The sequence below is a fragment of the Camponotus floridanus genome, unplaced genomic scaffold (genome assembly GCF_003227725.1).
Source record: "Camponotus floridanus strain SB8 unplaced genomic scaffold, Cflo_v7.5 scaffold31, whole genome shotgun sequence".
In the NCBI taxonomy this organism is placed as follows: domain Eukaryota; kingdom Metazoa; phylum Arthropoda; class Insecta; order Hymenoptera; family Formicidae; genus Camponotus; species Camponotus floridanus.
In genome coordinates this window covers 955,832-1,100,010 of record NW_020229448.1, presented here as the reverse complement: position 1 = coordinate 1,100,010, position 144,179 = coordinate 955,832, and the positions used below count along the sequence as shown (strand labels likewise).

General features: G+C 36.4%; 2 protein-coding genes and 1 long non-coding RNA gene across 4 annotated transcripts; all 3 read right to left on the bottom strand.

Moving 5' to 3' along the window:
• Positions 1–6,121: 6,121 nt before the first annotated feature.
• Positions 6,122–35,527, bottom strand: LOC105252419 (homeobox protein abdominal-A homolog). 2 transcript variants are annotated; one of them, XM_025410337.1, is made up of 4 exons: positions 33,172–35,527; positions 29,352–29,384; positions 7,559–7,896; positions 6,122–7,461 (listed from the first exon to the last, which is right to left on the bottom strand). In XM_025410337.1, the coding sequence occupies exons 1-4, from the start codon at positions 33,920–33,922 to the stop codon at positions 7,411–7,413; spliced, it is 1,173 nt and encodes a 390-aa protein (XP_025266122.1). In that variant the 5' UTR covers positions 33,923–35,527; the 3' UTR covers positions 6,122–7,410. The 2 variants fall into 2 exon arrangements, with proteins under 2 accessions (XP_025266122.1, XP_019883450.2); XM_020027891.2 differs by having other exon boundaries at positions 6,122–7,896.
• Positions 35,528–73,943: 38,416 nt separating this feature from the next.
• LOC109610080 lies at positions 73,944–77,248 on the bottom strand. The gene is made up of 2 exons (XM_020027864.2): positions 77,076–77,248; positions 73,944–76,992 (listed from the first exon to the last, which is right to left on the bottom strand). The coding sequence occupies exon 2, from the start codon at positions 76,027–76,029 to the stop codon at positions 75,007–75,009; it is 1,023 nt and encodes a 340-aa protein (XP_019883423.1). The 5' UTR covers positions 76,030–76,992; positions 77,076–77,248; the 3' UTR covers positions 73,944–75,006.
• A 6,564-nt stretch (positions 77,249–83,812) lies between these two features.
• On the bottom strand, positions 83,813–140,360 carry LOC105252403. The gene is made up of 4 exons (XR_889299.2): positions 140,148–140,360; positions 130,650–130,687; positions 84,672–84,718; positions 83,813–84,191 (listed from the first exon to the last, which is right to left on the bottom strand). It is a non-coding gene; the product is annotated as an uncharacterized LOC105252403 (long non-coding RNA).
• Positions 140,361–144,179: the final 3,819 nt, after the last annotated feature.

Here is a 144,179-nt window from a genome sequence, read left to right as displayed (position 1 = left end):
TCGCAAATTTTAAGTCGTAAAAAAATAACAATAAGGACAACCGATCATTTCATTCGCGCGCGAATAAACAGAAACAATCTAAATACGTTTAACATCGTTCGAAGTTGTTCCGAAATGTCAATCTCCGTTCAATTTCCGCGTAATTCGGGACTGCTCACAGTCGATTCCAATCTCTTAAGTGTCCAGATTTCCGTGATTACGCTAATCGGACACGCTAGTTAGATCTAACGGACAAATGCGATAAGTATAATACAACCAGCTGCGCAAAAGACAACGAGATTGTTCCGTACCGGTCGTACCAGCGTCCTTTTGCCAAAGAAAAAGATTAGAATTATATATAATTTCTCTTTTTTTTCAGCATCCGCGAGATATTTAAACGAAATCGTTCGTGTCAAGCTCGGAAAATTGTGGTACGCAACAGCATCATCGTCTTTGAGAGTGTACAGGATATTAGAAAAAAAAATCTACATAATATATTTATATATATATATATATATATATATATATATATATATATAAACACACGTCGAAACAATAAGAGACGATAAGCGGTATTCACACTCTATATTACCGTAAAAAAAATTCGTCATCCTTATCCCTCTTTCTTTTCACATTAACAAAAAACAAATATACGAAAAAAATACGTAAAATAAACAGTTTATAAATAAACAATGACATATATAGATAAAGAAAATATATAACAAACAATTTTTTTCTCACTTCGATTCTATGGGTTCCGCCCAGGTGGATTCGGCTACTCATATTCCATATAAATATCATTTCTCTTTCCTTTTAACCAATATATATATCGCGAAGAATAGGTAATATATTTAAATTTTGCCAATAGATTCGCTTATACTGACAATACGACGTGATTTACGCGTTGCATATCCCACGCTCTCAGTATCTCTCTTTCTCTTTCTCTCTTTCCATCTCTCTCACACACGCGCACACGCATTTTCCGTCCTTCCCTCTCTCTCGTTCGCATTCGTGCCTTACCGTTCGCTCATCATTCTCGCATGCAAACACAAAAATTTTCATTCTCAAGCTGATTCTCTCCTGCTACTCGTACATTAAATGTTACTACATTGTTTAACCAATGTTTGAGCCACACTCTAGTGTTCGTTTTATATATATTTTTTAATTCGGATAAGAGAAGTCCTCGCGCGGGGGGTTGGATGGGGCTGGAGATTGAAGGGAGTTGCTTCAATAAATATTCTTGTTTTAACGATCAAAGAATCGTGACCGTGGCCACACGAATTCAAGAAAGACGTGTACGCGAGTTTGGCAAGTCGGGCAATGTTGTACTACTATAACATATTACATGTGTGTGCTTCCTTTTTTTTTCTAATCTCTCTTTCTCTCTCTCTCTCTCTCTCAGTAATTACACCTAATCGGTACTATCAAATTCGATATAGTATGTCTACGATAAAGATTAGAACAAGTAAATGGCAGAGAGGTAGAAGCAGAAGGGAAGAGGGGACGAGGAGAAGGATAAATCTTTAAAGGAGAATAAGGGGAGGGAAGAGAGGGTGAGAGGAAGCGTTATGAACGTTATATGATATGATTACGCGTCTCAGTTATTTGGAATAATATTCTATATAATCATATAGAGAGTTGCTGCAGCTAGCTTAGAGATAAGCCGAGAGAAAGCTTCATATGTGGACGGCGCCCGCACAATTTTTTTTTTTTTAGTCTAAAGTTTCCGCCTTAGTATATATCCCTACACACCTCCTTTTGACCCGTGCGAAAGATTCGAGAAAGGATTTCGTCTCGTTGATCAGGATACATAACGGATGCGCGATAACTTTAATCCGCGCGATTCAGAAAAATCTATGCGAATTAAATCTATATATTTTCACGTACGCATTTCTTATTAATTTTCTAAAAAAAACAAGAGCTGATATCATATTTCTTATTTGCTTTAAATTACTCGTATACCTCTGGTAAAAATATAAAACGCGAGCAATTGCAAAGCGCTCTTAAATGTTTCTCGATTAAAATTTTAATTTAAATACGATGAACGAAATCTTATCTTGAATGAAATAGCGCGCTGTAGATAATCGATAGATATAAAGAAAATTTTCTTGAGAGTCTCTCTCTGTCTCTCTAAAAAAGAATCGCGTATAAAAAAAAAGAGAAGATTTACACTGATCCTCAAGTCGTCGATCCGTTTCTCAAGTCCGACACTGTGAGTCGATGTCTGACGTATGTACGCAAAAAGTCGGCGCGACTTTGTAACGTCAATGCCATCCGCTTTATTCGCCGCATCGCTTAGTTAAGATTTAATGTATCGTACGTAGAAACACTAACACGACCGCTCTCCATAAATCTCTCACCGCCCCTGTACTGTACAAACTCCTCGGAGACTAATAATTATTAATAATTATTATTATTACGCATTACGTATATCTCTAATTTGTCGGACGTATCGGCGCCGCCATCGTTGCAGTACTTGCTGCTACCGCGTCACTTAATAATTAACGGTGTTTTCAGTTATAACATCAAAACATAACTAAGCAATATAATAATAATAATAATAATAATAATAATAATAATAATAATAATAATAATAATAACTCATAATAATAATAATAATATTAATAATAATAATATATGAGTATAAGCACCAGGTTCGTCTTGTAGGTTTAAAAACTACAGGACGGACCTGACAAGCAATTTTCCAAAACAAAATAATAATAATATTAATAATGATGATGATGATAATGATAATAATAATGTAATAATAATAATAATAATAATAATAATAATAATAATAATAATAATAATAATAATAATAATAATAATAATAGTTTGTAAATATATATAATATATATAATATATATATAGTCATGTGTTCCTATAAAGCTTTTCTACAAATAGATACACCGATTTTTTCGGGGCTAATCGCGACACATGCGTCTTTCTCACTTCTCGATTCCACGATATTATTTCTTTTTTTTTTTGTTCCGTATACAATGAGCCGGAGTAGATTTAGGCGCGATCATACTTCTCTCTTTTTCGACATTCCGACAGAACAACCGAAAGATCCTTGGGCTACGGCCACGAAATGTACAATAATTACGTTGTGTAATCTTAACACGATAACAGATTACGTGGAGTGGAACCGATATACGACTATGTTGTGTTATTCCATAATGTTTCTGTATATCTTTGCGTAAGCCGAGAGCACAAGCACGAAATATGGTTCAACACATCATCTAACATATATCGCATTCATGAACAATAAAGAAAATATATTTTTGATAAAAGAAAATATGATTTTTGAATTAATAATAATTTTTACATAAATAATTTGTCTCTTATGTGTATGTATCTGTGAATGCATCACGAAATAGCGAATATAATATTTCTTGAAGCCAACAAGTTTTATAATTACGTGCAAATAACAAAAATATATTCGAATCAAATAGAAAAGATATCGACAGATTCAATTAAATTAATACCAATCATTATTAATTATTAATTACAGTTTGCAAATTGCATCGTATCGCAATAAATCAATGTAAATCACATAAAAATAATTATTATCAACATAATCGTGTATGATCATCATTATGAACGATGCATTAATATAAGATGCAATAAAGAGACGATATTAATTTTTGAATAAGAGATAAAATATAAAGTATACATGTATACTCATCTTTCTCTTTTTGAATATTTTAATTACAATTACACTGAGCGCATACAATATCCGATATAGACAACCATATTTCTCTGCGAATGCTCTCTCGCTCCCATTATGGTCAGACTTAATTTCTGCAAAACTGTTTAATCTTACACACGCATATATTACGTTCTACCTTCATTCTTTTTTGCACATTACATGTTAAAACATTATTACGATTACGGTATGTAGGTAGGTACTTCGCTATGTGGGGAGATATTTTTACGTGAGTACATCAGTTTACGCGGACTCACATACGCAGCTTAATCATTACATTACGTATGGGAATATTATTTATAGTATTACTTTTATAGTTTAGGTAATTAGAGGATAAAGTATTAATACGAATATACGAGTTTTTCCTTCCACTTTTATTTAAATGTGATTTCTTGCTTTGATTACGGACGTTTGTTGGAGTTGCTCGTCGTCATTATGCTGCTTTCATTCAATTAAATTAATAAGGTATCTCTTTTTCCTCAATTTACGTACTTGCGTTTAAACGTACCCTAAAATTTCACCGCGCCAGCAAAAATTCTGCCTTGGTGCGCGATAAACAGATTCATCATTTTCTCTTGTTTGTTCTCATTATATATATTATATGTATATTTATAATATACTTATTACTTTTAATAATATATATTATGTGGTATATTGTGTACAATATATGTTTTACGTCGTTATATATTACTAGACGATTTATGCAATAGATCTTGACATTAATCTAAAAAGATCTGATATTCTTGCCGCACATTTTACGTATATATTTTCACTTGTAAAAATCTCTTTTTCAAAGTCTCATCTTTTTTTAAAGACAAATATAATATATATACATATATATATATATATATATATATATATATATTTCATTCCACCCCTTTTTTATATAACAATAATTGTGAAATTGATAGAATATAAACACATTATAGTTCAGTATTAAATAACAATGTGTTGATTTTCTATCGATTTTACCATTATTGAATTAAGAGCGATACTTCGCTTCGAATAAAATTTAATCGAGACTTTTTTTTGATAAAGAATCAAGATCTATGCATCGATCGCGTTAACATGGAGGAGAAAAAAAATAATTGGGTAATAATTTATCTTGGTTACTTTTTCCACGTGTTTTACGTTTCTTTTTTTTTACGAATTCTAAGTAAGTAATACCAACAACGGATTCTATATATCTATGGAAAGGTCTACCCTGACACCAAATTACGTATTTAATGTACTAAGAGTGAGATACTCGTCCGGTGATGTGGCTCGTGTTTCTAGTACGTATGTGTACAAATGTATGTATATTTAATTTTTTCCATAACGTTTCTGTTTCTCATTTTCATCAAAGTCAGTATGCATTCATAAACATCTACGTCTATAATTTCCAACAAAACGCCGATAAGAATAACTGAAGTCTGTGCAAATTGAAACAATAAAAAATAAACGTTATATAAATTATGTTATAGAATTTAACAATTGTAAAATTTCACATGAATCTTACGTTAACGATCAATGCGTTTTTTTCGCAATGAATATTGATTGAAACATATGTTTATTACGTACGTGTATATAAGTCTATCAACACGGCAGGATAATCGAGATAATTTTTGCTGAATTTTTGGCAAAATTTGATCGCCAAATGTATATTGTACAGTTATTATATTATCCATCATGCTTAGAACATTCAGAAAGTTTTCTTTTTGAAGTTCAATATTTACGCGTTTATGGCATTGTCATTTCACTTTTTAGCGTAGATATCGTTTGTGAATAATTTTGGTGAATTCACGTTTCTTAAATTTTTCTTTTAAATTCGCGAATTCAACGACGCTTTTATTGCTCATGCTAGGATATTTACTTTTAGTCTCGTTGGTAAAAAAATAAATATTCTAATTTTTTATTGTGTGTCGGATCTAAAGTAATTTATTATATTCATCGATATTCATTGACAAAAAGTTTCATTTATTGTGATTTATCGGAATTGACGTATATTGAAATAGCTGAAAAAAAATTGTTATGTTCCTTCTACTTATGAATATAAATTTTTTATCGTGAATTCGTGCGCACCAAAAGAACTGGTGAATACAAATATTCTGTGTTGCATTATATATATTTTTATAATTTTTGTAAAATCATATTTCTATTTGAGTGTGTATGTATTTGTATATATGTGGCAGAATTATGCTAAATTTTTTTTTTATAAAACTCATCATAGATCATCAGGTAGCCAGGTAAAAATGTTAAAGCAAGCAAGAAAGACAGAGAAGTTTTGCTACCCGATGAGAAAAAAAAAAGAAAAAGAAGAATGATATTTATGAAAAAGTATCATTATAAATAATACAATAATATTTGAACAAAAATTAATATAATTATTAAATAATTATATTAATAATTATAATTATATTACAAATTAATGTAATTAATTTTTTTTAAGTGCAGGCAAAAAAGTTACAAGAGGCAGGCTTTGCCTGTTCTTGCTCCTTCCTGATTCGTAGATAAAAAGCCTGTTATAGATAAAAAAAAAGTTGCAAATATATCTTATTCAATAAGAATGAAAGCTAACTCGTTTAAAAAGACACAAATACTGCATCAAAAAATAACTATAACAAAAAAAAAATAATGGATTCTGTCGCTCGTTGATCAAATGGGCGTATAAACAAATAAGTTGTACATGCCATTTATAATTTGAGCCCGATATCGGAAGAGGATATCATAAATACTTGTCCGCAATCGCGCGAGAGATATTCGTTGTTTTCACGAGAAGGTCGCGAGTTTTACGCCTCTATTAATTTTCATTAACGATCGTACGCAAAGGAAGCAAAACGTTCGCGTGACGTTGAAGATGAAACATCTCAACATCGAGAACGACAAGACTGTTTCTTCGAAGTCGCATCATCGTTTTCTTCCTCCGGGACGACGATGTGCTCTAATACAACAGGAGAAGATGTAGCTGAACTCGGAAATTCGCACGTAAGCGATGGCTCGAAGGTCAGCTAAATCTTCATTCATACACTCTCTTCATCGTCATACAATTGGATGCTAGGATGTTCGCTTGTGCTGGTTAAATTACTTCCTTCTTTCAAGATTCGACCAATTAACTCGATTAATCAGTATCGTCGTAGTTGATAATTCGGTTGGCCATACGACCATTAATCCTTCAGTTCATTTCGGCCCATTTAACTAGTCTACTCACCGCCTCGACATAATAATTGGCTCTCTCCATGGCAGTATCACGCCAATTCGTACGTTAATTATGGCTCATTGTGTAGCACCCGATTAACAATATACATTATACGTTCTAGGAATCAGTCACAGGCTGAACCCCGAGGCGACTTCGCTCCGGGGGCTAGCCAAGTAAGTACGTAGCTGGGGGATAGGGTGCATTCATTTTTTGCTTTCAGAGTTCTTTCTCTACTGTAATGTCTACGTAATTTTAGTTTCTTGAGTAAAAAACAAAAGGGAGAACCGACTCAGCAAGGCATTCATACCTTTCCCTGCTCGTAGAAGACTGCGTGCTCCGTGTATCTTCCAGGTCTCTTAAATTTTCGCCATCTTCTCGCCTCGACGTAAGACCGGTGACCGCAAGCTTCTCTATTTGCGAACTCATCGGCTTCATCGGAGAAGATCGCAAAAATCTCTTGCAGCGGATGTTCCGTACCTGTTTCTCGCATGCAAAGGTGAGACGAAGAGAACTCGGGATCGTCTTCTTACGTAGCCGAGCTTACCAACTACTTCGCTTCGGAGTCTTCGTCCAGGCCGCCCCAGTCTCTTGTGTCTTCCTTAAAAGAAAGAGAGTCGGCTCAGTAAGGTATCCTATGTGGGTACCTTACTGACTGCCTTCAGAAGATCGCTTTGCGTCTTTTCCAGGCCGCTTACGTGATGCTGCTGCTGATGCTGAAGGGCAGCGCTCTGCTGCTCCTGCTGCAACTTGGCCTGTTTCTCCGCCTGCTGTTTCTTCATCATGTCTTGCTCCTCGCGCTCGCGTCTGGCCTGCTCGTTGATCTCTTTAACCGCCCTCAACTCCTTTTTCAGCTTCATTCGCCGATTTTGGAACCAAATTTTGATTTGCCGTTCTGTCAGGCAGAGTGCATGCGCGATCTCTATTCGTCGTCGTCGCGTCAGATAGTGGTTAAAGTGAAATTCCTTTTCTAATTCCAAGGTTTGGAATCGCGTGTACGTTTGCCGGCCTCTGCGCCTCGGACAGCCATTCGGACCTGAAAATGTTAACAAATCTAATTTTTGAAATTCTCTTCTCGATAGTCTCTAAACTTCTTTTAGATACGACGTACTGAAATATTAATATGCAAACAAAATGATGAATATGAGATTAAAAATATTCTTTCCAAATACCTTTAACTCAAAAGTTTTTTCGTTTGACATTTATTAACGTCACATATTCGTTGCAAAATATTCCATTAAATACTTAAATATGTAAATTAATTATAAAAGCTGTAAATATGGAAAATAGCAGAGAGATGCATATTTAATTTTATACATATTCCATATTTCTCAGTAAAGAAGAATATTATATTAGAATTTTATTTTCCATCAATTTTACGCTTTTGATAACGTTTTATTGTAAATAAAAGAGCTGCTTCCTTAATCGCGACCAGCGATTTATTGTTAGCTAACAATACTCTTTTTTGTTTCCTTTCTCAACGTAACCACAGGAAACTTTCCGTGCTTTTTCACAATTCTAAACTCTCTCTTCACTTTCTCTTGTCAAAAGGAAAAAACAGTTTTTTATTACGAATCTAAAAAAAAGATAAAAGATGAATGAGAAAACAATAAATAATATTCGGGATACTATTGCTATGCGACAAACGTCTTTCCAACGTTTTATTCGTCTTACTTTCCTCAAGAATTTATTATTATAAAGAGAGATGCGATTTTTAATTTTCTTTTTATGTTTAGGATTAAAAATTGGTGCAGATTGCGCGATTATGAAATTTGTGTTGTACGTCAGTAAAATAATGAGATTCAATTTTTTCCTTAAAATCTGACAATTCTGTAAATTAGAGTGCATCGAATCGAAAGATACTTTCTCATTTTATCTTCAGAGCAAATTTCAATACATTGACGTAAGCATGTGTGATTCAATCATTTATACAAGTGGATGTTTTGTTGACGCGTTATAAAAATTCCGATTAACATTACAAGGGAGATGACTCAAATAAAGTTTCTTAGCTATTATTCGCATTGTCAAATGCCGACGAATGCAAGTTTGTACATGTGCATATAATATTTATATCCGACCTTGATTCACGACCTTGAGCTTACACTTTTTTTCAACCTTCCGAAAACATCTTGTTTACGACAATAAAATCATCTCCGGATTCTTTTCTAATTTTATGTTCGGCGGCTCTCTTTTGATTTCAAATACAATTTCACTGTTTAAAATTTTCTTTGGCGTCACAAAGCATTCACTTATATAAGTATTATTGCAGAATCACGCGTGCTCATGCAGCGTGAAACTTGTACTGATTATGAAGGTAGAGTGAAAAAATATTTTTCGGCTCGGCGCAGTTTAATTTTTACAGTGTTTCCAGACTTAAAAAAAAATTGAATCCTATTACTTTACTAACACACCACATATATCTGTGAAATGTCAGATCTGGAAGAGATTCCGTGACAGATGAACGAAATAATTAAATGACATAATACGGAACTGTCAATTTTAAACAATAAAAAAGCAGAATAATAATCAAGTAATAATTTATTACTGCCAGAGATAAATTTAAGACACCTACATTTGATGCGAGAGAGAGAAAGAGATAGAGAGGGATCTCTTGATATGCCAATAATGTCACTGCTGAATTTCGAACAAATTTTCGCAATCAATTCGAAGGTAACTTCACTTTCAGTTGTCGTCACGGACGTCTCTTCTGAGATCGCTAAGGAACCGGTTCCTTGGTGCAAAGAGCGGACGGCTATAATACCATCATTCGCGAAGCGACGCTGAGTGGCCATATTATTGCCTCGTGATGAAGCAAATGCGTGCTACTGACCAATAAAAGATAGCAAGACTTTTCGTTCCCCTTATTTCACGACAATACGGAGATTGTGTAGGTACGTTAAAAAAAGGTGAGAAACCTAATTATTCCTAAAATCTATTATTATATTAATTATCATATTGGAATTCTTGGGAGGAGGTAATAGCTGATTACGGGTATTTTAAAGAATCTATCGTAAGCTAATTTTTTATTACAAGATCTCTTTGTATCAAATCTTCGTGGTTTAAAGGCATGCGAAATTTTGCGTCAGAAATTATAAAATTGAGACACGTAATTACATGTCCGTTAAAATGTAACTCTGGGTACATCGGAGAATCCCTGTAATCGTGAGAAAAAGTAAACCGCGTACACGAGACACACATTCTATAAATACATTCATTTTCGTAAATAAACCAAGACATATAATGATATTCCTAAAGACAGTAATACTATTCATGAGATCGATTAGCAAGCGATAGCAATTTACGCTGAATTTATAGGCGAACGTGATCCGCTTACACCTCGCGGATTGCTGTATATCGGAGGAATTAGATTAACAAATAGCGAACGAGGGACGGGAGGGGAAGGGGAATTATTCAATGGCAGATTTAAACGTAGCGACGCCGTATTTTCCATCTCCTGTCATAACGATCGGTCGTGCGGTGGCGCTCGAATGACACGCACGTGCGCAATTTCCGATGCAGGATGACCCATGAAATACGTATCGCTCTCCGAGCAGAAAACTCTTGGAGAATGCAGAGAATGCTGATATTGAATTCAGCATGGCCGTTCTCGCCGGTGCGGTCCGAGCTCGCGCTCGCGCTCGCGTTAGTGTACGTACCTGAATCAGCGACTCGCACACCCGCGAAATCCGCTTTTTGCGTGGGTGTAGGTGTGCGCGCGTCCGTATTGGGGCGAATCAACACGGTTTTTAGCGGCGTAACCGTGTGCGTCAGTTTGGCACACGTACGTCGGCTGCAGCCACCACCGGGGTGGTTACCGCGAAGCCCGAAGGGTGGGACATAGGGTTACCTTGGCAACCAGAGGGGAAACCATTCCATCCTCCTGGCGGCATATCACGCGAGAGAGGCCAGCCTGGCAGAGCCAGAAAACTCTCGCGTCCTCTCTCTGCCTCCTCGACCCTACGAGAGGAGCTCGTCGCTCTTAGGAAGACGGGTGAACTTGATTGCGCCCACTCCATTCGCCATAAATATGGCCCATCGGCGAAGTGCTGGCGCGAGCATTATCAATAATTTCGACGCGGTAAACTAATGCTGGGGTGTGCCAGAATTTATTTGGCGAGAGAATAAAGTCGCTGAGATGCGATGGCTTATCCCGAGTGACGTTTGTTCGACGAGCGAATAACAAGAAGCTAAATTTCCTCGGATCGAATGCGAAATATTTCCAAGAAACAGCTGATGCGATTAGCTAAGCGTCAGGTCTCTTTCTCGAAAACAAGAAACGTAACGCTTATCTAGAAGCGTTAATTAGAGTTTTATCGCGAATGATTCAGGGACAAATAAATTATAGTCAATTGCCGGTGGTCCATTGCCACCCTACACAAGGGCGGCACAATGGGACGCGCACACAGAAACGCGCCATTACGGATGGCACGGGCCTGTGTCTAATTACGGTCATATACTAAGTTTAATATCTGCTTTAGGTCTGCTTTAGCAGGCGGTTCGGGATTTTGGGAACAATCGTGGATATTGTGGAAGTTTGTCATGCCATGTCCGCCGTTCCACGGGGGTACCGCTAAGGCATCCCTTCGGATTTAATCAAATCGTTTCGGCGCCCACGCCATTTTTTCGAATAGAACTTTACCTAAAGATTTATCGCCTCTCCTCTGTATTGAAAGATAAAACGATGCGCAGCATTCATATTGCGTCTCTTGGATTTCAGGTCTTCGATAAATAAGACACGATTATTCCAATTTTATAAATAATTTATCCGCAATCTCTTTCCGACCTCGATTTCATATCTGTCGCATTATGCACGAACATCGCAGACTTGCCCATTTTGCGTCATTGAATGCGACGCGAATGCTTTTAGTTTTTCACGAACCGATTTATTAATATGCTAATTAATGCGATTTATTATCAGCGTTATCATCTCTACGTAAATCGATCTGCTCTTGACTTGTGACTTATTAACGTCACGCATTAACACGCCAGAACGCTTCGCTTCGCTTCGCTTAAGCGGCGATTAGGATCGCGCTCTAAACATTCCAGAGGATGTGGCGTCACGTGGGAGCGCGTTCTAAGATTAGCTAGCGCCTAGACTATCAATCGCGGCAAAAAAAATTTCGAGCGAATGTAGCGCAAAGCGAGGACGGGACGAGACGGCGGTTCGTCGTCCGAGAAATGTCACTGGTGTTTTGCGAGCGGCAACCGCACACAAGTCGGATGGATAGCTTTCTGGGACGGCGACGTCGCGACGTCGCGTCCGGGGATTTGACAGCACCTGCAAATCGCGGGGACCCTCCTCGCGTTCTCGGATGCGCGTCGCGTTATACGGCCTGAAATTCTCTTTGTCCGACCGCCGGAGGGACCACGCGTGAGCCCCTCTCGTAGCGATCCATTCATAAATATCTCAAAACGGCTTAATTTCGCGGCGCTGCGGGCGAATAAAATCTCGAGCCGGTGAAAAATGTAGACAGTTCGCCAGATGAAGGGGAACGGCGGGAGAGGGGCGAGGGGGGTGAGGGACAAGAGAGGAGATACGGCGTAGCCACGACCCACGGTTCGCTTGATCGCCGTCTCGGGTCACTGCAACCTCTGCCAGAACGATAGAGTTGGGCGATCGGGTAGGAGGCACGTTGAAGGAAGGGAAGGGAATAGAGGTGGAATGCGACTCTGCGAGAGAAACGGCGGAGAGAGAAAGAGAGATGGGAGAGATATGTAAAGGAGCGAAAGGAGAGATGCGGAGAGAGTGCCAAGCGAGGAAAAATGCCCACGATAACTCCGCCGTCCGTTCCGTCGCGATTTCAAGCCCGGCCGCGATTTATGCGGCTAATCCCCGCACTTTTTCTTGCCTCTGCATCTCGCCAGGTATCCGGTTCAAAGGCTCTAATTCAAGACCAATTATTCGGCTTCGCTAAATATATATGTATTGTTCCATCTGACCGTTGTTGATTAAATTCTTTTTTCGCATGTCCGGTTGTTTGTTGCGCGATTGCAGTTTGTTATCGGAAGCATTAGCGGCATGAAAAATCCGGGTCTGACGAGCGAGCAGAGCGCAATAGTCACGTGAGTAAAATGTTGCGTATGTAAAACTTGCAAACTGTGTTATAATTTCTATTTTGTAACTGATAACACCGGGATTTTTTTCTGTCACAGTGTTACGGAAAAAAATGATATCCGACAGTGCGTCGGAATTGATATCAATGCGAAAAATGTATTACGTAAATTTTACATAAAGTTTCCGTTTGCACGTAATTATTGTAAACGGTACACGAGAGGGAAGTCCCGATTAAATCTGCTCGAATTTAATTTAAATAAAATTAAATAAAATATATCATTACGTTAATTTTAGTATTTATAGGTTTCGATAATTTTATAGTTTGCAAGATATATATATTCCGAACATGAATTGTTAAAATATTATTTTTTAGAATATATCAATACATTCTGCTCTTGAAACAACTATTGCCAATACATTCTCCCAAAATGCAATACGATTTAAACGATTATCCAATTTTTATCTTGATATTAAATTAAAGAATATTATTTTCCTTATTTATTCATTGTAAATTTAGTGATTATAAATTGAATTATTCTAACATGTCACTTTTTTCAAATCCAAAAAAAGATTAGAGCTTAAAGTTCGATCTCACACTGCAAAAAAAATTTTTAAATTTTTAATGCAGTTTACAAACAATTTTAAATTAAAAGATACTTATATATATATATATATATATATATATATATATATATATAAATTCCCATTTTATTTAATCCAATATAATTTTCAGAGAAAAGTTCCTTGCGGATATCATGAAAAAATATCGCTGTTTCAAGCTCGGAAACTTAAAAGAAATATGTACAAGATAAAATTATACTGTATGATGTTAGTAAGAAAATTGATTCCAATATTTCCTGTATATAAATAAGAGCCGAATGAGTCAAATTAGAGTAAGAATAAAATTATTGTTTTCGATTGCCAAGTTTAGTGAGAAGAACCAAAATTGTATAGAAGCAAGCACAAGGCGAGCGGTTGACATTTAAACGCCTCTTTAGATTTACGACGATCTGGCCCTATAGTCGCTATTACGGCACAGTAGTCTCTACAGCTATTTTGTTCCAGTCGGAATGAATGACCGTTCGGTACTTTTGAAGTGAGCCACTTCGTGATACTCTGGAATCCCCACATGGTCTTATCAAATATTGTTTTTGCAATGGTATACAGTTAATAAATCATCTACGTAATGTAGATGTGCTAATTAAAAGGATCAATTATATAAAATTATATAAAATTAGCATCTTTATAATTATATGTACATACACACATATGTACATATGTACGTAAACACATAATTCAAAACATCAAGCGTCATTTGCAAGAATGCACTGATTTATGTTATGTAATTAGTTGAAAAATCAGCAATATATTAGCTATGATAATTAATGATTGACTCATTTTTTTTCATTTCTGTTCATTTTTATCATGTTTATTATTGTTTATTAAATATCATTACATTCATTTATGGATAGGTTGTTAAATCTATAAAGTTTAATAAATATCTCTATCTCTTCTTTATTCGAATATTTATTAATATTTTATTAGATTTTTTACATTGCTAATTATTTTATTATATCGAGGAAAAAATATTAAATATATATATATATATATACATATGTATATTAGAAGTTTTGGGACTTGTATAAATTATATTTAATATGTAATTTTTATACATTCAGTTATATATATATATATATATATATATCAGAATTTTTTCTCGCCTACAACATTTATCGTGATTGTGTGTGACTACGATTTGTCCCCTAACTTACGTAAGAACATTTTTTTTACAGATGTCATTTACACATGCCGGCGTATCATGTTGTGGCTATAAAAGAGGAATAGGCACAGACACTACAAGAACAATCTGAAGAGATCTTTGGCGATTTAGAAACTGGAGCATTTTTCTGCTCCGGTCGACTGCAATGGCTGACCTGACACTGACATTAATTACCGGAAGCGATTTATCGCTCTTCGGTTATCACATACATGGCGGTACGAGTATCACAAATAGTTGCAAGGACATATATATATATATATATATATATATATATATATGTGTGTGTGTGTAATTTTATATTTTTTAATAATTTGATTATTCATCCAAATCTAATTATATATTCGATCATAAATCGGTTAATATCAGTTAAGAGTGAAAAAAATTAAATTTCTTTAAACTTTTGTTTGCAATTAATTATCAAGATATTTTAATGTAGAATTGTTAAACATATTTCCGAAAGAGATGAATAGCGCTAATTTTACTCAAGCTCGATAAGATAGACGTCTAATAATCTGGAGGAAAAACGCGACTTCTCTGAAAGAATCCGTAAATAAGCATTTATATGTTATTACATACATCGAAAATGACGCAAAGATGATACCGACACCTGGAAGCTGGATATACAGGTGCGCGCGCACGCGTAGCACGGTCCGTCACGACCGGCAATAGACTTAAATCCTGATTGGTTGGACAGCCAGTCGGAGACTGTGTGCGAAGCACACAGGTAAGTCCAAGGGAGCGTTTGGAGGGGTGAGAGCAGATCCAGTACATATATACAAAAGTATGTATACATATATGGAAGTTCCTATATACACATATATACATCGGCCGCGGCAATAAAGGATTCCGACAAGGATGGATGGTGAGAGGGGGAAGTTCGCTCCATTGTTCCCGGCGGAACCCAAAGGCCCCATCCATAAGGGTGCCTCCCATTATCCGGCGTGTATCTACCACACGCGCGCGCCTCGACGTGCACGCGTGCTCTCGTACATACACGGAGGATACGCGGACTCTCGTTCGCCTAAAGATCGAATGTACCCAGATGCGAGGCGGTACCTTTCGCGATGTGTAGCGTGTATCGTACCTACATGGCGATCAATTGTGCCGCCGCGGCACAATAAGAGCTCTAATCTCCCACGAAATTGTAAAGTCGAGGAGGAAAATTTATAAGAAGGGTCCAGGTCTCCCGGAACGACCTGATAGAAGGCGTCTTGGAAAGAGAGCCGGCGCATATTTCGCGGATTTGGAAAGGATAAGCTGCCGGCGTAAAAATCCTCTCGCTAACATCCCTTTAATTTTCTAGATGTTGATTAATTTTAATTTAAAATAACAAACATGATTTACAAGTACGAATTTCTTATCAAATATTCGTGCGATCCTTTTTTAAAAAGTATGAGGAGAAGTAATTATTTTTAGATATAATTTTTTTATTCGTTATATGAATATTTAAAACGATGGCTGAGGAATTTTTTATTAATCGCTGTGTCCCGGATTGTAAAATTACGGAAGGTACTAAATTCCGCACGACATCCACTCGTGTCACGTACGCAATACGAGCGTGCAGATAACACGCAAATATAATTGAGTACCTGTGCGAACGAGGAGTAAACGTCACAGTAACTTTTATCAAATCGATAATTCATTCATACGCCGAAGAGCTGGCCATCTTCCGTATACACATAATGTCGCATAGCTGACACACAAGTGCGCTTAAAACTGCTGCTAAATTTATGAAATAAAGCGTACGATGCACATTCCGAAAATTTATTGCGCAATCGACAGCGTAATTTTTATTATTAAATAAACACATCTCGCGCGCTAGTCGCATCGTACGCTCCTCCAACACACGCTTATTTAATTTTCCTTGCCAAAGAATCTTCAAGAGCAGTTGGCGGCAGCAGCAGCAACAGCTCTCAAAAATAAACCTGTCGGCAAAGCGCCAGGCTCGAAATACGCGTAATCTCATCCGCAGGGCGAGGGCCGATACGAAACGAGATTAAATTTTAATTTTACAATAAAGAATGAAGTATTAGAATGCCGTTGGCAAACATTCCTTCCCCTCTTAAAACTCGTAACGAAGGCTTGCTACCCTCTATATTCCGACTAACGGCCTCCACCTCCACCTCCGACAGGGCAACAGCGCGAACAGCTACCCCCATGGAACCCCTAAGACTCTAATTACGGCCTTACATCCCCCACCATTTCTCTCTCTTTCTCTCTCTTTCTCTTTCTCTCACGCCCTTCCGACTATTCTCATATTTTCTGACACTCCCCGTGTTACCACACTCCACTACAACCCACCCCCTACGCCATTACATGCAAATGCCACGGTTGTCTCTTTCCGCTAATAAAAGTCGTGCCCGTGCAATTTAGAACATCCGACGTTGGGCGCTATGGCTTCCGAAAGATACGAAACGAGACGCGGAATAAGTCTCGAAAGACAGCGAGAGAGACTTGGAGAGGATTATTACTCATTAGTAGAGTTGAAAGTAAAGACGCGCAGCAGACGTTATGCAACTCGAATTCGATGAATAAAAAATAAAATAAAAAAATCCCCTTTTTTAACTTTTTTAAATATCATACATATTATATCTAATATTTTTAATTGAAATAAATGATAAATGTAATTAAGATTTTTTTAAGAAAATTAAGAAATATAAATACTTTAAATTTATATATCAATCACGATTATAGCCTAAAATACATATAATTATTTATCTTGTTCGAATTGTATAAATTAATATTTTAAAACGCAAAATATACACCGCTGTCAATAAAATTTAATAATTTAAAATAGCACTTATGGATCACTGAGTCGAATATTATTAATTACGAAAAATTTTGCATCGATGTATAAGAAAAGAATCGTGCAAACCTATAGTTTATACTCATGAATGTGTAGTAAGAAATGAATCCACATAATGTTTAATCAGAACACGTTGCGGGCTTACGATATTAGCCGATATCACGTACTCTCCGTTTTATCCTTTTCCAACCTTCCTCATTGAGAGGGTAATTCGATCTAAACTCTTAATAAAATGTTGGAAAATCTTTCGATCGTTTTAAACTCTAGCTTTTTGTAAATTGTCATAAGCATATATATTTGTAAATTGCCATAAAGCACATATATTTGTTTCGTACATCGATATTTTTTTTCTTTCTTTTGATTATAACCAGAGAATTAAATCTTTTACATGTGCATATGTAGGGGAAATTTAATGTTTTATGAAATCGCGTGATAATCCTGGTAATGTAAAACCGATAGAGATTGTCTGAAAGTCTCACATATCGTAATTCTATATTCGCTGCGTTAAAATTTGATACATCTGTATATCAAGAAGAAGGTATCATGTATGACTTGCTGCTGATAACAACTCAATCAAAATACTAAACTTGTCACTGTGTGACCTTCGCTTCCATTAGGGATATATTTAACTAATAGATCATCGAGTTTATTGAGTCTGATAGCTTGTAATATTTCTATTGAGGCTAAAGGCAAACGTCACATGAAGTATAACGTCTCTCCAGACGCATAGAAATATAGTGTTCTTTGATTTTACGCCAAGAAAAAGTACTCCTCTTCTCTCGTTCCTATAAAATGCATTCGAGAGAGTGCCAGGTATATAACTCCAGATATATCCCCGTGGTTTGTGCGTTTAGCGTATCAAAAGCTTCCGTGAGACAAGGATCTCGCACTGCATCTAATAAATTGTTTGCAGATGCCTTGAAGTGAATTATTCCACTTGCTCCGAAACGGTTAAACCTCGAAGAAATTATCGCGTCGTTAAAACGTAAACTGAAACCCAATTTTATTTATCTCACATGTGTGTTCTAGTTTAATAGTTAAGTTAAAGATACTGTGCAATTTTAATCAATAATATTCAAACGTTGCATTCCATTGCATTATTAAAAAAAAAAAAAATTTTAGGAAATTTCCAAAATTGAGAACAAGGAAAACATTGCTCTTAGCTCATCAGCGAAAAGTCGCATTATGTCTGTCTATAGAGATAATCTATAATTAGGGAACCTTCGCGCTGGCCAAATATAATAATAGCTACAAGATAAAAGAAGACTCTGAGAGAGAAAAAGAGAGAGAGAGAGAGAAAGACAGACTTTCTTCTCCTCTCTCATACTTTCGTACACGCGCTTCCTCTGGGACTCTCCGGTTCAACTTGGACACATCACGCGAACAAAGGGGATTTGCGCGCACATGCGCACTCGATTCCACAGCACTGGTAACGATTCTAGCTCCTGTTATAAGCTAGCACACCCTCTAGTTCTCTCTGTCTCTCTCTCTCTCTCTCTCTCTCTCTGTCTGTTTCTCTCTCTCTCTCTCGCTCTCTCCTCTCTTCCTGGCTAACATCCATTGACTCGACAAGGTGCTGGAGTAGCTTCTACGCACACAGTGATAAAACAATGCGCGAATGTGTGAACGTGCAATGTCAAACGGAGGCCAAATGTGCATCTCGATATTTGAGAATCATAATGAAATATATATTTCAGCTGCACACACACACATACACAATGCAAAAAAAATTTATATATGCGTGCACAAATATATACTTCAATTTTATTTACCGTACGTGTGTTGTAATTTAATGATTGCGATAATTAAGCCAGAGATATTACGCGATCGATGCAGGCTGCATTCCGAATCCTTTCGAAAAAATGTTATAGAACGTGAAACTTTGGCTTTCAATTTCTCGATAAAAAAAAATCGCGAAGTATGTTCTTATATGTCTATAAAGATAAACGTAGAGACACGGGAAAATATAGTTACGTATTAATGTTTATAAAATAATCAGACAGTGAAGTACTTATGCAAGTATGTTGCTAGGCGAGATTGGAGAAAGCGAGAAAAGGAGGATAGTATGTATCTAAAACGCGCGGGACGACACACAAAAGCTGGAAATAGTGCTCTTAGTTTTTATCGGAGGGGAATAACAGTCGTGGTAAACGGTATCAGAGCCGCCGCGTGAAACAGTATGCTGATGTACTCCATACGTATCTAAACCGAATCGTTCTACGATATACAACTATTCCGTCTATCGTGGAGCTTCCGGAAACTGTTACCATTACCGTCAGGATATTCTAAGAGCCTACGATATATTAAATATTACTCCGTTTTATCGAGAACATCTCCATTTCTCTAGGAAGGCTTAATTAAAAACACACAGGGAATAAAAATTTGAACCCCGGAAAGAAAATGAAATGTATGAAAGAGCACACGTGGTTCACCAAGTGTGATTGATTTACGTTGAAGTGGATGACTTTGGAAGAAGTACGTACGCGCTTAACAGTATCTCTCCTAGGCTTCTATTGCCAGCCTTCATAGATGAGATAATGCGAAATTACGAGTAATTACGATGATAATTACTTGGGCGAAAGGTATTTTATTACAACAAGTCAGAAACTTAATTCATGAGCGGAGTAGTTAAAAGATTAGTAGTAGATTATATCGAGGCCGCCCAGGGCAAACGGATCATCTTACGAACGATTGAACTCCAGCGCCTCGAAGCGGTAACTCTACCTCCTCTTGTCGGCTGAAACATCGTCTCCCCTCGAGAAATCCCCAACCGTCGTACATTGTACAAATAATACGTTCGACAATCAAGCATCCCTACATACGTTTCGCCGCACGTTAAAATGCAAATGTATTTCCGGACATCGATTTCCAACAAATTACACGGCATTGTTGCCTGCAACACACCCAGGCAGGAGGCGTACGCCATCCGGCATTGGCTATCCGGAGACATAGGACAGGGAAACCCCTTTGGGGATGCCGCGTCGCCCTACGAACCCTTAGGTACCGCGTCGCGATTCGCCCTCGTTTTCCTTTCCTCTCGCTTCCTACGCTACGTCAACGAACCCGCCGAGCCTTCTCTCGCCCTAAAGATCCCACATCCGAAGATCTATATCGCCGCCGTCAAACCTGTCCAAATTGCTCGTTGTCGTGTAATGCAAGCGACCACATTTGTTACGATAGTGCCTCGTCGGGGTTTTCATTCTTCACTATTAGTGTTGGTGGGGGAACCTTCCGACGGCTCTCACAGTGTGCATGTGTAGTTACGTCATGGAGCATGTGATCGACTTTACCTCATAAGTCTAAACGGCTATACATTTGGGGGGTTCAATTATTAATATTTTTGTTACCTATGTTAATAAAAATAATAATAATATAAAGTTTATTAATTATTTTTATCAATTAATCAAATTTTATTAATTAAATTTGATTAATAATTCAATTCAATTTGATTAATAATTCAATTAATAAAATTTATTAATTAATCATTAAAAAATTTATTAATTATATAGACTAAATAAATAAATTTTTTCTCTAATTAAATCTCGTTACTATTCGCAAACTGTATTTTTAGTTAGTTAAAATCTTTTTATTACATCTCCTTCATTATTTAATATCTCTTATTTCTTTTTCACACAACGACATCTTTTATTCCAGTGAAACATATAAGCATGACTAAGACGGCGTCTGCTAGCGTTGACGATTACACATGCGTGAGATTTGTCCCTCCATATACTGCTCCAAGATTGCTCCACTACCTTAGTCGAGAAGACGCCGAAGAGCACGCACGCGGCGAAGGAGGTGCACGGCTACAGCTTACGTCGCACCCGGAGAGCACGTTTTCTCGCCTGGACAACGTCGTTCCGTGTGTCAACGCTATACATTTCCGTAACTACGCGAACGATATTCCCTCCGGCGTTGAGTACGAGCTCTCCCTCTCTCTCTCTTCTCTCTCTCTCTCTCTCTCTCCTCTCTCTCTCTCTCTCTCTGCCTCCCTCTCTCTCTCTCTATCTCTATAACGTGAAAATATGAAATACCTTAAGAACCTGCCGGCTCCTTTATATCCGGAGCCGCTTCTCCGTTCACATAATGGTATACTCCGAGGATGATCATGCGAGCAATGGCATCGGAGTAACGCAGTCTTAATCCTCGTAATGTCGCGAATATATTTGGTAGCAACGAAATTTTTTTTTTTTTTTTCGTATAAAAAATCCTGAAATACAAAAAACTTCCACTCACGAGTGATAACAATTTTGTTATGTATATAAAGATATAAGATATTAATTGTTAGAGACACGGTGTACATTTTATATTATAAACATATGCGTATATAGGATGAAAATATTAATTATTAGAATATTAATTATTAGAAATGATATAAAGCATGTTGTATATAACATCGATATTTGGAAAAATTCATATTTATTAAAGTTTAGACTTGAGCGTTTTAGAGAAAGAATTTCTCTTCCTTTCGATATCATAAAATACTGATAAAAAAGTATCGGTAATACATAGTATATGTTTAAAAATATTTATCTCAACATGTTGCAGACATCGCTTCAAAAACAAATGATTAATCCGAAATATTCGCGGAAGCATCCGTGGGCTGATGATTTCGTGCCATATTTTCCTTGTTTTATATTTATACATTATTGTATTTGTTGATTTCTTCTTCCACGTACGTTTTATTAGTTCCGCCATCAATTATTATACTTTCTTTATTGGAATATTATTTGCTTCAATAATTATTACTTGACATCCATAGACTATATATATATATATATATATATATATATATATATATATATATATAATAAATGTGTATGTATAAAAATGTGTTTCGATCAAAATGTACTAATTATCCAAATTCACATAAGTATACTTGTAGGTTAATTTAAAAAGCCGATACATTGCGCAGTGATAAGTGCATTGCGAGCGTTGTTTGTTTGAAATAATTTAATGAGATTACAACGGCAGTTCTGCAGATAATGATATCGTTGTTTAGAGTTCCATTTGACGCCATGGCACTCTATTAAAGCGATAGTTCAGTCTTTGATCAATGACTCAGAAACTCTGCCGTTCTCTAAAGTTTATTGACGATAGACTTTATTAAATATTAATATTTTAAGTTACGAATTTAAAATATAAAAAATATATTTCTTTTTATAATTTTTATTAGTATAATTATATCATTTCTTTTAACTTTAAATTTTACATATTTTACATATTTTTATATATACATTTTACATATTTTATATATAAATTTTACATATTTTACATATTTTATAAATTTTACATATTTTTTTCTCTCTATTCTCTTTTTCTATAAAATTTTAAATCATGAATTGTGGTCAATAATTAAAAATATATGCCTAAAAGCGATATACAAATATGTTGCCGAAATGTCTTCTCATATGTATTTTTAAGCAGAAACTCGAAATGGAAGATCTTAATTCAACATCTCAATCTCTCACTTATTTAATTATCATTTATGATTAAGTATTAATCGTTTGTCAAGCAATAAGACATCTTGATATAACGAGATATATTTATCAAGATATATTCATTAATTCGAATACATTTGCAGTTATTAATTTCTTTGTAAATTAATTTATTAAATCACTTTTTTAGTAAAATTCATTTATAATAAATGATGCAAAAATTCATTGCAGATATGAATAATAGCATATTGTCAGGCTTCGATAAAAAAGTGATATCAATATGATAAATAATATTAGATTGTAATTTTTTATAGCAAATTAATCATTATCAAATATAAAGAATTGATGATTATATTTGATGAACTATATATTTTTATAATTTAGTTAGTAAGATGTGATTTTCACATTCTTCTATTCGCATTCGTTTTTGTGGTACAGAAAATATAAAAATGATTTTCAAGTATAATTCGTTTTCGCTTAAGATATAAATTATATAAAGCAGTTTCGCTTAGGATATAAATTATATAAAATCTGCTACCAAGAGTGCACGTGTACCATTGTAAAGAACAAGATATACGTATGTAACATTCTTTATAATTCACATGTACATTTGATTAAAATTTAAGATATAAGAGAGACTTTAGATAATATTATAAGCGTTTATCTTTCAATATTACTTGCTGCTATTTAATCTCTAATTCATATATTAAAGATAAATCTTAATATCTCTAATTCATATATTAAAGATAAACACAAATGTAAAATTTCTATTACGTTTAATGGAATAATGATGCAAATTATTGACTAGCTTACAAATAAATAGATTAAACATGATGTAATCGCTATAATTATGATTCATAAAAATTATTATGTAAATAAATTGAACACTTGCTTGTCTCAATTAATTTCAAAATTTTAAATTATATTATAATTTTATATTCATTTTATAATAATTTCTTAACATTAATTATTAATTTCTATTGAATGATCTCAAAACTGCATCTGACAATTATTTAAAAGAGAAAAAAAAATATTGAAAGAAAAACTTTAAAAGACGTCCTTAATATATATAACTTGATATTCGAAAATTAAAGGATTTCAAAGTTTATTTAGTGCGAGATTTTGAAATTAAAACAGGAAGGAAACAAATGTAAAGAAAGGAATGCGCCGATACCCATGACGTCCTTTGTCGAAAATGTCATGCGGTTGATTTTTATATTAGGATACGATCAAAGCCTTTACTTTCACTTGGCTCAGCACGAAACCACGTTGTGATTTATACATTTGTGAACAATATCTTAAATTGCACTTTTCCAGTTTTTTTCTTCTTTTTCTTTTGATTTCTAATTTTCTGAAAAAAATACGCAACATGTGACAAAGAGTGAAAGTTTCAACAATGAAAAGATTTTTTGAGAAAGAGTTAATCCGGAAAAAAAGATTTCCAAGAAGAAAGAAGTTTATTAGACAACTGTCATATCAGTTTCTTAAAAAAAGCAAGGTATATATTAAAACAAATATTTTATAAATTTATTGGACTAGCTTTATTTAGAAAGGAATAGGCATAGGAATTTTTTCAGAGTCCTTCGAAAAAACGCATTGACCAAAAATAACTCCCCTATACGCTTTGAAAGTGCCAAAAATAATTATAATGATGTAAAGGTATAATGACAAAGGTACAAAAAATAATTATAGTGATGTAAACGCATAAAATTATACACTACATGTTCCGAAATACTCCGTACATTGAAAAAAAAGTATGAAAAGTATTTCAGAAAGATACGTACAGATAATCTTCTCTCTCATAAATATCTTCTTCCTATTGCGTAATAATTCTCCGATTAACTTTGCATTAATAAATAATTATAATTTTCTTTTCGATAAAAAAACGCGAAAGTGCGAGCCTTACACATTCCTCAGATTATTATTACATTAATCAGGTCCTCGGGAGTCCCGATTCCAAGTGTCCTTTACCTTACGCGGTAAGATACCGGGTGGCCGTCGCGTAAACGTTATACACACTGATATTTGGAATCGACCGGTCGGGCCTGAGGATTTGACTGGTGCGATGGCTTCGGCACGCGACATAACGGAATACGCGCCGCCGTATGACCATAAAATAAACGTTCGGGGTGGTGGGCGCGGGCCGAACCTGTGGCGGCGTATAAACACTTATATAACGGCAATTAAACTGCTTTTAAGGCCCATAAAACTGCAGTTTCAATAATCTCTGTGACAACACGATTCCGACCTGTCTACGGGAGCGTGGCTTACCTCGGAGGAAACGTCACGCGCTCGCTGCACTGATAAAAAGAATTTCGATCGTCGCCCTCCACCCCTCCTCTCTCTCTCTCTCGACGCGGCACGTATTTCTCTCGATCGATTTCGCGTTCCCCGAAAGTTCCTTTTACGAGCCGCTTCACGATCAACCCTCCGATTTCTCGCGCGCACCGCGTGTTTGTTACACGCGTCGATGTGTTTTGTGCCGACATCGGGGAGCGTATATTAATGGCTAACCGAGAAGGCGATGGGAAAACAAAAAAGATGGGAAGAGATGCCGTGAGCCGATGGCATAAAGCAGAATTCCGGATGAAATTTTCCGGATAAAATTTCGATGGGAACTACTATTCTTTCTCTCCTAGCCAATGTCGGATACCTGCTGGATGCTGATGCGATCCAGGCGAGGGAGGATAGCGTGCGAGAGAGAGAGAAACGAGGAGAGCCGACGAGATCGGAGGCGGGAGAATACGAAGATAGGGTCCAGGTAGGGGAGGCAGGAACGATGAAATGGGATAATACCGACGCTGCAGGACGCGGCAGCCATCATCGAATGCTAATGAGGGGTTGGCGGCTTTTGGGGCAGTGGACTCTACCCGCCGTTGTCGGCGCGCGGGATCGGTCTGATTATAAATTATACATTATCTCCTGCTAGTCCCCGTGTACACACCGTAATCCAGTTAGACATTCACGTGCCTGCGAAACTCAATGTCAGAATATGTTTCCATGCTCGCGAGAGACAGATTAGAAATTCGTCCGCGCCAGCAATTTCGCTTGGTCGGAGTTTAGAAATTTTGTTAATCGCCGAAATATTCATTTCAGTCGCGCAAATATTTAGACTGCCTTTGTTCTTAAACTAGGAGAAAACGAAACGGTCGGGAAGAATCTGTTGAATTTCGAAACGTTGATACAAACATAAAGCCGTTTTATCTTGCCGATTATCGGTATGAATAAAGTGATGAAATTGTCTTGATCACACCGGTACGCATTCTCTAAAACATATACTGCGTTCGCAATCTCTATACATCGTTAAAAAAATTTGCACATATATACATAATAATATTTAATATTTAATCATATAATAATTAATAATCTAATGATAAAATGTAAAAAACCAACAAGAATTTTGATTTCTTGTTTGAAAATACAAATAAAAAAAAATAAAATTAATATTTTATTGATTTTTAATTGATGAAAAAATAATTTTGAATATAAAAATTATATACATCTATTTAACATATATTTGTACGCTTATTAAAATAGAATTTATTGTAATAATTAGATGCAATTAACACATTATTGTTACAGATTCTAGTATTATAAATATACTATGTCACAATTAATGAATATAAATACCTAAAATAAGCATGTAGTGTTATGCGAATAAATTTTGAAGACAAAGAGAAACTTTAACATTTCAGTAATCAATAAACAATCAATATACAAAATATTTCTTGAAAACTAGGTAATGAATAAAAAATTTATTCTATGTTTTTCGGTTCTCCTTTTTCAGAGAAATATCAGCGACTCATCTCTCGATTGCACCATAAATTACTGTACTACATCCCTATATTTCTAGATGCAACAAATCTTAATAAGATGCGATCTTGAAAAACAAGTTTGAATCATTTGCCGATTCGGAATTTCAGAGTATAGCATTCACATATTAATCACATGAGACAATGAAGAATATAGTTAAGAAGGAGAATTTAAAAGCACTTTGTATTCATGTATACAATAGATGCGAAAATGAAACGAAAAATGTTCTATTGTATACTATACAATAATAAAATATTTATATTTTCCGCGTCAAAATATGGCATCAGTTAATATGACAAAACATTAAACATTATAATAAGTTTAACCATATGTGTTCCAATCAATTTAATTAAAAATGGGATCTAAAAATTAAACTAAAATCGAAAGGAAAATGAATTTCTATATGAAAAAATATTCATATATACAAAGATTAAATTTCAAAAAATGGCACGATATATTTAACATATTTTTCGAATTAATTAATACTGCGACTAATTAAAATAATATATTTATTAAAGTAATTTGAATTCATAATGTTTAATATTTTCCATTTTGATTTTTACCATTATTACGGATTATTATTTTATCATTTTAAGGTTATTTTGATGTCATTTACTGTTGAATTGATTAATTTTATATTTAATATAACATATTTAATATATTGAATATAATACACATAATTAATCCAAAATATATAAATGATTTATTCATTAATGCTAATGTAAAATGATAAATTAATCTCACACATTTACATAATGTGATATAACTTGAAATATACAAGTGCAGATTCACACGAAAGATTAATAAGTTATGGTATAATGGCGAATGCGTATTCTCTTCGGCCAATTGAATATATACGGAGACAGATATTATATATCCCGTTTAAATATATCGGAATGTAATTTCCTACCGGGCTAAGCATTCCCTCTGCAGTCGGTAACTTCATATAGTGATCGCCAATGCCTATTTGAAATTATGATACGTCTGATGTAAACAAACCATCACGATAAAAGCCAACGACTGAAGTTTTAATTTTATCTAATCGGTATTTACTGCGCTATTGTGGACTCGTAAGTGGCCGTATAAAAGATAGTCACGGAGATTATTCGCGACTAACATTATCACGGTGACGACAGGTGTAGTTGCCCATATACATGTCCTTCTTGCATGCGCAACTAACATAAATGAATAGGGTAAGGACTTAGCGCGTGCTCGGTAGCACGATCCACGTAAACGATCCGAACAATGACCTTGGAGCACAGCACTCGAAATTACATCATTTTTGTTAGTCGCAGATTTATGATCAAGTCATTACCTGGTCGATCATATAGGAACAAATTGCTTTGAAAGCGTTTCTTGTAACTCTCAACTTTATATGTAAAAATACAATGTCCATATAAGAGTTCCCTTCTCTTGTGGTAATATATATACATATATAATCTATCCTTTTCTTAAATTGTGTTTCAACAATACTTTATACGTATTGTTGAATACATAAGGTTTCTTCTCTTATATGGACATTGTATTTTCACATATATAAATTGAAAGTTACGAAAATCGCTTTCAAAGCAATTTGTTCCTGATCGAGCTACTGTTCAGGTAACGACTATAGGTATATATATTCAACAATACGTATAAAGTATTGTTGAAACACAGTATACAGTATTCTTTTTTAGTCCAACAAATGGCCGTAATGTTCTGAATATATTTTGTCTACACATTAGATTTAAAAAAAAGTTGAAAAACATATTTGTCGTACTTTTATAACTAACAATGAGCCATCTGGTAAATCTGATTACCTTACCGACAGCTCGATCATAGAAACAAATTGCTTTGAAAGTGTTACTTGTAACTTAATGTTACACGTGAAAAGGTGATATCCGTGTAAGGTCAATGTTGTTGGAAGAAAACATAAGAAAAGGATAGATTACTAGTCTCATTCAGTTCAAAAAATGGTCGTAATGTTTCCAGTATATTTTGTCTATAGATTAAACTTAAGAAAGAATTGAAGAAAGGAAGAAAAATATGACTAGCACGTGAGGTCATAACTTTGTATATGGAAGGAACCATTTCCCTCTTGAAGGCTAGTCCTTGTCTGAGACATATAGATCTTATATTAAACACTTTTATTTTTGCGAGAACTCATTAGGTCCTTGGAACAAAAGTGAAAATAGAGAAAGATTTTTATATCATATTAAATTTTCATATTATATAACACTCTACACATAACACCTATGAAAGTTATTGTTATACTAAAATAATTCATAGGCTTAAAATACTTTTATATACGTAATATTTCTCGAAATACGTATATCTTTCTCTCTTCTATGCTTCATAATTAATATAAGTAGGATTAATAAGATTGCAATTTAAAAACCTATTATTTTTATGACTTTCCGAATAATTAATATCATCTCTCACAATTAAAACTTTTAAATTTGCGAAGAAATGTTTCAGTTTCAGATAGCATTTTGCATATTCGCAGAAATATGGAATATATATATATATATATGTTACGAATATGTGCGCAAATAATGATAATATCGTATGTATAATAATAATAATGTAAAAACATTTCAAAATTAGCAGCAATACTCACCGCACACGACTCTGTCAAATGGACTCATCCAATCTGGAAAATAAAAAGATTGATCAAAACATTCGAAGAAAATTATTTAAACGATTCAAAAAGCGTCTTCTGCCCCTCTTTGCATATGATGTTGAATAAGATGGTAGTATTTTCAAAAATTAGCTACTCATGCGTAGTTTCAAGCGATAAAACTTTCCACATGCACTTGAGATAAAGCCTTGCGATAGGCAAGATTTCTTAAGCATACTCTAAGTCGCAAGACACATTATGATTCCAACGCATAATAAACACATACATTAATATTAAACATTACATAAATACATAACATTAAGATACAATTTAGGAAATCGACAGAAACTATATAAATCTGATTTAGTCAATCGAAAACATCAAATAAATAAACGATAAGACAAGGCAAACGATTGGATTCAATGAATAGGTAAAATTAGATTGACATTAGTAATTTGCTAGACATTAAGAAATTTGAGATAATCCTTGACTTCTCACAGTGAAAAATAAGTATGATTTTAAAAATATCTAAGTTAAAGATATTGATGTACATATATTGAGATTAATTAGATTCAAAATAACATCGATGTCTGGATTATATATGTATATCAATCCGATAATTTATTTATTGACAAAACTTTGTTATAATACAGTTTTATACTAGAAAAACAGAAACTGCAATGTTCTCACATATACACGATCTCATATATACATCAATTATTCACAGTTAAACTAAAATTGAAATTAAATTATCTAAAATAATATTAATTATGCGCTATAAAAATGTATACTTATAGACTGCCAACATGATTTTGATTCGACTATAGTCCCGCAAACTAAAATCGTCACGCTACACTGTCGACTGAATCATTCACCTCGACTCCCCAAACCGTAAAGTTATTCTTATACACACATAAAATAGATAAGAAACCTATTGACGCATGAATAGACATATGACAATAAAAGTGCTCCAAAAACCGCAAACTCTTTAGAGCAGTTAAAAGTAAATCAAATGTGAAAATAGAAATAAATAAAATTATAAAGGCATTAATGCTTACGCACTAGTGTAAAAATAATATCAGCTGTGTTTTGTTGTCAGTTTAAAACATGCGAAAGCGGTACTAAAATAAAAGATGACGCTTTAAATAATGTAAGAAGAAATTTAAATACGAGGCGAAACGCGAAAATATTAGACGTTAATTGTGCATTTTACAAGACTGATTAAAGTGATAGGAATAATCGCAAAGTAGATCATTCTGAAAATTATGATTGAGAAAATTGATTTGGGAGATAGTTCGCCGAGTAATTTACGCGAAAGCGATTTAACTTTCTAGATAATGTAAATGCAATAATTATCATAGGTTAATTTCATTCGTACGTATTTATTTCTTATAACGACATATTGTACATTTTAAACGGAAAAAGTATATGGAAATCTATGAAATTCTATTGCTAATCAGCTCCATCGCGACGCGCATTAGGAATTACACAATTATGATTCGCATAAATCGGGCATAACGCGAGACCTCACGAGTTGGCAAAACGGAAAGTTAACACGTTAACGCCAAGTATTATTATAACGTGTTGATAGCGAAATGGACTTCGGAAAATAATTTGCATATTCAAAGATTACAACTTAATCGCAATATATTCCGCGATTCCCTTACTTCGCGAGGGTACGCCTTGCATTATATTATTATTATGCGCGTTCGCAACACACGCGAGTGCGCGAACGGAAGATCGTTCCCCGAAAAATTTGGGATTTAAGCGGCAATAACGTTTAAATAACTTGAAGCCGGTTAAAAAGTTAATTCGTCGCGTGGATTCAAGCAGGCGAATCAAATACGGTAATTGGAGTTTTTACCGGAGATATATACCTGGAACGATAAATCGAAAATCAAATTGCGACTTCGCAAAAACGCGCGCGCTATTCGTGCGTGAAATGTCACGGCGAGTCAGCTGATTTCCCTTCCGACGAGGCCCGCTTTTCGCGCGAGCCTCTCGGAGTTATTTCGTCGCAACAATATCACAAAACGCGAGAAAAATACAAACTAAACAATTTTCGCGCACGTCAGCGACAAGAATGAGACAACAGGACCGGCTGGCGTTGCGCTCGCCGCAAATATACGTGATAAATACCGTCGGCGCTTTGTCCTAGCTCGACACCTCTTGGCAAACAAAGACGCTGTTCCGACAAGGCGCGCACGTACAATGTATTATACGGACATCGGAATAACTCCAAGTTTCGTGCGGCAACAACAGCGTCTGGAGGACTCAAATTTATATAATGTAAAGTTTATTCTTCAATAGTTATAGGTATTCTTCGAAAATTGTCCGTTACGTTCCATTTTGCGAAAATGTTTCCGTCGACAATGTTATTAATATATAAGATAATTATCTTATTGACGCTTATCTTATATAATAATTACAATTATAATGACGCAGCAAAATTAATATTATGCGATTCCAAAAAATCAGGGAAATTAAAATAGTGTGAATATCTTTATCATCTTCGTGCATATGTGTGTTGTATTTTTAAAAATTAATATACAAGTTAGTTTAAATAGCATTATAAATGTGTGTAAAATATCATTAATTACTCTAAAATTATAAATACATCAATATTTTTATTAGGAAAGAAAATCAGCAGAAAAATCTGTCATAAAATGAGAGTACTCTTGTATGTATATATGCATGCATATAATAAAAGTAAGATTTTTTCTCTGATACATGTCAAATTATGAAACAGCTGATCTCATCTAGCGTTATCGTAAAGATGCGTGCAAGAAAGAGAAATATAATTATTAACATATAATTTGTCTCGGAAAAACAATATTTGTATACTTATGCATGTGCAACGATTTTACGAATAAACTAACGTCTACACAATTAACATAATCATTTAATTAAACATCTCTCGACATAATTATAATGAAAATTGCAACTTGTAGAAATTAATTAAGATTGTAAATTATATATAAAGAAAATTACCGCTTTTCTTCCATATTTAAATTTCATATAAACACAATGTCTGATATACATTTATATTTTTCCGCAAGTTGTAATTTAAAGAAGCGATTAATAAATTAATCTAAATTATGAAAAATAACAATGAAAATAGAGAAGCTATCGGGAGTTATTTATACGTAATTTTTCATCTTGTATTTTGTATAAAAATAACATTATGTAACTAGAAGAGAATTTACTTTAAATAAATTACGTGTGAATTAATGTTATTGTACAGCGATAAATGATAGTTTATGGATGATTTGTGATAGCATTTTGAACCGCTCTCATATTTTTTTATATGCTACATTATACATTCTTTAGATTAATCGCTATAGAGAGTTGTTTAATATTTTTTGTTATCATCTTATGCTGAAAATTTCATGCAAATTGCGATCATCGATGCAATTTTCTCAATCATGCAATAAAGAAAAAAAAAGTATCGCAGCATTCAATCGAAATATTATAAAAGTGCAGAAACAGACTTATATACCTATAATTAATTTTCGTCATATTTTAATAATTAATAACATAATCGAAATAAAAAAAAACATTTAAAATCCGACATAAATATAAATACAATACATTGCATATATATTCTTTTTAGTAATTTGCAAGTGGCGTATTACAATTTTATTCAGTAATTTGACGATATTAATCAAAGAATTAACCAATTGAACGGCAAATTAGCTGAAAGAAAACCGCCATGGGTCCATTTCACGGCGCCATAAGTCTACTTTTGCAAAAGTCGATTCGCGCATACGGTGAAGCTACGGCCGACTTGTCGCATTGGTAACGAGAAGAGGAGACTCACCGGTGATGGACATCCACGGATACCGGGGTATGTCCGAGATCCCGGGTTGGCCGGTGGTGGGTTGTTGGCAGGACGTCAAGGGATCGACGACGGCCGATGCGGCGGCCGCCTGATGATAAAACTGCGCGGCCGCTGCCATGGAGGCCGAGGCGGCGGACACGGCCGAGGAAGCGGACGCGGAGGAGACGAGGCTACCGGGCGTAGCGCCGTTCTGATGATGGTGGCCCAGGGTATAGTTGACCATGGGATCGGCCGAGGCGGGTGCCACGTTGCCGGTTAGGCTGGCCGTGTAACGGCAGGACTTGTCGCCGGCGGTGGCGGCGTCGACGGCGGCGGCGGCTGCCAGGGCAGCGCTGGACGCCGCCGTGGAACCGAAGCCGGGCACCATGCTGGACGTGGCGCCGAACGCGGCGGCCGCGACCGCTTGCTGCTGCTGATGATGATGATGCGCCGCGGCGGCGGATACGTAGGGATACATGCCGGAGGTGGTGCGCGCCGCCGGTGACGTGGAAGCGGAGCTACCCGAGTGCTGGGGACTCGAACCCGTCGGGCTCGGCGAGTTGTGCTGTTGCGCGTAATTGACAGCCGCGGCCGCTACTGCAGCCGCGGATAGGCTCGATTCTAGACTGGCGGTGGCCGGACTCGTCGTGCACTGGATGGTACCGGGATTCGCGCTTGAGAACAACTGTTGCGGATGAAACTGTTGGTACTTGGCAGGTAGCATACTATCAATTATGAATTTCGTACTCATATCGCCGCTGTCGGTGCCGATGCGGACCCGATGCCGGTGACACGCCCGCGCCGGGACGAGTGTCTCAACACCGACACCGCGACGACGACGCGTCCATCGGCTGCTGCTGCCTCATCGCGTACCCCGGGATCCCGCGCGGATCGCGACACCCTGCGCTCCTTTCGTTAGGTTCCTTTTCGATCGAGGAAACGAGATGCACTTTATTCTTCCTCTTCTTCGCCGCCCGCTCCAACGAGACGCCTCGCTTCGGTCGCTCTCCCCGCGACCCGTCCACAATTCTCCTTGCCTATCCGGCGACGTCCACTTTTTCCGGTACCACTTATGCAACTCGGCACATTATCACAACAACAATACCGAACGCGGCGGCAACGGGTCGCACGCGGTCACTGGGATACGACTGGACCACGAATCACCGACCGTCCGCGATGGCAAATGACATGTCCCTCCTCTCGATCTCTCTCTCGGGGTCGGAAGAGCCGCGAGACGTTCGCGGATCCTCGCGTACGAAAATTTCGACCCTCGCCTACCTTCGCTATCGTAATCGCGCGCCCTCCCGATTACGAATCCACCCCCGGTTTTATCGGAATAACAATCGGCGATAAAGCAGCGGGTCCTTCCTCGCGATCGGACCCACCCCGGACGACCCAACTCGTAGTCCCAACTCGGAAATTGGGCGACGATGAGAACCCGGCGACGGCACGAGGAGAGAGAAGAGAAGAGCGTGGCCCCTGTCAGGTGTTAGAAGCCGTTTCTTGCGTACTTCTCGGATAGTCGACGAATCCTTTATGGGCCATGCATGAAGGTACTATAGCCCCCTATCCCGAACGCCGCGTACTACAACCCACGGCGAGCTAAATGTAACCCCTTACAATAATGGCGCCGCTTGTCTCTCCCGTTCCGTTCCCCCCTCTCTTCGCGCGAGTCTCGAGCGCGCCGGGGTACCAGCTGGTAAACAGAGCGCCGTCCAATCGCGGCGCGGCCGCGCTCGTCGCGGACCAATCGTGGCCACGCTAGGCGCGCCAAGATGAATGGGTCTCTTTCTCCATCAGTTCTCCTCTCGCTCCGATCTTCCTTTTCGCCGATACTACGAGCTCTCTTCCCACACTTGGGCTTCGACGCATCTCTCGCTCGCTCGCTCGCTCGTATACCCGGCGTGCTCCGTCCGTCCGACGGTCCGTTCGCCTCATCGCCAGTGCAGTCGTGCTCGCCACGTTGCCTTATACTTTGCAACGTTCCAACGTCTCACACGGTATTTTCTGTCCTTCCCTCGCTTACTCTCTCTCTCTCTCTCGTTCGAGTGCAGTCTCTCTCTCTCTCTCTCTCTCTTTCTCTCTCTTCATCTCGTTCTTGCGCTATCTTCGTCCTCTATTCCGTCGAAATTATTATTTTTTTTCCTTTAGATCCTACAAGGCAGCACTGTTTTCGATTTTTTGCTTCGTACACGTTATTCACTTCCTTTCCTATCCTGTATTAGTTTTAGGATTTTAAAGATGCAGAGACTAGATTTGTGACTGTTAAATCTCTGAGAGCACACTTCGAGGATATTTCTCCTTTTATTTGCAATCGGAAATTACTCCTCTTTGTATTTTTTATTTTAGCAAAGCATTCTTCTCATTCCTTCTTAATTGATAATCTCTGATGTGGTGATTATAATTCTTCAAAAGCAGCACACGGTTCTTCATAAATATGTATATCATATTTTTATTTCCATTCATTAGACTCACTATAAACTTTACATATCCGACGATAAAGTAATTTTATGCCACATAATACAAAGCGGAGTAAAACTCTATTCATTTTTTTTCTTATATATATTCATTATAATTATTATTGTAATTATAAGAATTTTTCATTTAGAAGCTTGTGTGTGTAACCTTTTTCTCGTATTTACCATCAATTATTTATTGCTTTCGCTAACTTTCTATTTTTCTCTTTTATATTTGATATCAATTGGTTGGATTTAGTCAGTAATATTATAATTTAATAAATCAAACTAAAATGTTACAATCAATTAAGGATACAAAATTAACAATGTTTTATTGCATTGAATATTGAATTATGAATCATCGAGACATCCGAAAATAGCTCGCTTCACAAGAGAAATAATTATATTTCATCATTTGTGCTTTATGATTTCTCATGCAGAGCAATGTGTTTACATAGCTGTCATTATATAGTTTAAATTTCATAAAGCACATTTTAAATACAACTATCTTTTTCAATCTATAAAATATACGTAACTTGTCAGCTATCTGTCAAAAGTAGGAAGACATTTGATTCACATTTTTCTGCCCTTTTTTTCTCTTTCTCCGTGTCTCTCTCTTTCTCTCTCTCCCTCTTTCTGTCTCTCGACGCTGCTCTCGCCAAGTTGCAGAAATTGGCGCGATTCAGCTGCCGTCGAATCGTCGACTTTTGGAAACCACTGAACTCGTCCCGGTTGGGATATCGTGGCATTTCTACGTGAGAATAGTGGCGCCGCGTTGGGGCGAGAGGTGACGCGGCTTTCGCGAGAGGGAGCGGCTTATATCAGGGGGCGAATATCATGATAGAAGGTGTACCGAGAATATCGCACGCAAAGGTAATAAGGTGCAAGGGATTGGTGGGGGCGGATAAAACTTACAGCTTGGATTGCAACGTATCTTACCATGGACAGCTCATTTCGCACATTCTATTTCGTTGGCATACTCTATATACTTTTGTCTAGTAGAAAACACATTTATTCGTTTCGCAATTTTTGTATCGCTGTAGTCATTATTTTTTCTATGTAATTTTAATTAATTAAGGAAGAATATGATATAAAATGTAATTTATTATTAAGAATTTCGAGAACTTTATTTTTAAATTGGTAGTCAAAGATCATTTATATAATCACATCAATAAATTCGTTTTTAATTGTGTCTTGGTAGCTGTTATCAAAGACATAATCGGTTATTGTTTCAATAAACAATTTTATCTTGATGATCTTGATGATAATTTTGATTCTAATATTCTTTTCCTTACTTAATTATCACAATTTCAAAAAATAAAACAAAAGTGCCATGCGTAAAAGTACCAGCTTATTGAAATTATTAAATTTAAATTATTAAAAGAGAACTTACCTCTCGTAGAAGCATTCACGTTCACATAAATTTGTTTAATATATACAAATGTGTATGTTAATTAAATAACGTAACTTTAGTACTTTTGCATTTATGAACTACTTAAAATCAACACAACACCAAGTACTTACCATATAAAATATTGGATGAAAATATGAAGATTGTCTTCTTCTGAAATCAAATTCAAAAAACCTTAGTTTTGACATTTTGAAACGTAAGAGAACACAATAGTTTAATAAATTTACTTCCTTATTAAGACATTCTTATCATTAATTTTGTTATAGCGTATTTACAGCATATTCTACATATTTCAACTTAAATGCAGCTTATCTATTATAAGTGTAAAGCTACACACAATCTACTTTGAAATATAATTCTCATCAGTCGCATAATTTTAAGAAAAGACAAAATTCAATAGAGATAAAATTCAATAATTCGGTGTAAAATGTAAATTGAAATATAAATAATTATATGCATATTTTAATTTGCTTTATAAAGACAAATATCTCTCCTCGTTTTTAAGATATCGTTTAATAGCTCATATTCAATGTGCATATAAAATATAAAAAACGCAAATGTCTGCGGTTCTTTGTATCTGTGCAATACGATCAACATACAATAGAAGTAATAAAAATATAGTTATATAAATAAATAGCTAATTAAATAATTATGTAATTATTTATTATCATAGAAGAATGAATATTTACATTAAGTTTATATCATGTTTTTTTGCTTTACATTTGAGCAAATGGACAGCAATTAAATTCGAAAGAGCCTAAGACTCGGACTAATTTCGTTATTTTTGGTTAACGCTTAAGCGCCTTTTTTCCTTATCATTAATTAATAATCTTTCAAAACATATCAAAATCGTCGGAATTCCGTGGAGTGTAACTAATTCGTTGTTGAGCTGCACACGAGTAAAGTTGTTGTGATGAGTTGAGACAAAGAAGTTTCAAGAATGTAATCCCAGAGAAAACTGACCAGAGTGTATAGTCCGACCGGTCCAATTATATCAACGATCGCTTGTCGGATCTCAACGTCTTTGCTCGACCGGATAAGGCACGAACACAAATATGGTCAGAGTTGCACACGCATACACATTCATAATACGCGCTCACACATACAAACACAAACGAGTGCGAGCATGTGAACAGACCTACCGTCTCCTCTACCATCAAGACGCGTGTACCTGTCTCAAACATCAGAGAATGTAAATTGCAACCGCGCCAAGCGCTACAAAAGAGATGAAGAAAGGTGAAAATTTCGTGTGTGTATCCGCAGAAAGATGTGTTAGGGGATGGAGAAAGAGAGAGAGAGAGAGAGAGAGAGGTGCACTCCCCCCCGATGAAACATGGAACGTGTCGCTCTATCCAGTGGACTCGTTGGACACGGCGAGTCCTTCGGCGAATCCGCAAAGATCTCTCGGTGGCTGAAAGAGAAAGACAGTGGATTGGATCGCAAAAAGGAGAAATCGGGCAATGGTCGGTGGATGCTGGTCCTCGAACCCATTCGGGGAGACGCCCTAGCGATTGGGGAAGAGCACCTAGTGCGCCATCTCCGAGAAGATAAAAGCATTTCGCGACTGCACATCGGTATGCCTGTCTGGCAAAAAATAGCTCGACTTTGGGATATCGGATCCTCCTAGGAACTTAGATTTATGTCACGGATAAATTTACGTAGAATAGAGGGAAAGTAACGAGAGACGTCAAACAAGATCATTAGATCTATCGTTATGATTAGGAAGATTGAAGTAATTTTAGATTGTAATTATAAAGCACTTTGCTAAAGTAATAACAATATATGTTAATAATATCCAACATCATTATATAAAGTGAAAATTATGCTCTTATTCCCATTTTTATGGGAATATTAATGATAATATCAATATATATATATATATATATATATATATATATATATATATATATGAAAAATAGGATATTATATTAATTAATTTCTTCCGGTATATACTTTTGTTATATAATTTAACAAAATGTAATTTTACATATTTTTTTATATATGCGCGTTTTTATTGCGTATTAAACAAGGTCAGCTATTTTTATATTTTCAACGATCAGTTTCTGCTAATAATTTTTCATATGCCAGTCTCCAATTTTATTTAAAGGCATTTATTTTGCAGATAGTCTTAAATGCCGAGACATCGTAGACATAAAAGTAAATAAACCAGCAATATATTATATTATGTATTTTATTTTAATTTTATATATTATGCATCTACATGTGTGTGAAGTTAACTACTGTCATAAACCTTCAACGCAAATCGTTTCTCGTAAAAAATTATCATACATATTATCTAAACAAAAAATATGTATTAAAAAATAGTAATACTGTCCAAAAATATTTTAATGAATTTTTAATGTTAAATCGATAGCGGTATACTACTAAAGCTCAAGTTTTAGGATTCCTTTAAATGCCGAAGAATTTCCGGCACGTGGATGCCAATTCATGTCGTTTTTTGCAATATATTTCAAGTTTTCCATAAAAATTTATTATTTTTATATATAATAGTTATATTTGTTGGCATAATATATATATGTCCATTATACTTTTTTATTTTTATTTCAAATAACAGTTTAAATACAGTATGTACACCTAAATGTACAATTAAGGATATTGCATTGATAGCAATCAATTAAGGATATTGCATTGCGGAGTCGAAAATTTGACATTTCACGATTGTAAAACATAGGATCCACACCAAGGTCAAGGTTTTCATGTCTACATTATCGACTGTGTGCAAGTTTATCTAACTAAAAACTAGCTTTTACCTCGTGAGAAATTTTAAAAATTAAATATGTTATATATTTATTTAAAAAATGAATTGAAATTCTAATAATTCTGTGAGCTTGCATAATGGCATACGATAATTTAAATGGTATTTGATATTACACAATTTAATTTTATCATATATATTGAGAATAGTTATTTTATTTTATACAAAAGTTAATAATTGTTGTCGACATAATGTAAAAAATATAAAATACATAGTTTCCTTGTTGAGCCTGTTACGATTCGCAATTTTAATGTGTGAATGAAAAATTTATTTAACGTTAGACAAAATTGCTACTAATAAATTTGATTTAGTAAAATAAAATCATCATGTAAATTTTATTTTTTCTTAAGAAAAACATCTCAACAATCAATTTCAGAAAATACAGATCCGCCATTTATAATCACATAAGACAGACCTATCCAAATATTTACTTACAATCAGAACGCTTCCTTTTTTTCTATCTTTAACTTTGCTAAAGAAGATGGAAAAGAATCAAAAAAAATTGATATTAAGTCTCATCCATATTACATAAAAATTCTTTTTTTATATCTATATAATATAAAGTTATTATGATTACATGAACGATTACAGATATGAAGCAACATTACAAGCGATTGCAAATAAAGATACGACATATATTCTTTCGATTGATCATTTTGGACAAGCTTGCGAATGAATTTACAAGTGGAAAATGGAAAATTACGCATTTTATGCTGCTCTGCGATTTATGAATTTAATTGGCCGATAAGAGAGCAAACATTTCACAAGTTGCCGCATTTTATGCCACAAAACATTCTAATTATAAAATTATGTATTCACGATATAAACTGTAGACACTTGTGAAACTTTATGACAATCTTAAGTACCGGAAATGCGGGGATTATTAAGCTGTTGCAAGGGTTATTACGCAAGTTTTTCTCAAAGCAATAAGCTTTAAAAGTTTTCCTTCCTTTAATGTTTCTAATCATTGATTTGTGTTTAGTTGAGTTTCTGTCAGAGAAAAATATGTATGTATGTGTACTTGACAGATTCTTGCACGATGATTATAAAAATGTTGTAAAAAAGAGAAAACGCAATATGCAAACATACACATATATTAAGCAATGATTAAATATTATCGTAGTTAATCATATAAAAATATTAATTAAAAAAATATTAATCCTTTCATAAAAATATTAATCCTCTTTCAATGATAATAAAATATAAATAGTTAGATAATCATTGATATTTTACTTTTTAGTATTTTACTTTTTAGAAAATTGTTTTTTTTACATGACACACATATAGTTGTCAACAATCTTGATAGGATTATAAATATTCCATATTTGATTAAACAATCTTATGCACATTATAATCCTTACGACACAGTGCAAAATATATACTAAAATTATAGTATATAATATTATACGAATACAATATTATAAAATAATGTACCTCCTGTATATATATCATTTTTAAATCTCGTAAAGCTTACACGATTGTTTTATAAGCGATAATAACTATTTCGTTGATGAAATTGCGCAAGAATAAAGCGTTCGACCCTTTCGAGCAATTTAGCTCGGTAATGACGTGACAGAGGGCAAATTAATGAGAAAACTCCTTGGTTTTGCTGCTTGCGCGTGGTAAACCACACTCCTCGCATACAACGAAGTGCTAATCGCGAGGCCGCGCGCACGACGCACGACGCCGAAGAGCCGACCGCGAAGCACGTGACAGTCGACCGATCGTCTGACAGCCGTGACGTTAGTGACGTAATGACGTGCGGAAGGTCCGGAACGTGCGGGACGAGCGAACGAACGGAGGCGTGTGTGACAGTGACAGTCTCGCGAACGGGGCCGGGCCTCTTAACGACATCAGAGAGAGCAACGAGGAAGCGAGAGGGAACGAGAAGCGGTTGTAGGGAGCGAGCGAGACAGATTGAGAAAAGCAAAGAGGCAGAGAGAAAGAGAGAGTGAGACGGAGAGGAGTTACACGCGGGGCCAGCAAAACGGTCGGACTTGTGACTCGATGCGTTTTACTGCTGCTTTACGGCGGTTTATTGCGCCATCAAAACATAAAATGCCCGGGAAGCGTGCATGCGCGTGGGTACCACCCCCACTTCACTTTTACCGCCGACTGCCGGTTAAACCGGGCAACATTTTCCCGATTTCTTGCTCCGGAGAACGTTCCCGTCCGGCTCCATCTCAGATTCTCTCTTTCCCCCCTCCTCTCACCCTTCTGCCGGTGCCTTCTTCCCCAAACGCGGTCACTGGCTCTCTCCTCTCTAGCCCGTTTCCTTTCTCGTCTCTTTCCGCCAAGCTCACGCCCTTCTCGATATCACGTGAATTTTATTCGCCACATCGTGCCTACTCTCGTTCTGCATCGAAAAAAAAGGTCACTTTCGGATCGCCTAAGATTTTCGGTAGCTTTCATCTCCAATGATCGCGGCAACTTCGAAGGCGTTTCCGTGAATATCAAATTTAGCGATTTACGGACGCGAGCCAAGAGTTTCTAATCTCGCACCATGATGAAATTTCATTTTAATTGTTGAAGTTGTAAATAATATAATCCTATCAACAATTAAATATAATTATTATCATACTATTGCTGGCATAAATTTGTAAAAATATTGCTCTTTACATTATTTCTTTTAGTCTTCTTTCTCTCTCTGATAAAATTCCAATCGATATAAATATAATAAATTTAATATTATAATCTCTTTAATATATATTTGTAATCTTTTAATTCTTAAAATATATCAGATAGTGATACAAAATATTCCAAAATATTTCAATAAGAAATTTATGTAACTAAATATTTTAACTTTACAACTAAATTACAATGATGATATAAATTAAATTTCTCATACGATGTAATTTCGTCAGATTTTATTTCTTCTACGTTTGTTTATTATTCGAGATGACGAGAGTAGAAATTAATATAGTAGGTTTTAGAATCATGTAATAGTTTCACTAAACTTTTGCAATCTAACAATAATATTAAAGAAAATGATGAGCACGCTTGTGAGATGCCTCGCCACGCCATTATTTTTTTCTTGAATTTACATTTAATGCGTTTGGCGCATATATTTCGTCTCAGACGTGGCTTTTAGATTTCCATTTCGATCCGCACGGCAATGGATACCGACATCGAGATGCAACAGCGCGCTTTCGACAACTGAGAGAGGTGCATTATGGGATATTTATTGGACCGCGAAGTTCGTAAACCAGCCAAGCTTGTGTTGCAAGTTTTATTAATCGTATCGTGTTTGCTCGTAACCAAGAGCTCGAAAATATTTTACATTATTCCTCGGTGTAATCTGATTTTTATATATCTGTTTAAAATGTTACCTGTATAAATTAATTACCGGCAGTGTACATTTAATTATATCGCGGTCTATTATTACATCTTATATATCGTATTTATTTGCGTGTGAAATATATATAATATCTTTCATATCTATAATATATCGTTTGAGAGAAAGAGAAAGAAAGAGAGAGAGAGAGAGAGAGAAAGAGAGAGAGAGAGAGAGAGAGAGCAAATGCACAAATTAAAATATTCTCTTTGAAAACTTAAATTTAATTTACATACATTTATAGAGAGAAAGTGAAAGGTCGCAGGAAGGAGGAAAGGGACAAAAATTGTCTGGAAATTCATATTCTAAAATACTCAAGTGTACAAGTTCATAAATTAGATAAAAAATTAGAATAAAATTAGATTAAAAAGTGCTGCAATTTTTTTCTATATTTCGAACGAATTTTTTAAATTATGGAATTTTAAAGTACTTGATCCATTCCCACAATATATTTATATGATATTCAGTACATTTATAAGAGAAAGAATGAAATAAAAATAAAAATATGTATTACAATTTAGTGTTATTGAAAGCACATATGTATAAGTGATTATCGCACACGAGCACAAATTAATTTTATTTAATTTGAAACACACACACACAAATAAAAATTCCATAATTTATTTTATTTACTTTATTTCTATATTTTTTTTTTTTATTTTTTTTTTTTTTTTTATTTTATTTATTTAAAATAAATATAGAAATAGAGGGTGAGAAATGCTCAGCTTTGCGTGAAAATCAATAATGCTCCGACAATGCGGTTTCTCACGAGATGAGTTGTACGAAAGAATGCTGCTTTTTATTTACTTTTTTTCCATCACAATTATTTGCAAATTATATGCACACACAAATTACAAAAAATTGCAGCATTTTAAATACTAAAAAAAGTTGTAAACAAGAGTTTCGATAAAAATTTATGCATAATTAAATAATTAATTAATATAACTAATAATATCACATCATTTAAAATTATACGTGCCATAAGACAAATATATTTCTGAAATTTAATGTATACATTCATTTTTATTCTAGGAGATTCTCTTTTTACTAAATAATTTTTATTTGCGAGTTTTTTCTAAATAATTCAATACAAATATTAGGTAGAGTCATGCACGTTTTATATTTAATTAAAGTGAAAATTAAATCGAATAGAAAGGAATAACACATGTCTGTTTTTTTTACAATTATTAAATGATATAAAGATTGCAAAAATATTGCATTGTACTGGCGTCATCTAGCGTGGGGTAGAAAGACTAAGCCATCTTTGCTAGATGCACCCTTCTCCGTGTTTTCATGCCTCTCCGCAAAATCTGCCGATCAAACAGAATCCGATTGGCAAAACCCTCCCTTACTCCTGTATCCCGTAGTTTTCGTGGAAATCTGGGGTGTACCCTCAGAGATAAATAGTTCTTCCAAATGTCGCCAGGGTGGCGTTAAAAAAAGGACAATTTATGTCAAATATATTTTGTTACATTTCCAAATTGTATTATATAAGCGCAAGAATAAGTAAGAATTAAATTTAATAACACGAAAATAAGTGATAAATGTATACTTTATCTTAAATATGACTTAAATATACTTCATCTATAATATTTAGGAATTTATTTTGCAAAAAAGTTTGCTTGAAATTAATTGTAAATTTACATGCACCATATATGTATATTATGTATAGTCAAGTCATAGTTTGATTATGATTATTTCCGGGTATACTTGAATTATTTCAAAAATGTATGAGCTTTGCCTTTCGTGATACTTTTTTTTCTTTTGCTTTATCAAGCATTTAAGAGCAATTTGTATATATATATATATATATATATATATATATATATATATATATGTCTCGATGTAGCAGGAACTTTTATGGCCTCATTATAAATTTTAATGTATTTGTCAAAAAATTCAAAATATTTAATTACACATATTGTATTTACATAGTTGTTCCTTGATATCTATCAAGGAGTTATTCATCGCACATAAATTGTGGAATGTCACGTATAACACACCCGCGTTCACATAAGTATACTTATTGTTGGCAATAAATGCCAAGAAGTTATAAACGCGTCTTCCGCTCTTCTCTATTCGTACGAGCGATATTTCATTTCATGCCGTTAAAAAGTTTTTATACTTACTTTTATATTCAGAACCACCACTAATGTTATAAAATGCTACATTTAATTTTATTCATAGATATCGTATTTATTAATTAAATTGCCAATAAAATGCTCGCGCACCGTATTTGCATTCTAACATTTCTCTTGAAATCTTATCGCATAGCACAATATGTATAGAAATATACCGATTTTCGAGTTTGGTAAAGAGAGAATAAATTCCTTGATTAAAGTTGCTGTTTTTCCCATTAATTACAATTTAATAAAATAATTTCTCATTGGAATTGATAAAAAATTTATAATTTTACAATAGATAATTTTATAATAGATTTGCTTTAAAATTTCATTAATTAACGATGATTTAACAAATTCTTTTCTTCCAGAATTAAATTAATATTTCATATGTTTGCTCCCCTATTTTTTATTTAACCAAGATTTGGGAAAACAGTCTTTTGCAATATTGAAAGAACTATTGTCCTCGCTTTACGAAATACACAATATATTCGATTCGAGCGGATCAGCTTGTGACATCTCTCGCTGTGTCGCCGAAACACGTGGCGGTGATGTTCCTCAGACATCCAACGGCGCAAACCGTCCCGCGGTAGCTGTCCGTCGACCGACACATTCATAAAACTTTAACTGCTTAATAAAAGCGTTATACGAGCCACTGTCTCGTGCAGAAAGTCAACGCCGAAAGCCGAATCGCGCTGTTCATGTAGCGCGTCGAAGCGCCGGCGTTCAAAGTCGAACGACTTGTGTTTTTACGCGGAACGAAAGAGCATGCATTGTTTAATTATGGTGCTCATTTTATTAGACTCTATTTTAATAAGAGCATATTTAATAAATAAGTGAATATATTTATTAATATTTCTTAAACAAAATCTTTCATTCCTTTCGCGTGCTTTATTTATAATATTAAATATAAAAATGTCAATATATTAATGTATATGTTAAAATGTATTTGTTATTTTTAAGGGGAGACTAGAAAATATGATACGTTACGTCGAGAAAGAAGCCGAGATCTTGGATATTAGTAGGACGGTCTTTCAGGGTGACATAAAGTAAAGTGCATAGGCGCTGCTCGGATCCGTAGAAGGGTTGCGTGGTTGGCCTTGGAGGGTCGTTTGCACCGTTCTTGACCGCACCGCACGGAGTGGCCATCCTCCGTAGAGCGGAGGTCCTTCGAGGAATGCATGAATCTCGGTAGGTGCATTAGACTCATTGCAGAGATAGCGCACGTGAGTCGGATTATTTTTTTCGTGCAACGAAAATAATCTCGCGTCTATTTTCGATACATTAGATTAAAAATATATTCACGTTTAGGAAATATTGAATTTTTCTTGCGAAATTCTCAATTTCTCTAAAGATGTATTTTTAAAGATATCGGCTTTTTACCTAAATATAAGTCCCATGCTAGATTTCCCTCCGACTACATCTGTATTTATATGTATAAGAGACAAATGATACACAAGTATTAATATCTGGTACATTTCGAGAAAGAGTTTCGATGCATGAGTGCGACATAGTTGCATTCAGTCGCCCTGTGTCTCGATCACATCCTGCCTCGTCTTACGTTTCAATTCCAAGTCGAATGCAAACTGCTATTATTGCGACGTGATGAGAATTCTTACGAAAATCCTAGAAATTGTGGTGTGCGCGCCCGTATTGAAAGAGTGTGAGCGGAAAGAAATATGGTGGAGAACAACGATGGAATATCAAAGTATAAGCGGAGGACTACTACTAGTCAATATTTTTATTTAACGAAACAAAATAAAAGCGTGCATAACAAAATTACACGCGCAGTTATTAAAGGAAAAATGTCTTTTTCCCCATCTTCAGTCGAATATTCTTCTTTCCAACTCGCTCTAAAGCTTTTCACTGAAAGCCGCGTCAACAGATTCTCATTTCATCATAGTCGAAAGAAACGTGAAAAGGAACATAATTAAAATTATATAAATCATCTCGATGCAATAGTGCTGTAAAACATTTGAAGCGAAGCGTAATAAGGCGGCTTGCTTCCTATAAAGAATGCGAAAAACTGACATTTAACAACGTAAACCGTGCATTCAGCGGGATTTAACGCGGCAGAGTTATGGTCGTTCGATAAGGATGAGAACCCCCATCGGATTTACGATGTCGGTCGGCGGATGATCGCTCGCGATTGCACGGCCTTGTGTCGTAAAGTGACGATGACGTAGGCTTACTACATGCGTGCACGCATATGGCTCTCTTGACATCCAACAGAGCCATCGGGACGTGGAAATACGTATAGAATCGCTAGCGAAGATTCCGCGCTTTTGTTTATATTAAAAATAATATTTTTCAAAATCAATAATTAACTCCTTTAAGCCTTTAAATCTTGAATATTACGCACGTAAATTTGCAGAATTCTGATACATTGTATCCGATATTAAATTCTTCAATAAACACTTTGACAGCTCTTACATCATTAATCGAATACTTGTATTATATTAATTTAAAGGAGTTTTGAGACATGTCGCATATTGCAACATTTATCAATTAAAATTAAATGTATAAGCATGTCCGCAGATAAGAAAATCACGCTACTTAAACGCGTGGATCGATACACAATTATGTAGATTAAAAAAATGTATATTTTTAATAAAAGTGCACGCGAATGACATCATCGAAGAAACGTATCGTTGTCGATCATTAGCATAATCGGGCGTTGTAAATGGTGCTAAGAAATTACGCATCAACGGTACCAACCTGTTAGAGGAAACTTAGACTTTATCAACCGGCCGCGCCACGCAATTCCCTTATATTCGCAAAAATGCGAGATTGTAGTAAAATTTAGCCCGTGACTATAGTAAATTCGATAACAAACAACAGCGCGAGAAAATAAGTTCTCCGCCAAAGTACATAGAAACCCATCCCCGGATAACGCGAACGGCGAATACAGGCCACAAGTATTTAGTACGGGCGTATAATATCGTGAAAACGAAAAGCGAAGGTTCTCAGGCAGGCAACCTTGCAGCATTCGAATGATAATTGCGCCTGGATTTCTTATCTGCCTACCTTCCTTACTTTTCGGTCCCAGACTTAAGTGTACCAAAAGAGAGAAAGGGAAATTATTTAATTTGCGTATGGTGTACAAATTAAGATAATGGCAAAATTATACTCTGCCGCTAATCAGATTTTTCGTATTTCAATTTACAAAGAAAAAATTTTACAATCCCTTTCCGTTTTATCAATTGCACGATTTCTATTTTCTTTGTGGATACCGCAAATTAAATCAAAATTAAGTTTCATCATTCCTTGTGCATCTCGATGCACAAAGTTTTATTTTAATGTATGATTCTCGACGAGAGAAGAAAAGAGCCTTTATATTTTACAAATTTTATTTTACAAATGGATAATTTTTTTCTCATCTATAAATTCGGATAAAAATCTAAAGATGTCCCCGTGGGACGAGACTTTTTATTTTATCACAAAATCAAAACTTTGATAGCAAATTATCCCGTTGTGAGATAACATTAGTTATGTGATCTCGTGCGCGCACATTTCGATTCGTTGACCACCGCATTATTAATCTTGACGTACGCTTTATATAAAGGAAAGATAAAAATATCTCGGCGAGTATGGCCGCTTATTCGTAACATAAGGTTTTATATGCATGTATCTTGCGCGGGATATTCTATCGGTCACAGAAATGTCAGAGTGCCATTTTTCTTACGAAGGACTTGTATTTATATCCCCCAATTACAATGAAAATTTATATCACGAATTATATTCGATGATGCGAGGATAAAGATAAATTATTAATTCCTCATTTACTCCGTGTCGTAAGCGATAAAAAGTGACAAAGAGCGGCGACGATGGTTTCCAGTGTACCTTGACATGTTAATTAGAAACGGGCGTCGTTTCGAGAGGGCAAAACGGTCCCCGGATCACTAGATAGAAACCCAGCGAAGTGATACAAAACAACCGCTGTATCTCGGCTATCTTCGGAGGACCTTCGAAAAGATCCTCCGACGAAAACCACACGATGAAACTCCTTAATCTCTGCTCCCCGATAAAGTGACCAAGAGGCGAGACACCGTGCGCGAATCGAGCGGCGAAAAACAAGGAGCGGGACGGAAACGGCAAACGAAACGAGTAGCAGAAGGGTAGGAGGTTTGAAAAGGGACAGCGATAAGAGTAAGAGTGCAGTTCGGAAAAGGATATAAAAGGAAAATATATGATAATGCGCTGTGTGTAGAGGGTGGGCTGTCCCCGCGGGGGGGCGCCGGGGGGACGGGGAAGATGGGGGTTCGAGATCGCGCCGAGGGTTGGGCGTGGTGCCTAACGCTACCCCCCTAACTTTCCATCTCCCCTCGGCGTCCCTACCTCGCCTTCCTCGTGCTCGATCTCACCGTGGTCGACCAACCGCTCGCACCCACGGTGGTCGATACCACGGGGCCGCGTGCCTGACAAGCGTCGCGACGCCGGAATTCTGCGCCTGTCATGGCCGCCATTGCGTACGTACGTGTGTGCTCGCGCGTCCTCGGCTCATCCCGGGATTCCGAATTTCGCCTCACCACGGACATCGGTAAGTGACACTCTCCGCTAATTTCTATCGTTGGAATTTGGATACGTCAGATACCCTCTCCTCCCCTTTATCGCAAGCGTCTATACCTGGCGTCGCTTATGTAATTCAAATAATTTTTACGCAACTCGCTCCGCAAAAGGACGAGCAAGATTCCCTCTCTAGAGTCTGCCTGAAAAATAACATGCCACGTGGAACTTGAATAAAAAGAAAATAATCGTGCGCTTTCGACGTTGTGTCACTTTGAAAACGTCTCGACAAATGAGACGTCTCTCCGCTCCTCATTGCGGTCTTTGTGACCTTTGACTTTAAATCCGGTATCGATCCCGACTCGATTGCGCCTGGCCCCGTATGCTCCCATAAGAAGCAGATAACGATTGACAATATTCGTCCCAATCAGAGCACATTCATTCGTCCGCGTCTGGTTTAATGAAAAAGAGACCTCGCTTTTTTTTCCCTCACGAACGGTTTAGTTCCAAGTGCGGCACTATCCTCGTAAAATCGAGGAGTCTGACCGATTTACAAGTGCCATGGAATCGTCGCTCCAAAAAATCGCCCCGGAAGATTCTTGAAGAGGAACACGTCGAGCTGCAGTGCCTATCGAGGCAAAGCAGAGAGAGGCAAAGCAGAAGGAGGAGTCAAGTTGTTTATTTGATGGCGCCATAAAAGGCCTCTTTATGTTTATCTCCCATTTAAAACGCTCGCATAAAACCAGTGACTGCGCACACAAACCATCAGCCGCGCATAAATCATGTTGTGAGCCGTGTACGTTCGAGAATCACCTCGATACGTACGCGAGAAGCAATTCGTTGCATCAGGAAGCGACGATTGCGATCGCGCTCGTCGGATTTCCTACAACAGTAGATATCTTATAAATTATTGACATTCACGTAACAATATAATCGACGCCTCGAATTTAAGGAAAAATTTCATGTAGTTTTAGATACAAGAATTTTTATCACATTGAAAGAGATACTTGAAATTATTAATAGACGCTTTATATTTAGAAAAAAAGAGAGAAAATGTATGATACATAAAATGAATCATGCGAATGTGAATGACGAAAATCGCTAAAATAAAAAATTTGGAAATATCAAAATTATCGATCGATCCTCCTCGTGATCCTTCCGTCTCTCGTCCTTCGTTTCGCTGATAGAGGAAAAATATTTCACTTCACCGACAGGTAAAAAAAAAAGAGTCTAAACTTGCTAAAGAAAAGTGCCATGGTCTGGGAACAGACCACGTCCTTGCTTCGCTATAATATCCGATACCTCCTCCCCGAGGCGTTTCTTTAACTAAAAGGATAAGGGAGAGAGAAGATGGACCTTCGAGCGAGAAATAACCGCCAAGTATCGCGTGCACGCGGTTCATAGCTCGCTTGGACTTTGAGAAATATGTTGCTACGTACAAAAAGTGTGGCGAGAAGAGCCATATATTTTGAAACACACGAAACAAATTCCTTCGCGAGGAGCATCGACGGTAAATATCGAAATTACGAATTTATCCAAATAGCATACGCAGTCATTAAAGATGATAACTGATGTTTGTCACGCTGTGAAGGAATTAAAAGAAAATATTTCATCTCTCGCGACGCAACTTAATTTACATAATATGATGTAACATGATGATAAATCATTATTCTGAATTATTTCTACCGCTTAAATTGCAAATTTCAATGCATGCAAAATTGTATTAATAATAAATAATACGAAAATGAAAAAATAAAAAATAGGAGAACAGACTGCGTGAGCGACAGGCTCGCCTGGAAGATTTTTAACAATGCTTTACTAGAAAAGCCTTGCGGCGTCATTAAGCTGCACTTTAGGTCGAGTCAAGGTTAGAAACCTGGATCGCTAACAGCAGTCACAGCGGAAAAGGGTTATTTTGTGCGTTTTACTGCCGACAGATCAACGTCAAGGTTAAGACACCACCGTGGCAAATAGCAACCCTTTCTTCCGTACACGCGGTCTAAAGAGATTCTCTTCGGCTTTTGTGAGAAAGAAGAATTTAACTACCACTTACACTGTCTGGTTTAAAATTTAGAATTATATAACATCCGTTTTTTACCGGGCGTCGTGTGAAAAAAAGGAGCAGACGCTTTTTTTTACGACGAGGGGTGCAAAAGTGGCGCGCGATCTAACCTGGCGGGTTGACAGAACCCCCGTCCGAGAAGCGACGGGACCTTCGGCGCGTCGTAAAGGGGTAATCAGCCTTCTTCGGGCCGAACCTTGACTGTAAATGTCTCTCTAGCATGTCCCATTCTGTGTTGTTAGTGCGTGCGTCAACCGGTGTGTCAGTGTTCGCGTCGGTATGCGTGTCGCGTCGCTGCGCTTCTGTCACTCTACCGTTGAAGTTTGTCTAAGAAGCATGGATCACAACCGGTGAGCCTCGTGACTCGTGTTGCGTTATCCGCTCGTCCCAACGCGCTCTGGTCCGATAACACGATTGCGAGAAAAATGTGTGATTTACGTTTATCATCAACGGCTGCTGTACGTGAGGCTCAGTGAATTGTGCGGTTGGTTTGTCAAGTGTGTTGTTAAAAAGTCATTTGATGGTCGGTCGACTCTCTGGATAAACACGAATCGGCGACGTCCATACGATATATCTTTTATCTCTCTATCAAGAAGTTAGTGCATGAAAGGTAATTTCATTATTAGAACTGCAACCTGTCGGTTTTATTTATCCTTTACTTCAAACGACATTATAACTAAATATTGAATAGATTTGTTCCAATAAATTTATTATTCAAACAACAGAAAATAAAAATTAATAAAATACATATTATGTAGAAAATATACGTAAAATAAATAACGTACCGTGACGTTTAATGAAAAACAATTTTGATGAAGTATAAAAATAATGCTATAAATTGCAGAATTCCAGCTATCTCATCCTAGTGAGTTTTTTTTAGAAATGATTCAACATTATTATATGCTTGAATTTATGTTTGAGAAAACTAGAGAAACACGCAATTATATACGATTGACATCACCTCTAATAAATTTTTCAAATCCGACGGCATCAATGTACTAGACGCACGTTTGCAAATATCTCTGGCAAGTACGAATCTCTCGAGATACGTAATAATATTATGATTATAGTAATTATTGTCATTAATTAATTAAAATTTAATATAGAGATTAATTATGACAAAATTTTATCTACCATGTAAGAAATAATTGTAGCGATTTGCGAGATGATTGCGCAAAAATTGTAGACGGTATTTCGCATTTATCCTCGCACAAACGAAAGTTATGTATATAAACTTATTTATTCTCACTTGACTGAACTATTTATTGTCATTTCCATTCAAATAATATGATTTAATTGGCTAGATATATTTTAATGAACTATAAAATAAAATATATATTCTAAATTAATTCATAATGACTTCTCAGAAAATGCTCTTGCATTTAATTTTTTTATCCCCATTAATTATTATTTCGTTTTAATATAAGATATTAGACAATAAAATTTTTATATTAAAAAAGATTGATATTTATATTACAACATTATATTATAATTATCGGTATAATGATAGCTATTTAATTAATTAAACGATATTTTTGCAAAATTCACACACGTTACAAATATAATAAGTGACAGTAAAACAAATTGTTATTATGGAAAATATTTGAATTTTTAATATTATCAAAGCAACGATAGGAGAAATTTGAGAGCTATAGGGAATGGAAATGTAGCTCAATCATTGCCTCTACTACTTATATTCTTTGCATACCGAATAATATTTTGCGTATAAAGAAGATACGGAGGTGATATTCGACGCAACTAAGTTTATTTAAATAATCATAAATTCTGTTGATGTAATATTTGTGTAAACTCAAATTATTTTTTTATACGTAATGCATAATCAAAAGTTGCATTAAAAATTCATCTTATTAAATATTAAATATTTCATCAATTTTTATTAATTTAAAGAATTTTATCAAATTCTTTAAATTAATTTTCAAATTAATATTTTATTCCTAAATAAACTTTATACTTTAACAAAAGATAGTATTCGACTATAGTCAGTTTGAGCTACATTTTAATTCCGCATGATATACGGTTTTTACGCCGTAAAACTATCGGTTGAAGTTTGATAACGCTACAAACTCTGAGCGTTTCTCGTGATAATAATAATTTCAAGCGCTATGCATCGTACTGCAAAATTTTCTTAACGTTCTATTATGTTTTTACTTCTTCTTTTTACCTCGCAGCTTATCATAATGAATTTGCCGTTTGATCTCTTTTTTACTTCGATTCTGACTAACAACTTGTAATAAATTTCTAATTTTGCTTACATCGCTGTGAATATGTACTATTCATAGTTCTATTTTATTGTACTGAATACTATTTTATATCATAATTGCAATTGCGATATATAAAAAACCAGGAAGCAAACTATCAATGTCACGTAAGTCAATAACTCGAATAATGTTGAGCTCGATAATTAACATAAAAACCTATTACTTTCAAACATGCTGATAAAAATTAACAACTTTTTTACGCTTTTTTATAAAGTGTTATCGATAAACTATCAATATGACTTTTACTTCTCTCTAGTTTGCGTCATTTTCTTTATATGTCACATGATTTTTTTCTAACGCATGTGTATAATGAGTGCGTTTAAGATGTATGTATGCGTGAATGGAATTAATTGCAACATTAATTGATATACTTAGTATTATAAACTTGCATAAATTTCACAAAACATAATTTTCGACTAATTAAGTTTCCCTCTCTTTTTCTTTCTATTTTCTTTTTTCGTTTTATTAATATTTATCAAATATTTATTATAATTTAACAGAAATACAAAAAATATTAATCTGTTATCCATTATGCTTAATATATATAAAAAATAAAATCAAATTAAGCGCTCATTTATTATTTATGCAAAATCAATGCATTACTTATAATTCTGAAAAATAGCAAAATATCAAGGCTTTGTTAACTCGGCGTTTCTTAATTATCTCGTTAACAAGTATATTGATTTGGCATACATACCGCGGTAGCCGATGCGATGACACGAACATATATCACATAGTGATATACAGACATTTGTACCATCGATAATCTCATACTTAATGACAGATCGCGAAGGACAAAGAGAGGTAGCGAAGAAGAGAGAATGCGATATGAAATAGTTAATAAACATGGGATAATCGGATAGAAACGAGAATACGTAATTGGTTACGTAACATCTATCGATGGCAATTCCATTTTGCAATACAAGCTCGCACACATAGACGCGCGCGAATAAGTTTTGCCCAACGGCAACGTTCAGGAACATACATTTCTTCGGCGAGCCGTAATTTCCCAAATGATTGTTATTAAGAAGCGATAATCATGCCGGCAATCATTCCGATTATGGATAGCAAGCGAGCTGTATATTTCGCAGTTTATATTCCGCGATGCAGCGCGGACGCTCTCGCGCATAAATATCCTCTCGGCGGCATACTCAGCCGCATTAATTGGCTGAGAGAGTTTGCACGGACTGTCGCCCGTGTCGTACGTGCCATTCTATGCACGGCACGCTGACCCTAAGGATGCGTGAATGCACGCGTTGCGCGTGCAGCCATCTTAGGGCGCGCAGCCTCGCATTGTCCAACATGGTCCCCACGGTTTTCGAGACTGGCGGCGGTTATCCTCGCTACCGGTTGTGGGGAAGGGAGAGAAAGAGAGAGAGAGAGAGGGCGGCCATTTGTATGGCTTAAACCCAATCCACTGATGCTACCGACGTCGATATCATGGCAACTGCTATCAGACCATCGACGCACGATTTTTCACTGTCGCTAGCTAAAGATCTTTTATCGAATCGAATCTCTGATATATCGCTCCGATTTTATCCGAGAATTTCCTCGCAACAATCAGAAATTACACACATGCGATATATTATCCAAATACAAATCAAAAATCGAAAAATACATTTTAAAAATTTGTCTTCTTGAGAAATGATTCCCAAGAGAATTCAACGTCATGGAATATTTTTAAATGGTTGTTTAAATTCATACAATCTAATCAATATTGATTTATTTACGATAATAATAGTGCACATGTCATCTCGGAAATTTCAAAATATCCCTTATTCATTTATAACAATGTTGATAACACGATACAATATAACCGAGTCTAACATTTTCTCATCGTATTATGATTGCAAATATAATTGAAGGTACGTCTTTAATTAGCTTTTGAAAAATTATTTTACCAGAAGTATAGAGATAGCGAAATTCGTGTAAAGAAATCTCATCCACTTTAATAAGAGATTACGATGTTGTTTACGCGTTAATAAGATCCTATCCCGATCTTCATAAATGCAGACATTCAGCAATGTATATTTTTGCCGAGTAAAATATTAATCTAAAAAGCAATGATATCTACTGGTCTTTTGATATTGTGTGTATCGGTATCGCGTATGTACTCGCGGGAACATACACGTATTATTATAGGTTGTGAGCGTACAGCTCATGTACTCCACGTAAACAGTTAAAGCAGGGAAATCGCCGATAATAAACCTGCGCCAATGAGTTTTAAATGACCGCAAGCGTCATATTTATATATAGAGTTTAGCTCATTAGCTCTCAGCGCAGCAATCGCGTATTCCTTCGTACCGCGCGTTTTCCATAATTATGCTTATTGCGATAATTATACAATATTATAGGGGAGAGGTACTCCCCTCCCTCTCTCGCGCATCTTCGCCAAAAATATTGCGAACGCACAAATACCGAGAATTCTGGCCTCCAGCGCAGTTAGCGCAGGTTGGAAGAGGGAAACCGTCGCTACAGTTCAAATCCAAGACACTCGGGCGGGTTTGGGGGGCATTATGGGCATCATGGAGGCAGATACTTTTTGGTCAGCAGTGGCAATTTCGCCAAAATCGTTTGGAGTCTTTTACGGGAGGACGATAAAGAGGGTTCGAAACGGCTCCAGATAAGAAGAATAAGAGAGAGAGAGAGAGAGAACATTCGACAATCCAGCAAAATTAGGTGGGCGTATTTCATCATAGAAAAAATGCGCCGCGTCACTCATTAGATTTGTTTGTTCGCGTCGATGAATAATCTCTTGTATACGTATAAACAAGATGACCACTAATCTCGGAAAGATACTTTAAGCGATCTCGTAAATGAATTTATGCGTAAATTATGATCTGAGAATCGAGCAACGATCCGTATTTATAAGAGCAAAATGACATAATTCTAATCTAAGTCGCATGGATCGCTATAATAATATAAAATAATATATAATAATAATAATATGAAAATAGCTGTATAAACCTTTTTGCTCTACACTTCGTGCCTAACGTTATTTCTTTCCACTCTGATTACATATTTAATCGTACACTCGACGATAATTTGCCTCGCATATTTCAAGATTAATAAAATAATCGGATACGTGCTAACGAGGCGGAAAAATACCTACTAATTTATTCAAGTGGATATACAACAAATAGACGAATATAAAATGTGAGAATCGCATCGAGAGCTAAATATAATAGACCTACAATTTTATTTCCTCCTTTTCGATACAAGGTTAGAGATGAGCACGTTCGCTAACAATAATTGTATCATTTAATTACACGACAAAAATGTCTGCGAGATATCATCGCGGCGAGAGAATCGGTCTTGCGTTCTTTATCCTGTCGGTAAAGCGCTAATAAAACGTAGTGAAAAACATATTACGATAAGGATCAAAAGATCGTACGCTTTATTAATAGGTTTCTCGCATGATATTCGCGCATTTTTGCTCCTTCTGTCTCTCTCTTTCTCCGCGCCGTTTCAATTAACCGGATGAGTAACCGTCGTGAGATAGCGGACGCAAAAATGTAGAGACGTGAAATGTTAAACAAGTGGAAAATCCAGTATAAACGCGTTATTGTACGTGTGCAAGAGAGATGCGCGCGATGCATATCGGCGCCAGACGTAATCCATTCTCAGTGAGCGCGCGCGCGCGCGCGAGCGTCACGGCGTAAATCAGCTGAGCGTCTATCTGCCTAACAATAAATCCATATAACATTAAGCGAACAATGAAAACGGCCTTTTCGCGTGCTCGACGTTGTTCTCGCGTTATGCAAATTTCTTCCCCCCTCCCTCCCATCCCTTCTACCATCCCGCGCATAACTTAACATTTGCTTAAACGGCTGCTGTGTTACGAACCGATAACGCTCTAAATATATGCGATCGGACTGCAGATTGTTTCAAGCACGCATTTATTTTGTCTACGCGTCTTGCGTTTCATCGATTGTGCGAAAATTATATTTCATACGCAACAATGTGTGAATATATTCGATACGTTTTAATGTGTAACATCCATCACGATCGGGTCTTGGGGAGCAATTAGTATCGCGTTTATTAACGTTTAGTAACGTCGTTTTCGTACACGAATATCCATCGACTGTCCCCGTATAAATTTCGCGACGCCCTGGATTCGCATTCGTAGAAATCGAACGTTAATAATGGCACGTATCAATTTTCATCGTTGCATTAATAATCGCGTCCGATATCGCCAATCGAGATTCGCCAGGATTTTACTTATGTAATATACATAATCCGGGGATTTACGTTACGGGACGAAGAAAGCGAATACCTCGATAAATCTCTCGCAACAACGCGTTTTACGAGGTCATTCGCATTTACGATCATGTTAATTTTCACATTCATAATTTCCAGCGTTGATCCTTATCCCGGCGGACATTTCGGCAATGACGGATAATTTGCGACTCGCCGGACGTTACCAACGTGCGAATGGATTGACGATCCCCGGCTACTTTTGTCACTCGCGAGCGGAAACGTCGTAAATAATATCGTCGCGACCACTGAACATTTAACTATCTCTAACTATCTCTTTTTCCTCGCCTCTTTTTTTCCCGAAACTGCCATTTAACGGGCGATCGAATCACGAAGTAGACTTCTTGCGCGATCACAACTCCAAGTCTTGTAAATTATTTAAAGATACCCGCACATGTAAATAAAATGATAAACAAAAATAGCGTTCGAGCTAGTCTTTTTATGGCACTTTGATCACAATTGCAATACATGCATCGATATATTCACTCTCTTCAGGCTGCCCGCATATTTAGAACTGTGTCATATTATTGTATCCTTTAGCTAATCTTTCTGTATTTTCCTAGTTGACCAACATTTAATCAATATTTTCCATAATTCCTGAGATAAAAGTTGGAATTTTAAAATAAATCTTCTATCTTTGATCTTGTATGATTTTTACTATAATATTATATTTTTATAATATCATCTTTATGATATTATATTTTCTAATATTATATTTTTTATTCTAGTAAATAAAGAATTAGTGATTTGCATGATCGTAATATTGTATAATTAAAATATCGTCATGCTTGAAACATTTCGTCAACCAAATATCAAGGAAATGCTGTTGTAACTATTATTTGCAACTGGAGTATCGATAATTCAGTATTGCGGAGAACGCACAATTTCCCATGCAAACGTAACAAACCGCGTTCAATGCCCGGCTGTAGGTTAACCGCATTCCCATTCTAGAAACGTGCGACTTTATAGTACGCTACACCGGTGCTCAGCATCGTAAGGAATAGTTGGCAATTAACGTTTGATGCTGATGGAAACATCGTATAGGCTTATAAACTACAAGAAGTCTTTCAAGATTTTATCCGACTAATTAAAAGAAAATATATACATGTATACATAAGACTGTCATACTTTATAAATACATTATTCTATAAAAAAATAATGTATTAAATTAATTTACGTAAATTTAAAAAGACCCCACAAAAATATCTATCGATGCCCCTCTGATGGATTGATTGACTCCTTCATATTGATAACTCTTCAAAAAATCGAATTTGACATTTGATCATCATCGCAGTGACAAACAATAATGGCGTTTGTCTCCCTTGTGAATTACTTTATCGAAATACGAGAGTGAGCGGAATTACATTAGAGATTATTGAAGTGGAGTTCGCGTTGCGCGCCAAGCTGTGTGTACCGAGGGCGATTTAGCGAGTGGAATCGAATCGAGTCGAGTCTCGCGATTTCAAGTGGAAGCGCCATAAAGCGTGTTCGACGTCGGAGCGCTGGTTAACCGCATTGCCATTCTAGAAACGTGTGCGCCAGCCGTGCGTTGGCTAGAATCATAAATAACATTTCAGCAATTAGCACACGCGACAGAGGAGGGACGTTCTGCGACGGTAGGGTGCGGCTTTTATCCCACCGAATCGTGGCTCGAATATAGGATTCACGTAATAATAAGGATCAAGCCACGGATCCGGAGCGTAAATCCCTCTAGTTATCTCTGTCAAAGCTCTCAACTCGCTTCTCGACGCAACGTTCGTCAGATGCATGGGGCTCGGGTGCGAAAGAAGTGCAAAGGGATCGGTGTAACTGAAGAAAATCCTCCGTAGAAATTAACTTCGATGTCTACGACGAGTCATCTACTCGGAATCTGGCTGCTCGAATCGAGGAGATTCGAGGGGAAGAACGAAATCTCGAGGCTTATTGCGAAAAAAAGATATAGCTATATACAAAGTGCGTATCTTTGGTCGAGACCAGACGATTGAAGGTCCATGAGACACGGTTTAACCATTTCTTTCGAGACATTTATCTGCCGCGCAGGTAAACGATGAATCGGAAAGGAAGAATTCAAGGTGAAAATCCGGCAGACGAATCGATCGCATACACGCGCAGCATTTTCCAGTTTTATTTTTGTAAATATAGCTCTCTTATTAGACATAATCGTTATTGAAATGGTATAAAATGAGAATTAATAAATATTAAATTTTATTCAAAAAATCATTATTTCATTACTCTCCGAGCAATAGTATCATTTGATACTATTGATCATTTAAATACAGCATATTATTATGCAGTTGATAAATATATTTATTAGTTGAAAATACGACGCTTGATAATAAATCGATTATTTATAGTGTAGTAAAAATTAATATCGAGGAGATTGATTTATCTTATCTGCATTTATTGTGATGCTAATTTAAATGTAATTGCAGGTCAACAATATGATATAAAAAAAGATTTTTAAGAAATCTTTAAAAAAAAAACATATAAATATGCACATATATAATTCAGATTAAATCAGATAACACAATGTGCTAGAAAAATGTAGTTTAACATTCCCAGATAAAAATAGCATAATTTATTTCCGAAATCATTCATATGCATGAAATACAGTATGCGTTTTATATTTGATTGAAAAGTTCCGCTATATCATCAAGGAAACAACATGCATCCTCCGGTTATTGCTTACTAAAATAGCAGTATACGTCGTAAAATGACGTCATCTCTAATGAACTATATATTAATACAGTATTTATAGCACTTCTCTTCGCTCATAAAATCTTTAGATCAAACTAATAAATATAGAAGCCAGTTTTCTTTCTTCTATTAGTTTAATTTTACATAAAATTCTATATAAAATGTAGTTTAAATAGAAAGATTATTCTCTTATATTAAATCGCATTTTGTACGTTACATGTAATTTAACAAGATTTCAATAAAAATACAATATTATATAATATACTCTTTGATTTATAAGATCTAAATTTATTTTAAACAAGTGGTTTATTTTGCATTCAAAATTTATGATAATTTATAGTAATTTTAAAAAATTATCATTTAATAACGAAATTACTTATTAAATACATTAAGAAAATTAAAAAAAGGACCAGTTATAAATATTAAAATAACTTGAAATTTTTATTCTTATAGTTATTACTCCTATAATGATAATAATAACTTTGTGAGTAGAAATAGTAATTTTAAATTGCCGCTAAAAATGACTATAATTTATTTTTTTATCAGTATAGCAATATACAAACTTATTTTCTATTTTCCTAACGTGTACTAAATTCAATACAAATATAACCGTCGGCAATATAAAAAGAACTATATACATAATGTATGATGCATAAAATGGATATAAATAGAACTATACTCATTAAAATTATAAATAGGACTATACTCATTAAAATAATGCAATAATTATACGCATTGATTATTCCTTGGTATAATGTTTCTTCGCTATTTTTATGCAATAATGTTTGACGCGTAAATTTATGCATTTTTGTGCATAAATTTAGGCGTCAAACATTATTTACATGCAAAAACGTACAATGTAACAAGTGCGTGTCTGTAATGAGCGTTATTTGAAAATTTCTCGCGTGCAGTTTAATAGCGACAAATTTACCATTAGATAACGGAGACAGCTCTCCGACAAACTTGAGTTTCGTGTCGACGTACATACAATGTAGCTTTGCCGCATTCATGAATTATTAAACGTACGATTTATATCGGATGCAACCCCTTAACCTGTAAATTCGATGCATAACGACCGCAACGGATTTTGCCCCACAGACGAAGTTGAACGCCTGCGACAGTAAAGAGGGGCGAGCGGGACATAAAGAGAGGATGGAAGAGACGCAACATGGAATCATGAAAGTTCGCAAACTCGTGCGAACGGCCGGTTGAATGCATAAAAAAAGGGAAGAGAAGAAGAAGAAATAGAGAAGGAGAAAGGGAAAAGAAGAGAGAGAGAAAAAGGATATGTTCTAAGATACAGCTACAGAATGATAGAGAGAGAACCGGCAGGACAAGAAGAGAGGAGAACGGAAAACGGAGAAAGAGGCTAAAGTTCTATTCGTAAAGCGAATGTGTATGGAGGCAAAAAAAGAGGAAGATTACATTAAGAAACTTGACTGCAGTCGATAGTACTCGGCTGCTGGTATGCAACATGGTGGGCTTTTCGAAGAGAAATCTGTGTTCTTCTTTCTCTCTCGCTCTTTCTCTTCCATTCCCATATATAAACATACATGTATAATGTCCTCTCTTTTTCTGACTAACTGGTCCATTTACAAGTTATTAGAGGGACGATTAAAAATGTGACAAATATAATGACGGATATAAAATTCAAAGTCGAACAAATTATAATTGTTGCTCAATAATTATTTGCGAGTCTCCTTTCTCAGTGTGCTCTATATCTAATACTGAACACGTCGTGCGATAAAATCACCTTTAATGAAAACTGTTCTTCTATCGCTTGGAAACTACAACAAGCCGTATAATAATCTCGTTAAACTCATTAACTGTCTGATCTCGCGTTACGCGATTACATCTTCTTTGAAATGCAAATGCGAAATAACGTTAATTTACGACAGTGTGTGTTGAATGCAAACAGAAAGTTTTCTTTAAAATTCTCGTGTTTATCGCGCACACAACGATAAACAATAGAATTAAGTCTCGCTGACTCGAGCCTTAGAGACGGGAATAGGAAAGCGCGACATGTCTTTTTCTTATCTGGCTTACGAGTTATATCGTGGAACGGCAGAATATGCAAATGACTGAAAAAGAAAGGGCTGAACGAGAGAGAAAAGAGGGATCATCCGCACGCAAAACTAAGAGTTACGTATCGAGCCAGCGTGAAATACGTCGGACGACATCAAAGATGGTCGATGTGTGATCGCGTTTCAACGATTCGGAGACGTGCCCGCGAGTCACCGATAATAGCGATCGACCTGTAACGACCGAACAAAGAGGAAGCATCGAGAAGAATCCTCCTAACGTTCCTATGCAGATTCAAGCGCGAGATTAAACAGAGGATACGGCAGTCCCGTATTAAAGGGGGCGAGAAGGGCAAAAATGGCGCTGGCTCACCTCGCGCGATAGTTAGCTTCGAGTACAAGGGAACACACGTATTGCGGAGGTAACAGGAGAAAGAGGAGACGAAAGGGGAGAACGAAGAGAGAGAAAGAGAGAGAGAGGGAAAATCTGCATATAAAGTGGACGGGAAATGAACCGGGTTACGTCGAGTCGGTAGGTAAAAGCGTGCGCCGCGATGCCTCTCTACCAAGTTTGCCCGCCTTTTTAGTCGGTGTACATTTCGTTTACATAGGGTACACGGACGTGTCCTACGGGAAGAGCGCGCGCGGCTATATCCGTACATATATACATCCGTGTGTATGTACATGTATATAGACGCAGGCGGGTGGAAGCGAGTGGAAGGTCGAAGCCTGGTTAAAAGCGCGCAGGATGCTCGCAATGGCCGGCCATTTTCAACTTTTGCTATCGCGTAGCCGAGAATGGAAAATGGAGAATCTCGTCGGCGAAATATACGCCTGAACAGAGCTCATTTAGTTCGAAAGTTTCTCGAGGATCTCTACGGGTTTCTCGTTCCCCTTTTCGTTTACCGATCTCTCATGTCCCATTCTCTCTCTCTCTCTCTCGCTCGCTCATTCTCGTTACTCCTATCAAGATAGCGGGCGGATGACATCGAACACGTCGGTGCGTAGTCTCAGCTGACAGATAAACGCCGGGCTCGATACGGTCGATATGTTTTCCCGAGAAACAATCCCCAGATATTCCTGGACGATCTCGCGAAGGGAGGATACGATCGCGCGCGTACGCACGAATGCAATTATCCCTTTGTTTCCAAGCGGCCGCTAGGTGTTTTAATTTGCAAGTGAAATGTACGCGGATATGGTCCGCGCTCGCGGCGCGGACGTTCAATTAAAGGGATTTGAAATACGAATGCTTCGCATTCCTGCGGCGCAGTTTTGCCGATGCAGCTGCAGCTGGCACGATTCCGCAAATGAAAACTTTTTTTCGCATCTGTGACCGAACGTTCTCGCCATCGCCTAGGTGCGGACATTCGGTCGAGCGTTCTTTCTCGAAATTCGATTTTCGCACGATCCGATTTCTTTGATAACCCTCTAAATTCGCGCAAAGCGTAAAGATAATAATTTCGCGACGAGCAAAATCCGGGGACGAGTAACGTGGATAATTTCTCGCTGGCGGTAAATATAATACACGATCGTACGTGTCTTCGATTGATCGACATTAGGGACATTCGGGTCGAATTCTGATCACAGTAAAAGTCGAAAATGTAATTCCGCTAATGACAAGCAAATAGAATACACGGGGCTGGAATGTCGAGAGGCACAAGTTAACGATCGTCAAAAGTCAGGGAGCCCGATCGTAAATTTTCGTATGACGTTTATAGACGGACACCTCGCGGCTGAAATTCTCGCTAGGACGAGGATCCGAGAGACGTACGATGATCGTTAATCCGATCGGCCGTGACGAGTACGAATTGGACTTTAGAGTGATTTAACTCCCGCCGGAGTAGCTTGCATTTGTTTTAATCATTTACGTCATCCCGCGTATTATCTTGGGAGAGGCGCCGCTGATCATTTCAAGTCTGAGAAGCCACTTTTGGCCCGCCTCCAAATTGTAGAATTTTCAGGTTTGAGCAAAATTCTGTCCCTCTCTCTCTTTCTTTCTCTCTCGCGCTACCATTCTCATAGAGTTTCGATTAATGCCAACATTTCCAATTTTTAAAGTCAAGCCATCTCACCGAACAGCTTTTTGACAGATTTCTCGTCGATAATAAAATGTTGATGAAATAATACATGTGTGCTTCTCGATGCAAAGTTTCAATATCTCGTGATTATAAAATAGCATTCGATGTTTGTAATTCGCATAAAATACATTTCATTAACTGTAAACAACTCGTCATTGGCAAATGGCATACCTTTCTCGCGATACCTTATCACGCAGCTTACTAAACTAAGTAATTGCGAACTTTGGAGATTTTACGCAATCGATTCGATCCGAAATCTAATCGTGTTTGCAAACTATTCCCGGAATCGGATATCGGATTGCCCATCCACGTTTGATTCCCCCTTTGGCGAAATCTTCAACGACCGAACGCCAATAGAGATGCAGTACAAACTGCAGCCACGACGATTCGAGGGAAATGGAACAAAGTGCCCGTAAAAGTTGCCATGATATTGGTAATAATGGCGGTACTCTTAGCGAGCGAACCTGCTCGTGACAAGATTGAATCGGTAAGAATCCATAAAACTTTCGCGACGCGGCACACGATTGCGAAAATCCTATGGTTAAACGGAAAAATATATCTCGCAGATTTCTCGGCGATTTTTTTTTTTTCGTTTCGCATAATGCACAAAATCTCGTCAAATTATCGAGAATAGAATTTTTTTCTTCCACAACGAGACGGTAGATATTTAAAAAATACGATTATTAAATCATCGCTTAGAACGTTGCCTTTATTTCCTCAAAATTAATTAAAACGAAGATGGCAATTCTTAATTCACAGAGCGTAATTCCTGCATCTTTTTTTTAGCGGTTCGTCGTCGCCTCGAAGGAAATTCGCATAAATGAAATCGCCGTTAATCGATAATCTCAGAGGACTGATTACGCATTATCGGAATACGAGCGATTGTGACAAAGCGGTCCTCATCGAATAGTCCTTCGTCTACGACTCGACATACGCGCGTGCACCTCTTGCATGGATCTCTTTACCGTGAGATTGCTGCTGAACTCATTTAGCGTCTACCCAATCTCACTGGTCGTGCATTCCGGGCCGTTTTTAGATTTAACCTACCCAAATATGCAAATTGCCGAGAAACGTAGTCGAGCTACTCCGAAGATTCCTGGAGGAGAATGGGCGATTCGGCTGGCTTGTGCTGGAAGGGGAATATAATCTTCGCCTATGGGAGATTGTGGGCAGCCGAAATGAACGAGCAAAAAGGACATCAGGAATTCGACTGGCTGTGTACGTGTGTGCGAGTGCCTATGTCCGTGTGACGATTCTCTATTGGCGCCGATCAACATCTGCGAGAATTAACAATGTGAGAAATAATAATAATAATTCCACATGACAAATCGATACATCTTTGTCAGATTGAAACATCTTGAGCTTTGACGTCTCCTCTCGTCTAGGATACACGCGTGTCAGGTGCAAAGTCTCTATACGTAATGTTTATTCATCACCTTTGCACAAAGGTTAACTTTTATTTCTATCATTTTACCGACAAACGCGCATTCGATTGTTACGATTATGTCATACCTAAGCTTTAAATACGTAATCGAATCGAAGCGTCCGAATATTGCACCGATGCTTGTACACCTTAGTCTAAACATCGACATTGCGAGTCTTCAATTCAATCGCACCGGGAATTCGAATCTTAACAAGCAAAATAGAGTCCGAAACAAATTGTCACTCCGTCCAGATAAGCCGCGCCGTTTTAGAGCTCTCCCTCGCGCACTGGAAACAATTTGCCATCGGGCCTCGTGGTGCGCTCCGAAAAAAAAAAAGAAAAAAGGAGAAAAAAATAGCCAACGCCACTTCAGAAAATATGCATTACGGTGCCTAATAATCGCGCGCCGGTCGAGAGCATGATGGCGGCACACAAGGCGGGGCTCTCCGCGAATATTTCTGTCTACGTAGGTAACTTAAGAGCGCACGTACAAGAGAGAGAGAGAGAAAGAGAGATGAAGGAGAGAGAAAACGAGGAACGAACGAGACAGAGAGAGAGAGGGAGAAACGTGAAGGAGGCGGGGGAGAGAGAAGGGGGAAGGGGGAGGAGAAGAGCCCGACTGCAATCGTTCCTCGATTCAGCCAGAAAGGGAGTCCGACGTTCCAATTCCCGCCGTTCTCCTTCCTGCTTTAATTAAAATCAGGAGTTGACGACCGGCCGCCGGGCGCTGCGCGTCCTACCTTTTTAACAAAAACGTAAAACGTCGTATCTTAATGCGGCGGAATTGTTTTCGTTAACCCTCTATCGCGAGGTACCGCGGCGATGATTTCATCCGATATATTTCAAAGAGGCCCGTACGCGCCGCGCTCCAACTTCGTGTATAATACCGCTATTTATCGTTTATTCCGTTCATTCCGAGATACTAATAACGCCGCGTATGTGAATATATAAAACTACGGGCTCTCCCGAGAGCGTCATCGTCCGGTAAACTTGCTCTTTACGATAATGCTTGATTTGTAATATTCGAGATTAGAAATAACGAAATAATTAGTCGGGAAATGCCAGCCGCGGATAAATATGATTTATTATTAATCATCCGAGATTAATTAGCGCGTATCCGTATTTCCAATAATCAGCATGAAAAAACTGAAGATTACTCGAAAATAGTTTTATATAATAATACAGATAATGCAATCTTCTCTTAAAGACGCGATGTTAATCGATAATATTGATACTATACGATGGCCAATTATCGGGATAAAATTAAGAAGTCTGGCAACGAGTCGGGACATTCAGGATTATTAGCGGTTGGTTCGGCGATGCTGAATAAAATGGAGAGAGAGAGAAAGAAAAAAAGAAACAAGCTCACTTTTTGTATCCTTCAGACTAATCTCTTCCTTTCTGGATTCTCCCGCATCGCTCGGTAATTAAGTAACGAATAAAAAGTGATATTAACACGGGCTGTTTAATACCGGTTCCATTCACGGTTTTCCATTGCATCTACTAGTATTTTAAGAACTTTATCATTGCGGTCTCTCGAGTCCTCTACACGTTCCATCAATATTCTTTCCTCCGTACATTTTTTCTTCCACGTATTTTATCGTCGCGTCGAGTATTCTAACGTTTCGAGAGATTCCTTGTCGACATCTCACTCGAAATCTCGGTTTTAGAATTTTCATTCGAGTATTAATACCATTATCATAAATTTCTCTCGATATAAATTTTCACTCTGATTGTAAATCAATAAGATGAAATTTTGAGAATAAGCATGCGTGAATAATGATGGAGAATTTAAACCTGTAACGTGATATCGCAAGACAATCGATCATATGTTCGATAAAAGGTCAACCGTAGAAAAAGAGAGGAAGAGAAAGAAGTAGAAAGATTCGCACATAAAAGCTGGCAGAAATAAAGACAAGGGTATAGGTGTCGGGGGATGGATCATTCGCCATGACCATCCTATGAAACCGAGTGCACAGTCTTGGGATATAGCAGATACCTCCCTCCCATTTTCAGTACGAGGAACTTTTATTGGAATAAAGGTTATAAGTAGAAGAACGTGTGAAGAGGAGCGTATATGTTCCTGCGACGAGCAAAAGGGGGAGAAATAATGCGGAGGCGGATGGAATAGACGGTCGAATGGGTTCGGATATTAAAGGTCGGCATGGGAAGCAAAGAGAGAGAGAAAAAGCTACGCGAAGCTCGATGGTGCTCCAAGTTGATCACGAGTAATCGTCACTTGGAAAATTCGCAGTTTGCGTTACGTCATTTATTTTCTATCATTTCGCCGATCGCAGTTTCATGCTTCTCCGCATCAGTCGAGTGATAATTTATACATCGAGCTTTGCGAGCTGCGCTATAATCGAGCGTAAGAACAAAATGAATCGTGCATAATCTTAATGACATGCCTATCATCGCATCGGATACCGTGCACTCGCTGATTGCACGCTGACCGCGAAATACAAAGAGTTACGAGCTAGGAGAGGCTGCTTCTTATATCGAAAAAAAAAAAGAAGAAAAAATCCGGCGACAAATATCAAAGCGTTGCATTAGCTTTATCTCGACGTTTTATCCGTGATTCATGCGAGCTGTAAATAACGACCTATTCCGAAAGCATATCTCTCTTCTCCTCTCTCTCTCTCTCTCTCTTTCTCCGGTTCTGGTATGTGCGTATCTAAGTTTGCGAGCGAGCCAACGAACGACGAGACGCTAGATCGTCTCGCTCGATTCCCCGACATGCCCCATCTTAACTTTCCCCCCCGTCGACATCCCCGCCCGGCTCTTTCCCTTCTCGTTCCCGCTGTAAAGCCCGGCTTCGAATCCGGCGATATCAACGGATTACTTTAGCGGACGTAATAAGGAAGATAGCAATACCGTTAAATCGATACGCTCCTACGCGAAGACGAGCATCGTCCTATTCAACGATCGCGATTCTCTCCCGTCGCGAGAACCTCGCACGTGCTCGGAGGGAGGGCGGGGGAGGGAATAAAACTCGGCGCGCCGAGTTTGAAAATATTCCGCCCTGGCCCACGCATGCGCTCTAGGAGAACCGGATACGCGTCCGGGACGTCGGGGTAGAAATAAGATATTATAATCTCGCGGAGGGTCGTAAATATCCTTGCGGTGTGACGCGGGCGTTACATAAAGTCGCGAGACATGTTACACGGAGCCGTGCTCTCGCGACTCGTTTACCATTCTCTCTCTCTCTCTATCTCTGACAGGATACATATATATATTTCCTTCATTTTTTAATTTTTTTGCCATCCGGGACTTACACTCTCGCGTAAATACGTCGTCCACTCAAATCTGGCGCGATTGCACCGCCACTAATTAAGGCGCATCGCTCGTAGATTCGTGCGACATCTCCTATACGTATGTCGATGCACGTGTATTTTGTTTGATTTTATTTACGCTTTGAAATGTATACATATGTAGGTATAAATAGATGAGAAATGTGTTGAAATTGTATGAGAACGGATAGATTAAGATTTAATATTATTTATAAAATGTTCCTCGTAAAACACGTCTATTTATGCCGAAGACAAGTAAATTAATGTATTCATCTACGACGAAGAAAATGGCGAGAGCGCTCGAATGTTGAAAATAACTTTGTTGGTAGGATATAACTATGATCATTAAGTATCTTAAGAGGAATCCGTGAAACTCGTTAATTAAGAGATCTACGATGTCTCGTGGGTGGTCTCTCCTCGATAATTGTAAAGGAAAGCAGAAGAGAGAGGAGGGAAGACGGTAGAGAATGTACAAGGATCAAAGACTTATAATTCTCTGTTTTCGGTGACTGTGTAATCATTTCGGTATCTTGTCGAGCATCGTATCGTTCCTCCATTATTTCTCACGACAAGAGACAAGACCATGTTAAAATTATCAAATTTTAATAAATATGCCGCATAGAAATCGTAATCAAATTAATGAAAAAAGTCAAAGGCGAAAAAGGAGCGATTATGAAAGAGTTTTGTATTAATCACAGGAATTTTTATCATTTTATTTGTTTACAAGTTTATGTATATTCATTTTATAATATCGTATATATCGCAGAAATAAAAAAAATTAATAAGATATTTTTGTATTATTTTCATTTTTTGCATATGCTTATTATCAATAAAAATATTTATTTGAAAGTATGCTTTGCAATTCCGGACGAATAATTAAAAAAATGATATGAATAAAAGTGCCAAAAGAAATAGATGCAAAATCTATCTAAAAAAAACCGAGAGAAAAATTATGGCGAGCAATGATCCACGTCTGGATTTAAATAAGTTGGACTAAATGCGCGTTATCAAGATTATATGTACATGTCATCGTCGTTCTTACTCAATCTGCTGCGGAAGCATCCTATTAAGTCCATCTCGCTCGGAGGGGCGTTCTTCTTCGATCGTCTCGTCTCCATGCGACGGCGTCTCTCGTGCGCTTTGTGAGAATTATACGCGTATAACATGTCGAAAACGTGTTTCTGCACCGCGCTCTAAATGCGTCCTTCGCTTACGTCAACTCGCGCATTCGTATTTGCGTGACGATATCAATTACCCGGTATTTTTCTCCCCCGGTTTTCTTTCGGCGAGCCGGTTATACTCGCCGTTGATCGCAATTCGCGGCGACGTGATACGCGACATTATAAAAATACCCCCGTTCAACGTGTTGGGGGGCATCGCCGGTAGCCATTACTTCTCTCCGGTAACGTCGGATTACCGTCGCGTTACGTTCCCGACGATAAATGCAGCCCGGCACTCTCTTTCGCGGGGATATATGTGTAGCACGCGATATATACGTGCTCGCGCCAAGAGACATTATAATGCGCCCGGGTCATCTCTATTCCGCATAGCGTACACCCTCGATACCTTCTCGCCTCTTTTGCCTTTTCCTTTTTTTTTTTTCGCCTCTATTTCGCCGTGAAATGAAACTGTGCGACGCGTGCAACCCTGCTCGCGCTCTCTCCTCTCTCTCTCTCTCTTTCTTTCCCTCTTTCCCCTCCCTCTCTTCTCGCTCGCGCGCGCTCTCACCTTACTCGGCTTCTCCCTCTTTCGGTATTCGGCTCTCCCCCTCCCTCTCCCGAGCTCATCCAAAGCTGAATGCGTTTGCCGTTCCACACCCTTCCTCGCTCCCTTCCTCTCTTTTCCGACGGTTTTTCTTCCACCCCCCTGCCCCTCCCGCCCCCGAGCCCCACCGCGCCTCTCCCTACCAGCTCTTTCTCTCATCCGCTACGTTGTAGCCAGCCCTTCCCCACCTTCTGTTCTCTTACCAACCGGGCCGCACGAGAATACATATTTTACAGGCATTCATGATGGCCGCCGCACATCTGTGCGAACCTGCCTGCTGGGCTGTCTCTGGTCTGCCTCGGGCAGGCTCGCCCCTTTCGAACCAGAGCGATACCGGATCTGCCCAGGCTCTAACCCTGCGTTGTCTCTCTTTCTCTCTTCGATTGTGATATTATACCGTTGAAATGCGTTGCAGACGCATAATAATAAATATTTGTATCAATTAATTTATTCATTTTTAATATTTTTTGTAGAAATATCGAATTACGATATTATTCAATTATATATGAGGCACATATATATGGATAATATTACCGAAATAATTTATAAAAAGAAACGAAAGTAAATACGTAACACATTATTTCATCAGAGATATCGTTTACCGTAAAAGGCTGATTAAAATTAAAGATTGTGAGTGGACAGTGATATATCGAGATATAATTAAGAAAAGTGAGTGCGAAAAAAGTGAGACATGGGATATTAAGTAATAATTACCTTTGCGAGTAGAAATTTATACCGATAAATATACGTTCTTGTTTAGAAAAGTGAAGGAAAATTATTTAATGTATTTTAATTAATGCACAATATCATTCCATTACAATAAAACATTTCATTTAATCATGAATCGAATAATAATGTGAGCTGAGGCAAATAAATACATTAATTATTCCACACCTTCTGTGCATTTCCAATATAGATTCCCGATTAAAAATTTCTTTCGCACACACACACATGCACACGTACACACAATATCGTATATATTTGTACACTAACATATATATTTTTTATATCATAATTTTATTCGTCAATAATTATATTAAATTATTATATTAATTATATTAAATTATATATAATATATTCAATATCATATATACACTTCTTTTCTCGAATCCATCGAATGATTCTTCGGCCAGATTCTGAGCGCACACTATGCATGAGACGGTACATTATAATTATAAAATTATAATTGTAAAATTTTATGTTAATTTACATATATATCCTACCCCCTCGCCTATTATTCTGGCATCATTCCGTTCGGACGTCCCCCTCCCCCCTCCTAGCTCTTTTCTTCCCCCCGTGTCTTCACGCGTCCTACCTCTTTCTCTCGCTCTCCAGTTTTACGACGGTTTACCGAGAGATGCGTGCAAAGTTATTGCCACCGATTTTAGTGTACCTACGTTGCTTATGACTACATCGGCTCCCGAAAGCCCCACGCTAAAGCCTCGAGGGAGGATCGAGTTTTCTGTCGGTGGCCTCGCTCTCGTTTCTTTTTTTTTTTTTTTCACGGGATCCGGACGATTAAGTTCGGATTTTCATGGTGGCGTTTCTACGGCCGTGCTTCTTTATGCGGTATCGCTTAACTAGATACCACGGAATTCCTTTGCATATATTAGGATCCCAGTCGCGAGATGTACAGAATCGGGCAAAAGTATGAATTTAATGTGACTGAGAAATTAAAAGAAATAATTGTATCATCCATTTCTTATACTCGCAAGTCGATACAATGTGACGTTTCATGTTTGAAAATTTTATTAAAAATATATAATATTATTTCAATAAGATTTATGTCGGAATTTTAATAAAATTTAGATACATTATTTTGAAAGTAATATTACTTGTTATTAATCGTATAAAAACCCGAAATAAAAATGTATTATTTATATAAATATATAATCTATATACAAAATATAATGTATAAAATATGATATAATAAAAAATAAATAAATGAAAATAAATATCTTTATCCGAATTCTAAAACCATCTGCCAATTCACAATACAAAGTATTAATAGAAAAATTAATTATAATAAATTTGAGAAATGAGACTCACTAGAGATATATTTATATTAAAGTTTGACATTATATGTGGCTATTAAAATTAAAAAATACATCTTGTTAAAATGTTATTAATTACTTTTATTATTTTCCCTTTGATTTTTAAATGATTCAAGTTACTTTTTAAATTATGAAAAAAATAGAAATGTTAACAATAAAAAAATTCTAAAGGAGTAAGATTCCATTCATCTTTAATCTATAATAATAATGAATGAAATAATCGCATATTGTGAATAAATTTAAAACGAGAGAAACTAAAATTATCATTGAAAGACTTGGTTTTTTCTTCGGCCAAGTTCTCTTCGAAGGCTTCGCTTATATTACTGATCTAACTATATAAGCATGCTTGCATGCTGCATGCATACATGTTTACATGTGTGACGTTGTGTAGAATATCCGTAAACAAGTGTCTTGGATTGTGTCGTGCAGATGGCAGCACTCAGCAAGGTTTATTCCGTACGAAGGTCAATACAACCGAAGTTTAAAGGAACTCGGTCTTTCATTCAATAAAGCTTAATCGATACAACCGATTGAATTTTTCTCAGATTATTGATACGATATAGCACACAATTTCTTCTCATTCGTGTAATTAAATTTATCATCAAATAATCAAAGCTATCAAATATCAAAACTGAGGATTTTTATTTTTTCATACAATTGCCCATTATGTATCAATATATCTTAAATTCTATATCAATTAACTCTAACAAATGCAATGCCTGTTTGAATTGAAGTAAAAATCTGACTCACCATTCTTTAAATGCTGCAGATTCGACTTGGCCCACTCGACCCATTCTTCTCGATTTATGGTGAATGGAGACAAACTACTCGAGCTAATAATTTTCGCCATCGCATAGTTTGTAGCAAACTAATGCGCGAGGTCGTAACCTTAGTGGACAAAGCGTAAGTTGGAGAGACCGTCGCGAGGGAGAAACGAGGAAGGAAAGAGGTGAGACAAAAGTACAGGGGAAAGATGGCACGGTACATTTGCGCGAGCCCTCTCTCTCTCTCTTACGAATGAGAGCGTCGCCCAATAAAAACGTCACGATTCAGGGGCGAGGAGTTTCTGGGTGGATGCCGTCTGGTGGCGCCAGGCTACACCGCGTTCTCGATCCACGGGGAGTTGCATAAAGCTCGCCGTCACGCGTAAAAAATCAGCGAGTGGTGGGGAGAGGCCACGGGGCGAGACGATATCGCACACAGAGACGCGGTGAAATCAAATCGACGCCAGCTCGCTTCGAAGGAAGGGCGATAGCGGCAAAACTAAGCGTCGAGAAAAACAGAGAAGATATTATATGAGAGGGCAGTCAAAGGGAGAAAGAGATAAATAATGGACGGAGACAGAGAAAGGTAAAGAGGAAAACTCTTGCGGGAGAAAAATGGCTACGAAGTAGACGAAGAGAGCACAAATGGAGACAAACGGTAGATGAGCGAGTAACAGAAAGGGATTGATCGATCGTGATGAGAGCAAAAAGGACGGAACAATCTGGAGAGAAGCAGTAGGTGAACGAAGGAACAGGGACAATAAGGATGAGAGAGAGAGAGAGAAAACTAGATAGAATAGGTGCGAGGTAGAGAGAGAGGTTGTCCCCCGGACGCAACGGAAGGGACAAGGAGAGGGAGAGAGGTAGAGACAAAAAGGAGAGACAGAGACGGAGCGAGAGGGGTTGGTCGACCCTGCGCGTTATCAAGAGCCGCCCCTCCCGGTCGCCCCTATATATCCACCCCGACTTTATATACCCCCCGTGCATCCAAAGAGTACATGCATTCGTGTGTGCGGTGGTGAAAACCCACACAACGTTGACGTGGCTCGTCCCTGGACGCGCAGAGCGACGCCGCATGGCGTCGGCGTCGCGAGGTCGACCCGGCGCTACTCTTCTGACGTCGTCGGAGGAAGCCGCTTCTTCGCGGCGCGTTCCTGGACGGAGCACCACCGCGAGAGCGCCGAGCACGAGGAAGAGACCGAGAGAGCCCGGATTGTCGTGAGTGACGTGCAAACGCCGCGACGCCGACAGTCGTCCGCGGGACGCGTCACGATCGTCTCGAGAGAGATCGACGCCTAATCCAGCTGCAGCCACGCTCCCCCGAGTCGACGTCTGACGTGCGGACGCGCGGCGCCGATATACGTCACCGATCGTCTCTCTCTTCCTCGCGCGTCTCCTCTTGACGATTTTCGTTCCCCGGCCGCGCATTCTTTCCCGTTCTATCCGTTCCTCGCTTTCGCGTCCTCCCCCATTTCCGTCTCGCTCCCGTCGTCCCGTCTCTCTCTTCCTCCTCGATGCGTCGAGCGCTCCGTCCACGACTCGGCGGACGAAAGGGACCGAGCGCATCCGCTGTGAACGTCACTCGTAGCATGTAGACCGAGCGGAGCTGTCATTCTTGTACGTCGCGAGGACGGAATCGGAGTGCCTTCTGTGATTGACGACCCCTCGATCGGCCCTTCCAAGCCCTCAGTGCGCGGTGCTCGACGTATCGTTCGGAAGGATCCTACGTCAGATTTCACATATCGGATTGATTTCAGTTGGCGAGGCTCGAACAAGATCTACGACGCGACGATGATGCCCCGGGAAAAGGTTGCCGGATCGCGGACAGAGAGAGGGAGAGATACGGGCGGAAATGATATAACGAGCAATCAGGTCAGTATACTCTCTCTACGAATTTCTTTCTTCCAGTCTGAAAATACTTCTACACCCTGTATTACGATGCGATCGCGCGCGTAAACATATGTAATGTACGTTGCATGCTCATGGCACGCAGATGGATATTGATCGATTGTCGCGCGAGATGCCTTACATTTCGAAGTGGCCCAAACTGCAGGCAACCGGTCCGACACCCCGGCATGCTGGGCTTCCAAGTTCCACTTGGCTTTTCGGGAACTACGGTTCCATTCATAGGCGAAAGATTTTACGACCGTTTAGTCACCGTCTTCTACTCCTTTTTTTCTCGTTTGCATCCTTTTAGGAACGCGTTACATAAATCATCAATCTATCGTCCTCGTGCAATTTCCGAGATTAAATCTTTCGGTCGACCTCTCTTACCGTCCAGCCTCCAATATCCATTAATAACTCGAGTGTTATTTATGTGTATCCATAGGTAAACTCGAGACACCGCCATGAAAAGTGAAACGCGTACTCCAGGCGCTACTCCTGACGCTTTAAGACGTGTTCTTTGAGCGATTGATTCAATCGGATCGTCGCAAGATTACTCGACCTTATCGTAAATCAACAACGTTTGATGAGAAGCAGCAGCTCATGGCAGCCTAACATTGAATCAGGCCTTGTCCGCGGTCAAGACTGTTTGCGGTGAGAGACGTGAGTGTATTAAATATTTCTTCCATGCGCGAAACTTTAATTAGAGAAATTAATCAAAACTTTACCTCAGACTCAAGAGTGGAAGATATTAACGATCGACGTCGTCTGCCGCATCGTGCCAGCAGTTCCGGAAGATGTAACGCGATAGACTACTGTACGCAATGCCAGACAGCCGTCGATCTTATCAACCTTGGCATCCTTGGCAGGAGCGAGGCGGTATCCGATGAGGAATGTGAAACCCCCTGTACGTATACTGAATGTATCCTGAGTGTATTCCTGTCCGGTATACCTTCAGTATACGTAACAGGAGGCTACACCGAACAACGCTGGACTTCTTCATCGGCGTATATTCCCAAAGCCTATCTTCGTGCTATAAAACATAGAATCTTAAGAATATAGAGAATAATTTACGCATAGAAATAAAAATAAATAGAGCAAAGAGATATAGATTTTATTCATCTAAGATGTAAGAAATTATCTACCTAATGAATATATCCTTTGCTTATATTATACATATTTTTAATATAATAAATTTCAACACTTAGGTTTACATTGCGCACATCATTACACGTGAATTAACTGTAAAGTGCATCAATAAATTAAGTAAAGTATACCGATAAAAATATCGCACATAATTATATAGATATAATATTAATATGTATATTTATGTGTACATGTATACATATGTTGAGATATTTTTTAAATACTAAAAATTATGTTTATAACATCAGTAAATTAAATATTTATGATATTATTGCCTAGACATTCACATATACGTATACAATCTTTTCCTTAGTTTAAAGAAGCTTCAATTGTTTTTCAATGATAAATATTGCGTTTTCTTTCAATCGAGTTATAAAGATAAAATACTAATGACTTGAATAGTTTATAAAATAAAGATTTATATTACACGTTTAAAAATTAAACTTTGCTATACCGACAATTATTAGTATTAATTATTCTTATCCCTGTTGATTATATAAATCTACAATATAAATATACTCATGCAGACGGAATGTCTGATAAATCGCGACATAATATCTTGAATAAATTATACACTTTTTTATTAATATTTTTGATTAAGTAAATTCAATGATCATAATATATATATATATATATATATATATATATATATATATACAATATATACATATTCTTAATGAGATAAATGCAAAATGAGATATGCGTGTGAATTTGTACATAAGAATATATGTCCTGTTGTATTAAAGGAAATATATAAGAAATTTAAATTTTCAATTCCTTATATTACTTTCTCCAAGTGAAACATATAGATTTCTTACATAAAATACTTCATATATATATATTTTTTAATTAATTTATATATATATATATTTTTTTAAATTAATTTATATATTTGTATATTAAAAATTTTTAATATTTAAATAATATTTGAAATAAATAATTTTCACATTCGCTAATTATCCAAACTATAATGTCCATTTTAAACAGAGGGAGAGAATAACAAAATTTTCTCTCAAAATTAGAGATAACATAAATAGCGTTTCCTGTTGTACAAAAATAGAAAATATTCCAATCATTTTGAAATAAAGCGGATTTAAGGAATCTGCATAATCGTAATAAATGTTTTTAATTTCAAAAATATATTTACAGCTCTTTTGATATTTTCTTTTCAAAATTTCTCTTTTTTAGAATTCAATCGTTATTTAATAAATTGACTAAAAAATTAATGAATTCATAAAACTTGAATGTTCCGTTTTAAGAAATTATTGTAAATACGAATTAAAACGTCTTTTTTCTGCTAAATATTAAATTAAAATTAAAAATATCATTAATCATCCTAATCGCGTAAAGTATATTCATAATAATAAAACGTTATTTAAATTATATGTCTGTGTATAGATATGAAAAAAAAAACAAGTATTACATTATACTTACTTTATATGTATATACATAAAGAAAATAAATATAAAATTAAAAATCAGCTTTATATATTATATACTAAATCAATTATGAAATATAAAGTTTGCTAATAAATTTTCATCGAGATAAAGAAATGATCTATTTCACTCCGAAGACAATAATACTTTTAAAATAAACCTTTCTTCGCGTTTTATTATTGTATAGAAACAAACTTATGACAGACTTTCTCTTGTAAAGTCTCACTCATAAAAAGGGTTAAAAAGGGTTAAAAAGATATAATCCGAAACAGAGGTGAACGATGAATGAGTTTTGACAAGTCGAACGTCGGCGAAAGGGTTAGAGAAAGCGGCCGAGTACGATAGAAATAGAAGAATGTCTGGAAAAAGGGTGAGCCAGCTAATGGTGGGGCGAAAATTTCACTTTTTTAACCGGAACATGCCAAACGTCACTCAGTTTTCGTCAGTCAACGAACGAGTTTATACAAATAAACAAGTTATTTCAAGGTGTTACTCAAAGAAATTAGCAGGTAAGTTGCTTGTTTTATTGCATGATTTATGAAGTAGGTCATATAGATTCTTTTCTATCGATGGTAGGCTTCCTAAAAATTCATATAATATAATATCATTTCTGTCTGTCACCTGATCTTTTCACTATAATATTATAAAGGGGTTTATTACTCTTTTACACTAAAATTCAATATAATTTAAAATGATAGAGCAGAGGAGGAAGATAAAAAAAATGAAACATCATCTAATACACTTTTCAATTTTAATGGTCTACATTTCTCGTATGAAATTATTGTAGGATTAAGAAAAATTAATTTGATGCATTCACTTTGCTATATCAGATTAATGTTGCAAACGTTTCACAATTATAAATAAATAATACGATTATTTAAGCACTTATATATATTATATTTTACAAAATATGATTCTCGTCTTTTCGTTAAATTTTTATTGAAAACTTTAATTTCTGATAATACGATGAGTCCATTTATATCAGAGAGATTATATCTAAAATTTTCTGTTTACAGTAAAGTAAATCTTAAATCAAATTAGATGGAATAAAATTAATTTTATTTCCTTTTTTCTTTGTAATAAAATGACAGTGTCATAAACAACTATGATTACAAGAAATACCGTCGCCGATGTTTCGTTGACTGTATCATACAAATAAAAATTATAACACATTTAAGATGTTATCGCGCATTTAAGTAATTAAATTTGCGTAAAATCTTGACGTACTAAATATGCAGAATAGGGCAATAATTCGAGACTTCTTTTTCGCATGAACGAAGTGACGTGTGACAAATGCAATGCTTTTCCCCGCAAACGTAGCATGTATCTAAAATATCGAACTCGCAAAATAAATTTCACGTAGGCCCAAGGTAGAAACGCAAAGGGTCGCATGGTCGAAGGATGCTTCTGAACATGTCCGACAAACATGAAGAATAATAAAAAATAAACCTAACTTTACCGCGACGCAGAGAGACTGGTGGCGAGATAGTGAGGCGGAATTCGCGAGGGGAGAAGAAGGGAAGGTAAAAAGGACGAGCGGAATTTAGAACGAGACGGACGAAGACGTCAATTCGGAGCGAAACCCGGGAAAGGGACGGAGAAACGCGCCATAGGGGATGTTGGATAAAGAGAGCATCAAGTGCAGGAGGAAGGGAGATGGGACGACAGACACGTAGCGAGAAACGAAGCGAGACGGAAATGGAGAGGATCTCTCTCTTCCTTTCTCTATCGCTCTCTTTCTCTTTTCCGCTTCTCGCGGCCAATGAGTCGCCATCGTTTTGGTGGCCCAACCCTCGGAGCAACATGGCCGCCAAGTGCAAAAGGGAGCTTAAGTAAGGGTTAGGTTAGAGCTAGGCTCGTCCTTCTGGACCCGTCGCTTTTGTGAGAGCGAGAGCTGCGCGCGGACGGGGTGGGTGGGGGAGTAAGGGGTGAGACGTTGTCAGCCATCATGGGAGAGACGCGGGATAGGAAATGCAACGCACTCCGTATCTCCATGGTTCTGGAAACTTTCGAAATAATGGAAACGTAATCCGCGACTTTGGTGCCTAAATAACCCGAGATAATTGTTGTCTCGCCGGTTTTTATGACAAGTGTCGTTTCAATTTTCTCACGCTCGGGCGAAAAAATTTTACAATGTCAAAAATAGTGAATATACATATAGATTAAATAGTACTAACTAAAACTAATTGAAACTAAGTTAAATTAAACTAACTTAAACAGTTTTTCGCGAAGAGAGAAACTTGCCTAATATATTTACTATAATTAAATATTATTAAAAATACAAATATTAAATATTACAACAATATCGATATTAAATCGATATTAAATATATAAAATCTATATACGTCTATTACAATTGATAATCGCGAGTGATAAACGAGATTAGTTTTTATTTCGAGAAAAAAAGAATGCTTTGCAAAATGAATCGTGTTAAATTATTTTCTTACATAGGAAGAAAATAAATCGATTGTTATTGAAGATCACCTAGTATGTAAAACATAAGTTCGCTAATATTTGTCCTCTTTTATCACATGAATAATCCATGATTAGAGAGAAAATTTATAATAATATACAGTATTAACTGCGGGGGGCAAATTTCGAGAAAGTTTAAGAGATGAATTGCTATAATTCCATCATTTGCTTATCGGTAAAAATTAGACATTTATATAGAATAACTCTGAATAAGAATATCTTTAGTATAGCTTAACATCTTAATTATATATTAAAATTTGAAACTATCCAAAAAATATTTGATTCTAAATGAATATTATCGAAATATTTTAGATACGCGTGAAACAATAGATAAAATTTAGACAAAAGTTTTGATTTAATACTTTATCATATTATAAAAAATAAATTTATACATTTGATTATAATATTCATTTTATTTTAAAATCGCGAAAATAATAAAAAAACACGACTGTCTCAAAAAATCGAATATAATTTCTTAGCAAATTTAAACACATAATTGAGGGATGCATTAACTATACAAAGTCCTATTTGAAAACACTCGTTTGTACATCTCAAGACTTCAATTCATATTCGCATAAAACCAAAGATGTCGATTCGGCCTGTAGAGTTGTGTCAGTTTCAACTCTTTAACACGCGATAAAATGCTAATAAAACATCTTTTATTTTCTACGTTATTCGAGAGATAACATGCTTAAAGTTGATCGAAATCGGAGACGAACGCGTTTCCTTGTTAGACTGTAAAATCAGAAACGCAAGTGCGTTCGAGCGTTACTCAAAACGAGATAATACGGATCTCTCGAAGGCGTCTTAAAAATGCTCGAAAACATCGCGGCCCGCGCAAAAGTTCCAAGAGTCGAGAAGCGCGAAGGTTACGGCATAATGGCGTCAATTAATTCGATGTAAAATTGGAGAGGCGCGATTACCTCGCTCGTCTTACGATATTAAGCCTGAAATTCATAGCGAATCTGGCTAATTAATTCCCGTCCGTCTTATACGCGATTGACCCGCGAACGTACGTACATTATTGATCTCCCGCGAATACTCGCCATTTTACACCATCGTTCAAAATCCGAGGATATAACGTTACACACTTTGAAAAAATATTCCCTCTCTCTCTCTTTCTCCCTCGTATCCTGCTAAAGAAATTGAAAACTACAGAGCTAACGTACGACGAAGTACATAATACGAGATTCGCAACACAAATTCGGTTTATAATACCAGATTCTTGAGAGGAACTGCAATCGGCGGAGTCCCCGAGAGGTATATTTGCGAAAGAGTTACACTGTAAGGATACGTATTCCTCGATGTCGAATCGGCGTGGAATGCTCGCGGATTCGCATTACGCGCTTACCGACTCTCGGGCATTAATGTATGCGTGTATATGATCCTATCGGCGTCTGCTTCTCGCGGTGGGAAGCGTTTTTTCGTCTGAAAAACAGGAGGCGGACTTTGCGAAGGGAGAAAAAGAGAGAGAGAGAGAGAAAAGATAAGAGGAGCGCGTCGGCTCGTTTCCGAATACGAATGGTCATCGACGGTATCGGTTACTATAAATTGCGAAGAAAATCGTACCTATCTGCCGTAAAGGGTCAAGTAAAGTAACGAATTAACGGCGCAGGGTGTGTCGCGGAGAGCAAAGTGTCCACGTTCCCGGTGTACGTTTCTCAAGTAAGCGTCCCCTCGGCCGCCGCCACCGACGAGAGATCTCTGGCTGCGTCTGACGTAAACATGAATTTATAATGGCGTTGTACTTGGCAAACTACCTCTTAGGGAAGTTATAAATTACGTCTCCCACGACTAACAAGATAATGTCGATTGAAAAGGGATGCCCGAGGGGGATCCGCCGGAGAGAACGGGGTAGATTCATACCGAGAGGTAAACCTCGCGTACATTCTTGCGTTCCCCGACTTCGAATTAAGAGGAGAGTAATACTGCAAATAATACGAAGAACAAAATCATCAAGTGCAACATTTTCAACGTGAATATATAAAGAAAGTTAACTGTCAAAACGTATAGAATTAGCTTTACGTCGATCCAAAATGTTTGCAAGCGCAATTAATTTACATAAATCAGGAATCATCAATATAATAATTTGACATTTTTAACGATATGTCTGAACATAAATTTCCCTTGCGTACTATTTCAATGTGTATTCGTCTCAACATAATAAATAAGTACTTTTATAACGGTAATGATCAAATAGAAAGTTCATCGTTAAAATATAGAATTAATTTATGTCAATCTGAAGAATTTGCAGGCGTACTTAATTTAAATCCGAAAATCAAAACAATTCGATATCCGAATATAAATTTATCTATCTTGCATATGATTTTAATATATTCATCTCCATTTATTCAAATATATGATCAGTAATATATTTACAGAGAAATGGTATTTTTATAGCGGTGTGATGATGCAAAACTAAAATTTATCACAAAAATAAATTCACTTTGTTATTTGACGTGTCCATAATAATTTGCAATATCCGGGTTTGTACAACGCGAATGATCAAAAAATAAAATTCGTTTTTTTTTTTTTTGAACGATGAAATGAACCTTTTTTGAACGATGAAATGAACCTAATAACATTTTCCATCGATACATGATGTAATGAACAGCAAAAAGTCCTTAAAGGCAATTACATGTATAATCGCAAAACAATATTTTACATTTTCCCTGGTTACAATTAGCGTAAAGTACAGCCGTAAGAGGATACTTGCAATTAAAGTTGTAATAAAACACATGCGGTTTCGCTTCAGCGGTTCTTCATGATCGTCGGTCTAGAAAGTCGACACTGAAGGTCGACGAGAAAAATTGTTAGAAAACTGGTCCGCGTTGCGTTTTTTCTTTCACGAATGTAATCTATCACTCAAAAAAATGTTTTGCTAATGTAGATTTCTAGATGTCGCAACCAAAATTTATCGCTATTTTTTGTATCTGTAGAAAATTTTTGCTATAGTTGCAAGATCATTTTACTTCTTTGATACGTTGTCATTTTTACTACAACGCGTAATCATTTCCGCGAATCTTTTATAGCACTATCCGTTGCACTATTTTATGTGCATACCCATGTTATAAATGCCAAAAACCCGGAAATAAAACGAACATAATGGCCATTTTAATAGCCACTACCTCGAATTATATTCAATTTCTTCGCGATGTAATCTATTTCTTCATCGTACTCTGTTATTTTTCTAATTACGTTATCGGAAAGTACACAATTATGCGCAATAATTTCATGCTTCTTATCTATCTGTAATTGTCTCAAACTTACCACCCCTCGGAGCTCGACGACTTTCGACGACTTAGCATGTTAGTAATCTGCAATTAAAAATAAGAAAAGATGTGAGAGACTGAAAAAGTCGAATGGCATTTAAAACCTAAATTTTTACGAAACAAATCTCTGCTTTCGACATTTGTTTCTTCAACTATCAGATATTTTATGGAGCATTTCATAAGGATACAGAGAGAGAGAGAGAGAGATGAGAGGATGTAAAAAAATAGCCTAGAATGGTGAAAGCAACCTCATGGTGTCGCTGATGTGCCGCTTGATTCTACGCTAAAAAGGGTTAAGAGAAAGTCCCTTATTTATTGCGCTATAAAAGCGCCAGAAAAAGGATTCTTTTTTTCGAAGTCAACTCTTTTTCTATCGAACCTTTTACTATCGCCGTCGGCGTACTGCGGTTTCCCCAACAGTACGCGATCGTTTCATAGCGGGTAACTGAACTTCGTCTTTTACGAGATTGGAAGGGAAATCGGTTAGAAATTTTTTTCTCGCGTATTAAAAAATTGTTTAATTGAAAAAAAGAAGACACGTTAAAATTCATTATTTTCACACGAATAGGAAACTCGCAGATTCTTTATATTACACAAAGATGTTTCATTCGTGAGGAGATCGATAAAAAGTTATCAAGTGTCGCTCACAAGTTTTTTTCTCGCGTATTCAAAAATTGTTGAATTGAAAAAAAGAAGACACATTAAAATTCATTATTTTCACACGAATGAGAAACTCGCAGATTCTTTATACTACACAAAGATGTTTCATTCGTGAGGAGATCGATAAAAAGTTATCAAGTGTCGCTCGCAAATTTTTTTCTCGCGTATTCAAAAATTGTTGAATTGAAAAAAAGAAGACACATTAAAATTCATTATTTTCACACGAATAGGACACTCGCAGATTCTTTATATTACACAAAAATGTTTCTTTTGTAAAGAGATCGATAAAAAGTTATCAAGTGTCCCTCGCAAATTTTTTTCTCGCGTATTCAAAAATTGTTGAATTGAAAAAAAGAAGACACATTAAAATTCATTATTTTCACACGAATAGGAAACTCGCAGATTCTTTATATTACACAAAAATGTTTCGTGAGAAGATTGATAAAAAATTATTTTTTATGTTGCAAGCGTCCCTCGCAAACGTTCGAATTGTATCAACGGCGACACTGCGTGTTTAATAGAAAGTTCAATTAAAGGGATTGTGTGTCAATAGGAGACAATTGCGTGAAGGCTAGAGATGTTTAAGAGTAATAATCGGGTGTCACTTTATCGCCGCGGCCGCAATATTTGCGTGTACCTTGATGGAGACCAGGGTCCTTCATCGCGGTTTCCCCCCTTCGCGCGAACGATTTATGCATCCGTCGATGTATTCACGGTAACTTTGCCGCAATTCACACAAGTCACGGGGGAAACACTCGTATATACCCGGCGGATCATTTACGGGGAGAGAAACAAACCTCGCTCAATTAAATACAAATTGTCTTACATCGTCGGATATAAATTCGAAGACATTACGGAAGCCGATGCTGGTTTTACTATTATTTTCTCCCTTTCTCCTTCTCGAACGATATTCAAGAACATTTCTTCTCTCTCTTAAAATCCTTGAAGTCGTCTATTCCAGCATTCCGTATGCGAAATTAATTTGCGCGCGTAATCGCATCGAGCGTGTGCTTAATTGTGTGGCTAATTACAGTGCACTCGAGCAAGTATTTATCGAACAAATTCTCGTTTTTTTTTCTTCGTCACTTAATTTTCCCAGCAGAATCCTCGATAAGATAATCGATAAGATAGAATTGACATGTCCCGTGTGTACATTAATAATTCACTAATAGGACGCGGTAACTTTTTACAATACAGCTGTAAACGTCTCGCTATCAGTAACAGTTGTTGTAATTTTACGGTACATTAATCTACAATGCGCAATCCTTTTCGTTTTTATGTTTCTCTATAAAGTTTTAACTTTCTCGTCAAGCACTCTTTTTTCTTTCTGCCATAATCATTTCTCTTTTTGCAATAATCTTTTTATCGACGATATGATAACTATGATGATTGAAGTGCTTTAATATTCGTGTGAAACGTACATTATTTAGCAAAGTGATTCTTACTTTTTACATGTATATTAAGAATTTCAATTTGATCGATACGTAAAAATTATTTATATGTAAGAAAACGTTTTCGCTTAAATATATTATGAATAAAATTATTTCATTCGAAAGAGACCAACGGCAAGAACTATGTAAGTTATTAAAAATTGGAGAACATTTAGAAAATTTATAATATAATAATCAAATCTTAAAGAATATAATTTTAATCAAAATTTCTCAATGTCCCAAAAAGAGTGGCTTATTTTATTATTGAATAAAATTTGTTAAGCATTAAAACTCGGATGCGTATCTTTATGGAATACAGTGGCAACGTAATAGCAGTATGTAACTTCGGCAATAGAGCGCAATAAACGACAATTTCCTAGACCTAGATAACTTATGTACTTACATAGAAGGGGAGAGAGAGATAGAGAGAGAAAGAGGGAGAAGAGGGCCTCGTTGTGGATTTATCGCCGCATCTCGCGCATTGTTTACGTCTCGGACGAGGACATAAATCCTCATCCTAAAGCGCCACAAACTGTCTGCACCCACAGTTTGCACATCTCTGTGCTTCTGTTCCCTCGGACGACCACATATTCGTGTACTCTCTACAAGATGCATCTCGATAAGAAGAAACACCCCGCGTCTTTAAATAAAGATTCGTCCACCTGCTGCGATGTATATTGTTTTACAATTACTCATCTTTCTTTTTCATAAACTTACAAAGAAATCCATGTTTAGAAGCCATAATCTCCGGTACAGTAAAGTCCTGATTTTACAGACTCTTATATCCTGTCTTAAAGGGAACTACGGATTTAAAAGTTAAAAATGTTTTCACAGGCAGAGGGCAAGCTGTTAATTAACGGGATATGTCTCCATGTCGACAAATAAAAACTTTGTTTGTTTTTACGATTACCTACTGTTATAAAATATATTTATCAAAACTCTGAATTGATTTTAAAAAAAGCTTAAAATATTTAATAAACAACTTTTTACGGGCGTTAATTATTTGAGTTTACAAAGCCGTGATGATATATTGACAAAATGCAAAAATGTGATTTATTTAATTAACAATTGGAATAGAAAGCTTTGTAAAATTTGAGCGTCGGCGAAATTATACATCTCGTAAATTCAAAGAAAGCGATCGGCAAATGGAAACTTTGGCTTAATCGAGAATCAATATAGCCCCGTCGTTCGCTTCTCTAAGAAGTTCAGAATTTTTTACAAAGAGACTTCTCGTGTGAATGTCGACAGTTCTTGGACGGTAGATTTTTACCACGTCAGCGTTTAAACTTCAGATACGATGGCTGGATCATGCATGCGCAAGAAATATGAATCGGATAATATTGTGCCACTTGTGTGAAGTGCCTTCTATTTCTGCAACGGCACATTGATATAATCTTTGTAAGTTCAATAGAAACTAAATCGAAATCTCGATGATCCAGGTTTATTAAACATTTATCAAAATATCCTTAGTCATTAAATCATTGATATATATCGCGAAATTTATATATAATCGTGTAGTAAAGAAGCTCCAACAGCTATTGCGATTCTTCTGTGACTTTGTTAAAAAGATATCAATAAAGATATCAATAAAGTTTTAGGGAAAAAATCGCGAAGAAATCAATAACATGTAGCGAAGATAGGATGTATGGAGATTTGCACAACATCTTGAAATATTCTAGTAGTAACGTGCAAAAATATTTTACGAGGCTATAATATATCGTGATATATCGTAAATATTCTATAAAAATTCAGAGCTCTATCGCATAATCGTCAACAAGAAAGCAATATTATTATTTTTACGTTGACTGATCACTCGAAAATCTACTGAACGAAACGGAGAAAATTATTGCAGGCGAAAGAGATCACAAAAGAAATCAGCTACATACTTTTGAAAATAAAATCGATTCGATTAAACGCGTTTAATGCATTTGTAAAAAGATGATACTTTAATAATAAATTTAAATAAATGAAACAAAAATAATTGATGTAGCAATTACTTTCAATTTTTACAATTGCACATGCTTTGAAAATTATATATTGTATTTTCGAGGTTAAAATTTATAAAAGATGCTTATAAAATTTCCGAAATCTTCGTGTAGCATTACAAAAATTTTCTGTTTCTAATTTAAAAGTTTCCAAGTCGAAAAGAGAGATCAGAATTCGTACAATATCATCTCGAGTTATCAGATATCGAATACAACGATATTTGGATGAGAATCAGGTCAACTGATCGTAAGTTCAATCGCTTACTCTTATAGCATTGCTTTTCTTGCAAATAAAACTGACATTTCTCTTACGTAAACTTTTACGGGAGGAAAATCTTGCACGCGTATTCCAATCTCTGCATCCATATATCTATACGTATATGCATAACCGCAAAAAATATCATTTAGATTTATCTCAGATAGATTGCGTCGCACATGAATGACTTTCAAAAATGAGTCCAATAAGTTTCGCTAAGATTAGACAATAACGGAAAAGTATTTCGTGTCAATCTAGTTTAAGAGACGAAGGCAAGGACGTGACGATCGAAAAGAGAGCCATACTCGAGAGCAGAGGCGGTTCGATCGCGTCTCGCTCCCTCGATCCAGCCATCGCGATTTAGCAGCGGTCGACGCAGACACGTAGAGGACGAGAAGTTGGAGAAGGTACGACAGGAGGGCAACAACCAGGTGGAAGAGGACGAGAGAGGGTCGAAAGCAACCCTCCGTTCCTTCAGCGTTTCTCGGAATAATCCGGCGTATAAATTGGATTGTTGGTGGGACATGGAAACTGAACTGACGGCAGGGAGGAGAGAAGGACCGACGCGTTGCAATAGCGAGACGAGGAACACGTATCTATATAGACGCGCAAATACTCGCGTATACACGTGCTCGATTACACACAGACATACATACACGTATATAAATACGCATACATGGAGCAGTTCCAAGCACCTCGTGATTTCGGCTGCGCGAATTCGACGCTGCAACTACTACCGCAGTGTAGAGTTATATGAATATACGCGCGGATTTTCAGATAGGAGAATATACGCGGATAGGGGAGCGTCTATACCGCCCTCGCATTTGAGTTTGCACGAGTTCGTGGTACGTTAGGGACTCGATGAGCAAACAAAGTCGTTCCGAAGATTCCTTTGTAATTTCGGCTACAGGCCCGATGACGTCGCTACGGAAGAGAGAAGCCGCGGACGCGAGATGAATAATTCTAAAGCGCGTAAACTTCGTTTCATTCGGCCAAAATTAGTCCACCCGAATTTTCTCTCTTGTCAGAAAAAGTTAAATAACAATTCTCCAGCTTGTTGGACGCTCCTCGCGGAATGATAAATATTTAAAAATCATCAAAGTATAAATAATCTAACGAAATATAGTCGAGGAGAATTTTCCCAGAACTTGGATTAGAGAGTCGATCGTTGTAAATAACTTATCCCAAGTAAACATTTTCTTTCACATAAACATTCTGAGATGTATTCGCGCGTATATAATATTTACAGGAGCACGAATGTGTATTAATAATAATTCAAAACGTTATATAAAAGAAATTCTAGCTATTCAAATTATATAAATTCTACACAAATTGACATTTATGTATAAAGAAAGTTTCTTTTTTTACCTATAAAATATAGGATTAAGGGAAATTTGAACGTATCTGTCAAAGATGCCGTATTAAATTCCGATGTAATTTAGTGAAATTCGCTCGGTATATTATTGACATTTTGAGAAATTTTATTTGCAAAAATTTAATTACGACCGAATTTTTTACAAATTTAACTCAAGATCGCAGGATCAAAGAAAGACTTAAATAGCGAACTTAAAATCTGTAAAATTCAACAATGAAGAAAACTCAAAACGACCGCCCTCGAAGGCGGCTAATTAATCTTCACAGATGATCTCTCGCTAACGAGATCCGCGCACACAACATGTTGAGGGTCTTGAACCGTGACCGGCTTCATCTCATTACATAGAAATAAACACGTAATACGTGAGAATAGCCGCGTAAACATTGCAATAAATTAAGTCAGCCAGCAATTTATAAGATACGAGAATCAGAATGTGTTTCTATGCGAGGTGAATTCAATAACGTCCACTCCCTTTTTAGATATCTTGAAACTCCTTCGAGCGAATCTCAACAGGCGCGATTGTTCAATACATATTTGACTTTTCGTACATTATTAACATGTAATACTTGATATCGAATTAAATTAATTTCGATCTCGCGAAAGCTGGTAATCGAATAAAAATGAACGAATATTAAATTCTGTCTGAATATTACATTCGTGTTCTCATTTCTAAAGTGGATAAGGATTCTAACTAATATATTATCATTGCTTTAAGTAATGTATCTGAATTTTTATTACTTTACGCGATTCGAAATTCGATTTAGATTTTTATTAATTCTATTTGAATTTTTTATTAATTTTGTGCCAAGACTAAGAATCATTTAAACACTTTTGCGTAGATTTTTCACCATCACTTCTTGAAGCTATAATACATCTCCGATTGTGTGATTCGAATACGTATCTTATATTGCTTATCGCAGCTAAGAATTTATATATTATATATTTTAATATATATTTAGATATTTTGCTATTATTTACATATTATATATTTTAATATAATTTATATATTATATATATTTTGTAGTAATATATCTTAAAAATCGATATTTTAGAATACGTTGAGAAAATGGCGACGAATATGTTAGCGCAGACGTGTTTTCTACATGCATGTGTGCACGTATATGTATATAGACGCATGTGCGCCCTTATAATAAATTCAACACACACCGATGGTGTATAGGTAACCTAAGTAAACTGTTCCTTCAAAACAAGAATACGCTGTTTCTTCTGCGCGTTGATTACACATGTCCTCGTCCCTTCTGAACCATATTGGCGAGGAACCTGATATATGTACGTAGGACGTAGGATATTCCATTTTCTCCCTCCCGTCTTTGCAAGCTTGACAATGCAGCGATAAAGACGCCATATTTTTCGAGAAGAACCTTCAGATATATATAGGTAGAAAAATCGATACTTGCATGTCGATACATTTACATGAGCAAGGTAGAATTCTCTCTTTTCTGTCTCACGAGAATACGCTGTTTCTTTTGCGCGTTGATTTCTTGTTAAATGTGCAAGTTAATCATTTTTTTTCGAAATATTATATTTTACTTATAATTTTGTGAAAGGCTCTTTTATTAAATTTCTAAATCGGAGCTGTTCGTTCGACATCACCTTCGAAGGTACAAAAGGTAAGAGCTCGACTCTTGTATAAATTAAACCTATCGAAATTCTATAAAATCAATAAAAAAATAAAATTGAAAAAGGAAGCAAAAAATCTCGACTCGGGATTGTTCGATCTGCACACGATGTCTAATTTTTCGCATCGGACGAAAGTTCGTCCGAGACCTTTTCTGAGACCGCAAAAGCGGCTTCAAGTCCTATCCCAACGTACGTACATGCGGCTAGTATATGTGTTCATACATGCGCGTCACTATATTTTTCTCTCAGCCTACGTTACCACGACGTACACGATACTTGTTGTTTATTCACGGGAGAAGACGTTGCCTCCTTTTCTTCGTCTTTTTTACTTGCCCGTCGATACCACCTCATCTCTCGCGCCGCGCCAAGACCTTCCTCGCCATCCTTTTCTCTCTCTCTCTCTCTTTCCTTCGCTTTTATAAAATATAAGCAATTTCATGCTTTCCGCTTGACTCCCGAGCGGTTCGCCGAGCATATCTTTACAACGTGGCACTCCGGATTTTGCCAACTTCCCGCGCCTCGTCATTTTACTGATAGTTTCTTTGTAGGATGTAGGATGTGTAATCTCTGGTAGAGAAGTCAAAACAACTAGCTTTTTAAACCAGCAACTTTATTAGAGTCTATTCCTTCCAACCTTGGAAGAAGACTTCGCTGCCATCGAATTCACTCGGGGATGAAGTAATTTATGCTTCCCTCGAAAGAGAGAAAAGAGAGAAGAGAAAGAGAAAAAGACCAGAATAATAAATATTAGATATAATCGAAATTATTAGAAAATTTTAATTTTATTGATTGTTAAATATTGCATAGAAATATTAAGCTTCCTTAAATTATCTATATAAATATTGAGATTGCGACATATCACATTGTACGCCACAAAGACAGAGATACCAGCGATCGTTTTGCAATCTTCGATTCGTTCACGTGTCGAAAATAGACAGAAAAGGAAAAAAGTATTTTTAATTCTCGATTCGTAGTCTTACTCATTTCAATGCCATCTTCAGTCTCCGAGTACACCCAATTCCCGCTGCCAGCCACGAAGCCAGTCTCGTCCATTCTAATTTCCTCCGAGCGTCCCTGATTGGAGTCTACGAGGGACAATTTAATCCCACCTCTCGTGTGCACTCTCCACTTACGAATCCATTCCACTGCAATATGCATGTTGCACCTGCATCCACGCCCACGCTATTAACCAAAGACAAGTCTGTCTTGAGGGAAAGCGTGTGCTCGCGTCAATACAATAATATAATAACGATAAGAGATACGTGTAAATTCGAGCTCTATCATTTTTTATTTGGCCACATTATGCATTAGTCACGTACACGAATCTGCTTTGAATATTTGTCTTCTCTCACGTATTATCGACGGTTATCTATGTTTCGCAATCCAAAGGATTAGCACGTATTCATCGACCGTAACTATATTTCTTATTCACACATCATGAATATTCTGTTTCGAAAAAAATGATTAAAATAATTTACTTATTTTATAAATTCCACAATGATGTTAATTCACATTTATTCACACCAGAGGAAGCGTATATTTTATTCAAATAAAAGCAGCGAGTTTATAGAATAAATTTATCAGAAAAAATATATTTGCATTCTAGGTGAGTAGAAGGATAAAACTAATTACATTTAAATTATTTTAATTAAATATACTTCTTCCTCTCTTCACTAAAAGGCATATAAATCATTCGCCGGCAGTTTGCATTTGTCGCATTGCGTAAAACGATTTTACTAAGATATGTATTTCTAATACACTAGACGAACTGATAAATTTTTCTCTTTCAGGTTGATTCCATTAAATTTTCGCTTCAACCCGTGTCATTAGCGCCAAACAGTTCGCGACACCTGCACAGCGCAAGTTTGAAATAACGATGGTCCCTTTTTCCGAGAAAGCGTACGAGAACCGACGCAGAGGCAGACATAGGGAATCGTGCTCTCTTCCTCGCGTTGGATTATATAGGTGGGACTGGGGGATTATCTCGCCAGACGGCGAAATGGTAAAAGTTGGACCGCTGTGCGTGCCGGCATAAGAATGGACGAGGGTAGAGAAAGTAACGGCGAGCTTCTCAGACCTTTTTCTTCGTGGAGCCCCGTAGACGCAACGACACGCCCTGCTCTGCCACTCCCTCTCTTCCTCTCCCTCTTTCTCTCTCCTTCTCTTTCTCTCTACACCTTCATCTTCTACCCTGAAAACGTCGATGGAAACCCACGTAGGGTAGGTTTGACTACAAGGTAGGGTCGATTCGAGGTTGGAACCCTTGCCTCGGTCGGCGAGGAGGAGGGGATGATGCGGATATCGATGCTGGCTGCTGGTATCTACGTGCACGTCTGGACAAACTAGCGCGGACGAAACTTGTACGTTCCCTGCGATGAGCGTGTATGCGCCGTCAGACGGGGCCTGTACCAGGCGCTTCAAGTACGCTCGTGTAGCAAAGACGCGAGAGTCCGTGTGAGCCCCCGGTATTAGTACAGCTGATTGTGTAGGTAGTCTAGGCACTTGTGTCAGCTCTTAAGGTGGGTGTGGATGCTGGTACGCGTCGTCCTGATGGTAGTAGTGGTCGCTCCAAAGTGGTGCTCCCCATTCGCCCCTCTCGTCCTAGCTCGAGCAGGCAGGTCCACGGCGCTCAGATCGATACTCGGCTCCGGCTCACCTATTCGGCCGCGGTTCGGTATCGCAAGCTTCCTGCATCCTTCCTGTATTATTCTCCTCTAGTATGCAAAAATATCCAATTGTCCGTTTATCAATTCCACTGTCTCATTGTGATAGTTAGGCGTACGCGTGCCCATGAAAACGTTTGTCCGTCTACTTTCCTCAACAGCTTTATGATTTCTTATTGACTTCGCATCCTTGTCGAGACAAATACCAAGGAAAATTATGAAAGTCTTTGATTTAACTTTCGCGTGTTACGTGCTTATTTATGTCGCTATTATTTATCCGTACACAGTGAAAGACGAGGATATTTTTCTAGCACGAGAAATAATTTATCGACATTCTTAGCTGTGCCCTCGAGAACGAATGAGTGGTTATATATAGATGCAATAAGCAATTCTTTTTTCTCTCATCCTACAGAGTTTTACGACTATCCAGTATTTCACATTACGCGGCGGGAAATTAATAATAATTAATAAATTTTTATTAAGGATTGCATAAAACACCTCTTTATCACGTGATAAAATTGTCACGCGCGGAAAGTATGCGAATCAATCATCGAATCGCTAATTTTTCTCGAATAATTATTCCGTATAATAACCTGCTAATGTATCATTTGCATAACGCACTTACTTTTTTCCTGTTAAATCGTGGTAAAATTATTGTCATCCCGCGTAAAAATAAAGATTCCTCGATGATATTCTTTTCTTCAATTTCCCTGGTGAGACGTAAAACAATATATCTCAGATTGGCTCGAACAAAAAGTTATTTGTAAGAAGCACGAAGCAAGAATTACTATCGGGGAGTCATTCAAAGTCCACAGTCACGCAGAACGAATCGACTTTATCGGTCAACTTTGTCAGACACAAATTGGCAATTTTATTGTTCATTCGCGAGGGACTATCTCTTTTATTGGCGCGCCGATTTCTTTCAGCTTCTTAATTCAACGCGAAACGGATCGACGGCTTTAGGGTAAATTGGAGCGATAACTTGAGCTCCGGTGTCAGTGAATCCCTAATAAATTACCTACATAATTAACTAATTACTATATGCGTTGTCGCAATCAGCAGCTCTTCGGTGCAATAGTATGCATAATAAACGTATTTTGCATATGTTATCGTCGAGTGTATAACTTTGTTCACATCTATGGATAAAGCAAGCAACAAGAGCGTCTCGAGAGAAGCTGAAGAAAATGATTAAATAAATAATTACAGCGCTTTTTATATCTGATAAAGTTGGCACAGGAATCCGATAAGTCGTTAGTCCCGTGGAAAAAACTTGAAGATAGGCTCGCGTGTGCAAAGATTCTCGTTACGTGACTCCTTCATCGGATGACACGAGATGGTGGACGTAATCAGTGAGCTGAAAAAATCAGATAAAGTTGTAAGCATCGTACAATACGAATGCAAACAAGTCCATATTTGTTTCGTCGTGTCTCAATAATAGGAAGATAAGCAGCATCTTCTCTTTCTCTCTCTCTCTCTCTCTTCATTCGTATAAATTAAATCTCATCAATTATATAAAATATTGGATGCTTCTCTTACAATGTTAATTCATGTAGCTAAATCGGAGATAGGAGAATTTATTTCTTGTTGTATAAGGCAAAATTGCAATTAAGAAAGATAATTAACTCATATATTAGCTGCAATTAGATTTCGCAGTTGACTTACATCATTTAAACATTAAGGCTGCTTGTTTGATCTTGTTATTTTGATATTTTTCGAAAATAAATCAGATTCTCGGCTTCTCTCTCTTTCTATATCACACTTTTTCTCTGTATTTATTGCGAAAATGTGCGCATATCACGGTCGGAATAAATAAATAAATTAATAGGAAATGAGTTTTATCTTCTCCCTCGTCCCGACTCCTCCCTGCTCGCAAAGAAATTGTACGAGAATCCGACGTTATGTTAAGCAGCCGGGACCTGCGAGCTCTCGGGTATAAAAAGTACGCATTATGTGAGCTGTCCAATGGGAGGCCACTAGTGACGACGTGCAGAAAAAGACGAGCGAGAGACAGAGAGAAGCCGGGATTATCGACCGACGGAGAAAATCGTCGCTGTTCCTTATGGAACGGGTTCGAGTTTTGCCAGAGGATGTTGGCGCGCTTGATTGCCGATACAAACCGGCCATATGGTCCGGCGAAGGACCGCTCCGCCGTTCGCCAAGAAAAGAGGGAACGAAGAGAGGAGAATGAAAATGGCGGGGCTGCAAATACAACGAAAGCCGTAACTACTAATCTCCCCTACGCCCCCTCGCCGGCTCTGATAAGTTTAGAACTCTCTCTTGAGTCTTCATCGATAGTTTGCTTTACTCGTTCCACATATAGATGCACGTGGGGCGTGCGGAAAAATTTATCACGCGGATGAAATATTGTATTTTACGTATAAAGTGCCTTTAATTAAGTGACGTGTAAGAAACGTCCGATAAAATAGCCATCAAAATTGTTTTATACTGTAATAGCTCGACGATAAATATACGCGCGAGGCGCAAAAACATAAATTTTTATGTTTATAACTATTTTTTTTTATATGTTTACATATATTAAATAATTGTTTACAAGACAATAATATCAAATCACGGGCGACAATAATTGTATTTTACATGTTTATGGAGTAAGCTGAATGGAAAATAATCTTTTTATTTATTCAGAGAATTGCCCGATTCAATTTTCGCAGGATAGCATTGAGTACCAAAAAAAAAAAACACTTTATGATTATTACGTATTCCATAAAATTAGACTATAAATAGCGCTGTAGCCGTATAATACAGCGTTCCATTTTTCCGCGTGCTTTTTTTAAATCCTCTTCCGCAACGGGACCGGACTCATCTTGCGGGTGTATTACCATAACTCAGCTTGTAAGGAACGTGTGCATAACGATTGCATCTTCCAGCGAATATTTACGAGGTTCCTGAAACGACACACGTGCCGACCACCCGTGCTTTTGGCGCGGCCGAAAATTCGCTATCTTCAATCTGGATTCTACACATTGCGAAATTATTGACCTATCGAACCGTTTTGCGAATTATAAAAAAATACAAGGACCGAACAGTCATTATCATTAAAAAAATGCGACCAATAAATACCACGTATAATACACTTTTGTATTTTATTAAAACACGGAAAACATTTAACTCTTGCCCGAAATATTTGGTCAAAAAGAGAATATGTATTCTTATGACGTATGTATTTTTGAAATATTTTATACTCGCGACAATGAGTAAAAATATTATTATATGCAGAAATGAAGAAGGCATTTTATCTAAAATATTTTAAATTATTTTAAAGTTTTATTGCGTAAAATTTATTGACAGGATCGCTTTTGATGAAAAATGTAAATGTTTTCTGTATTTTTATAAAAGCTAAAATCTGGAATTTAATGCTCTCTATTATCATCGGTCTTTAACGTCGTCATATAAATTAACGATAAGACAAACGAAAGCAAATACAATTGCGAGAAAAGAACACGCGCTATAATTTTTTTATAAAATTGATACGAATCAAATTATATACTTGATATGATAATCCAATTCAAAATTCGCCTGATATCGCGTTACAAAATGGTTTCATTAGGTGCTACATATTTTCTGAAATAAGTATATGTTGCGAATTAGTCACCTGTGATTTGTCCGTGTATCGAGAAAACGTTCGTTTATCGCATAATTTAAGGTTCTCTCTTTCTGACTGGATTTTGTAAAATCGAATCATGTGTCTCATGCTTGAAATAAGTAATTAATTATAAGTCCTGTCGTATATTTCCGCCTTGCAGTCAATTAGATAGTGCGTGAGTTTTCTTTTCATTCAGGAATATACGATAATATTTTCTCGATAACGTTTTCCTCGCATTCCCAAGTGGGAATTCCTCTCACATACAGGTATATAAAAAAGCTTATCTAAAAACGTTCCTCGGACAACCGTACAATAAAGATACGTACATGCAACTCTCCGGATATTAGCCAAACGAACATTCCAGCCACTTTACACAGCGGGCAATCTATACATTGTCATCAATCCACGGACAGTTAGCCAAAAAAAACTGACTAATACCCGGACACGAGAGGCTCTTTCGCGGCACCGCAATCGTTCCATTCCAGTTTAAAGCATCAACTTGGTAATTTTATAACGTCGTAAATAAGACGCCCTCGTGAGTTACGCGTCAACTTTCTTTCCGCTTCGGTTCCCCGATATTTTACACGAGACCCGCGGCAGCGGGGGCAAAAGAAAAGTGGAAATAAACAGTTCGTTGGATCTTCAAAGCTCGTCGATTCGAGAGGATCCGTCCAAGCTGGTTGTTTATCCCTATAGCTTACCTGGACATCCCGCGTACGCTGTACACGGTGTCCCTTCTCGTCGTTCTCTTGCTGCCGCTCCAAATTCAGTCGGGGAGATCCTTACAGGAATGTCCGATAATGACAAAAATAAATTGGGATTCATCGGCGCGCGATTGGATTTTATAATGACCGTAACATATGTGTACATCAAATGGAACTTCTACTTTTTTTTCATTTCCGTTATATCGCCCAGGCCTCACGATGATTTCGAACGATGTCTTGCAGCATAAAATATGGCAAGAATAAGTCGCCATCATCGGAGAAGATATGTTCCATCTTAGCAATAGTCTTTTTTCATAATAATATGTATATAAACAAATCAAGAAGCTAATATTTATTTGATATTCTTTCTAATTATTCATCTGTATTATTTATTCTCAATATGTCAAAGAGATACATGTATCCAACTGATTAATTATTAATTCAAATATAATTAAGAAAACGTAATTATATATAATACTACAGTTACTGACATGCAACGAAGCATAAAGAGAATGTATAACGTCGTTTGTAGAATCCGATAAAATTCATGAGATTTTTATCTAAAACCTGCAATTTCTGAAACGGTTATCTTATATGCATATTGAGAAAAAAATACGGTTAAAAAAATGAATATTAAAATTAGAAAATGAATATTAAAATTAGAAAAATGAATATTAAAATTAGAAAAAAAAAATAAAATTCAAGTCCAAGAGAATAACTTGGTTAATGAAATTGTAAAGACGATTTTCCAAATGACAAATTGTGCGGTTGGTGAAATTTAATTGTCGTTGGCAAAAAGTATCCGAGTGTCATAAACAGAATTCTCTCTTCATGAAATATTTATCGGATAATGTCTGTACATTTAACGTGACTGGTATGATTAAAAGCGTAAAGATATAGCGATATACCACGATATACTATACTTATAATTACGTAACGTTCACTTGTAGACTCTCCTCGCATCGAATATGATCTGTCGCCTCTCTTTAAAAATTCCTGATTCGAGATAGAAATTCCATAGAAAGTTGGATGAAAAATGTAAATCCCGGAAAAAAAGAGAGAGAGAGAGAGACATAGACTAGAGAAACAAGAGCTTTATCTTTCGAAGAGAGTCTTGCGCATAGATTTCGTGGAGGGAAAAGGAGTTGCTTCGAAATTACCAATCTTGCCTCGGAGGGTTTGCAGTCCAGACAGCGGATATATATGACCGCGCGTGTGTACATTACACACACACACACACACACACACACACACACACACACACACACACACACACACACACACACACACATGGCCGCTCGTCTACCTACCTACCTACCTACCTACCTACGCCCAGGCTAACTGCTTCAGAATCGACGGGGGAAAGAGAGAAGACCGGCCATCATGAATTCCAGCCGTGACTTTTCTTTGCACAAACGTCTCTCCGGCTCTCGGGGATATCTGCTTGCGCGAGTCGTTCTTTTATCCGACGAAATAAAGTCGCGGATAACCGAGCGTAATAAACACGCCGACATAATTATCCGGATCCAAGATGCGGATAAGGTTGTCCTCCTCCTCCTCCTCCTTCCTTCCACCCTCTCTTCCTGTCCTCCCTTTAAAGTCCCGCGCGATGCTGGTCTCTCTTTCTGCGGGATAGGGTTACTGTAAATTTTCGTTTCACTTTTTCGCATCTCTCGGCATATCTTCTACTCGTCCGCGAGGGGAAAATATCCGTGAATTTAATCTTTCTGACGCGTACAGCATCAAAAGATGGAATAACATTGCATGGGCAGAGAGAGGTCGCATTAATACATTATATTTTTAATACATTGTATTCTCCTTGCTTATCTATTTCGGCGGGAGAGGCGGGGAATATTGTGGTTTTTTTTTAAATTATCCTAGATCCCCGAGGATGATGCCGACTTTTAATTAGCTGCATTCTTAACGAACACGATCGTCAATCGTAAGAACCTGCTTACATTTGCATATTTTAAAAAATGTGTTCATTATGTGCGAGAGATAGATACCTCATTTTTTATTCACAAAACGTGTATTTTATCAATGATGTAAAATATATTATTCGACGTAAGATATATTATCGAGTGGCTTAATTAAAGTTGGAAGAGACGTTACTTTTCTTGTATATAACTCAATTTATGACAGTATCATTAATATATTCTTCTATACATTCTTAGTATTGTAACATAAATAACATATTCTTCCATATTTTAATTATAATTCATGTATTATGTCGTACGTATTTCTGTTGTATTTATAAAGAAAAATTTTAAACATTGCGCAATCGTTTGATCATCACAGAGAAATTATAATATTTATTATGTATTTTTTATGTAATACGAAACACACAATTTTATTTCTTGCTTATTAATCGAAACAAGCGATTATCATTTTATCAGAAATACTTTTTCTTCAATATAATGTAATATATACATACAAGTAGTACGATATTCAAATTTAAACAATGAATGATCAAATTAATTTGTTCTCGATTAAAGAAATAAATTGAATTTTATCACGTCATCATTAATATAAGATCCAGATTGGAATTGCTGATGATATAATTTAAATAACAACACTTTAAACAATTTAAATTAAACACAAATAAATACATATCGCGTGCTATCAACATACTTGCTTTCAATAAACATGTGATCATTATTGCTACTAATAAGAACAAATTTGTCGATTAATTAATTATTGCATTGTAATTATCGAGATAAATGTAAATAGACGTAATTTTTAAAGATCCACACGCGCACGTGTTCTAAGCGGTAGAGACATCTACCGGGTGAGCTGTGAAACCGGAAGTTGCGGAAACGGCAGGCAGAGTGCAGGATTGACCGTTTTTATGATGGCTGCCGACGAGAGCGCACGGATTGGCCCGGAACGGCGGCCATCATGAATTCCAGGCATAGAAGATTGCATAATGAGCCTCATGATGGCCGACGCAGCCACCAATGACGTCAGGGGGGTGGCACCTGACGAGGAACATTGTATCGATAAAATGGCGCGCCCTTTTACGCAGCAGCAGACATACTGCTCCGAAAAGTTCCTCGCTCGTCAAGGAAATATGAGCGTAAAAATACGCATCGTCTTATATCAGAAACTAATAAGCTCTCCCTGTATATTGCAAATTAAAAGAAATGCCGTGATAAAATATGTATCGATACGCGTAGATCGGAATATTTTTATAAAAATATGTATATATATATATATATATATGTGTGTATATTCTTGAGTAAGTCCGGAATACGTCTCTTTTGTCGAAAAATATGAAATGTAAATTATGTAGTTTTCCTTTTCCACGCACGACATACGTCAATGGCATTCGGATGAAATGTGATAAATATCTCATATCGGACGGGGCAGCGTTCGCGTGGCATCGAGGAATTAAAACGAGGTCAATGTGCCTGCGAGTAGTAAAAACAATAAAACGGCGCGAGACCGTAAAACCCTCCGCGATACTCCATCGCGATCTCGAGTGGGTGGGGAGGGCACGCAGGAGGTCCGCGTGTAAAAACTTTTATGATCGCAGTCAATAAAATGACGTAACCTAAGTGGTCTACGAGTGGCAACATGACGTCACAGACCGGAAGTTACGCGTAAATGCCACGTCGGATCGATGCGGGGTGAAGGAGGGGGAGGGGGGGACAGAGAAATAGAGACGACGTCGAGGGGTGGGTCGGTGAAAGATACGCGCGCGGGGGGCGAGGGGGGGGCGAAGGGGAGACAGAATCGGTAAGAATGACTGAGCGAGCGACCGGGAAGGAGGAGGAGAGGAAAACGAAAGGGAGACAGAGCTGGCTGATGGTTTACGACATTCTGTTGATGGCCGTAGTGGCGTAGTTGCGGCGTCGAGCTCATAAAAATGTAACGAGCCTGTAAACGTTCGTTTATATTGCCCTGCCTTTACACCCGTCCGGATTGGGGCAGGTCGTGGCGCTTCTCCCGCGAACCTGGGGTACCAGTGTGACGTCACGCGTATAACAGACGGACAGACACACGTGGAAAACCCTGTACGGATGTACACGATATTTTACGGGGTGAGGCGCGCCGTTTCGCGCTACGTATATCGTATCTCGGCTCGTTTTAGAGCCGATAAACGAGCTTCTTGGCCAGGCGGTGTATCGTTATGCTTCAAGGAAACGGGATTTGTACCTCGCGTTGGTGAACGCGCTTGTCTGCGACCTTGACTCTGAACGAGGAAGTTAGCTAACACTTGAAATAAAAAACATTTGCAAACTCTCACCCTCTATATCCCTGTTTTTCCTAAATCCTTTATAATATTTTACTAAAATTTTCATTAAAATTGATCATTAATTGTATATCAAATTATTGTTTTCGTTTGCTATAAGAAAGAGCATCATATTTCCTTAATAAATAACGCTTAAAAAATAATAGTGTGATATGTATTGCATGGATAGAGTAAACCTTCATTATAAAGGGGTGATAGAAAAGATTTGTCCAACGATGAAAGTAGCTTGGCCCAACTGTCATTTACGAACCCATCGCTCTATTTGCTACTCGAGTAGTAACCTTGACATCGATGGCGTGCAGCCACGATTCACGCGAGTGACCGACATCATTCAGGTGTTTCGTGTATGTGTCGCACACAGAGGGGCCCAAAGACGCGCGATTTAAAAGCCGCGGCGAGGAGTCGGAGTCGCCGCGCGTCGCTCGTTTCGCTAACACTTAAAGCTTTATAGACGGTCGTAAAAGCGCTCGTTTAGCTTTATTTGGGCAATAAGGAGCGGGGGAGGGAGAGACGGTTCGTCTCGACCGGACGACGTGGGAGATAAGAGATACATTCTTATCTTATCTACCGCTGTGCATTCGGTCGTGCATTCTTGAACGCGCAACGTGCGATCAACGATCGGAGGAGAGCAGACTGATGATGTCGCGAGACTTGTCAATTGAGACAGAGAGAGAGAGAGAGAGAGAGAGAGAAAGATCATTCAAGAAAGGTCATTCTTCATAAATGGAGATCATTTCTCGGACCATTTAATCGCGCATTAAGCGACGCATGTGGAGTGCGTTTTAAGTGCATTCCAGCGACAGTCGTAAAAAAGACGCGTATCTCTTTCGTGATTCCTAATGAATGCGATTCAATTAATTTTTTTTCCTCTCCCACTATTTACAGAGAGAAACTCTTTGCAAAAACAGAGACGTTTAGGGTTAATTAAAGCGGTTCGGAACTGTAATAATCCGCGGTCGACGTTGCATTAGATATCATCGCGTATCTCTCCGGGCTTGGTTTACAATCTTGGTTATCGTGGGCAGAGCGAGGAAGATTCATGTACTGTCTGGACGCAGTCTGTCCGCAAATTTTATTGCCCACATAACTGCCGCAATAATTTATTCCGTCAACTACATATGGTCAGACCTAACTACAGTTTGCAAGATTGTAGAATTGAACCAATTTGACTCGATGATAACTTATAAATCGAATGCGAAAGAGAAGAAATGCTTTTCAAGTGACATTTCGTCGCGCAAGGATATTCTAGATTTCTTCCTAATTTATAAACGCTATCAAATGATGAGAAGGAAAGACCAAGAGATACCAATGTCCTCTCTCGACATCCGTTACATTTAAAGTCACGTTATTCAGAAAAGAATATTATACACGCAATATTTTGATCCGTCTATTCTATATCGTTCGTTTTACATCATGATAATATCGCTTTCTGGTTGAGAAAAACACAAACACTATCAAAATTATTCGCTATAAATAGAGAGATAAACATAAAGAAAGACTCATTGTTTTCTCATCTCACTTATATATTTCCTCATTAAGGCTATCGCAATTTGCATTATGCGGGTCATTGCGCCGCGTGTCATTGCCTTGTGTTAGTTTCTCGTAAAGCAGTTGAACGATAAAGACGAAGAAGTTGAAAATTAAAAATTCCATGCAGATCTTTCATTTATTTACTCCAACAATTTCAATTTCCATCGCTCTCTTACGTCTCATCATCTTTCGTATAATAAATCTCGTTATTTTCTCGCAAACAAGAAGGAGAACTTTATATACAATGACAGTTCCAACTCGATGGGGAAAATTAAATTCCCAATCGTCGAGGAACGCGAGTGCGAAGTTTGACAGATCGTTGTTGACTCGTCACAGCTGACAGATCGCGATCATCGTGTTATAATGGCGTGCACGGGTCATCGCCGCTGCTCCTTGTCTGGGGACTGTCTAAAGACATAGAGATACCGCTTCGCGTTTGCTCGTAAACTCGGCCGGTTGCGTAATCGCTCGTTCCCTCGGCTGGTTGACTGGCTGCTACGCTCCTACGACACACGTACCGCCTTCATTCATGCTCGCAAGCCATCCTGAGAGGGAATTTTATGCGACCATCGTAAACAGACGTTATGCTCCTCGTCCGCAAGCTCGTTCTTTTTTTTTTACGACGAGTTCGACGACGACGCGCCACGCGCGACACGCGTTAGGTGTCTCCTTCCTATTCCGGTTCGCCGGAAGTACCGTCGACTTGCGGCAATTGTCGCTCGATTGGCGTCATATCTCACGAGCCATACGATGATCAACGTTAATTTGCCCTTGGTTACGTCCCAAGTGCGTCATCGTAGGACGAATCGATTCTTCAATCGAATTTTATCTCGACGTGCAACGATTCGACAATTCCTATCGCATCTCGAGAGAAGATGATTCGAACGATGGCGAATTATCAAAGACATTGACATTGGCCTTTGTGTTTCCGAAGAAACAAATTGCAAAAGGTCAGACAACTCCTTTGAGAATCCTCGCTAGTTCCGCGGTACAAAAAATAGCGTGGATGTTAAATATTTATGATTTTTTCTAGAGATACGCCGAGGTTTCGCACACTGCCCGACCTTCCACGATGAAACGTAATTCCCAGCCGATAAATTTTTCCTCGTGCTCACCAACCACGTATTCGTATTGGCTTTTGGTTTTCGTATCGAGATACTGACAACGTAATTTATGGCGATAAGAGAGTCGGAATTTATAGATAGCACGCGAATTTTAGAAGGAATTTTTCTGATTTTTCAGAAATTCATTTTATTGTTAAAGTAGTTTATATAATGCACTTATAGTATTTTATATTCCGTTAAAAAATCAATAGTTTTATATAACATTTATATTAACTATATGATTACATTTTTTCTTTTTGGAAAAAGTGATAATTTTATAACAAAGCAAAAATGAAATTTTTTAGGTTTTACTTATACATATAAAAAGGTAGGAGAATGATTCACATTCCACTGGGGAGCGATATTTTCCAACGATGCTTTTCGCTACCGGTGGAAAACATAATTTGCCACAAGTAAGATTGCATCGACATTGAATAAAAAGCACGCAAAAAAGGACGTCCAAGGCGTACGTGTAAGCGCGCATTTACATAGCTCCGAATTAATTGACTAAACTTTGTTTACGAGAGGTGGCAGCGCGGCTTTCTTCGTCGTAAAATGCAGTTTTTACACTTCCGCTCGAGTCCGACGATCGCGGATTGGTCGGGCTGATACGGGATGGGAGGAAGATAAGACGATATCGATAACAACATCGGTTAGCCGCGATCCTGTCATATTTACGAGCCCTCCAAGCACCAACTGGAAGGAGTCGGAAGAGGACCGAAAAAAAAGGACGAGTGGAAGGGCGACTCGCGTAAGAATTCACGTGAAAGCGGCTGCGTAATTGCGTTGCGTTACGGTTCATTAGTTCCACCCGAAGTTCGAAGCGTGGGAAGGGTTGAGAGCGAAAGAGAGAAAGAGCGCGATGGATCGGGGGGAGAGAAGAGAGAGGGAGAGATGGTCCGGTGTTTATTCGCGGAGCCGGTAGGGTCGTTATCCGTTCGGTGCCTGGTAATATTTCGCGATTCCCTCCGTCTTATCCTCCGGTGCACCCTCTTAAGGAGAGGCCCTTAATTAGAAACTTTACTTTGCCCGTTTAAATGTATTACTCGCCGTAATATTGCACAATTTATGCTCTCAAGTTGTAACTGTGTATATGATGTACATGTATACGTGCTCCATTTGTTGTGTGTGTGAGTTCGCCGGTAGATAATTAATTGTAAGAGAGTGGAAAAAAGGATCGATTATACCGCTGCACAATTTTGTAGTGAGATATTTTTATACGATCGAACGACTTGTCGAGTAAGTTATCACATTTTCGATATCACATTTGCTCGCATAGAGGATAGGCTTTACTTTGCTTCTAAATTTATGCGCTAATTTATATTTATTATGTTTACTTACATGCTAAGAGACGCTCTCGAAGGAAAGTAAGAGTGCAACGAGAGTAAGAGAATCTTTTACGGTCGAAGACAGCCATTCACGAATAGCAATTTCGTCGTGCCTGTTTCGTCCGATAAATTCGAATCACGTACCTAGCAAACGATTCGATTCCATTGGAAGTCAACTAACCGAGCCACGCCCTGCATGATCGACTAAAATCTCTTTGGCTCAAATCTCGGAGCTTGACGTTTCAAAATCGAACGACCCATGTGTTCGATTTGGAATTAGAAGTGTTAACCTACCATATATTTTGAATCAATAAAAACTTCTGACATTAATTTCTGACATTAATTTTTTGCAATACGCCTGTTATAATTTATTAATATTATGCTATTAATTTTATACAATCAAAAAAAATTGAAATAAAATAATTTTTAAAAATAATTAAAACCTGCATCTTTTACATCTTATCAATATTTAATAAATTCGTAATCGTAGTAAAAAGAAATGAATAGAAAAATGGCTAAAAAAATGTAACAGATAATTTCACCGAAAATTTCTTCGGTCAAAACACTTAGCAGTGTTAGCGGAGAAACAAAAATTACCATTTTACGCATGCAAACGTATCATCAACGATTCTACGCTCGACTGCATATTTCCCGTCAGGTCTCAAAAATTATATGCCTGTATGTTAATTATTCTACACGAATAACTTTGGTTCCCTCTCTCATTCACGTGTTTATATTTACAACTTCTCACGAAATTGTGATTGTTGCTGTTCTCGCACCATGCATTTTTACTACTTGTTTTTGTTATTTATTATTATATTATTCAGTTAATTACAAAGAAAAGAAAGCGACAGTTTATTTCATAATATTTCACTGTAATTATTATGTTCCTGTGGCAACTACATTATAACAATTTTTAATTTAATTTTAATCTGATTTGTTCTTAAGATATTTAGCGAAAAAGACATCAATATTTTATTCTTGGCATTTTTATTTGTTGCAAAAACACCATGGGATAAAATTCAAAACAATAATACAATTTTAACATCATATGTTATATTAATATATAATTATCGTAAATATATAACAAATAGAATTTATAATCAGATTATAAAATAAAGTGGAATGTCGGCTTTACAAAGTTTAGTCAGCCATTTCGCGAGAGGAATTTCAGCCTTCCTTCTTCAGAAGAGAACCAACTCTCGTATGCATATTTATCCGCTAAATACGCGCGAGATTAAAGCGCGTATATATGCATATGTATAGCATGCGAAACGATCGGGGAACTTTCCGATTCAATCTCGATATGCTCCTCGCACATCTCGACATTTTCGGGAATCTCATTTGCGTAATGCGAGCTGGATTGTACATTAAGCTGTAATATTCTGTTCGGTCATTCGCTATTTATTGGGAATGAGCTTCGGTCGGTTCTCACGCAAGCTTAGCGTGTCCACTCCGTTAATTATTTCACTTATGCTAATTATATTGAAGACGACGTACGCGAGAAAAAAGTGGCGAGCACCTGTGTCTAATTAAAATCAAGACGCCATGCGTCTAATTAAAATCATGACGTCCTACGTTACTCCTTGCATGATTTTCGGAGTCGAAAATACCGATTAGTGGAATATGTGTGACATGTACATATATATGTATGCAATATTCTCATTAAAATTATTCCAAGAAATATCATTCGAGATCTTGTCATGTCCTCTCTAGACCTCGTGATGCCTTATTTGGATCCAAGATGAATCCTAGATGATATGTTAACGGCCATACTGTGTTCAATAGAAAAACTGGCCTACTCTGATTATATCGTTACTTTAGTTACGAAATGCTCAACTTATGCTTTAATTAAAATTCATAGATGATGAAAATTAAAATTATTAGATATGGAAGATTCTTTAATACAAGGGTCCCGAAATGAAATGCTAGTCGTTTTCTTTCTTAGGAAAGTAGCAATGTACACGACGCATCGAGAACCACATATATTTGGTCTAACTAAATTCGAATCCCACAGAAATACTGTCATATACATGTACATATGTTCGTGGCGAACCAAATGTGGACGCTCATAAATATTCTCTAGAAGCAAAAATCATAAAGAAACCGCTTGCGGGTCGGAAGGGTTAATTTTTTGCTTTCCACAGAAGCAAAAAAAATCGCTCGCTGACAGAACAGCCAGCTATGGCCGAAGGTCATATGTGAGAAAGGGCAAAAGATTCCATTGTTTCTTTATATAATTAGCTACGGAAAAAGAAAGGTTACAAGTAGGCTTACGTATCGACTCGAATTTTGAGATATTTCGCAAAACGCCCTACGTTTCAATTTACTAGTGAGAATTAAAATTTTAAACATTTCTTATACATTGTGTTAAAAATTATCGATATTCGATTTTCAAGATTTCAATAAGAATAAAAATGTTTCAGAATAAAATATTTATCGATATAAAAGTAAACATTGAAAAATAATAAATTAAAATATTTCGAAATAATCTGAAAGAGAGAGAAGGAGAGACGCAATGTAGGACTAAATCCCAAGAATCAATAATATTTTTAAACCATAATAATTGTCTTGGCTTCGAGAAATTCATGCGTCGGTCCGCGTCCACTAATTAGAGAGACGGTCTGTATATTTAGCTTTCCCAATTTTAATTCTGAAACCTTGTCTGCCACCGACATGGGTTACGAAATACCTTCTGCACTTTGGCAACGAACAGCCAGGAAGATCTAATTAAGCCAATTGAACTAGACGGTATAACAACGATTAATCTATATGAATCCTACAGCGTATGACCTTATTCCAGTAATCCACTTATATCGAACCATTTCAAATGATCCATTTGACTTATACTTTCTATGTCGAAACTTTTAACAAACTTCTCTCGATTCAACTTATTCTACTCTCATTTCTCTGAGAGCTCAAACTTTAATTAAAATCATCATAGTTAAAATTAAGTCGACGAGATATAATATTCGTCTAGAAAACAACTTTAAATACAAGATAAAATTTTTGTGTCACATTTTAGTATTACATATTGCGTTTATTTCATATAGATAATTATTCTCTGTAACAACTATTGATGAAGAAACTATAAAAATATATTTATGCGTAAAACTAATAATAAAAAGGTCTGAGAATGATATCAAGAGTCTCATATCGAAAGAAAAGAAAAAAATATTCAGAAATATTCAGAATAAAAGAGATATTTAACTGGAAAGCTAAAGTAAAATTTTATTCAAAAACCGGAACCGTCCAAGAAATTGCGCAACCAAATGAGAGACCATTTGAAGAAAAAAGACGAGCCAAACCGTGGCAGTTTTTACACCTGCATCCCGCTACAGTTGTGCCCGAGAGAGAAACAAAGAGATGGCGACCTTCAGAATTTAAATATTCATGAATCCACACCGAGCTCATAATTCCATAGGCTACCTAGGTCTCGTCGATGGACGCCTAGACGCTCGGGGAAGACGCTGAAAGGGCAAACGTGACCGCCTTCATTGACTTTACGACCGTGGCTTTATAGTTTACGCTCGCGAACGGTTCGCAAAAACACGCATGTGTTGCGCGGAACATTGTTCCCACATGTACGTTGCGTGTTACGTTGAATATGCACGACATTGCTCCCCCCGTAGCGTACGCGATGCTATTTCCCCCTTTATATATTGCACGATATATCCGTCAAATTCTCTTGCATCATCCGAGGAATCGATACATCATGCATCAACACGAACGATCGTGTATATAACAATATATACATATAATAATACTTTACTTACAAAGAATATGCCTGCAAACTAGATATCTCGAGACGCGAAATGTCGACCTGTTATCGTTAATGCAAATTTTTTTCTCTCTACCTGTTATTCAAAAATTTAAAGATTATTACACAAGATTAAGATTTAAAATATTTGCACGCAACATCACTGAGCCTTTTTATTTTCATTTCTACAATATTTATATATCATTTTGATATATGTGAAAAATAAATATGAGACTCGATGATGAAATTCTTTTTTGAAAGCGAACAAAATAAATTCGCGATGTGTATCAAAACTTTACAAATTTCAAAAATGAATCGTTCATGTAGTCAATTATCGTTTAAATCGATGGCCCGGTCAGTCATCGCAATATCAAACTTTGAAACTTTAACGTTTGTGGTAAATGGTCTTATGTGATATTCAGAAAATCTGCAATCTATGTATAACGTATATAAAATATTTAATTACGATAAAGCATAAATATTTTCTGAATAAGATAAATCATGAATAAAATCATTAATAAATATGAAAAATTTTTTAATTACTTATATTAATTACTTATATTAATCTTACTATATCGGAGTTATTTATTACTTATATTAATCTTACTATATCGGAGTTATTTATTACTTATATTAATCTTACTATATCGGAGTTATTTCTTTATCTTAATTACTTATATTAATCTTACTATATTGGAGTTATTTCTGACATAACGTATTCATACTTAAAATTTCTGTTAATTTACTGCAAGTATTTTAGCGTATTAAATTTTGTTACGCGCGTGTGTCATCCAATAAGGTAAAATAGATCTACGAAAAGGATGTAAATGTCCTTCGGACAATATTCCATAAAAGGGTTCAAGCAAGGCTCTTTGAGAGATTTTGACACTGAATCGCCGCGAAAAGCTATAAAACTATAAAGCGAGCATAGTAGTGAAAGGGTTGAGAATAGTCGGGTCTCGCACACCTCGTCATTTTGACCTCGGGCTCTGAACTAACTTCCTATCTTTCTTTAGATTACTTTTGGCTAAACCTTCCTGGTGAATATTCCGGACGAAGACGTTTGAGAGAACGAACAGTAGTGAACTGACTTCGGCAACGCACGTATAACATTATAAAAAGTCTCGGTAATAAATTTCACGATGTAATAAAACATTTTTATGCTCCTAGGACACATATGCTTGTAACCGTTGTAACATTCCCATTTGCATTCGCAAAGAACAAGATATTTTTCAAGTTAAATCAAATTTAAAGTTATAATATATAAAAATTATATTGACATAATCATGCCTTTCATATATAATCATATATAGAATACTTATTAATACATACAATCATAAGTTTTGAATTAAATTATTTTATATTTATGTGAATTTTGTGTACTAAAAGTTGTGTTATTATTTTAAAAAATGTAGACAAAAAATATAATGACATCTTTTAAATTAACTAGGCTTTAAAAAAAAGCTTCTATATATTAACCTGAACACTCCTTTAATCTTTAGCAAATTCTAATTTTAAAAAATGAAGCAGAAAAATTTAAACTATTGACATGTTATCTAAAAAATGGATTTTATAAATTTTTAAAAATATCAAAAATTAAAATTACATTGAAAGTTCTCGTGACGAGTAAAACTTTCCTTTTAAGAGGAATGTGATTTTTCAGCTAATAAAATTGTAGTGTCGGATATTTGTACAAATTCCTGAATGTGTAGTTAATTTACATGAAATCAAAGATCTTATTAACATAGAAATAGCTGCGTCACGTACCGATAGCGTGATGAGATTTCCAACTTTTCCAAGCTATATACGATCACCAAAGAGATTTCGTCGCATTTAAGAAGATGGCTGAATTGAGGAAGAAAATAAATTTGACACTTTCAACGAAACCATCTATCGCTATCGTTAAAATCACGTAGAGTATAAATTTTATTCATTTTATTGATTTTTTTTATATCTACATTTAATTATACTTTATGCAATTATTGTTAAAGAACCGTGTTTTACTTCATTAAAATTTATTTCAATGACAATTCAATTTATTTGTTCATTTCGTTATATTTAATTTTAATTTTCCGTTAAAACATTTTTATTTGTTTTATAAACGACACTCATTTCTTTTATCTTCTTTTACATTGTTCAATAATATTTTCTAACAGAATAATCGTATTTGAAAAAGAAAAATGACACTTTTTATTTGTGAAAAGATTTCTAATTTTAAAAATAAAATTATTACATACGTAAAAACTGAACTTATTTATCGACTTTTTTAATAATATATAAAGAGAAGGAGAAAGAGTGATATACATAATCAACAAATATTATTAAATTATGTCGAAAAGTATCACACGATGAATATCTCTTTGGTATTTAAGAATCATCTTATTTTCAAGACATATGGCCAATTAGTTTGAACAGATAATTTTTGTGATGACATGTATGATGTCAATATCAAATTAAATCCGACAAAGAAAAATATAAATTTTAAATGAATGAATTAAACATGTTTTGTTTAAACGCAGTTCTTGATTACTTTGAATTGAAATTTCTAATGCCACACTAGGATTTTTTTTCACGTAAAAGTTAATAGTCTCCAAAATCTTTCCTCTCTATATAATTTACTTTTTCGACAATATCATTCCTTTCTTTCCGTATATTTCTCTATGCGATTCTTTTACAAGCACACATATACTTGCTGTATGTAATCAAAAAGAGAAGAGAGTTGGCAACTTCCTCGGAGAGGAGAACTCGGTATACACTGATAAAACTTTATCCGTCACGAACCCCATATTCGCGTATGTATTTCAGAAGCAATATTTCTTTCAACCCGCTCGAGCGCCAAAGCGGACGGACCTTGTGAAATGGACCCTTGCGGAGAGGCACAGCCCATGGCGTAATCCCATGGGAGTTACGAGAAATGAATTATACACTCGGTGTCTGACGTGAGAGGGGAACCAAACCAGACAAAATGGTACCCTAAAAGGAATGTTCCCTCCGTTCCCTCCCTACTTTCCTGCCCGCTCCGTAACTTCTTACTCTTTTTCTCATGGCAGAAAATGTTTACGACACTGGGTAGGTTCTGCTCTTGTAGATTCCGCCCGGAACATGTATATATACGCGTGTGCTCTGACTAAAATGTTGCGTACATTTACGTAGAAGACGAAGCGACCGGATATATATGTATATTGGGATATGGAAGTAAGATGGAAAAAATTACAATCACAAAGTATCGTACGTTATTTACGTACAACGTCGCCTGCTGTCTCGACTGAATCGAGTTAAAAGCGCGTGGGCACGTCGCGTCTGTTATCAGGATATTTATTTAAGGCTCTGTTTACCTTCCAATCGATATTTCCGTGAAGCGTTCGGCGAGGAGGAGAGAGAGGATCCCAGATAAAAAAAATATACCGTTCCGAAAAGGCGTTGTCCGGTTGTTGTGCGCGCGGATTATTTTATCGTGTGTAATAAATTTCCGTTCGAACGATCTCAACTTCTTCTGCTAATACATTCGCGCAACGTTGCTAAGATAACATTACAACCGCGGAACCTGATTGTAAGGCGAGAGGCAAGAAGAAGAATAAAAAAAAGTAGTGGCAAAACACAGGCAAGTTTTAATTAGAGCTGGGAAGATGGGCGGATGATGCTTGTATTTCTTATTGCGCGAAAAGAGAAAAGAAATTTTTGACAGCTTCAGCTGATGCATCAAATCCTCGTGATCCGATTCCACGGACATGGGTATCATCAAGTTGGACGATAACGTAATAGTCGAGAATGTTATCCTGAAACGTTATCAAGAGAAGATCGTCGGAAAGAAAAATCACGATAAACGACATCACATGAATGCTTGAAAAATTTTATAAATAATAAATAAATGGCATTTTATACGAAGATGTCCGGTATCGCTGATGTCGACTCGTATTCAATGCCTCGTAATATTACTTTAAGCGAAATGTCGAGGGACACGGAAATCCGGTTAAATCACGAGAAAAAGCCGCGATAAATCTCGCCAGCTTCCGAGATACGGCGAGCTTTTACGAGATCTAGCTTTCTCGCGCGCAAGTTTCATCAGCTGACCGTGAACGAGATCGTGGCCCGATGGAGCACGAGCGTAGAGACGCGAATATATACCCCTTACTCGCGGTAAACTCGACATATTTGGAGGCTGCGGGATGAACCGTAGACGGGTCGACCGGTTACCACCGAAATTGCCGCGCCGGCTAATTAGGACTTGATTGGCACCCCCTCTCCGTCCCCCCCTCGCGCCCTTTCCGCGTCATACGCCGACGAAATCCACGGGTCCAACTTCCCCCACCAACCCCGTCATCCTCTCACGTCATCCGCTCGCAAGCTCGCTAAACCAGCCAACCCGGCGCATCATCTTTCCCAGTCGATGCCGACCTTCTCCTCCCTTTTCTTTCCCTCCTTCCTCCCCTCCACCCTCCTCCCTCTTCTCTTCCTCGCAATGTGTTTTCTTTTTCTTCGATGCCGTCCAGAATGCACTTTGCGGCCAGTGCCGTGTGTAATTGTATAATTTACTCGATAATTTACTCCGCAGTCAATTTATATAATTTTTACCGTGGCTCTGTGCGTAAATTTGACCGCCCGAACTTCTCGATATTTTTAAGAGGCACACATTTTATGCAGGTATCGCATGTTTTTCCAAAGGCATCGGGCTAATTTTTTTTTTTTTGAGCAATGCAACTCCCAGAGGTATGCGAAATTGTGGGGATATTTTTATATACATATGTGTATTCTTTACAATAATAATTCTTTAATTTAAAGTATGTATAAACATTTTTAAAGTGCTATATCAATGCACAGAAGATAATTTATTTCGTAATGAATAATTAATGATTTATAGTAACATACAAATCATACTCAATGTTTTGCATACTTGACGAGAGATATCAAAAAAGGAATATGCAATCGAGAATTATTTAAATCTCAATTGATAGGTTAAGAAAATAAATTACGACGTATCGAGACAAGCATAAAACTTTATATGAACTCTTGAGAGAAACCGAATATCAGTCGGCTTGCATACAGAGTCGATTTTAATTCAAAACATCCGTTTAAAATAATTTCAAGGAAATAGAGAAAGTTATGCATAAAATTAAATTAAATAAGGAAACATATTTTATTTGTATTTCATGAATTTTAAATTAATAAAGTTATTTGTACAAACAAAATTTAAATAGCAAATTTTGATATTTTACAAAAATATGTAATAATAAATTATATGCAGAAATAAAATCAAGTTTCAGGGTTCAATCAATAAGACATTTACTTTGAAAAATAAACTCCCTAAAAAATGTGCGTAAGAAATAAATTTATTCATTCATTTTTTACGTCCACGTCTGCCAAACACAATGCGTCATAGAAAAAAGTCGCGACTATCGTTCTCTCTATGTCGATAAAGTGCTATTTAAATACACTATCTTTGCGTTATCACATCTTATAAGTCTTCATCCCACTTAGAATTCTTCAGGCGTTTTACGAAAATATGGAACGTGACGGAAAGAATGTGTGATTTACGGGCGTACAGTGCGTCGTAAAGAGTGTTTAACGTGTTTAAGTGCTCGCGGAGAGTCGGGATTTTCCTTATCTGGCGTAACGAGAGTCCCACGCGTGTGATCTGCATGCACGAGCATGGCTCGCTTATCTCGCCAGGTACGTTGCAGTTGCACACAGTTACACGTCGCACGTTTGCCGATTTACATACACAATATACATGTACATGTAATGCTTTCTCAGATAAATGCCAATAAAATAACATAATTTACTTTTATCCCTTCAAACAAATTTACCAACGTGATCGACCGATGTGCATTAGACGATAGGAAAGTGATTGCGCGAAATTGATCAATTCGCATCTCTTTGGCAAATTGAATGGAGAAGCGATATGCCGAGAATGTAAAGCCTTTTACGATTGATAGATGACGAAACACGTCGCCGTAACGTGTCGTTAAGTATGTAACTTTATGGAGGCTTCGTGACTACCGATACATTGTTTTGCATGATAATTCAGAAACATTTTATTACAATTTCGCAGTGAATTATTTATTGTACAAGTAACTGCGATTTTGCGAAATATGATATTGCTTAATGAGTACATTTATCTAGATAAATTCGCAATTATAATAATCTTTCAACTTTGAAAAATGAGATATTTTGATTAGATATTTAATAACGCAATCTCTCTCTCTCTCTCTATCTATCTCCCTTAAGTGCGGTTTTATATATCGCGCAAGCTGGAACTTTGTACAAAAGGATTCGCGGACAACAAGTTTAGCAAGTACTTCAATCAGATGGAAATACTTATCCCGCGTCAAAGCTTCATAACTCCGGGACTCACTTTGCTTTAATAGACGTCGGTAGATATCGGCGTCCGCGTGAGAATACTCTCGCTTTGATATCACGCGATAGCGTTAAAACTTTTCTCATCTCTCGTTAATCTTGAAAAATGGTCTCTTTCGAACGCGCGTAGCTCGTTCACTGGAAAGATAGAGTGCGTATGTGCACAATATACGCATGCAGGATAGAGTATTTGTATACGTGTGCGTGTTTACACATATCTGTTACTTTTTCGCAATTTTTAGCAACGTACAAGAAAAAGATGAAACGAGAGAGCGCATCTGCTGGACAACAATGCAACTTTGGAAAAGATAATTATTCTGCAGAGAGAGAATTTTGCTTCGCTTCATATTATTTTCGTGACGTATTCTCCTATCTTCTTTTCATATTCCAACAAACTGTCACGTTTCATCAGCAGACTCATAGAGTTTCCTCGTTTTTTCTTTCTTGTTCATATGTCAACCCGCGAGAAAGTAGCTTTGCGGTAGAAATGTTTATTTTTAATTTAGATTCGAACAAGCCACAAAATTTTACATCGCAATGAACGAGCTTTTTTTTCAAAAACAATCACACTGGTTCTTTCAGATCTGTAAAATTCCGCCAGTATCCTGATTCTAACATTACTTGAATAATTTTACATTATGTTATAAAATTATATTATATTTTAAAATTATGTTATGAAAAATAAAAACAGAAAATATAATTTAAAATAATTAGGATTATTTCTTTAAATAATTAGACTCAAGTGTGTATATTAATACTGTATAAAAAATTATGCAATTTGACAGAAAATTTTTTAACGAATTTTAACGAATTTTATATTAAAAAGAAAATTACAGAATATATATGATTCTAATAATCGCATTAAAAATTGATACCGAAGAATATGCATGCAAGCCTGTCTAGAAATTTTGCAAGAATTTTTATCACATAAGCTTTCTTTACCTAATAATGCAATTATAAAAAAAAGTCTATACAGTGGATTTTTTCTCTCTTTTATAAAAATGAAAAAAATATCCTGAGTAATGCGTACAAATTTTTTGACGCGTGAAATGTCAGTAGGGACATAAGAGTCTGTGAGAAAGGTTTATTATCTTAATGCAAAAGTTGGCTGAACAGCATGAGGAATCACGAAAGTAAATGACCGCGTATCCCACCGCGCATGAAGAAAACTAACACCACGCAGCCGAATGTCGCAATAAGCGAGTATTTACCATGGGAAGTGTCTTTCGGGTTGAAACGTGAGGAAACTTTGTACAACGGGTAAAATGGAAAGACTGACGAGAGATGGAGGAGGAGCAGGGGGACGAGGAGGAGGAGGAACAGGACTGGATGCAAAAGAGTAGCTCTGGGAGAAGAATAGATGAGATGCGTTTTCCTGAGTAGGCGACGTTCGGGAGGATCTATGGCTCTCGATGGTATATGGTACACGTATGGCCGAGACTTAAAGAGGCTGGGTCAGCCGTATTGAACTGTTGCGCGCGCAGCCCCAGCTACCTTGTTCTACCTCGAAACGTGACCAGATCATCCATGACCACGAATACATACCAACCATATATCGCCATTACCCGAACTATGTTTCCTTACCGAACCTCGCTTTCGTGCGAGAAAAAGGAAGCAAATATATTGAAGAGGTCACAGAGGGTCGGATGCGATTTTAATAATTTATCGTAAAATATTTACCGATAACTCATAAGTTCCATATTTTTAACGCAAATATTTTTATTAAATTCTTTAAATTTAATTAAAAGTTTTGCGTAAAAAATATCTTAAATACAGATATTTTCCATACAAGTCTTAAAATAATTTGTTTTGTTAGAAATCACAATGATGTGTTTTCAAGTTTAATACTTTACGATACTTTCGATAAAATATATTAAATGGCAGCGAGTTAATAATTGTTGGATAAAAATCGATATCTTAGTACAGCAATAAAACAGTCTTAAGCCCGCGGTTCAAGTTGATGGGCTAAAGAGAGGATGATTGACTCCGCGTAAACACTCTTTTATAACTTTTCCACGACAAAATGACGACCATTTACCTGATGTTTACCTTGACAATAAAACATCACATCCGAAAAGAGAGGATCCGGTCAGTTTGCGCGCGGGTTGTAATAAACCGTTTTAACCTGGAATGCGTGCTAAAGGCTGACTGAGGAAGAGGGCTTCTTTCAAAAACGGAAGATGAAGAAAAGCCCTTTCGTATGAATTAGGCTAAAAGGGTTACCCTTTTTTCATCGTTATATTGTCTCGACAAATGTCGTGACGACGAGCAACTCGGAAAACCACGAAACTAAACATAAACGAGCATACAACGAGACAGTCTTACGTCAAGGATTCGTGAGGGAAGTACGTTCCTGGACTCTCCTCAAGGTTAATACCGCCTCAAGGTTCGCGAGAATACACTTGTCCGACGTACACCTGTTTGCGCACAAGGTGAGTCTCCTCCTCGTTTCGTGTACACCAACCTGTCCGATAAAAATGTCCAAGCATTTATGTGTGTGTGTAAGACGCGACTTTTTTTCGTAATCAGTCGTACGTTGCCCGCAAACGCAAACTATTTAGATAAGGGAGGTTGAGAGCGAGAAGAAGGTAGGGAGACAGCACTTCCGCGATAAATGCAATTTCCATGATCGATACTTCGTATACTCGTTGTGGAGAATATTGACTAAACCGTCGCGTTGCAGATATACGATTTATTCCATCGATGAAGCACATAAAAACGAGCGTTAAAAAGCAAGGATTCGCGACATCATGTACATCATAATTTATTGTATAATTTATATCAATGCATAATTTATGTCAAATATTATTTCAAGAGCTAAAAAGTCTGCGGAGAAATTAAAAGCGATTTTTTAAATATCGTCGTACTTCTTGCGAAATTTATGTCGCGCGATTATCTTAAATTAAAGAGTTATATCTTTTTGTAACCGGAAGCAATTATGCAAAAGCTGATAATACTTATATCGAAATCGCAACCTTTAGACGTTGTACATCCGTCATTAAAATTAGCTAAATATTTATCACTAAAGTTACACGAGATATCAAGTCTTGATATTGTCTTATCTCGGAATTCGAACAAGAGAAAATTTTTAATTAGCTATTAAGACAATAGGTTGTCAAGATTATTTAAAAAAATTAAAATATGTATATTTATAAATTAGATGAGAAAAAATTATACTTATTAAAGAATTTATTTAATAAATAAAAGCTTTATATTAATAAATTTAGGAACAATAAACAATATAAAAAAATATTATTTTAAACAATTGTTCACTATTAAAAATTAATTTAAAATGAAGACAAAACAATACAAGATTTGAGAGACAAGATTTAAATTATCGAAAATTGTCTCATTAATATAATATTTTTACAAATATTGTAAGATTTGTGCAAATTGCATATATCACGCTTGACGAATTCCGAGGTTCTAACGCGCGAAATGAACAGAGGGAGATCCATTCATCGGCACTAATATACTTCGTGATCCGCGGACCGCAAAGTATATATAATGCGAGGTGTATATACATAATATAATGCCAAGTTTATTATAACGTCGAACGGCTCTCGCGCTGGCGCGGTTATCTATCTCGCGCTAAGAGGAAGCTAACGAAACTCGTTATCGTCGCGAATATTCGCGCGTGCACGTGTGTCCGTTTGTTGACACCTCTGTGTGGTAAGCGACCCGTATACGTACACGTGCGAGATCTTACGAACCGCAATTTCACACGCGGGTAACTTCGGGCATCGCGGCACTCGTGCAAAATTTGTTATTCTCGTTTGCGATAGCATTTAGTGGTAACCGGTAACCTTTACGCACATTCCGGTACCTCTAGAGAAAAGTTATGAAGTTGTAAACTTTCGTATTTAGTATCTATTATACGCATCTCCATACGCGCGAGTTGCACTTTTCGATTCGAGAATCGCGATATTCGGACGAAAGATGCCGACTGTGACGTAAACGTATATGTATATCGTAATCAGCTGATGTTTCCTTTCAACATTTAGAAATGAATAGCATTAGAAAGAAGTTGGGCATCACAAATTAAATTAATAACAGAAGCATTAAGCTTGAATTAAGACAGATATACATACACATGTAAATATGTCAGTTTGTAAATTTAGGGATATAAAAATCATATGTTTTTTTAAATCGATGAATTTCCTTGAAAATAATTCAAATAATTTTTGTTATATTTATTTTTATGCTAGGCCACGTACACAATCGAATATATATGTATATCGGGGTACGCCATGTGCTTTGTTATCTTGTTTTCGCGATTGCCAAAGTGTGAGCGAACTCCCCTAAATTCCGTGGCGCGGAGAACACCGAATTCTGTTTACCGAGACGAAAATGTTGATTCTACCAGCTAGACGCGTACACGTGTGTGGGAGGCGGAATAAAAACGTCAGGGGATATTCGGGAGGCGAGACAAAAGAGGTGAAATAAGATGGGGAGAGTCTCACCGAAAGAAAACGGGAGATAGGTGTTGCCGCGACACACACGGCCAAGTCGATAGGGTGGGACAACAAAACTTCAATTTCCAGAAATGACGCAGAAAAATCTTTCTCGCGTAACGCGCTCTCATCTTTACCCCGAGCTGGCGTTCTAAAAAGAAAACAAAAAAAAATGGCGTCCGTGGATATATTTTTCGTTTCCCTTTAAATATAACACGCGGGAAAATCATATCGTATATTATATATTGGACGTGTAAATTCGTATATAAATTAGAAAAAATATTTTTCCACTCGGAGTATATCGATATAAATTATTTATATCATCTTACGTCCGATTCTTTGCTTTTTTTTTCAGCGGAGAAATTTTACGCGTATATTCAAAGCGGACAATGCGTACTACATTTTCTCGGAAAAATGAGATATTGTTAGTAGCGGCTTTAAATTTGGGCGTTTCTCCTCGTCCGCGCGTATGCCTGGAACAATATTTCTTCAACGTTGCATCATAAAGGAACGCGCGCAAACAGATTGCAAAGAGCGGAGGTTGGAAGAGCCGGCTGCTACACGAGATTCCACTGATCTGCAGAAATACCTCGGAAAATAATTTTGCAGCTGTTCTCTCACCGCCATCCCTATATCTGTCGTTTTCAAAGGAAAACGTAGATTTATCGGTACTCGGAATTCTCAGACTCCAAGTGAAAAAAAAATTTTTTTTGGAGAAGATTTTTTACTCCGAATAATTCAGCGAGATATATTCCGTGAAAAAGAAAACTTAAAACTTAAGTTAATACCTAAATAAAAAAACACGAATGTTTTAAAGAAGACACTCTCGTTTAAAATTGATTTTATGTTGTTTCGAGAATATGAAATATAATAATTTATGAAATATAAAGAAATACTTTTACTAATAAATATTTTAACAGATTAATTTTATTATAAAAAGATATTGCTCTTTGTTATAATTATATAACTTTTATTATCATAAGTGAGGGGGAATTATATTAAATCACAATTTCCTATATTTTTTTTATTATTCAGCTATTTTTTATTATTTTTTTAAATTATTGCTCTAGAGCAATATCTATAATTATATTAATATATAATTCTCTAGAACAATGTAGCTTTAATATATTAATACACATATAATTACTCCAGAACAATAGCTAAGAAATAATAAAAAATAGCTGAGAAATTGTGATTTAATAATTCTTCCTCACTTACCACAATAAAAGTTCCGTCGGCATCTCGAAAGGCATCGCGTTCATCGAGGTGTAACTGATTGCTCGCTCTCGTTAAAGATATGCCAAAGTTAGCTTACATGCAAGTTTCGCGCGGTGAGATTACAAGAGCGAGTAAAATAACAAAATTATATATTAAGAATACACTGTATTAAACGCTCGTAGAAGCTTTGCTTTTATCGTTGCCGCGACGGCTGTCTCGAGAAATAAAAAATAGAGGCACTTTACGCTCTCTCTATAAACTGTAGAGCTCCCGGCCCATTTCGTGCGAAACATTCTAATTTATTCGACGATGATTGCGATATGAAACCGAGTGATCAACCGGCAGCAGGTGTCCGCAGAATCGTTCGCGACTTCATTCTAGTCAATTTTTAAGATGGCGAAATTAAGGATGCAAATAACGTATGCAAATGGCACGTACTTTCTCTCGATGCTATTTATATCGTGTATATCAATATGCAATCAGTGGAACGTGAAAAATTACTAGAATTATTGGAATATCGTCTGATAAATCACGCCAACTGCACGCGATATAATCTCTTTTTTTAATTATTTATTTTTTAAATTCTTTTTACCTAAAATAAAATACCTTCTTTGCATTAATTCTGCGATTGTCAAAAGTGGAGAAAAATATTTCTACATAATTTGCATTTTTTAAAATCAAATATATCTACTTTTTATTTCTTAATAGTGGGAGTTACGGCCTTTTACACCTAATATCCGTGATTATATAATTTTCTAAAAGCACGCGATAACGTTTAGCAGTATGTAGTCTGAATGGTGATTCAGAAATAGCGCCAGTCTCTCTGTCCCTCTCTTTTGCGATCGATGCCCGACGGCAGGTGTTCCTAAAATTACACGTCCGTAATTCAGAATCCGCTCTCGCGAGAAAATCCGACATTTTCGGTAGATTTCAAAACGCGGGATTAAAAATGCAAATGACTCGATCCGGATTTTCGCTCGCAAACTCGACTGCCGTTTCCTCGCCAAATTCTCCGGAAACGGGAGATGAAGTGGAGAGATCAATCTCTCTCTCTTTCTCTTCCTCTCTGCGCACAGGAAACTATATATTTTGAACTAGAGTCTAAAATTTGATTGATTTCCCTTCCCCCTCTTTCTCTCTCTTTTCCAGATCGAACGTACGCGTCTGCATAATTTGTGATGTCGGGCGCAGCTGCAAAGATTACTTTGAACGAAATGTTTCTCTCGTAGCTATTATTAGTTATCGGATGTAATTGCTTATGGCATCGGCAACCGCCTTTCTGGATTATTAACTTTTCCGTGGTTTTTCTTGGAATCTTTCCGCTCGTTCCTGAGAACTTTCCCGGTTGAAAGCTCAACGGAAACTATTGCTTCCGAAAAAAAATCGTCTACATAACTTGCGTATATTGCGTTCACGCACACGTTAGAGCCAGGATTGAAATTATTAATTATTATAATTAGCAATTAACGCGATGAAAATACCGCTCGCAACGTATTGTTCTCTAAACGAAATCATTTTAACATAGTTGAGGTTTATTTTACTTTTTAATTCGATATAAAAAAGACTCGTTTCGACGATGCAAAGAATTCAAGTTATAGTGTTATATGCAATCTTTATAACTTTCACATCTTGTTTATTATGGGAGAAGTATTCATTTATAACGCATCAAGTAACTAATATCTAATATGCGCGTATGAAGAATAAAATAAAATTTAATTAGTACAATTATCACGTTATAAGAGAGTAACCTCATATCCGCAACACATGTAAGAGAGTTCCCGTCTTTTAATTTACGCGTATTTCATATCTTTTATCACGTTACGACGCACTAGACTTGTTTTATATTCCTTTTTTGCGTAGCTCGTATTATGCACGTTTGTGTGGATGCGAAAAAAAATGATCTTTGTAAAAAAACTTTATGATGTATAATAACAGTGTAAGAAAAATTATTATTTTAATATTCCAAGTTTATTATTAATATTTCATGTTAATATTATGAAAAATACGTGATGTTGCTATACAAAAAATTAATTTTATCGATAAATATTAATTATTTTCCTTTCATCTGAAATCTAGTTTCAATCATTTTCAAGCAAGGAAGCAATAAACACTCTCGCGGTAAAAAAAATATAACTTTATAATTTTATATAACTTTAATTTATTAATTAAAATTATTAGACATTTTAGAAATTTAATATCGTATTTAATATCGTATAAATCATATACTATATATATATATATATATATATATATATATATATAATATATGATTTATACAATATTAAATATATTATATAACATTTTACGCATTTTATATATATATATATATATATATATATATATATAAAATGCGTAAAATGTTATATAAACTGAATAAATGAATAATATTTCGTTGCGAGTAAAAATATTTTAATATTTAATACGTTTATTTAAATATTATAATTAAATCGTATTATGTAAAGTGCGTGTATATTTTTTGCTTGTGCGTGTATATTTTTTATTCGAAATGAATGAATAAAAAATTAACTTTCTCCCAGATAAGCTTCTATCGTGAAAAGTTTCTCGACACATATTACAAAATCGATTACATACATACATCGTGAATCAATCTCAACGCGCGTTAAATATGTTTCTGTAGAGCAAGCTAGAGATAAAGTTAACATCACGCTTCGCGCGCGTGTGAATGTCGTTTTACTTTCCTAGCGGCTTATAAATACCTGCGACTCTGAATGAAATATATAGAAAAATCCGGCAGGGTGTTACGAAAAAGTGTCTGGAATACCAACGATGTACATTCGACGCCATGCTGCCGCGCCATGTCCTCGATTACGGGGACGTGATTCGGGCTCTCTGGTTGGACCACTCAGGCTCCATGACAGCGACTGATTCGAGTCGCCATCTAGTCGCTAGTTGCCCAAGCTTTTACTTGCGTCCACGTTACACGATGCCAGAGGCAGAGGCAAGTCCCGCTCGTGCCAGGGTGGCACGAATCGATCGCGAGTTTCGAGAGATTTTGAATGAGTGTGTGTTACACATTGATGTGCGAATGTATTCTTGTATGTACGTATATACTGCACCTCGATATTTAAGTTCAAGGACATTTTGGATTTATAGCAGAGTTGCTCTTGACACTAAGTGTTTCCGAGAAATGCACGAACAGATGCAATAACGTTTCTATAAATTATGCTATGCATACATTATATACACGTGTAAAATTTGAATATTCTTGAAATAAATTTAGTCCATGGAGATATATGTACTACTTAGAATATGTTGCTTGACTGTCTATTATGTTTGTGTATGCGCTTGCATGTGTATGATTGCTTGCATGTTTGATTGATAATGAGATATTTTAATAACAAAATATAAAATTATTAAAAATAATATATTAAGTTTAATAATTCCTAAATCTTATAATTAATATTACGTAAAAATAAATGCAAAAAATAATAATAATCTGAATAGGCAAATACGAGTCTTTGGATGTATACATATGTGCTAGAAATATAGTAAATTCATATTCTTTCTCTTTCTTTAAATCCACGAATCTATAAAAAAAATAGATGAAAAGAATAGATTATGAATATTTTTTAACATGTGCAATTAAAGGCTCTTATTTGCTTATCCTATTATTATCTATCTTAAAAAAATAAACTGTGATAGGAAAAAAAGAGAAAAGCTTGTTCTATATATTACATTAAAAAAAATTCCAACTTTTTGAAAATAATTCTTTTGCAGATTTGTTTAGTTAATAAAATAATAAAACATTCTCGCATATTTTACATGTAAATAAAAATTGAGAAAAAAGGAATAAACATGCAAGAATCTTATACACATTTTTTTTCTATACTATATTTACACATTACTCTGGGATGTAATATTATACTTCTGCATAGTTTGCCAAGCTGACTAAAATATTTTGAGGGAGGTAGCGTCCCGATTGTCCGTCTTGAACAAACTCCTGGGCGTGTAATACAAAATGATTACAAATCGTGTAACATGGACGCGCGGATCGATACTAGTCGGTCTCCCCTTCTCCTTTTCTCCCCTATTCCCCCTTATTCGTCCGGTTTCCAGGGATCGGACAGGGTTGTTGGGGCGCGACCGACTGGTCTGGACTGGCTGACCCGTCTCGCCTGGTCTCAACCCACTTCACCCTGATTTTCCCCTGCCTCCTTCCACATTCCACATCCTCCGTTTCTCCCGCAGAATTCTCCGCGGAACGATGAGGGGGGAAAAGGGATTCGTGACTAGTGATTTTCTCCAAGGATGGCGCCACGTGCACCGAGAGCGGACCCGTCTGTCATTTAATCAATAAAAGGGATACAACGTAAAGGGATGTTTTTCATATAATTAATAAAAGGAATTAACGTAGTGATATTTTTAAGAGCGAAAAAATTGTTTACCTTGGAGACTTTTTAGGCGATAATGTTTCAATTTGTACGATTGCGATTGATAAAATATGAGATGTGTAAAAAATATCAGAGGACTAGCTCTTAGATGGAGAGTTTATGAGCGTATTTAAAAAAGATTAAAAGTATCGTCATTTTATCGCAATCATTGATATAATTAGCAGATAATAAATGTAACACAGATATATTCTTTTGCTTAAACGCAAGACCGGGCAGGTTAAAAAAAAAACATACGAAAGAAAAGGAAGGACCCGCCCCACGTCGATGCAGCGGGATGTCTGATTATCATACTTATTACGCCGGCTATAATATACGTTTTGACGTCGAATGCAGCTGATGCTGAATTCCATCGCGAGGCAATGAAAATGGAAAAACAAAAAGGAAGGAAGAGATAGAATGCCAGCTAAAGCATGAAAAAAGGAGGGAGAAAGGAGGAGGACGAAAATCGCCAATGCAGAACGTCGATTAACCGGTTAATTCATTGAAGTGCCTTATTTAATGGCACAAAATCTACCATAATACTCGCACACTCGTTTTCTGTAAAAACGTGGTCGTATAATTCCTACAGCAAGGCTAATAAGAAAAGAAAACAGTACTCTCTGGTAGTGGCTAAAAGAAAGAAGCGATTGATGAAGCGAAAGGAGCGAGAAAGCAGACAGAAATTGATCGTGTTGACAGAAAGAATTAGAGGGCGAAAGCAGAAGGGGATTCTCGAAGCATTCAAATCCTCTATATTTTCTATAAAAACAATTATTAGCGAGAGATTGATAATCTTGATACCATAAAATTTATTCAAAGCAAAGTTCTCTTTCGTTGTTAATTAATTCATTGCTGAATTTTACATAATTATTATCTTTAAGTATCACTGATTGCATTCTAAGAGATCGATCATTTCTCTTCAAATCTTTTATTTTCTTTTCCCCTCGACAGACACACACACGCAGGGACATATATGTATATATTATGGCTTTTCTCTCTCTATCTTTTCTATTATATTTGCATTACATGATGCTATCTCTCTCTTTCTCTTTCCTTCTCCTCTCCTCCCAATCTCTTCTCTCTTTTTCAATCTTATAAATTGCGATATATATATATCCCTCCTTCCTTCTCATACAGCAGAAGTCGTCTTTTTTTGATCAATGAAGTACGCGGATGAGTTCGTCCTTGTCATCTGCATTGTGGAAACAAGAATGTAGTGAAGTCTGGCCAATCAGAGCGAAGCTCTTCTACTGCCGGCCGATCAATGCGAAACTCCACTGTACCGACATGTATCTTTGCTGTTACGTCGAAAGACCCAACCCAACTTCTCGGATCAAGAAAAACGCCATTCGTACATGCAATCTCGTTCTCTTAAAAGATGCAACCGCCATGACATTTTGAAAAATCGGATCTTTTCTCTCGATAGCTTCAGGCAACTCTTGCGAAAAAAATTTCCCATATGTTTATGTAATCTTGCAGTTAAAACTCTCAACATCAATTTATTTTATTTTTATCTGTTTTTTTTTATTACTACATGCTTGTTTCCGCTAAATATATTTATTGCACGTGTATAACTATACATTTATTAATACAGTTTAGAACAAACAAGTGACTATTGCTTGTATTTTTTCATTAAACTGCTAATAACATGTCACAGTTAATAAACAAATATTTTCATAAAATTATAAAGAAATCAATTATAAGAAAATGTTTATTTATTAATACTGTTACGTTTTATTAGCTTAATGAAAAATGCAAACGATAATCATCTTTATTTGTCTCTATTTGAGATTAAATTAATTTCGAATGATTAATTTAATGCAATGGAAATTTTAAGATCGACTCTTTTCTAAAAATTGTCAAGATACAAAATGATTTCAATCTCTCAAACTTCTCCGGATTTCGATTCGGCTTAAATCTGACTTAGTATAATGAACTTTTCTCTCGCGCGCGAGAAGTACTTTCGCGTTTATTACATTAAAAAATTTTTTACTCCTTTCTCGAGTTTTCCCCTTCCTTCCAAAGATCAATCAAGAGAACGATTATTTCTATCTCGTAAAGCAATTTCTAGAAAGTCATCCTTAAAAAGGTATTTTCCAAGAAAATATTCCACAGAGATACTTCGTTCTCTCGGCAATCTACATAGAGATCAACCGTTATTCCCTTTCTTTTTTCTCCCTGCTTCCTCTCTCTTCTCAATCCCTTGACCTACCTATCTAAAAAATATGTAATATTATTATTTTTACGATTGTGAAATTGTTTTAAAACGAATCGAAAATATGTTATATTTAATAAGCAATTTTACATAAATCTCAAGATTTCATTCTTTTTGTTTTATAAAATTTATTTTCATAATTTTTCATTTTTTCTCTCATTTATTATTATTTAAATTTAAAGAAAAAAATGTTTGCTCCAATCACGCGACATTTTTACATTTTATTATTAGAATATTAAAAAAAAATAATATAAATGTAATATTACCGAATTTCTCAAAAATATATAATATTAAAATTAACACTAATAATATTACATATATACAATTCCTATTGCCTGTTAAAATGGCGGACTCCAGTAGAGATCCCACACCCGCAATAAAATATCGCGGTATCGAGCAATGGTGAATCTCGTGTAAGGAAAAAAAAAAGGCGAAAGCTTCACTACGTACATTGTACTAAACATAGATCCACGAGGTTAGTCCGTCAGCTTCTTAGTATTGCTAGAACGTTTCTTTGTTATATGTCTTTCTCCATTACGTCGCCTCATGTTTTATGTTTATCCGGTCCAGCATCGGATCGGCATAAACCGTCAGATTACGCCGAGAATTTTCTACCACGACACGTTGCCAAAATTGAGGTTTCCGAGTTATATATGGACGCTCGGAATTCTCCTACCTTCTCTTCCTCCCCGAACCTCCCCCTACCTTCCACCCCCTCCACACGACTTTGGCTTTTCCATTACATCACGAGGTCAAATAGAAAATTGCGTAGATTCTATGCCACGGATACTCGCAATAATTTTCTCTTTACAATAATTATGAAAGTAATTAAGAATATTACACACACGTGCTTATGTATGTATAAATAAATTGAAAACATTTGTAGCTATAAACTTCAAGAAACTATTGTAAAAATCTAATCGGAATATAATAAATGCTTTAATTTAACGATTAAATTCTTCTTCGTTGATTGAAGAAATTATTAAATGTTTTTTTATCAATAATTTCAATTTATTTTTTCCTCGTCATTATTATTGAAATGTTCCAACTTACCCATAAGATGCTAAGTTACCAAGGCGCACTCCCCAAACCTGCAACAATAAAATAACATTGTTAGTTTGAAATGTTTTGCAATATTATGCAATTATAAAATATAATATCTATTCTACTAATCGATGTATTTTTAAAATTTTATTACATATTCCATTGATTTATTATATCATTTTAAAATCGTATAAAAGTCATAGACTGCTTTTTATCTTAATTTATTTACCAATTACCATCAAAAAGATTTTAATCTAAAAATTTTAATTTTAAATATCAAACATAAATCGTGTATTTTTGAGATTTTTCCTCAACCAAGAGAAACTTACATTAACCTTGTGCATTTTTCAAGTTCACTGTGTACACTACGCTCTACGATAAATTATAAATTAAAGATAAAGATCATTATCGACACAATGAGTTATCACAGATTATCGTAGATTTATCGGCAAAATCGGAGCACGCGTGCTCAAGCCTGATACAAATGCAGGAGTTAGGCTCGGCTCAACTTGTCTGTAAGCTCACGAGACATGATCATCCTTCCCATCTAGTGTGTCATTCGCCCCCACTCGACTACAAAGTGTTTGTGATCGTGATCAGCGGCCTCCCGCTGTTCCCGCGAATCATGTTTTTTCATTCGGTTACCTGGACCCCTCAGTCGCGATGCATTGTAATCGAGCGACATTCTTAAGCCACGGCCAAGGCGGGGCATCATCCTGGTCAAAAGCAGCATTAACCACGTTGTTTCCAGCTCTCGATCGTTCACACAGTATGGATTTGCATCTGTTCATTGCGCTTTTATGCGCAAACTTTGCGGAATCAGATACTACTTTAAAAATTAGATACAAGATACGCGCCGAGTGATGATCTTTCTCCATGTCTTGCCGAGAAAAAAAATAAAAGATCTCCAAGAGAGCTACAGTTGAAAAGATATCTGATGATTTTGCAACACACGTATAGCTATATAGCTGAGACGATCGAAGATTCCGTATATAGATATCCGTATGCGCAGGGCGACTAAAAATTGCTACTTCAGAAAGCATATTGTTCACGTTATTGAGCGCTTCCTCTCAATTGCTTCAAGTAGATGATATCACTCTGCTTGTTATGTACAAGGTGTTTCAATCGAGATAAAAATAGCGTAGGAAAATAATTCGTAAAATCAAGGATTCTCCAAGTCATATTTCGAACTAAAAATAATTGGAAAACTATTTGTGTCTAATTGTATATTTTTTATAAATTTTCTCTAAATTTTTAATTTTTTTCGTATTTGTCGATTTATTAAATATGCAAATTGAATAAATTCAATTACGAGAAGTTTAAATAATTTATGTAATTACTAATTTAAAGTTTAAATGAATAAAGAATTGTTTCTTAATGATAATAGTTGCTAAAAAGAGAAAGAAAAACTAAAACAGCTGAGTCCAAAGGACAATGGCAAGGCAGGCACCGTTACACGACATTACTCACGAACACAATGCGCTCACGTACGAACAACAAGGTAATTTATATGAGACACGTGTTAGACTCTGTCTGAGACGCGCGAATAGTTTGGTTTATTTTAAAACTTTCAATTAAAATTGTTCGCTTAGGCTTTTTGATTTAAAATTATCCATTATGTTATTTCAAAATTTAGAGAGATACATTTAAAATAATTATTTATTTTTGGATCGACGTATCGATATTGATTTTTAATCTCTTTTTTTTATCATAATGTAGTGAACGTAATTTATTGTATAATATTTTAATAATTATTTTATAATATTTTTATAATATTTTGAAATAATTGATGTTTAGAATTTTCGCTTTTACATAACAAGTTTATGTATATATATGGGTACCGATAAAAAGATGAGAAACGAAAAGAAGTGGAAACTCGTTTTAAAAAGAGAGAGAGAGAGAGAGAGAGAGAGAGAGAGAGAGAGAGAGAGAGAGAGAGAAACTTCGCAGCTCTAGATAAAATGAACGAATGAGAATTCACGGTAAATAGGTATTGAAATTGAGATTGGTCTCGCACTATTAATTTCTTCACGTTGGATAACTGAAACGATTCGATCAGATTAGACACACGTGTGCATTCACATTTATTCTGCTAGCTTATGTCTTTCACACGCTCGTATTTTCGCGCTTACAATTGCATCTCGTGTCTTTAGCTGTAACCCTTTCATATGTGAAGGACGCTTGTAATTCATGATACGAGCGAACTATTGGCACTTGCTAAATGTTGAATATTACTTTCTATTAATCTTACTGAATGTTAAAAAGTTGTACATTATAATATCAAACTGAGAATATAAAAAAAAGGGAATATGTAATCAAATAATTTGTTTAATTATAATTTACATAACGCGATAATATTTTTGATTTTTTTCTCTTAAATATATTTCAAATCTAAAGTGATTTAGAATAAAAATATATTAATTAATTTTTTTTCTCTCTTTCTCTTTTTATTTATAACTTGCAATAGTCATTTTTTAAAATTGTGATTATTTGAGAATCTATCTTTTATTTTGAATAAAACTCCAATAAAAATTACTTTGTGATACAGACTTTTATATAATATTCAAGTTCAAATTTTATTGGGTCGCTATTCGCAATTATCGTTATAGTGTCGATAAGAATTAATCTGTACGAACAATTGGATCAAGAACGCAATCATATGATTGCATTTTATGTTATCATCGTGCACCAGTAATTTACGATCAGTGCAATAAATGCATTGTCTTGCTGTTTGTACGCACAAATATAAAAGCTGTCCTATAAATCTAAATCTCAAAATTTCACGTACATATGTATGATGGTGTAATCTAAATATTCATACTTTTAAACTATTTAAAAAACATAGCATATTTTATAAAAGCGAAACAAAAAGAGAGATTTTATATATCTCGAATAAAATGACATATTTTCTAAAAGTTTTAATTTTATTTTATTTCATGAGAATATTCGGTTAAAAAATATATTATACATTTATTTAAAGTTTTATCAACATGTAATGTCTTCCGATGGCTACAAAGTTGTTGAATTTTAATAAATTTTAGAAATTTGGAAACGTCATCCCTCGTTTTATCTCATAAATATCTAATTACTTTTTATTAAATATAATACAGATATTCAATTATGCAAAAATATCATTTTCTCACGTAATTAATGATCGGATAAGCCTTGATTCTTCTTTCGTTACCACTTTAACTCGCGCGTTACAATTGTGAGAAAGATAAAAAACCCGTGTTCTTTCTCTTCCGACGTATCCCGGCGGGAGCTAAGTTTTCTAAGAAACACACACCGCCACTTTGATATACCACTTGACATATTTAGCCCCCGCGGTCGTACCAACGTAGTAACACATACAGGCAATTCTTTTACCGACACGTTTCGCTTTATACCCCTACAAAAGTGCATACGTCGCTTTACAACTTAAGGAGTTTTCCTGAAGACAGCGGTGCACAGAGGAAAGAGCAAGAGAGAGAGATATAGAAAGAGACCCAGTGCCGCAATGTCATAGTACGACTGTATCTAACATAAGTGGACAACTTTCACGCTTGTGAGGGGTACGCGTGAATACGTGAAATCCTAAATGCAAGTTGCATGTGCGAAAAGAAAGAAAAGAAATTGTCCTGCGGGCGAGACAAAACAAACTGACTCTCCTCAGATGCGATGCGATTACTTTCAAGTTTCTATCTTAATCTCATATATATGTATAACAAATTTTCATCTATATGTATAACAAAAATTTAAAATAATAATTTAATAATTGGAGACTTGGTAATCAAATAATATAAAAAATATTTTTAACTATTCTGTTGCATTATTATATTAAAAAATTAAAAAGATTCTTATATTAAAAAATTATTACACTATATTATTATATTAAAAAATTATTATATTATATTAAAAATTATTATATTATTATATTAAAAAATTAAAAAGATTCGTGTTAATTTTTTAAAATAATTTTTTTAAATAATGCAACAGAATAGTTAAAAATATCGGAAATGTTTGGGTGCCCGGTAATTTAAATATTTTTAAATCCCGTTTTGTATTTTCAGGCACGATCGTTCTCTCGGGGAACGCGATGCTGCTTGAAAGAGTATATACGTTTAGAAATAATATCTCGAATATACATGTATTTTCAACGGGTAAATCCTCCTAGCTTTACACGACAGATGCTTTGCATAACCCCGCAACGTGTATAAACCCGCCGCGGGCAAGAAACGTAGCGCACATTCATCCACAAGTGTCTGCTTTACTTTCGGATACGTGTACTGCGATGTGAAGCAGACTAGATGTGCCTCGAGCTGCTTTTACGACGGAAGTTTCGGTTTTTCATGCATTTATCAAAGTGAGACATACGGGGTGTCCTCGTAGGAAAGACAGTTAAAAAACATCGGAAATCATATCCCTATGAAAAAATGTTCGAAAAATAGTATCCGAGGGTCGGAGAGAACGTTAAGATTACATGCCCAATTTTCTCTCATCAAAGTCTCAAAAAATTTTATGTCAAATTAAACGAGCATATATTCGCCTCTTGTCGCATATTACATTATTATTAGTGTTATTTTATCAATTGGAGTTTGCAAAGGTGTAAGTCTTCATGTGATATCTCTTAAAGGTCAGCATGTACAATTTTCGAGACACACCGGATATGTAGAAATGGTTCCTCGCAGTTCGAGCTCTCTTGTACCTTCGACCGTGCACTGTGTCGAGATGCACCCATCAAGGCAACCCAATCGCTTTCCATCCTCTCCCCTCCCTCTCCCTCACCACCTACCCTCTACCGCCGTTTCACCTGCATCTCGCTTCGAAGGTAGCAGCTATCGCGCCGAGAAAACAAAGTAGACGTCGACGGAGGGGAAGTGGAAGGGAAAATCGGGTATAACACAGTCCTGACGAGAGATGGTGTATGGTATAAAGGCGTTCTCTCGGGCGGCCATGGCTGAACTGCAACGCCATGTTTCGCTCCTGCGCGTTGTCGAGGAGCCAAGGGTCCTTTCGGCGTCTCAACCTAACGCGTAGGCCAACAATCGTGGACCGACGAACGCGAGATACACGGTCTGTCCCAAAAAATATCCAAATCATTACTCCATAAACAATGACAACCATTAAAATAACGTGTATAGCTCTTTTCTTTAATATTTTGTTTATAATCATGTAAAGTTTAGTCGCATTGCGTTGCTTTTTCATTTTGTTGTGATAAGAAAAGTGAGAATATTTTATCGAAAAAAAATGATAATGGAGCAAAGAGCAAACGTTAAAAATTTGGTGTAGAATTAAAGAAGCATTTCCCAAGACGCTCAAGATGATTCAATTATGACTACGAAGCAGTTGAGCTTAGTTTAAAGGGTTTAGTATATTTTTAATACTTTTTATTCCCTAAATTTAAATTGAAGCTAAAAGAAGACGTTTTAATATGATTTTTGAAATCCAAAAGGCTTCGACCGATACAATTTCCGCTGTTACAAAAGAAAAATATCAAAAGTATTTTTAGAAATTTTATAATCGCAGCAAAGAATACATTTCTTTAAACGAAATGTTTTTTTAATAATTGTGTACCATTTTTAAATAGATAATTCTAACTGCACCATTTGTAAAATACTAGTTCGAGTACTTTTAGGACAGACTGTAATATGTGACAGTTGCTTAATTTTCTCCTTGTTTATAATTGTAAACGTTATGATTTGTCGCGATTTAAAACGTCAAATAATTATTATTCCCAGAGTAAAACTTTCCGTCGGTCCTTTCTTGTAAAAATATATTTAAAAATATGCAAACTTGATGTTTAAATTCGAGTCGTGATTTAGAATGATTATCATCAATCAATTAGTATTCGAAACGAAATGCTCGCGTCTATCCGTTTCTTCCTTCCAAAATTTAAAAAATATCCAAACCTTTTGTCCACGTTTGAATAATATCGGTACTTGTTTTGACGTAAACACAATATTTCTATCTATGATTTAATCACTTACAAACATGTCACGTGTGCTGTAAATCCTTTATAAGACACATTACGCGGGCATTAAGATTCTGCGATATTTTATTGTGGTATTTTAACTGCTCGCGCCGCGCTTTTATTGTATAGAGCTATGAGATAGCGCAGCAATTATTTATATAAGCGACGCATGATCTATAATTACGAAGATGTATAAAGTTTCGAGTTGCATGCACACATGTGTAGTCGCTTATAGACGCGAGCAACCGTATGCATGAGGTAAGAGACGCAGAAGTGGACGTAAGATGGATACGCGCACGCAATATCTGCATGCAAATGTTGCCGCGACCCTTATCGTAAAATGAAAAATTGTTGCCCACGAAAGTTTCATTAGCGTCTCCCTGCCTCCCCCTCCCCTTATCCGGGAACGTATTTTATATCGAACTGCATCTAACAAGTTTGCGTATTTACATAAAAATGCGAAAAGGCCCGCGTTATCTTACATTTTCGATGCGTCGTATAAAACGACCCAACGTACGATCGTCATTAAAAGTATAATGAGACGAGGATCAAATTGATCTCGTTCGAGTCGCGAGCAACATTTCGCGGATAGCGCGATAATTATGGTCGAGGAAAAACGGGTTTAACGAAGAAAATCGATATCGCGCGATAGGCTCGACCTAGTTCTCGACGAGGGTCCACGATGATCGCCATCTCCATTATTTCCCAACAACAAGATACTTGAAGATACCGGAAACATGTCGCAGAGACCGATGAAAGAAATAACTTGGGCCAGGAATGCTAGACTCATCGTTTGATAATATTGCTCTCCCTCTTGCTCGATGCATTTCGTGCATTTTGGCCCACCCGAATTTCGGGGGTGCGAAAGATCGTTGACGGAGAGACGCGTAGACGCACACTCTGGGCACGCGCGCAATCGTCCGCGACTAGCGGTGGATGGGGGTGGGGGAGGAAGGCGACAACGCGCATGCACGTCGACGTCAAATTTCCGTCGTCGACCGACATTGCATATACGCTTTGTATACGTATAATATATACGTATGATATAGCGCATACAAACTCGTAGCGCGAAATATATTCGCGGACACAACTGCGGCGGGTTATGCAACAACTGCATGAAAGTAAATTGGCGTAATCAGGCGACGGGGATGGCGGCCGCGCGTGGCAATCTCACGCAATATTGCGCATGCAAAGTTTATAAATTCGGAATCCGTCCTCGCGCGCCGTCATTCGCGACACTGTGTGTGTGTACATATGCATATATATATATATATATGCATATGTACACACACACAGTGTGCATATATATATATATATATATATATATATATATATGCGCTATGTACATACATACATATGCTCCGTGTGACACGCACGCATACGCACACATGGCCCGTTTAAATAAGAGGCTAACCGAGTCTATCGATCCCGCGCTACACACAGAGTGCTTTTTCCGCTCCGCGATATAAAATCTGCTTCATCGTGATCCATTTTGTGATCCCGAGTGTTTTCCATTTTATTTTATTTTTTTTTTTAAATACTCTTTGCATTTTAATATTGGGGAAAATTTTGTAAATATTTTCGTTACATTTCCTTACATTTTCATTTATTTTTTTAAATGACAATGTTGATTCAAATAGTATCAAAAAATGATTTGCCTCTAAAATATTTCGACTTATCGTTCATGTAATCGAAACAATTTTTTAAGCGATTTACTTGAAATTTCTTCTATGATTCTTATTGTTTTAATTAAAAGTTTGTATGTTATATATATAGAATTATATATAATATATTAGCTTATCATGATATCCATTTCGGCCAACTAATTCGTGAGTTATCCGTTTCGGCCAACTAATTCGTTTGCATTTATTTTGTTATTAGACAAAACTATCCGTTCCTCTAATTCGTTAAGAATTAATATTACATTTTACATTATCTCTATAAAAATGATCAAATCAAATTATTAAATAGATTAAATAATATATTTTGTAAATTAAAATATATATGTTAGAGATAATTTTGTTGGAGATAGTTTTATTATTAACGTTTGCACTTATGGAGAAAAACTGACAGAAATATTTTTTTATTTAAATGAGATTTTTATATTTACAATATAATGGAAAAATTTTATATGCATTGCGTCAAATTTTCTTATATCAAAAATGAATCGCATCTTATTTCAAGATGGGTTCTAAAGAAAAAACTTATTACAGTCGGATGATTCGGAGGAAATATGCGGACATGGATGAAAGAATCGGATATCTTTCAATACTAGAGATGACTCCAACAACGAAACGTTGGAATCCTATTTTCTCTAAAGATCAGGACATATCCCTTAGATATGTTCCAGCTAGGATCCAATATTATAGTCTCAGAAATATGATATTTCAGAGATGTACAATAAATATAGCTTCTCCCATTCATTGTCGCAAATACAGCAAACATAAGAATAACAGATTGAATAATTGTGAGATTTTTTTATGAGAAATAATATAATTATAAATAAATATAATATATTGATTGCGTTAATATATAATTGTAAAAAATACAGATATTAATTTTATAGCAAATTCAAAGAAATTATCACAAATTGACCAGATTATTAATAGATATATTACAAGATATATTCTTATTAATCATCGTTACTTACACACGTGAATGGTGAAATTTTCGATAAAATTACTGTCTTGGTAAAAATATATTGTGCATCCTTTATATATGTATATGCATATATATATAAGGACTAAGGAAAGCAATAAAATATAAAATGGTTTAAAAGAAAAGATTTACAATCCACGAAATTCCTAGTGAATTTTTTGTTTGCTTTGCCGAGAAGAAGGCAACTATCCCATAAAGCAAAATAAACTTGGACTATTGAAGATGCGGTAGCTTCCGGATAACCAAAGCAAATAGAATAAAAAAAATAACGCAACCCTTTATCTCCCAGGGAGAAGAATACCTGAGACGAGTTGAATCGATGGAAAAAAAATGAAGTAGATTTAACACGATATTCTTTTGGCCACACAAAAAATACCTGCCTTCGATCTTAAAAATATCTTCTCGTTGTGTGTGTTTCGTGCTACTTGATACCGTTAGGTCAATAAACCCTTGCGTCCTCTTTCTCTTGGCGGGCGGAGAAGGGCTACAAAAATTTCACCTCGCAAAAGTCGGTAACGCGTCTCTCTCGAATCTTATTTTATTTCGAAACTTTTGGTACACACTTTCATTGCAGCGAGAAAGCAAGACTTTTCTCGAAACGCGAAAACATTAACATTTAATCTTTAAAGGACTGAACACCAAGAGAGCTTCACATTGCAAGTGTCGCAGCTGAGATTTTTATTTTCCTTGCATCTTGCGTCTCACTGTAAACGTGCAATTTTATCTTTCTACAAAGATCAGACCCACGGTTTATCGACCTCGGTTAAATGTCATTTGATATCTCATTCACTCTTAGGGTTACTCGATATCTTGGTCGATTAAAAAAAGTATTCCGCGCAGTCTCTCCGTAAGTTGAATGAAATTCTTCAAGAAAAATATATTTTATATAACATTCTTACCCGGAAATTGTGAGAAGACGCGTCAAATAATTTGGCTCCGATGTGCTTCGCAATCGTTTGAATAAGTTCATCGCAGTCGAGTGAGAGAAGTCATTAAATTAGGAAAACCTGGATAGATCTGATCCAATATCGATGTCTATCGTCGTCGTCTAAATCATCACTGCGACGGATTGTGTCGAGGCAGTTCTTATATGGAACGCTATTCGGTTATTCTCTTAGTGTAGTTTTATTACAGCCAGATATGCTAGTTATAGACTTTTATATCGCCTTATCGAATGACGATGAGAGCATATTTTCTCGCGGAAAATAATTCCTACGAATTAAGATCATCGACTAATTATATCTGAAGAATGAATTAATTACATATAGAAGGTTTTAGTGATGGAAAATCAATCACGACATTTTTCATTATACGAAACAATCTGTATTAAAAAAATTAGTTGTTAACTTATATACGTCAAGGGTGATTTATCTTAATATCGATATCGTGCATAGTTAAATTTTATTTAATAGATTTCAGTTAATCTTAGTTATGTAATATATCATTTTTTAATTAAATTATTAATTATTTCAACTACGCGCTATAATCAATGAAATAACAATTTATAAATATTTCGAAGGATAATATTAACAATCGCATTAGTTCCTTTCTTAATTTAACATGACTTTGCAAGGTTAAGATTTATTTATGATCAAGTAAAATTTTTAATAACAAAATTTCCGAATATCACAATACAATCACAATTGATCAAAGGTACCGTATCGTATCCAGTGATAACAGGTATAGACCGAGTACATGGTATACATATATGGTTTGATAATCGACAATACCTGTTCTGTCAATTGAAATATAAGAGCGCCTTCGAGTCGCGTGAAGTAATTCCTTATCAAATCGAAAACATAATTTAATTAAATATTTTCAATTGGCTATGTCTAGATGTTCTCCTCACCGTCATTCGTCACCCCCGCCAGCTGTCCTATGCACAAGGATTCGGCGCCATAAATGCCGCTTGTTCATGTATATAATCGACTATTCCCGTTAGAAACACCTACGAGCGGCTTTACGATCGCAATGACCTACTAACCCCGAGATAAGAAAATTGTAGCGCGACCGTATCGATATTTTTTTCGATCTGCAGGTAAATTAATTGCAATTTTTTAATAGCGCGTGTACACAAAGCCGTATTTTTCCGCGCCAGTTATTTCATCGCCGTATCGTACAAACGTCACTCGTCTCTTTTTTTATCGTCGCTATAAATAAACGGAGAAAATTCTCTCTCCCCCGAACAGTCGCGAAGATCGCTGTATGCTTCGTTCCAAGTACTTTCCGAACTTTGCGCAGTAAAAATACGCTGGTCCACGATCGGCTAACCAAAATATCGGAGCCGAACAAAGTAAAGCTCGTAGTCCAGAATAGATCGTAACGAGGACGACGGGACCGATTCGCAAAAATGTATTAGACTCATTTATGTACGAGCAGAAATCGTCCGCGTACTTTGTGGAATTGGGATCCGCGCCCCGTGGATTATTTTATTCTCCCCCTAACTTTCCTCATCTCTTACATGCGCGTCGTCTCTTCTCCAATTTATAAATTGCAAAAATCGCCAGGGACAAAGTGCATCGCGTGGAACGAGCGAAAATAAATTCGCCCCCATTCTCCGAGTGGAACTTTACGGGGAGGGGGAGCAATAAGAAATTCAATTAACATCTCGGACACGCAGTTCGTGCGACGTAAAAGAAACGCACGGTGGATATTTTCGCCGAAGAAATCTTTCATATCTCGTACTTTGTGGAAATTGGGATACCTACTATTCCCCCCTTCTCCCTCCCCCCTCTCCCTTCCTTTATCCTCGCTGTGTCGGCCAGCTGATCTCTCCCCTGCGCCCTTATTCCTCCCGAAAATGGCCGACGTACATTTGCCTCTGCGCGCTCTGTGATCTCCGTGATCTGGAATTGACCTAACATTCCTCTGGGAAATAGGAAGCAATACCTGTCTCTCCAAATACGACTGAGTGGTCGCGCGAGACGAAGAGATAGAAACGGACGAAATGGAACACGCGGAGAGAGAGAGAGAGAGAGAGAGAAAGAGAGGGAGAAGGAGGGAAAATGTACCTTCACCTTTGGAAGACATTTTCGTCCATATTGCTCTAGCAACTCACGGCAAACGGACGTTTCGATACAGAGTACAGTTGTTGTATGAACGACGCGACCGGAATATGCTATGCCATATACGATACATAAGGTAGATACATTTATGTAATGTGACATATACGTATCTTGTGATAGTGATCTCATCTATCTACTTTGTGCTCGCGAAGGTAACGATTATCTGATACGGTAGTAACGTCAGATTTGACATTAATTGATTTTGTCTGATTCACGATATCTTCTTTTTATTTTTTCTTATTTATATCTGCTCTTTCTTTCTCTCTCTATCATAAATTTCTCATTGATTTCTCGTCGCTCATTTTTTCGTAGCTCGAGCTCAATAGCTAAAGTATAGATAAGGTATCATGCTAAAGAATAAATAAAGTATCATGAAAGAATTAACATTATCATTTTTCTTGTCTCTCTCTTGCCTTTTTCGACAAACATGGATAATATAAACTTTTTTCTGCTATTTTTTCCCATAGCTCATGCATTATGTATACCATGTATATAAATGAAAGGACAAAAGTAGAGGCAACAAAAAGCAAGGACTTATAAAATAACGCAGATATCTTTCTTTCATAACGCATCTCTCTCTTAAAGGACTATTCCAAGATAACATTGAGCAATAATTATCTTATCTGTGTGCGAAATAAATAAAATATTTAAATTTTTCGAATGTTAAAATTGTTGCCATTTATAATATATCATTTTTATTAATTTGTGGTATTATGTACGCTGCGAGTCTCATGTCCATATAGATTTATGGCATAAATTTACAATTATTTAATTCTCATTCTACTAATTAGATTACGTGATACGGAAACGAATATGTTTCTTTTCAACAGCTATGTAAGCTACGCGCATATATGATAACTATCAAGAATTCACTGAACCATTTCGCTACGTATGTATTATTAATCTGTTTATATGGGCGGATGAGGTGAAGGAGGAATACGGATCCCCATTGTGTTAGATATCTATCTAACCGCAGGAAAATTTTTTGTTATTCTACGATAGAATAATTGCGCTAATTTGCAAAAAAAACAAAGATAATTATATATATATTTTTTACGTACATATATGTACGTAAATATTATCAGGAAGCTAAATTAATTTGTGTGAATAAAGCGTAAAATATATTTAATATTTCGTTCGGAAGGGCTTCATTTCGTTTAAGGAAAGCAAAAGTAAATAAGTTGAGGTTTCTTTTTCGCTAAACGAAAGAAAGAAAATATTACTCTTGGCCATGTTCGCCACATCTACATCACGAGTTTCACGAGTTAGCTTGTTTACGGACCAATTTCGCACGAATATACAGGCTGCGCGAAAATAGCATTTTCTTTTTCTGGAAGTATAAGCCTTGTGTTTTAACCTTCAACTTCTGAAATGCTTCTTCAAGATTCTTCGTAACAACTATTATGTACAACTGTTACACGTTTACACATTTTATATATTGCAGTCCGAAAAAAATATCTATTCAATTACTTTTACAATTCTGACAGTTTTCTCAAGAGACGTCCATCTTTTACATAGATATAAAAATAATGCTACATATTCTATTAATTTAGAAAAATCAAGTTGTCATTTATGGGATGTGTATAAAATTGTGTGCACATTTTTTTCTGCATTTATGAAATCAATGCACGATGATATTTTCAATGCAAGTATGATGAATGTTTTTATACTCGTATTTTCTTCATTATCTTGGTTCTTCAGATAAATTATTGTTTAATCCTTGACCCATGTTGACTAAATCAAACGTTAAAATAATAAAAGCAAAAAGCGACATGTATAAAGAAATTATATTATCTTCGAATAATATTCTCTCTCTATTTTTCTCCTCTCCCTCTCTTCTCTCTTTTCCTCTCCTCTTTCCTCTTT

What these genes read in the sequence shown, in the direction of transcription:
- LOC105252419 (XM_020027891.2), bottom strand. Translation starts at nt 33,922, where the DNA reads ATGAGTACGAAATTCATAATTGATAGTATGCTACCTGCCAAGTACCAA. An exon ending in TCCGTGGATGTCCATCACCG is followed by an intron (nt 29,385 to 33,171) that starts GTGAGTCTCCTC and finishes TTTATTTTCCAG; the next exon opens with ATTGGATGAGTCCATTTGAC. An exon ending in ATTTGACAGAGTCGTGTGCG is followed by an intron (nt 7,897 to 29,351) that starts GTGAGTATTGCT and finishes TAACATTTTCAG; the next exon opens with GTCCGAATGGCTGTCCGAGG.
- LOC109610080 (XM_020027864.2), bottom strand. Translation starts at nt 76,029, where the DNA reads ATGCGCTCGGTCCCTTTCGTCCGCCGAGTCGTGGACGGAGCGCTCGAC.